We start from the raw sequence: 136,043 nt of genomic DNA, 5'->3' as shown, positions 1-136,043 counted from the left end.
TGAATTTTGTCAAGCAATTTATGACCAAAATCAAATTGATGTTCATAGTTAGCTCTGCTAAGGTGGAATAATTCGCATGTTAAGAACAAATTGGAATTTATGGCAAAAACACTAGAACTCACATGTGTGAGAATATTTAAGCACAATAGAAGTTATTGATTTTGTGCACGCGCAAGCGCGCGCGCACACACACACACACACACACACACTTATTATGGGGACCTATAGCCTCCAACTATATGCAATTAAAACTTTTCATAACATTGACAAAAATCAAACTTATTGTTGACATCAAGACAAAAAGATAATAAATGTATGAGCCTCTCAATCAAGAGAAATAAGACTACAGAAGATCGACCTCAAAGAGAAATAAGACTACAGAAGATCGACCTCAAAGATTATAGTGCACACACTGATGATTGAGTATACATTAAAGGATCGTTGCATCATATGTATTACACATTAACATTATATATAAATTTTTGAACCATAAAATGTGGAAAATCTTCTCTTTATCCATGTCAAACTTTGCCAATGGTTAACAATTATAAAATCTATCTATCACGTGAATGGATGAGACCTCTTTAGTGATGTAAATGTAGCAATGTAGCACTACTTACAAATACACCTACAAATTGAAAAGTCTGGTCCAAAAGTACATGTTTTTGAAAAGTTTGTCCAAAAGTATATGTTTTTGAATTGAATCACAATCTACCCTAACAAAATCTAAAGCTCTTATAATATTTCCATATGAATAGAGTAGGTACAAGAATATCTTTGTCAATGCATAAACTTCTTAAGATAAGAAAACAAAGAAGATCCATGTGGAAATTCGATAGTCTCTTAGTTTCCATTCTAACAATAAATGCCTTGTATGTTTGGTGATGTGTTATCAGGGGGTAGGACAAATAAGGATACATATGTGATGGATTGGTGAAGATTTTGTTAGGGTAGATTACTATAAAATACAAAGAAGATCCATGTGGCAATTCCACAGTCTCTCTCAATATTCATTCTAACAATAAATGCCTTGTTAGGTTATATGTTAGGGGTAGGGTGAATAAGGATACATATGTGATGGATTGGTGAAGAGCCATTATCAATGTATGTAGGTGAGATGGGCTTAAGAAAAAGTAACCTTCCAATATAATAAGGTTGGCCTTTTAATTAGAAACATTAGAGTTCTAAAGGTTAAAGGTCCATAACTATTTCTAAAGATATAACAAATAGTACATGTAACTTTGAGTTGATATGGTTTTATTTAGATTAAGGATAAATGTGTATTTTAGTATATGGGTAGGTAGCATAAGATCTTTTTGTGTTAGTAGGGTTGAATTTTATCATTATAGTACCATGATACTAGAGGAGTGGTTGCAATGGAATCAAGGTTACGCTTTATCATTATAGTACCATGATACTAGAGCAAACTTAACCTTGTAGTGCAAACAATTTCTCTATACACTTGGAATTTATTTCATGAGTTAGAAATCCTACCAACATATTAAGATCATGAATCCATTATCCTACTTTAGTTTGAATTTCCGTGCATGTCCCTCCATAAACATTTTAATTTTTTAAATAAGTGAGGTTGGCCACTCCTCCATTGAAGTCATACATGAGCATGCAAGCATATAAGAAACTTGTTACTCAAATTTCTTTTAAGGAATTCATATATACCTCTTCACTCGTGCAACCAAAAATGAATCGATGTTAATATTTTCATGTTCATCATAAAATAGAAAGTTTACAAGAGTAATAAGAGTAGCCTAGTATGGAATAACAACCTTGATGACTATGACTTTGATGCCCATTGATTAGAAAGTTTACAAGATTAATAAGAGTAGGTAGTATGGAACATCAACCTTGATGACTGTCACTTTGATGCCCATTGATTAGGTTGGTATACATCAAAGAATCTCTATATCATCTCTTTTACACATTAACATTATGTATGAATCTTTGAATTGTAGGGTGTGAAAATCCATCCTTTTATTTATAGCAAATGTTACCAATGATAGATAAGTGTTGGGTGCAATATAGTACTATTTAGAGTACACTATGAAGTTAACCATAACCTACCCTAAGAAAACTATATTGAGCTCTCTTAACATTGCCAAATTAAGAGAGAAGATACTCTTAAGAACATAATGCATCTTTACTATTTGAAACATTTAATAATATGTATTTCCTACATATGTATACACATATGTAGGAAATACTAACACAATTGTGCAAAAAAATCGTATTATGTAAAAATTATGGTTGAACCGCATTATTCACATGTTCAATCGTGAATCCTTTTACCATGCCCATCAATCGAATATTTTAGCCCTAATATTTTTGCAAAGTGTGGACTCACAACTTTGTAAGAGCCTTCTTATGTAATTTCTACACTTAATGCTTGATGTGGACTCACGACTCTGTAATAGCCTTCTTACATAATTTCTACACTTAATGCTTGATGTTGAGAGGATGGGCATCCAATATCTAAGTGTTGAATCCATGAGTGAGAAACACTTTGTAGTTCATTTAGAAGTCTCATTATTAATTATGGGCACCCAAGGCATTTAATCTTAAGAGTCCATATCCTAGTCATGTATATGATACATTTTTGAGCAATGAGAAGGGACACAATCCCTTAACATTGCAAGCTTGAGTTTAAACGTCTATATTTTGTTCTCTTGGTTTTACTTCTCTCATATCTTTCTATGAGTGGAGAGAGGGATTTTTTGTTTGCATGCTTGTGTGTGATAGAGTGGATCTTCTTCTCCCCTATATTATATGAGTGAGGTATGAAGGTGAAGAAGAATAACATTGAGAGAGGAAATGTTCACATAGCCTACTATCCATACATTACCCCTTACCTAATAGATTGAGGATCGTAACAAAGTGACAATGGAATAAGGTATAAGCAGGAGTAGCTTTTGCCACCATTAGCAAGAGGTTGAGCCATCACTTGAATAGTTAAGTACCTAGGTAACAAGGCTAACTAAGGAATTGCATGTTTCTTTCCTTGACTTCAATAATCCTATAGGGACTTTAGATGTATGAACCTCTATATTATCACAAGAGTCTCTTGTTCATATTTGATATGAGACCTTCAAGTCCTCTTAGACTTTAAAATAACCCCCCTCTTCTAAATTATTTATTAAGATTCACGATGCCCGAATCGAGAACGTGCAATGAGAGGAATGAAGAATCAAGCCATGAATATGGTGGATGAAGGATAGTCATGATAAGTGTGTGTGTGTGTGTGTGGAGAGAGAGAGAGAGAGAGAGAGAGAGAGAGAGAGAGAGAGAGAGAGAGAGAGAGAGAGAGAGAGAGAGAGAAATTGCACAACTTAAATGATACTCGATGATTTGATAGAAAAATCCAAGTACATGCTTTTGTGGGAATCAACCCTTATCATTTGACTTAGACTTTAATAAGGGTTGCTCACACCCATAGAGGGTGCTCACACCAACTAACTCTAAAATTCCCAATACCCCCCTTTAAGGTTATGGAGATGATTCCTAGAAAACCTTCAATAGTCTCTATACTCCAACACTAGCAGAGAACTAGCAAAGAAACAAGATATGTCTGGCTACTGACTCTAAGGCTCATGTAGCATGGCTCAGTGAAAAAATAAATAGAGGTCTGGAGACAAAGAGAGCCTACATCAGCATACCAAAACAACTGCCCTTTCTCTAAGCAATGTAAAGAGGGAATAAAAGGAAACACAATATTCTGATTTTTGGAGACTTCATGTGCAGAGAACCCAAGAATCAAGCTACTATAAAATTTTATAATTTTAAAAAATTCCCCTCAAGCATACATCTGTAAAGAGTAGTCTCTTTTAACAACGTTTCCATGCCAGTGCATGCTAATGCAGACTTTGTTATTTATGGAAGGCAACGGTCCCATAATGTAGATGCTTATACCTTCCAAGGCACTATAAAAGCTCCAATTTGATGTAGGAGGCTTGAATTTGATAATTTTCTTCATATTTCAAAAAATCCATTTGTCCCCTTTCACATGATGCCTATTGTTCTAAATGAATATACAGAGTGACTTCAGGCACTATAAACTTGATTGTATACTACCACCATCAAATGTAAAATCCAAGTGGGTGTGGAGATCCAAAGCCATGCCTTTGTTGTGCCAACTCTAAAGCTTAAGAAGGAATGGAGAAGTAGTGCGTAGAGAGAAAACTAGATCTACCTATAGAGAGAGAAAATTAGATTTACATTTAGAGAGAGAAAACTAGGTCTATGTGGAGAGAGAGAAAACTAGATTTTCATCTCGAGAGAGAAGATTAGGTCTATATATAGAGAAAGAAGGCATGAACGTAGGTCTGCATGTAGCGAGAGAAAGCATGAACATAGATCTATGGGAGGAGAGAGAAACATAGATCTGTGAATGAGAGGAGAGAGAAATAAGGTAACTAGCTCCTGCCCTTGGCCATCTACGCAGCACAACAATGAGAAAAGGGAGTGGAGGAGAAGAAATGGGCTCCTATACAGTAGCGAGTAGAGTGAAGAGAAGGTCTCGTGGGTCCCTATGCCTTGGCCTCACCACCACTGTCCTAGCACAGAGGTGGGAGAAAGAACAAAAACTAAAAGGTTCTGCTCATTGGCTACCATTAAGTAGGGAGAAACTAGAAGGCATGGTAGGAGAAAGGAAAGAGCTGGGCTTGTGCCGTTGGTGTCTGTGAAGCAAGGAGAAAGAAACAAAATGACTTTTATGCAATAGTAGAGTAGGGGCACAAGTCCAACATGGGGAAAATTGGTTCATCTATGCTGCAAGAGCATATTTGTTTAGCTATATTGCAGGGGTGTGCCTTATTTTTGCTATGCCCCCATGGGGTGCATACAAGGCTGCTTTAACCATGGGTGGCATACCTCATTTTCATACATGAGGTGGCCACTTGATGTACATGACTTGCAACAATAGGAAACTCCCTTGGACATTGACAAAGATGACATAGAATACGTTGTCACATGCATAGTTAATAATCTTAGTTTAAGAATACATGGTCAACTTTTTAGAATGGAGCTTTAATCAGATAAGGACACAACTAGCACACTTGTAGACATGTATTGAAAAGGTGGGAGTATTGATAAAGCACAACAAATCTTCAAGGAAATGCCAACATATGTTGTGGTCCCATAGAGTGCAATGATTGGAGGTTATGTTGATCATGGGTGCAACTCTTTTAGAAGAGGGCATCAAACTAGAAATAATGATGTATATCTGTGATCTGAATGCATGTGATTTATCTTATTTTATTTACACATGTGTGTGTGTGTGTGTGTGTTAGAGAGAGAGAGAGAGAGAGAGAGAGAGAGAGAGAGAGAGAGATGAAATGAAATGATATATTAACGTCTCTAATAAGAGGCCATAATGGCCTATGAGACCAAAACTAAGAGTACATCTAAAGTTGGTGTCTCATCAAAAAGAACAACTAAATGAGACTAAAAAGTACAATAAACTTATTGTCCTACAGTTATAAGAACAGAACTATAAGATTCCGAGATGATACTGAGTAGAAAATACTAAAAAATGTATATCAGGTAGATCCATGTATGTTGATCAGTTGAAGTGTTGTCCTCTCCTTAGATCAAGTATCTCTACCATGGGGCTGTCTAGAATGGAGAGGTCATAGAAGCGAGGTAGGCGTCTCTGATGCCAAGCAATAATGGCTCTGATCTGGCGGTGGTGAGGATGCCGTGTGGTCAGGATCCTGGTGGGCATGGCCGACAAGCACGACATAAGATAACTTCTCTATCAGTTGGTGACTCCCTGGGAGCATGGTCGGCTCCCTGATGGCCCAATGGAGGAGGTATCAAGAGGTGTGTGGGCTGGGTTGCTGGTGCTAGTGCCGAAGAAATCTGTCAGGGTCCTTTGTCTAGGTACATCATGGCTCGGCCTCCTGTCTGCCAACAACAAGAGGGTCTCTCCGTGTCTCCTGAGCTCAAGTAGAAACAATCCTAGGCATCTTTGATCCTCAAACTCCATGACCCTGCGTAACGGCCCAAAACCCTCTCGGAAGAGGCAGTGATATCTCCCTCGGATCTCATAATAGACTGTACATCGGCAAATGTAGTGTTCCTCTATCTCTACCTCCTGGTAGCATAGCTGACAAATGTAGTGTTCCTCTATCTCTACCTCCTGGTAGCATAGCTGACAAATGCAGTCATCCAAGATCTCATGCACATATCTCCATCGGATCTCATAATAGACTATACATCGGCAAATGTAGTGTTCCTCTATCTCTACCTCCTAGTAGCATAGCTGACAAACGCAGTCATCCAAGATCTCATGCACATATCGCCCTGTCTCAATCTGCAGCACAGCAGGCTGGCGTGATGAGGTCCGGATTTGTCCAATGGCACAACGTATCCCATGTGATAGGTGTACATCCATGTACGTCGAGCGGGTGATAAAATCATCCCGTGAGAGGTGTAGAAAATGGCTCTTATAATGAGCCATTTTTGTGCCTAAGGGCTCAAGGGGACTAGTCCATGTCCTCTCTGTGTCCACTCTGATGATATCCATCCTGATCACGCGATTTTGCTCTGAGCGGGTGAGATCCAAAAATGGACAATCTAGACTGTATTGAAAGGGTGGTAGTGCCTCTATCCGCAAACCATGTAGGTCAAACCATGATCTCATCTGAGCATACCAGCAATGAGTATCTCCATCCTCTGCCAACTGTATGGATGAGGTTAATGCCAATCGAGAGTACCTCTGCTGAGGGAGCTCCCATAGCTGCTGTAAAAAGATAACTGCTTGGAATAGGGCCTCGGTTACTACGGGTGGGGCACCCAGCTCAGTCCGAACAATCTCATGTGATACTGATGATTTGCTTTGAATCATGCGGGCAATCATCATAATCAGTGGTCTCTCCATTTGCCTCCATCCCTCATCTGTCCCTCTCTCTGAGATGTGTGATGTATACTGGGCCCCCAAATTGGATCTCCGTACAAGAGGGTTGGTGTGACAAGCGTATCAAATAGCCACAATTTGGTGCGTGGCTCTTGAAACTGTATGTGTGCACACTGCCTCTCAAGTGCCCCCAAGGATACATGCCCTCGAGCTAATCTAGCTACTACTGCCTCCTTCAGGGAGAAACGCGGTCATGTGAAAGTAACTCCCAAGTAGACATATGACCTAACGTACTCTACCAGCTCCCCTAGGAAAGTGAACTAAGGCTCTGATCTCGTCGCCCATGCCTGTGTGGTGTTAAACACCATAACCTTGGTTTTCCCAAGGTTCACTGTCAGATCTCTATCTGCACAGAAAGCCTGTAATGCATCCAGGTGTCTCTGTAATCCCTCCAAAGAGTTTGAGATTAGAACAATATCATTAGCATATAACAAGATGGGTATCAACACCCCTGCCAGGCATGCCCCATGGGCCTCCCAATCTATCTACATAATCAGAGACTGCATCAATGTACAGTCCAAAGAGGGTGGGCGATAGCGGGCATCCTTGCTTCACCCCTATCATGCTGGTCACCCTATTAGGTAGTCTGCTTGGAGCTCAAACTCTGCCTGCTCTGCTGTCACAGACTCATACAAAGCATATATCCCCCATTGCATATCCTCGGGTACCTTAGATTTGTAAAATACAAGCGAAGGGCATTAAATCAAACAAAGGTGTGCTCCAAAGAGTGTCTTGAGATCTTGTACCAATATAGGAGAAATAGAAAAGGGCAGCTAGATATATGGTCAAGTTTTCATGCACTCATGCCTTTAGTCGATTGCACCCATTGTCCCACTGCACCTTATAAAGACACTCCAACATGGGATCCCACTCTTACACGTAGTATCCATGCCCCATGCCAAAACTTTCCATGGATGCCTTTAATCCTATTATCTTGACTTCTTCATTGAGATTTGTTCTTTCTTAGTCTAGCCTTCTTTTCATCCATGCATCACAATTCTGATGTCTGCATACTCACAAAAGCTACTAGCTCTCCATCCATGCTTGGCATGCTGGGACTTCCTACAAATGCCACCGTGTATAATATTCTATCTTTCCCAATCACATGGGTATGCCAAATCACACAGTCCATGGATCCATCAGATCCACACACCCAAATGGTGATGTTCACACAATACAGTAGTGATTCAATCAACCACACTCAAAATATCCATCCATTAGCCTACACTTATGCTAATCAAGTGAGGTAGATATGCTCAAAAGGTCAAAGCAAAAATGCCACATGCTAACTTTTGTAGTGTCTGAAATTTTAACATTTCACCCCCAAGCCATGACAACTCTGTAATGCTTCCATTCTTCTCGTTGACATCGCCATGCTTCTAGCCAAGTGGTCCAAATAGCCACCACCACTTTAAAACGAGGGTCAAAAAGTGCACAGATCCATTTGGCCATATCTGATAAGCCACCCATCATTCATGGCTTCCCAATGTCCCTATCAAATTGGGTTTCATCAATTCTTCCATCCTCACGGCGGCGGACACCCCAACCTTAGTCACACACCCACCTTATTGGCTAGTCTCATTTCATATCCACAATTCCCTATCTTAAACATGTGTAAGAGTTAAAGAATAAGTGTCGAAGAAAGAAATGTGTTGGAGTTTTCATCAGAAGAAGCTTCTACATGGGTCCACCTTTTACCCAATGCCCATGCAAGCCACCTACAATATCCATGGGCTCTACATGTAATAGACACATAGACACTATTCATATATGAACCTGAAATGAGCCTCATCATCCACCCATAACCCTCTAAGTACATCTCTAGATGGGGGGACCATGGTGGGGCCACAAGTCCATGTTATAACCCATTGCATGGAACTTCCTTTAATCATCAGTAGGACCTTTCATGCCTTGTCTTTGACCACCCCACCTATTCAATCTACCCTGCCTCTAGGCTAAGTGCTTGACAACACCAAGTTCATTGATCCACAAAGGCTACCCAGCTCCATAGTTGTGGCCACAACCATGTGCAAATCTGTTATAATGCCTCGAACACTCTAATGATCTTGGCTCTACAAGAAAAGGTATGTTAAGTAGATGTTAAAGAAAGTAGTAGAAGGGAGTCCAATAAAGTAGCAAAGAGTTGTAGAAAGTAGTTGTGTTAGAGAAGTTTTTATTTGGAGAAGCGTATCCACATGGTCACACCTTCCACCCATTACCCATACACGTCACTTGCATATTTCATGACATGCATCACAAGTTTTTTTCACAACACATGTACCTACAACTAATCTCATTGATGCCAACCCTCTAGGTACATCTCTAGATGGGGCGACTATGGTAGGTGCACGCTTGGTGGGTGCATGCCTAGCCCATGGTATGAACCATTACCTTGGAAAACCCTCAACCTTATAGGTACCTCCCTAAATATTACATCCATATATCCTCGACGCCTCCAATTCACCACCAATAAAACCTCACCTCGTCCCTGATGTTTTTATTCAAGAAAATCCCCATTTGGGCATAATACCCTACCATGCCAAGCTGCCTCAAATCTCCAGCTAGCCATGCTAATCATTCCATGGTGGTCTTCACACTAATCTTACCACCCATAGCTCAATGGGAACAATGATACCGGCCTTTTCCATCGTGTCCAGCTCTTTCTTCACTACTTCTGAATATTTTGGGTTCATGCAGTAAATGCCCTTCCTGTGACTAGCCGATTGCCTTCTTTTAGTGGAATTCTATGTGTGCAAATGGTTGGGTCTATCCTTGGGAGGTCCTTTGTAAGTCTAAACAAACACATCTTGGTGCTCTTTGAAAAAGTTGGTGATTCTCTGAAGAGTGGAAGGGTCCTCCCAGACCCAAGCTGCCACCAAGATGGGACGTGGCTCCTCAGGTATGCCCAAGTTCAACTTTCTCACCTCCTCGTCGGGTAAGTGGTGGGTGGAAGAGGAGCGGTGCCGAGTGCTGCTTGATGGAGAGATAAGGGGTCATGGGCTAGAGTGATGTCCAGAGGAAAATCACCAATGCCTTCCTCCGTCCAGCCCAATGATTATCTCTTTTACTGGCAAGGCTTTCTCCCTAGTCTTGAGGTGATCTACCCGCCACTCCTTATGCGAGTGTGTCTAGGAGGGGTTTTAGGTTCCTCTCATGACTCCTCTTGAGAGACCTTCTTGCAAGGTTGTCGAGAAAACTTAGGTTCCCCTAGACCTATGACCTCTATCTTCCTCTTGGGGCACTGGTGCAGAAGAGGAGGCCAAAGTGAGCAATAATTCTATCTAATCCCATACTACTGCTTCTTCTGAGAGCTCTTCTTCTTGGGAAACCTCTTGAATGGGGTGTGGTTCCAACTCCACTATGTCCACCATATTGCATTGGAACCCCTCATAGGAATTTAACCAATTCCATAGAGGTTATGCTGCCTCTCTTTCTGAGCCGAATCCCAGGCCTCATCCACTGGGAATCCTGCCATTCCTCCTGCTCTTCATTGTCACTGGTTCCTTCCTCCCAAATGGGAATCATGTCGTGTAGGGCAGTGCCCCATGCACTCTCATTGGGGCCTTTTTCCAAGGGCAAGGTCACCGTCACCCCCGAGTTAGGGATATGCAAGTTATCTCGGTCCCAAGCCTGGATCACCTGAGCTGCCCTCAACCAAGGCCTTTCGATGAGCAAGCTGTAGGCCCCTCTAGTTGGTGGGAGGTCTAACACCACAAAATTCATTTCAAATACTAATCCTTGAAAAGTGATCGGAACTTGCTTGACTAGTCCCAAGGGCATCACTTCTCTCTAGTCTTCCACTTGGATCGAAAAGGGAGATGGCTCGGTAATTCAGAGACCCAAGACTTGCCTACTAGTAGCCTCAGCATGTTAACACCAAAACCACCATCCACAATGGCCCCTACAATTTGAGTTCATCCCACAAAGACTATCACCCTCGGGCTTCAGTGATGATCAGCCACTCTTGGGGCAGTGAGGCGTACCCTTGCTTGCTACCTGGGGGCCGTCGTCCTCTACTACTATATGTGGCTTCACCCGCTAGTTGCCTTCAAATCCATCCAATGCAGGACCAAGCCTAGCAGTTGCTCTCCTATTTTGTGGCTCAAACCACATAATTGAGGAAGGGTGATTTCCACCTTTGCTCTTGTCAACACTTCCTCCCAATTTAAATTACTAACCTTGGGTTGGGTAGACCTATCGCCGGCCTTTGAAGGTATGGTGGTTGGGGGAATGACCAAGGAAGGCGCCTTCCTTCTCCATGGGTGGTGTTTGAATGAGTTCCTCCACTGCCTCCTTATAAGCTTGTTCCACAATGGATGGGTGAATTGCACCATCAAGAGGAGGAGTTGGTGTCTTTGGGGCTCCTTGGGACTGGGTGACTCGAGTGCCAATAGTGGGAGGTGGCACCACTGCCACTATTGGAGTGTCAACCTTGGGAGATGGCACCATTGCTTCCACCATGTTAACCAGTGGGGTTCTAGGACAATCCCGGGTGTAGTAGTCTTGGCTCTCTAGGAAATGGAGGCATGGGGGCGAGCCCTCTGGTACAGTGCATTGAGCTTGCATTGTGGCTGCTTCCCCCACAATGGTAGCATATATGAGGTCGGGTGGGGTTGTTGGGAGGATAGAGATTGACAAACCTTTAGTTGGGATGAGCCCCATACGTGTTGTTAGTAGCCAGAGGTACTAGAGGAGCTGCTGCATAGACCACAGGAGGTGGGTTTTGATAGACTTGGGGTGTTTGTGAGACCGGGCGCACGGGTGGGAGGTACAACTGATAGGTTGGGAGAGTGCTTGCTTGATATGGGATTTGCATAGGCAGGGTGTTGTATGTTAGGGTTGCTCCGAGATTAGGGGTATTGGTGTATGCTACTATGGCTACTTGAGCTACCTGAGATGATCTGGCCTAGGTCAGTGGAGGGGTTTGTACAAAAGTATCCATGGGGGAGGGAAGGGTATGTGGGGAAGCTAAGTAGGAGGGGCCAGGGGTGATAGGGTTAATATAAGCTTGGGATTGGGGGGTAGCTACTCCAGTTGATTGAGGGTTCAAGAAGGGTGTTAGGTTTAGTTGGTGGCTAGGGGCCTGGGCAAAAGTTGTACTACTAGTTGGGGTCACCATGTAGTCTTCAACAAAGGGACTAAGTGGGGTGGTGGCACCTTGCTTAAGTTGTTGTTGCATAAGGCGAAGTACCTTGAGGTAGTAACACTCCTTTGTCCTCATGGCCCGCCTTTGAGCAAAATGAGCAATATTTCTTGGTGGGACAATCATTTGGAAGATGGCCTTGCAAGCTACATACCGCCCGGGCACCATGGACTCATCTTGGGATCTTTGACCTTGAGCTGCTCGATCTCCTTCCTGAGTGCTGTCACATCCTCTTATTTTGTGACCTTGGCTAGCTCGTCCATGGAAGCAGATGTAGAAGCTACCGTCAGGGCTAGAGGAACAATTGGAGGAGTCGAAGACATGTCGGGGATAAGTGGGGACCAAGAGGTACTACGCTTCGCCATGAGGCGAGAATTCTCCAATTGTGTAGATCTATCTTGGAAGTCTTGAAGGGTGCCTTGGGGTGGAAATGTCTCTCTCATCTTCATAACCAATTGAGTAGGTAGTTCTCGAAGCACCCACTGTTGCAGCATGTAGTTTCCAAGATCTTGGGGTAGAGCCGAGCGACCAAAACTTTATCTCTTGTGACAAGTTGGGCCACTGACTCCCCCGCCTTCATGGAGAGTTGGTTGAGATCTTGAGTAATGAGCTCGAAGTAGTTCCCATGATGAAAGGTAGCCAAGAGCTGTAGCCTGAGGGTGGCCCAATCGGGGAAGTGGTTGACGGGAAATTGATTGTAGCACCGATCGCGGCACTTTCTTCCAGCGTTGTCGGGAACAAGACCAAGCGTGCATCATCTCAATTGAGACCTCTTGAGTCACACATCGTGACCGCCGCACATGGTCTTCTGCACCTTCAGTGATGGTACCTTTGAAGGTTGGTAGTTTAACTTGCAGTTAAGGACAGTTAGCCGATGGCTCCGGCCCTGGAGCTACCATAAGGTTAGAAGAGGAAGATGCTGAGGGAAGAGTAAGGGGAATGAGGAAGATGCTGAGGGAAGAGTAAGGGGAATGAGGAAGAACCCTATGACGACTAGTTCGAAGAGGAGAATGAAGGGTTGAATCACCTTCAAAATCTCTAGTCTTAGGGGGCATACACAACACTCCTCTCACCACAAACAAAAATCACCAAAAAGACAAAGAAAAAAAAAACACTATCCTTGACCTCTAGGAGAGCCACTATGATCACCAAATTTTGTCTTAACTGTAGATGACTTCACCAGTCCTTGCTAGGGAACTCGAGGACTGCCAACAAAAACACTAGGGTTGGGGAAAAGGGAGTGTGGATTCTCTCTCAAGGAAGTATACCCGCCAAGGATGAGTCGACCTCACTAGCTAGACATGCAAGACCTATGCTCTTTGACCACCACCTAGCACCGTAGTATCCCTACAGGCCTCTCACTCACACCACACCCACCACTAACCACTCACTCACCTTGCTCACACAAAGAGATAGACAAAACACCACAAGAGCGCAACATTGTATTGTAGACAAGAATGATACAAGAGAGACTCTGCTCCAACATAGACAATGTCATACACCAAAGAATATGCTCTCCGCCGAATGTGCTAGAGTGAATGTGCTACAAGAGAGTGTATGCCCTGCTGCCGAGAGAGTGCTCCCCTTATCTCCTCCTTGGGTGTCCTCCTCCTCAAAGTCCCAACCCTCATCATGTAGTGTAGAGAGACGATCTTCCGTCGAGAAAAGGAAGATGGTGCTCAAGAGGATCTCGCCATCCCTCGGGAAAGGAAGAGGGGTGTTTCTTGCATGAGTGCCATTGGAGTTGGCCATGTACATTGGAGATGTCGGAGGGCACCAACAATGATGGTAGTCGCAGCGGTCAAAGGGCTGCGATGGTTGGAGGGCACTGGCAATCAGAGCGGTCGGAGATGTCGGAGATGATGGTGGGAAGCTCTTGGTGGAGTGTGGAGGACCTGACTTCCTATCCACAACATACATTTCTGAATTTAGGTGTATGCGCATGTACTCTAGTCACGTGCTATGACATACAGATTGTATAGAAGTACCACTATAGGAGCTATATCAAAAAATTACTATGTTGTAAGTTGCATACAGAAATTGTCTATTTGCAGTTTTTGGCTGTAAGCAAAGATGTCTGACAACATCAACCAGATTGTCAGTGAGAAACTTGACAAGAACAACCTCCATGCATGGAAGTTTACAATGACCAATTTTCTGATAGAAAAAGGATTTTGGGACTATGTTGAAGGAGACAATGAGGAGCCTCTAGAATTGCCTGAAGAGAACACAACAACTCGAGTTAAGGCAAAAGTGTTCAAAGACTCAAACCAAGGTGCAAAGAAAGTCATGTATTGGCTTTTAGTTAGTGTGGCAGAAACTGTGATAGAGAATACACTAGATGCTGGTGAAGATGTTCTAGATAAACATAAAGGCATGGAAGTTGCAACTAAAATAGGAGTTGCATAAGAAGAACATGTCTATCAATGAGTATACATTGAAGATCAAGGGTAGTGTTAACTCCCTTGGATCTTTTAATGTCTCGTGGAAGATGATGACTTGGTGATGAGCACCTATTTGAATGGGATTGGCAAAGAATACAAGCCATTCAGGACCTCTATTGTTGTAAGAGAGAATGTTCCCAACTTTCGGGATTTAGTGTCTATGTTAATCATAGAAGAGAAGTCTTTGGGTGAAGACTCTTCCTCCTAAAGCAAGAACACTTCAAAACAGGCCTTCTACTTAAACTCAGGTAGAGGTAGAGTTTAAGTTCGTGGTTGAGGCCAAGGTGGTGGCCGTTTTGGAAATCAAAATTATGGACAATAGTAGCCCAATGATTTGCAGCAACAAACAAACACACACAGGTGGAAGATGACAATCTCATGGTAGAAGAGACTAAGGAAATTGGCAAAGACAACCAATTGGGATCAAGTTTAAAGGATTGCTTTTATTGTGGGGCAAACCAGGTCACTTTGCAATATAATCTCGCAAGAAGCAAAGTGACATAAAAAGCAGCAGATTGTAACAAAATAATTATGGGGCAAACCAGGTCACTTTGCAATATAATCTCGCAAGAAGCAAAGTGACATAAAAAGCAGCAGATTGTAACAAAATAATTATGCATCTTCAAGCAAGCAAGCTGAAGATAGATTTGAGAAATTATTTGTTATACACCACATGTTGAATTCAATGACTATAAATGTATCCACAAATAGTCATGATGTATGGTATGTGGATTTGAGAGCCTCTAACCACATGACTTATCATGGTGAGTGGTTTAGACATATCCAAAATTTGAAAAAACCAAGTTATGTAGAGATGGGGGGTGACATGGCTCATACTATTGCTCACATTGGGAATGTGCCATTGGCTATGTAGGATGGCAAGATGATGTACTTCATGTGCCTAACATAACAAAGAATTTGGTTTCTATTGGTTGACCAAGATTTACAAGTACGCTTTAACCCCGAGGGCCTCTATGTTGAGGAATTCGAAAACAAATGTCATTTGGTTGCAAAGGGAAAAAGAGTGGGAAGAATGTTTGCTTTGGATGTAACCATGCCTGAGATGAAAGCTATTTTGTTTGCATAAGGTATAGGTGTTGTGACTGATATAGATATCTGGCACAAACATATTGGTCATGTAAATGAGCAGCGAACAAAGTCTATGCAAACTTCAGAAATTGTTCCAAGTTTGCCAAAGTTTAAGGTGGACAGAATGCATAAAGTGTGTGTAGAATGTCAATTTAGAAAGCAAACAAAGAATGTATTTCTACATGACAAGGACATAAGTAAGAGAGCACTTGATGTGTTGCACTCAAATGTATGGGGTTGATAAAGATGACATTAATGGGATGGTGTCATTACTATATATCTTTCATTGGTGATGACCACAATAGGTCTATTTCATGAAAGATAAAAGTGAAGTGTTTACTCACTTTCAAAATTTCAGAATGTTTGGCTGAAAAGAAAATGAGTTTGTAGGCTAATTGCTTAAGGTCAGATGGAGGGGAGAGTGCTTCTCCAATGAGTTCAATGAGTAAGTTTGAGAAAGCATGGAATACACTCCACATCAAAATGGTGTTGCTGAGAGGAAGAATAGGCATGTTGCAGAGGTGGCTCGTGCATTGATGGCTAAGAAGAGCATGCCTCACCATTATTGGGCTGAAGCAATTGTCTCGCACGACTGCAGTTTACATTATAAACAGGATTCCCACACAAGCAACAGTGCATGGTGTGACTCTAGAGGAGACGCATACTGGCAAAAAACCAGATTTGTCCCACTTGCATTGCATATGTACACATTCTTGATGAGCTATGTAGTAAGCTAGATCCAAAGGCTGAAAATGTGTTACTCCCTAGAGCAAAAGGGGTACATATGTTATAACCCTGTCACACGTGAGGGTTAATGAGATGAGTAATTGGTATGATGATATAAAAGACTCGATTGGGACTAATGCAGAGAAGCAGTAAGTTGGTTGCATAAAATATAGTTCAGCAATCATAGTTATTAAGTGGACCGAGGGAGTCCTCTAGCAGTGGTTCTGTTGATATACCATAGAGCAAGTGCATCACATAAAGGCAAAACAAGGTGCATGAATCTCTTGGTATAAGTGACATTTCAGTAGGGCATGTATATTGAGATTCATGGATCAATCTCCCTAATGACAATCAACTATCTAATTAGATTCTAATCCTAATCTAATTAACATGTGATTAGTGCTAATCTAAGCTAAGGTGGGTGATACTAAATCTCCACTCTTCTCTCTAGCTTACATGTCACCTCAAATCTCAACACCCCCCTTGATGGTGACTTGACCTATCTTTGAGGCCTAGAGGTCATATCTAAGAGTGAGGTCCCTCCCTTGATAGAGACTTGACCTATCTTTGAGGCCTAGAGGTCATATCTAAGAGTGAGGTCCCTCCCTTGATAGAGACTTGACCTATCTTTGAGGTCTAGAGGTCTCTCCTAAGAGTAGGGTTACAAATTTTGGCTATTTCTTCTACCTTGGCTACATCATCGGTACCAGAGGGTAGGACATACAAAGTTTTTAGAAATGATTGGAGCTAGAGGCATCATTTTCTACCACAAAGTGACCTTCTTCCACATAGTTATTTTCTTGATTCTGTTTGGAGTAGCAATGTTCTTCCAAGTTCCCAATCCTTCCACATGCATTACAAATTCTTTTTGGTTTATTTTTGAAATGATAATTTGCAAAGATGTGACCAAGCTTGCCATAGTGATTACATCTTTGAGATGTTGATTGATTTGTTCTTTAAAATCTCCCATCCTTTGTAAACAATGCTTGCCCACTTGAATGTGATTTGAATGGTTCTTTAAAATCTCCCATCCTTTGTAAACAATGCTTGCCCACTTGAATGTGATTTGAATGGTTCTTTATGCTTGAATTTTGATTCTTGTTCAAGTAGAGATGATTCTACATCTTGAAGTTTAGTGTTGGGCACATTTTTAAGTGTAGCAACAAGTGATTCATAAGGTTCTTTGTCAACACTTTTTAACAATACGACAATAGATTCATCTTCCTCGATGACTTTCTTTAATGCACTAAATTTATGTTTGATACCTTTGAATTTATTGATGTGTTCTGCCATGGTCTCGGTCTCCTTCTTGTCGAGCTTGTAAAACTACATGAGAAGGTTGATCTTTGAGCTCTTTGAGTTGGTGCCGAAAATCTTGTTGAGTTCCTACCATGCCAACTTGGCATCCTTGATGCCAGCAATGTGAGACTAATCACATTGTCATCAAGATTTTGAGCGATAAGGCCCAATGATTTGTTGTTTTGAAGTGGCTCAACCTCCACTTGTTCATCCTCAATAAGGTGTCAGAGCCCCTTAGACATAAGCAAATACATGGTCTTACTTTGCCATGGGAAAAAACCATCACCATTAAATCTTGAAATGACTTCTACATGCTCCATGATGAGAAGGGGGTCTTACCTTGAGCCTTGATTTTTAGTGCTCAAGGAGTATCTAACCCTTTTACAAGTGATTAAGGTGCAGATTATATGCTAGAGATAAACCCAAGCAGTAAAAGATCACTTAAGTTTGAGCAATGCAAGTGGTTGAGATGAATTTTGATGCAACAAGGAGCTTCCCACAATGTAATAGCACTCTAATGTTTTAATTTTTACATGATTGCTAATGATAGTGATTAAGTGTTAATAATTATGATTAACAGAGCTGGAAGATGGAGAATGATATGAGCTAATGAGTGCAAGGTTTAAGGGGGATTTTGGCATTTCCTTGTTGCCCTTATCTCAAGCTTCAGCTAGATATGAGAAATTAGCTCAAAATCCCAATGTTGAGGCAAAAATGCACCCAAACTGTCGCCTGGTTTTTTCTTGCCCCTGTCGCATACACAACAATGATGGCTATGAGATTTATACTATAGAGAGCTTGGGGCATAGCTAAGCCTTGGCTAAAGGGGTTTTTCCCAATTTTTTGTATGGACGGAGGACAAGCAAAAAGACCAGAGTTCATAAGTGCACTTATTTTGGGCAGTAGACGACCAAATTGATTAATTCCTTTCGAGTGTTAGTTCGCCTAGGTTTAAGCAACAACCTACTAAAAACTCTTGGCTAATGGATGAGAGAATGAGGAATGACAAGCATTTGAAATTTGGGCCACAAAAGAGAAAGGAAGATAAGCTTGAGAGATTAAGTGGGTGCAAATGATTATTAGCCTTTAGTGCAATGTGAGGTGAGGGAGATGAATGCTAAGTTATAGGGAGCAAGAACAAGACTCTGATACCATATTGAGATTCATGGATCAAGCTCCCTAATAACAATAAACTAGAATTAGATCCTAATCCTAATATAATTAACATGTGATTAGTGTTAATCTAAGCTAAGGTGGATGCTACTTAATATTAACATAATGAATGAACTAAGCTAATTTAGCTTAAGAATCAAGCACAATTAGGTTACAAGATTGAGACTTGTACTCATAGAGAGGCTTGAGAGCTTGCTACATTTTTCATTTGAAATAGTCCCTTTTTATATGAGGAGATACACTCTTGGGCTTATATATCAATGTGGGATAAATATCCACTCTTCTCTCTAGCTTACGTCACCTCAAATCTCAACAATTTATATGTTGGTGGAGAGTCTAGTCAAAGCAGAGCCTTGATGAGTAGTTTGAGATTCCAACAATTAGGACACCTCGTGCAAGGAAGACTAAGGTAGGTGCAAGGACACCAAAGTCTATCAGAGCAGAGCCTTGATGAGTAGTTTGAGATTCCAACAATTAGGACACCTCGTGCAAGGACACCAAAGACAGATCCAAGATAAAACAGGTCGAATAGGGTCAAAAATCCTATTCAGGGATTGATATATGATGGTTATGTATCTCACCTTATGCATACATGGAAAAGATTGTGTGTAGGAGGAACCCACATGTTTTGAGGATGTTTTTGGGCATGTACATTGGGAGAAAACCTTGGATGAATAAATGAATGCATTGGATGCAAATAAGACATGGAAATTGGTGCCTTTTCTTGAGGGTAAAAAGACTATTAGGTGTAAGTGGGTCTACAAAGTGAAGCACAACTTAGATGGAAGCATTATAGGTATAAGGCGAGATTGGTTTCCAAAGGTTTTGCTTAGACCTATGGCATTGATTATGAGGAGACATTCTACCTCATTGGCCAAGATGGCAATGGGGCAACCGTGAGAGCTGTTATCGTAGTTGACTGCATCAAAAGGATGGTTTTTACATCAGATGGATGTAAAGAAATTGTTCTTGCATGGTGAGTTGTAAAAGAAGTATATTTAGAATACCCACTTGGTTATGAGTATTTGAGTCACCTAGATTATGTGTGCAGGCTATGTAAAGCCTTATATGGCTTGAAGCAACCATCGAGACCATGGCATGATAAGATTGCACAGTATCCTATCACCATTAGCTTTCATATGGCAGACGTTGATCATTCACTCTATGTGCAAAAGAGTGATTGTGGTCATCACCATCTATTGGATGACTTATTGTTGTTGGGGGAAGGATTTGGGTAAGCTAAGATACTTTCTTGGCATTGAGGTCATCAAGAGGCCTGAGGGCATAATATGGCTATTATATAGAGATAGTAAGATAGTATACATTGGACATGTTGTCCAAATATAGGATGGTTGGCTGTAAGCCCATTTCTCTATTCCATTGGATCAGAATGGCAAGCTGAGTATAGGTGAGATTTTGAAGAATGCCACTACATATAGGAAGATAGTGGGCAGCTACTCTTTTCTTTGGGGGCTGCTCTAGAGAGATTACACCAATCTGCGCCACAAACTTTCTTGTAGCTTCAAGGACTCCTTTGTTTCTTCTTCTAGCTCTCTTTGTAACACTTCCTACTGGTTCTTCAAGCAAAGCAATTATAATGGGACTCTATCAACATGGCTTAGAATCTATGTGAGGAGGTATGTGTTCACTACCTTATTTCCATGCTTAGTGAGGTAGTCGGTGAAGTCCAAGTGGAACATGTTGGCCCAATCGTCCTATTCACCCCGGTGTAAGTGCGATAAACTATGTGCATGTCCATATGGTTTACATGTTAGGTAAGCTTCACTTGCATGATCATGGAGGAAACCCTATAGGACTTCTCCAGCTTGGGATCTCTGAGGGCTGTGAACTCTTCTCCATTCTTGTTTACCTTGGTTGGTGGGAAAATATATGAGAAATCCAACTTTTTGGAAACGGGGGTGGACCTTGGTCCACAGCAAATGTGCAAATTTTAACCCTTAAAATTAAAAGCACCATTGAATTCCAATTGGAATTTCTAAAAATTACACTATGAACCGGATTATGTGAGCACTGGTGGGATTTAATCGTGGACATTGACTCGCACCCTTGGTCAGTGGTGGGATTTAATCGTGGAACTTTCGGCATTGCCAAGTGGGAATGCTAAGGATCGGCAAAAGCACTATGCATATACCAAGATATCTGAAAGAACCTTCGGAGAAGGAGACAAGGTCTTTCTACGAGTACGAGCCAAGTGCCACATGGCTTGCATGCTGATGTGGGTGCGACCTCAAGGTGATGGATGCAAGCACAACCCACATGTCCATACACACTTCGGGCTCATGGCCTTGGGAAGGGCCCTTTTTACTCGCCACACGGGCCCAGGGCTATGATATAAAGGCAAACATTCCGTGCTCATAAAGAAGGTGCTACACTGCTATGCCTTACTTAGAAACGTGAGAGGGAACTTTTTAAAGGTTTGAACAGCACGTATCGTTGATCCCTTGCTTGTAGAGATGGACCAGGAGGGTAAAGCTCCCGGCAAAGCAAGTGCAAGGAGCAAACTCCACTCAAGCACAGAGGCTAGCTGCTCCAATGGCTCTGCTGAGCTCATGCCTTGCTGGCGAGGTTAGTTCTTGCATAACTACCATGGATTTTCATAAAATCAAACAAGTTTTCATGGCTCGGGTAATGAAATTGTTGGAGCAGAAAGGCTTTCCTCTGTAAATTATCTGAGGCTTTCCTCTGTAAATTATCTGAGGCTGCAGCTGGTGCGATGTTGCTTATCATCAAATAAATACATTTCCTAAAGAATTAAGGCCATTAAATGGGGCTAAGCCTTAAGATGTATCTTCCAAAATATGCTCAAATTCCGAAGAATAATGTTGAGTTGCCTCCATGCAATCATGTTGGGTTATGAATCAACTCTGAGTCATGATTCATTGACTCCATTTAGCCTTGTGGTTATGGATTATATTGTGTTGGACCAAGTGTAAAGAAAACCCTGGTAGACAGAGCTAAGATGGGCAGTTATCTCCCACCCATAAGCAAGTATGGAGCCCCTCAGCCAACAGGTAAGTAGCCTAGTGGTGTGGGCTTGTGACTTGGGGAGGTAGCGCCAGCAGGACCTTATTGGTATTGTGGCACCACCTCTGGGCGAGTACCAATTTGCGATTACAGAAGTTTCTACTCAAGGGGAGAAAAAAGTATGGAGCCCTCCTCCTCATCATCCCTTCGAATCGTCTATGCTTAACAAAGAAAATGTAGGCCTATGGATGCCTGAGAGATCTAGTGATGGCTGCTGGTAGATCCTGACTAGCAGTTGACCTGAGCTCTGGCATATTGGCTCCTGAACCATACGTATGAGTAGTGACCTCATATTTTTTCCTCATGGTGGCATCCTCTGATATTCACCATAGGGACGGCCCTCAAAGACTCCTTCTGGTTTGGGAACGTCTTTATCAGGCAGGAGATACACAGGTTCAAGGTTGGGCATCTAGCATATTTGTGATTGTGAATTTGAGCCTCGGGATATAGACTCACATTTGAATTCTGCTAGATACACCTACTCGACGTGCTATATTTATCTTTAATTAATATACACTCTCTCAAAATGAAGGTATACCCCTTAGACATGCTTTTCTATGGGTGGAGCTGCATGGTATTTAACACATGATTTGCAAAGGCTAGATTGAGCCCGGTGGGTAATCAGAATGATGATCTCTTAACAAGATATTTTGCTCTTGAAATGATTGTTTTTACTTGTGCTGTTTCTACTTGTAATTGTAACCATATTTGGGGCTTTTTTTTGAGTTGCAAACTCTTTTCTCCATTTCCTTGTGCAGGTGGCTTTTCGTTTGCTTTTCTCTCCATTAGGCTCCAAAGCTCTTGCTCGATCAGCATGGTAGTTTTGAAAGTTATAAGCAACACTATACAGTTTCTATCAAACTGTTTTGCTCATTATAATTGGAGAAACAGTAGCTTACAAAGATTTCATTGGACAGCATTATTGGTGGATTAGCTATCCCTGCATATTCATCATTTAAAGCTATCGAATTGAAGGATCCGGCTGAGCAAGAACAGTGGCTGCTTTATTGGACAGGTTTGGATCTGGTAATATTGCTCCAAGTTATGTTCTTCTTGTTCTGTTACCAAGTTCATGGGTATGCTTGCCAGATGTGACTCTGGCACAATTATTGTCACTCTCAAGGTTATTCTATTTGAAGCTGTCTGGAAGAGTATTCTTGTAACCATCCCCAGCCCAATCTCTGTCATGATTGGCTACCTCCTAGACTACTTTGTTTGGTGACGATTTTTTGTACAGCTTGTGGCCCAATGTGACCTCTTCAGTGCTTGAAAAGTCACGAAGGGAATGAGCAGCTTGGGTCTCTTCTTTTGGGAGAAGGTGATCTGCTTTGGGAGCTGCTTCAACAACATGCAATATATCAACATGATTTGCGAGCATTCAGATGAATTCACCTTCTTTTCTTGGGAGAGGAGGATTTCTACTAGACAGAGTTATGCTCAACCAGCTAGGTCTAGACAGGCAGCAGCGACTCTGTGATTTGGAGTTCTTGGTGGCATGTGAGCATTCTTGGTGGCATGCGAGCATTCAGATGAATTCTTCACCTTCTTTTCTTAGGAGAGGAGGATTTCTACTACAGTTATGCTCAACCACCTAGAGACAGGCAGCAGTGCACAGGGTCATAATTTCTACACATGGTGTGAACATACGATCACAATTGCACATAGTCAATGTCCATCAACCTGCACAGTGGCGTGGGCGTGTGCGTGTGCGTGTGCGTGTGCGTGGGCGTGGGCGTGGGTGTGGGAGAGAGAGAGAGAGAGAGAGAGAGGTTTCAATGATTTTGTTTTCTTTGTTGCAGCATATGGTTGTTTGAGTGCAGGGGAGATCTTCTCAGACAAGCTTCTCTCGTGGTACTGGACTGCTTTTATAGCTTCTTGTTTCACAGGACTTTGTTTATTGCATGAAATCTTGGTCATTGCGCTTAAGAGCTTATGATGGAAGCATGTATAAATTTCACGTGTGTATGTGCTTACAAACTTGTATATATGTTCTTTGTAGAAAGAGCATGTCTTAAACAAAGGCTAAGTGTGCTCATCTGTATAACATAAAAAATAAGAGAACTTTTGCGGATGACTGTAATTTATGGTTATTTGTTCTTGATTCATGCAGTGGGGTGGCAATGCTTTTTATAAGTCTTCTTATCTGTTTGGGTATTTCTGGTGTACTTTCGATAATTCTTTATTACTTTAACATTCTCAGGCCCTTTCTTTAATTTATTAGGTTACCAGGATATTATCATGCAAAACTAGCCTTCCTTATGTGGCTCCAGCTTCCTTTCAGGAATGTAAGTTTGTTCAATAATAGTGGTTGAGTTTTTAGATAGATAGATATAAATCAAACAAGTTTTGTGTGTGTGATTTTGTGTGTGTGTGTGTGTGTGTGTGTGTGTGAGAGAGAGAGAGAGAGAGAGAGAGAGAGAGAGAGAGAGAGAGAGAGAGAGATTTTATTAACGTCTACAAAAGACCTAGACCTAATGGGTCTATGAGACCAACATGTGTTACAAAAGTTCCATGTGTGGACTGAACATGGAAACAAAAAGTACTGAACATGAAATGAAAAGAAGACCAGTGCCTCCCATGTACACGTGGTGCTGAAATTCCTGGAGCAAGATGGCCAGATGTACTCGGGGAATGTGTCTGTGATCTCATCCAATGATAGTACCATCCTCCATAACTGAGGATAGAGCTGCGATGGCATCCCCTGCCCGTGGAGTGGCCTCTCCATGGTGGCGGAGTATGTCCTGGATCTGCATCTGATAGGCCGTAATCTACAGCCAGTGGATATACATGCTGTATGTAAGTGATCAAGGGCATCTAGCTGGAGCTAGGGGTTTGGAGGTTAGTATGGAAACTTCCATGTTACTGGAATCTCTTTATGCTCTGATCTGGTTTATGTGGAAAGGGCAGGCTGCTAGAATGATCTGCTGCAAAATGGAGGGTTTGTTGCGTATGAGTTGTGAGAGCATCATGACTTGTAGTCCCTCTATCGGATTCTAATTACGAGAGAGGAGGTGCCTTGTTTCTCTCTGATCCTGCTATGCACCGGCTCTGATAATCCTTGCTTTTTGCATACTTGCCATTGACCTACTCATAAGTGTGTTTGTGGCCCCGATGACTCTCTTCTAAACATATTTTTCTCAGCCGGTTGATCAGTCTGGCACTGAACTCTATGGAATTCCTGAAGGAAGCAGTAATGTTTGCTTGGCTTGTATTTCTCCACCTCAATGACGTCTGGAAGAGTGAAAAGAGACCAAAATAATGTATTGGGTGGAGCACGTCCCCTAGAGGATACTTTTAGATTGAAATGAAAGGATACATTAGAGAAATAAGTTCTTTGGGGCCCTTGTTTGATGTTCGTGTGCATTAGCTGCACACCGGTTATGTGTCAGAGAAACGTGATTATATGTGTGCCTGAGCTAGCTTACAGCTTCGGTCTTTTGCCCTTAGTTGTCTTTTGAATCTCTGTCAGGGATCACGTCAAATTTTGTCAACTTACTTGCGTCCAACATTGTTAAGATACCAATCTATGCTGGATGGAATTGTCAACGGTGCCCGAAATGATATAGTAAGTTCCATATGTTCGGATGCTTAGTGTAAAAAGAAACTTTTAATGCACAATGACCAGAGTTTTTACTCCTTTTAACTCTCTATTTGCTTTCCATGTGCAGAACAATTTTCTGGTTGCCTACCTACAAGAGTTGAAGTTTATCAAAGCTGTTGTTCGTAAACTGGCTCAATATGGTAAACATTTCTTCTTCACGCAATTTTCTTTAAAAAATCAGATGGCTTTTGGTGTTATGTGCATCAAATGCTTATGGTTTGGAAGGGTGATTGTTTTGTACAGTCTTTGCCACCGCCAAGGATGTTGGTCGATCTTCGAAGTATCTTGGCCAGGCAAATCCCAATCCAAAGCATAGTTAAACTATACTCGACATGTCCCATAGTAGATAGAGTAAAGCATGGGGTGTACAAAATTAACCAAGGTTTGTCTTTTCAAAGTTTCAAGGTCAATGTAAAACTATCCTAAGTTTGATGGTAGTTTTATGTTTTGTAATTTTGCAAAGCAATGAATGAAGTGGAACGGAAGAGGAGGAATTGGCAATTGAATTCTTTACAGGTGCAAGGGAATGGCATCTATGGAGAGGTTTTATTTACGTGTTTATTGATTATGCATCAGAGAAGGATATTATTTACTTTCTCGTCTACTTTTCAAAGATTATATTGATTGGTATGCCCAGAATCGCATCGGTGAATGATTAGTGAAGTAGTGGTATCCATTACATAATTTATATGCTAATCCTTGTCTTCACAGTCTTCTGCATTGTGGCACCAAGTGATTGTTTTTAGAGTTATTATATCGATCTTGTAACTGGCTCCGTTTTGCATTAGTTACTGTGATTCATCTTATGTCTTGTTTATGATAAAGTTTACATTACAGTAAGGCATGTTACACATACCCCATGGCCCATGTATGGGCGGGGGAGATTGCCTGCCTATGAATTATGGGCGGTGGATACCCCCACCACATCAGCATGGGCAGGCAGGGGTATGGCGATGCATAATGGGCCTAAACTTTAAAGAACCAGTACCATAACAATCATGAATGATGCGCACAGAGTTTAGCTCTATTTTGAGGAAAATAAGTGATGTATTGCTCTTTGTCAAAGTGACATTTATGCTGGGAATGTAGGAAGTAAAATAACCCTTTTGGAGTGTGTCACAAAAAGTTCATGCTTTGTTGCATTGTGTTTTATTATGTCAGTGTGCTTCACATTCTCTATGAGATCCATGTATGCTACTCTCCCTCTGGTGTTTATTTGAATTTTAGGCATTTAAATATCGTCATGAGCATTTACCAATAATCATCAAGCTTAAATAAATAAGATGTGAAAGACTTGGCTTGAAGATTTTAATGATTCCAATATGTCCATCACGACAGCCTTTGTGCTACATGTAATGGTGCCAATGGGATGCTACTTTTGCTCTCTTGTCATGCCAAGGTCTTGAACAACTTTCTTGCCACCCCCCCTTCTTAAAAGGTGAGGGCTTTTCCAAGCAACCTCTTCCCTCTTCACTTAAGGAAGCCTTGAAGAGTTCTTAGGAATGGTTTCATCTCCTAGAGCCAAGTGGCATAATGTAGGCCATTGATCTAGAACCGAGGTATTCTCAAAATATTAAGCATCCCCAAAAGAAAACAACAATAGTTGTTTATGAACTCGTGGCAAAAGCTGCTAACCTTACACGGGTAAGTACTATGGGCTAGAAAAGCTACACATTCACACACACACACACACACACACACACACACACACACACACACACAATCTCTCTCTCTCTCTCTCTCTCTCTCTCTCTCTCTCTCATTGAGAAGTGAATATCAAAGAGAATGAGTTGCCATGCTAATGAGTCAAAGCTTGTTTTGATAGGGCTTGAATACGATTTTTAATAGTTTAATGCCAAAACTATCAACAATGCCAAGGTCTAAGGTGATTCCATGTCACACAACATGACTCATAATACAAAAGAAGAGATTATCTAATATGCATGAGTCATAGCACGACAAAACAATAGATACGTGATTGTTTACTCTTTTAAAAGCCACACTTTTGTGTGGTTTTTTTTTAAAAAGCACAAGAACATATCAAACAACACATATATATGAGAAGAATGCCCTACTTCCTTTGCAAGCATACTTTTGAGGTTTATAGTTTGTTTATTGTTCCCAAGTAAATTAACGCTGAAAGTCGTTCTTTGGCCTTGCCTCATCCTAAGTAGGGCCATGAAAGAGTATTCTTCTTGAGGCACTACTTCTTTCCTTGTTGTTTGAACACTTGAAGCTTGCCTAGAATGAAACTTGGGACTCATCATTGAAGGTTGAAGTCATTCACATGTAAGCAAATGTGAAAGCCCTCCACTCATAGTATATCCAAAGCACTTTTGGTGGGTTGGCTCAAACAAGGACTTGTAGCCTAACCTTTGCTTTTTCATTGGATGAGAAGACATCATCTAGGAAGCCACACTACTTCCCTGTCAAAATGAAACCCAAAAAATCTTGCAAAAAGCAGGGTAGGTTTGTAAGAACCCTCCCAATAAATAAGTTGTAGAATGAGTTTGAAGTGTATTTCCTTAAGCCCACTTTTTAAAAAATTTAAACTTTCAAATACTTATCATCAAGGTTTCAAAGATGAAATCTATGAGAGATCGAGTTCTTGAATACAAAGCTATTGCAAAAATAAATAAATAAAGAGCTCAGAGCTTTGATTCCTTTAAAAGATTCCAAACAAATTGCATTTGATATCCTTGACTACCAAGATCATGACATTTCACTTTGACCAAAATGTCTTTTAGGTTCTTAGCAAAACAAAATGGTTCATTGGAAAAGTGGAAAAAGAGAAAACAACCAACAAAGTATTGTCCTTGAAAGGTCGCATAGGGGATTCTAGAATGTCTCAACAATATTGTGCTTGATTGAAAAAAAGATCACAAAAAGAATAAAAAACATAACAAGCAAGACTCTAACTAGCCATCTCTCTCTCTCTCTCTCTCTCTCTCTCTCTCTTTGGGGATTGGAGTTTTCCCCTAGAGTGCACATCATAGGAGTGGTGCATTGTGACACAAAGATGGGCCCTTAGTCAGTTCTTCTTGAATTTAAAATCACACCGTCATGAAACTACACCACATTTTGACCTCTCCCCCCCCCTAAGATAAAGATGTCAAATGTGAGATTATAACTCATGGAAAGGAAGATAAAAGAATCGGGAGAAGCAAGGATTTTGGCTTATTTATCCACTCTAAACAAGAGGGCAATCCTTTGTTGAAAGAAAATCTTATGGACTCCTCAAGATTATGCAAGCACAATATTAGAAGATGCAACCAAATCATCCATAGATCAAAGAGAGTGAGCTAGGGTTCTAAGGTACTAAGGTTCAAAGCTTGAACCTTGGCCATCCACCTTTACCTACTACATAGGAGATGTTTAAGGAATGAATTAAGGAGACATTGAGGGATGCCACAGTTTTGACCCCTTTCCTCTTTTTGCATGTATTTGGAGCCTATAAATTGGGTAAACATTAGTGGAAAGATATTTTTTGGTTTATCCCTAATCCATGTTGCTTATTGTCATTTGTGTGTATCTCTCTTTTGCTTAATATTTTGCCATGTCCATTCATAATGGTTAATGCTTACTTTCCACCCTAAACAGCTTTCCTACCCTAAAACCAACATGGTATCAAAGCGATGGTATCTAGCCTAGCTGAGGAAGCTCTTAGCTAATCTCTGGTTTTCCCCCCTTCTACCTAGCTCCAAAAAACTTCTCAAGGTGAGCATTTGAAGCCATTGTACTAAAAGTGGACCACATGGGGAGTCTTCCTACACACTAGACGTCATCCACATCAAAACAATGCTCATTAACAACAACAAATTTAACCTCAAATCTCCATAACTCCTGGCAGCGGGTGAAATTTGCAATAGAGCTCAAAATCAATGAGGAGGTAATTGAGGTATGGGATATTCAATTGAGGATATAAAGAAGGTTCCTATCAAGTTTGAAGGCATTTGATCCATCATTAAAGGTGTAAACATCAAACCATTCTCTACACAGTTAACAGAAAGTTAACTCTAATAGGGTGATTAAGGCTAGACCATTGGTGATTCAAATCACACATTAGGGAATTGCTATAGCCTTGTATTACATCATAACTCAAAACCCCCTTGATTTGTGTTGCCATATATATAGGCAGTGATGTGTGTGAACACACTTAGGACCGTCGGGACACTTTTTCCCTCTTTAGGAGGTTTTTTTCCCCGGCTTGTATATACGCCCATCATTCTAGGGCTAACTGATCTTTTGTACATTGACACAATCTAATACTTTTGTGTTGTGTGCATTCTTGCTTCTTCTTCTCCAAGCTTTGTGTGCTTTCCTGCAACCCTAATTCCAACAATTGGTATCAGAGCAGGCATCGGCTCCAAGGGCTACGCCGCCAGTACCCTCTGACTCACGTTCTCCGATTGAGGTGAGTTTTCATGAGCACTTGCAGGTCCCTATACTCTACAAATAAGCCCGAATGGTTTTGCATTCTCAGAATTTGCATCTGAGGTCGTTTCGGGTTCCGTTTTTGCATTTCAAGTTCTGCACAGGTGTTTTCGTCATTTTTTGCAGAAATTTCGACAGTGCAGTTTTCTGCAAAACAGGCATACGTACTCTATTGTGGATCGTACTACATAGCACGAGTTGTTTTCTATTCAGTCTTTGCTTCATTACAGGTAGCTTTTGCATCAGTTTCAATCAGTGGCCCATGGCTGATAACAGCAATGATGTATTTCGCATGTTGTCTGCTGAAGACAAACTGGATGGAGACAGCAACTACCCACTTTAGACATACATGATGTAGCATGTTTTGGTTGCAAAAGGAGTGTGGAACATTGTGCAGGGTATGGATGTACGTCCAGGTTCTGTGGATGTAGGATCTGTTGAGGATGTTGCAGGTTCTAGCAGCTCTACTGTTGCTGCTGTTTTACCCACTGCTGAACAAGCTCGTTGGGATGGTAAAGATGCGCAGGCTCATGCCTTGATTGCACTTTCTGTCAAATGTAACATCACCCCACATATTCGTTCAGCTAAAATAGCAAAACAGGCTTGGGATATTTTATCTGGGTTATATGCAGGTCGTAACGAGGCAAAAATCGCTTACCTGCGTAAAGAGCTAGAATTGAAGATTATGCAAGGAGATGATGACATGAATGTTTTTCTTGCTGAGATTAAAGATCTCAAAGAACAATTGATTTCTACAGGTGAGATTATTCCTGATCATTCTCTTGTGTAGACTGTTCTTGATGTTTTACCTGAGACATATCAGACTTTTGCTTCCACGTGGAGACTTCTTAATGAGGACAGACCTGATGGTGTCAAGTATGAAACTTTAATCAACAAGCTCTTGCAAGAAGCGCAGTCCAGACAAAACAGGGCCAGGCAGCGTGCAGTTGATCAAGCATTTATTGCTGCCCAGCAGCAGAGAAGAAGTGGTAAGGCAGCCCCTTCCACTGTTTCTTCTCCTATTAGTAGGTCTGCAGCTTCTTCTCCTTCCACAGGTAAGCAACAATAAGTCTGAGAAGGCTCTTGATAAAGGCAAGAAAAAGACCAGGTGCAACTATTGTAAGGCAAATGATCATGTCATTAAGAATTTTCCTAAGCTAAAGGCTAAAGAGGCAAAGAAGAAAGAGTCAAATGCAGCCACAATAGCGGATGCTTCTACAAATTCAGATTCTGCAAATGTTGTGCAGGATACAGAATGGGCATTTAGCGTGTATTGCCAGTATGACCCATCTGTACATGATGCATGTTTGGCAGTTTCTGTTGACTCTAATGTATGGTATTTTGATAGTGATACTACAAAGCACATTACCTCGCATCGTGATATGTTCACTTCTCTTGAGGCTGTCCCTAATGGGAATACTGTCACATGTGCCAATAATGCTTCTTACCTAGTGAAGGGCATTGGTAAAATTATGCTTACGGCTACAAATGGCAGCGCTTTCACACTTTTAGATGCTTTGTATGTGCCAGGGATAAAGAAGAATCTATTGTCTGTCTCTGTGCTTGCTAGACTTGGATTTGTAGTTAAATTTGTGGATGACAGATGTACTGTTCATGATTTGACTTCTGGTGATATGATTATTGTATCTAGCACCTTGTTTCGTGGGCTGTATAGGCTCAATTCTTATGACAAGTGTGTGGAAGATTCAGCAAATGCAGTTTCTGATGAAAAGGTAGTTTCAGATGCAAAACTATGGCATGCTCGTTTTGGTCACCTGAACTTTGCTAGTTTGCTACGTTTGCAAAAATTTGATATGGTTGCTTCATTGCCCCCTCTTGAGGCACCATTGAAACATGTTTGTGAAGGCTGTATTTTGTGGGCAAAATGCAGCGTTCTGCATTTCCAAAGGATGGTTTTGTGCGGGCCACTCGCAAATTGGAACTTGTACATAGTGATGTATGTGGACCTATGCAAACTCCGTCATTTGGTAAACACTTGTACTTCGTGACTTTCATTGATGATTACTCAAGGCATGCATGGGTATATCCACTGAAGGCAGTCCGAAGTGTTTTTGTGCTTCAAACAGTTTTTTCTTATGGTTGAAAATGTATCCAATTGTACTGTAGGCACCCTCCGTTCTGATCGAGGGGGGGAGTACATGTCTAAAAGGTTTGATGCATTTCTGGCTAGTCGTGGAATAAAACACCAATGTACAGTGCCGTATACCCCTCAGCAAAATGGTGTTGCTGAGAGGAAAAACAGGTCACTTATGGAGATGGCACGATGTATGGTCAAGAGCCAAGCTTTGCCACATGCGTTTTGGCTTGAGGCTGTCATGTGTGCTGTATATGTACTCAACAGGTGTCCCACTAAGGCCTTGTAGTCTATTACTCCATATGAAGCTTGGCATGGCAGGAAACCTTCTATTGGTCACTTGCGTGTCTTTGGTTGCTTGGCCTATGCTTTAGTGCCTGTGCAACAACGCAGAAAATTGGATGATAAGGCTGTCAAATGCATTTTTGTTGGTTACAGTGCTGAGAGCAAGGGTTACAGATTGTATCATCCACAGTCAAAGCGTATCTTGATTAGTCGAGATGTTGTTTTTGTGGAAGATGCTATGCAGCCTTTGTTATCATGTACCAAAGAGACAGGTGTGAGCTCACGGGATGTATTTGATACATTGTTGCCTCTATTTATAGGTGGGAATTCAAATGTAAGTCCTAATGAGGTAAATATTCAGCCTATGCAGACTTCAAAACGACATCATAGATCAGCCTATTTCTGATGCAGATTTACAGGATGTAATTCATGAGGATAGGGCTGAAAATGAGCAAGCTAGAGGTATGCCTAAATGGCTGGTGCAAACCTTGCGTTATATAAGATTGATGCATCTATGACTAGTCGTACTCGTTCAGGTTTTCAACATGCCTCTTATACATCAGATTGTTATGCTTTGGCTGTGTCTATGACTAGTCGTACTCGTTCAGGTTTTCAACATGCCTCTTATACATCAGATTGTTATGCTTTGGCTGTGTCTAGTATGTGTGAAGAGAAAGAACCTCTTTCATTTGATGAGACACAAAATTCAAAAAATTGGTTGGCTGCAATGCAAAGTGAATATGATGCTATAATGAAGAATGGTACATGGTCTTTGTGTGATTTCCCTATTGGTAAAAAGGCCATTGGATGTAAGTGGGTTTTTAAGTTGAAACGAAGGCCAGATGGCAGTGTTGATCGCTATAAGGCTAGACTTGTTGCAAAGGGTTATGCGGCATTGATTTTGATGAGACCTTTACTCCCACTTGTCGTATGACTACCATTCGTAGCATTTGTGCATTGGCAGCTCATAATGGTTGGAATGTACATCAGCTGGACATAAAGACTACGTTCTTGAATGGAGATTTGCATGAGGAGGTGTATGTATCGCAGCCTCGTGGTTTTGTTCAAAGAGGGCAGGAAAACAAAGTGTGCAGGTTGAAAAAGGCTTTATATGGTTTAAAGCAAGCTCCACGAGCTTGGTATGAAAAGATACATGCATATTTGATTGCACATGGGTTTCAGAATAGTCCAACAGAAAGCACTTTGTACATTAAACGTGTGGATGGTGTACATCTAATCATTGCTCTCTATGTCGATGACATGCTGCTCACAGGACCAAATGAGAGTCATATTGCTGATTTTACGGCTGATTTGAATGTCTCTTTTGAGATGTCAGATTTGGGGCATTTGCATCATTATTTGGGGATACAATTTAAGCAGTGTGATGGAGGTATTGCTTTGTGTCAGACAAAGTATATTGAGACATTGTTGCGGAGATTTGGCCTTGAAGACTGCAAGCCTATTGCTACTCCAATGGAGACAGGTTTGAAGTTGAGTCTTCATGATGCTGGAGATCACTTTGATGTCACACTCTATCAGACAGCTTTTGGTTTCCTCATTTATGTATGCATTACGAGGCCGGACATTCAGTTTGCAGTCTCACAGGTGAGCAGGTTTATGCATAGCCCAGGGTCTCAGCATTGGAAAGCAGTTAAACGCATCTTTCGCTCCTTGAGTGGCACCATACATCTTGGGTTGTTTTATCCCAAGGGGGGATCGTTGCCGCCAGATTTACATGCTTTTTCGGACTCAGATTGGGCTGGTTGCTATGACACAAGTGTCCACAAGTGGTTTTTGTTTCATGCTCGGTAGCTCATGCATATCTTGGTTGAGCAAGAAGCAACCTACTGTGGCCACTTCTAGTTGTGAAGCTGAGTACAGGGTAGCTTTCACAGCTACGGTTGAGTGTGTGTGGCTCAGACGGCTTATGGCTGACTTGGGTGTTGGACAGGAGTCTGCCACCTCTATCTTCACTGATAGTCAGAGCGCATTGGCAGTTGCGAGAAACCCGGTTTTTCATGCTCGCACAAAGCACATTGAGGTGCATTATCACTATGTTAGGGAGAGACTCTCAGCAGGAGAGATCAGCTTGGCCTATGTGCCAACACAGGACAACCTCGCCGATCTTTTCACAAAGGCGCTTCCTCGTGAGAAGTTCGAAGCTTTTCGCAAAGCTTTGGGCTTGCTCCCCTTTGTGGATTGATCTACTTCAGGCATGGCACTCCCCTATACATGAGTGCCAGCTCTCGTTCACACCATCACTCCCACGGGGGATTTATTGCCATATATATAGGCAGTGATGTGTGTGAACACACTTAGGACCGCCGGGGCACTTTTTTCCTCTTTAGGAGGTTTTTTCCCCCGGCTTGTATATACGCCCATCATTCTAGGACTAACTGATCTTTTGTACATCGACACAATCTAATACTTTTGTGTTGTGTGCATTCTTACTTCTTCTTCTCCAAGCTTTGTGTGCTTTCCTGCAACCCTAATTCCAACAATTTGAGTGCTCAATTTGAGCATCCAAATTAGTGTATTTTTTGCATAAAACTCAAGTTAGATTAGTAAAGGATTAATTATGATTAGAGAAATTTTTGGTGTACACAATGCCTTTTTCTTTTAAATCAGATTCTCATAAGAAGGTTAAGACTAAAACCAAGAAGCTTATCATTAAAACTAAAACAAAACCTTATTATTATGCATATGCCAAAGCAATGGGTTTATCTAAGCACACACATGCATCTCTACGGCGAAGAACATTAAGCAAGTTGTTGTACAAGGTAAACACTAACCTTAGGCATACATCCAAGTGTTAAGACCCCCTTATTGCACAATGGCATCTCATTATATGCATTTAATTAAATTTTATGGGAATGGGTTCCACAATTGGCAAATGAATGTCAAGTATCATATCATGAGGGAGAGCTTTTGGAGCATAGTTAAAGGGAAGGAGAAGAAGTCTAGCACTAGGGATGTGGAGCTAGAATGGATCACTAGGGATGATATAGCATTAGCTACGATCATTACATTGGCACTTATAGTTACAATTGTATTCATCACATCTCTGGCCTAGAGACTTCTCTAGAAGCATGGGAAGCACTTGACAAATTGTTTGGGGCAAAGGGAAAAAACTCAAAGATTGGTTTGAAGATTGAATTCTTTGAATGAGTCTTTTGCTACTTACATCCAATCACATGAAGAGTCTTATGACTCAACTCTTGCCATCGAAGCACTAGTGGAAGATGATGTGGTTGTAGTGCTCTTGAAGAGCATGCCTGAGGAGTATGGCAAGCTTGTCTCACTACTCTCAAGAATTAATCGTCTCCAACTTTTGAAGGGATCACCAGCTCCCTCTAAGAAGAATAAAATAAACTCAAACAAAGAGGTGAAGGGGAAGCATTCTACTCCAACAAAAGCTTCAACAAAGGGCCTTCTAAAGACAAAGGTAAAAAGTGCAAGTATTGTGGAAAAAGTAATCATGATAAAAAGGATTGTTACGTTAAAAAGAAATGTAACTATTGTGGCAAGCCTAATCACGTGAAGAGAAGGATTGATTCATTAAGAAGAGGTCATCATTTAGAAAACCTTGCAAAGAAATGAAGAATGAAGAAGTTTCCAAAGATAAGGCTAGCCTATGAATGGGCCTTCTAACAGGATTCCTTGAACCTAAGCCACTTACGTTATATCTCTACTCTTTGTAATACTTCACTACATGAAGTTGGTGAAACCAAAACCAAAAAGAGCTTGGTAAATCCAAACATGTCTAGACTAAGGTGGTGAAACTAGAGCCAAGGAAGAGCTTTATAAATCCACACATATCTATAATTTACTTGAGAGGGAGTATTAGAAGATGCAATTGAATCATCCTCCATGGATCAAAGAGAGTGAGATAAGGTTCAAAGGTACTAAGGTTCAAATCTTGAATCAGGGGCATTGACCTTTATCTACTTCATAGGAGAGGTTTAGGAATGAATCAATGAGAGATTGAGGGATTCCATAGTCATGAACTCTTTACTCTTTTAGCATTTATTTGGAGCCTATAAATTGTGCAAAAATTAATGGAGAAATAATTTTTTGGTTTACCCCTAATATCCATGTTGCTAATCTAGCTTATAGTCATTTTTGTGCATCTCACTTTTGCTTAGTATTCTGCCATGCCCATTCACAATGGTTAATGCTCATTACTTTCCATCCTAAGCTAGCTTTCCTACCCTAAAACTAACACAACAACATAAGGTGAGTGTTGATAGGATTCATTTGTGCGGATTGGGAAGTTTGTTGGTGGACAAAATATTTTGGAGCAATGGGATAACTCAAGATTTAAGGAGATGCATGGGGGTTACAATCAGGCAAAGAATCTAAATAAATATATATATTATTTTCAAGATGGTTTACTTTTTTCAATCCTAAAATTTACATATATATTATTTTCAAGATGGTTTACTTTTTTCAATCCTAAAATTTTACGAGCTTTTGACACAAAATTTAGATAATAAAAAAATCTCTAAAATGGTCCAAACATAGTATTTCAAAGCTCTAGAAGTCTGTCTAAATGCCCTTCATTATGCCTCAAGAAAAAGTGGTCAGCTAAAGCAAAGACACTATGGCTCTGCGAATAATCCCCAAAGATTATGGAAAAATGGATTGCATAGCCAGGATCCTCTCGTGAGAACAAAAAATTCTACCTTTTTGGAGTGGTGTAATCCAACATCATTAAGGTGCTCACGATTACCTAGAAAAACAGATCAAATGCATCAGACCAAGATAGAACTATGGACCTTGTATGGACATACCATGACCGATGCATGTGTAAGGCCGTTAAAGTTTTGTACAAGTAAAGATCAAATTAGGTCCTAATTCAAGGAAATCTGTTTGTTTTGGGTGGATTGGAAAAGTGGTCAAGTGAAGTAAAGATGCTCCAGCTATCAATAATCCTCAAAGATTATGAAAAAATGGATTGCACACTCGTGATCCTCATGAAAAACCAAACATTTTACCTTTTTGGAGTGATGCAATCAGACATCGTTAAGTTGCTCAACCATTACTTAGAAGATAGTCCAATTCCTAGAAAAAGTGGCTTGGAGCCATTTTTCAGCCATCTTGAAAACCATGAAGGCAAGCTCAGATGCATGTGGATGACCCAAATCTACTCCGAATTGGATGAAATTTTGTAAAGGTTATCAACACTTAGGAACACATGTCCATTATTAGGTTCATGTATGCTAAAGGTTTTAGGGTTTTGGGCTGAAACGTGCCCAGTTTTTTGTAGTTTTCACAAAACTCATCCATCTTCAATGCTACCAATGTCGTGGTTAATAACCAAGTAGTTTGATAAGATATCTTTAAAATTATAACCACTTGATTCCAACAACAAAAAATCATCTTTAAAGAGAATATTTATATGCACATGATTCTAAAAAATACATAACCACCAAAACGTTTGAAAAGGAAGTGACATGCATGAATATCCATAGCAACAAATATCCACCAAAATAGCACACCCCATTGCTAAAATATCCAAAATATCCAAAATACCCATGATCAAAGTGAATTTTGCTCCTCCATTGGATCACATGGAAGATCCAAGAGAAGAGTTTGGACAAGGTATTCCTCCTCTTTAATATGCAAAGGCAATGCCTGAGCATTTTATTGCTTAGCCTTCCTACCCCTCAACATGCAGCAAAAAGATCAATAACAACATCCCCAAGCTCCATGAACGAACTAAGCATCCATCTGCACCCAAGACAATAAATAGTTCAGTTATAAGTCCATGATTAGAAACCTAAAAAAGGTCCTACCATAGTATAGGGTACCTATGAAAGTTCTCAATTCTCTCAGCACCTCCTTGTACGTGAGATCTAGGTACTATTGTGTGCTTTGTGGATTTGTGAGAGCAGAGCAGTTCACTCCATCAAGATACTCTTTTCGTGTGGAAAGAGAGACTTATCCATTACCTCTCATGCCTCCTAATCCATCATTGGGAGCTCACATATCCCTCGCCAAAAGACACCCACGATTAAGTCATTCACCTATGTGATAATGTTAACATGTGTGGAAGGTTCTGAATGCAATGTACTCACAAGAAATGTTGACATTTTACCTGCACTCCATTGTCACTCACATAACCTACATCAATTAGTAGTGTTATGTGCAGTAAAGCTTAAATGCATGCTTTTTTTTAGCATGGGCATGGACCAAGGAAAAATGATCCCCCAAGTTTCAACCCTCATTGGGGCTGTGAAGGAAGTAGCCAAAAGTACCACTGGTAAAGATAGATTATGGGAGAAGTGATTCCAATGTGGATATTCAGGTGAATCTAACATCTCCGCACCCAAATTTGTGGGGAAGCTAAACGGCCACCGTAATGCATGGACTCCGACTGTGTGATAAATCTTTTGAACTTACCTTGCGAAGAAATTCGATAATCCTAGAGCAAGTATTTTATGTAAGATTTAAAAAAATTAATTGTGAAAATAAAGAAAATTGGGATAAATGATTACAACTTACAAGTCAGATTTGTCAAACAAGGACGCTTCTTCATCAACCAACACTGTGTTTTATGAAGAATACATATAATGTCTCTAGGTAAAAACAAGGTTATGAATGCAAGGTAATATATGTGTTTGTCTCACAACTTACTTGCATACATGTTATCTTTGATAGGATGTCTCTTTCTAAGTCACATTCAACTTCCACACACTTCCCTTTCCAATTGGGTAGTCACACCACCATGGGCACACATTCAACTCCCACATATTTATTTCCCTTTCTTGAAAGCACAAGGGGTACATGCTTCCCTAGCTACCTATTTCCTTAGAAGAACGAGTCTAAATTGGCATCCTTAGCAAAACCATTGACACACCTCGCCATCAAGAAAACTCTTCATTTTATCCCAAAGTTCTGGAAAGGCATCATCGAGGTGTAACTTCCTTTATTCTTTGAACCAACTCTCAAATCCAATGGGCAGAATCAGCCGTTTCTTACATAGATTCTCTATGACTCTCTTTCCCACAATAGCTCTCCTTCTTCATATACAACTATAACCTCTTTGTATCTTTAAACTTAGCCACTGCATTAGGGACCTTGGGGTTTCTTGTTATCATTGCATGTAAGATTTCTTTCTTCCTGATGTTATGGAGAATTAAGATTTCTTTCTTCCTGATGTTATGGAGAATTAAGTAAAAATATGACCATTTACCTCTCCGCAATCAAGTGAAGTCTAGTCAATATTATATAATAATTAAAAGAATCCATCTCAATTCATTGGGTTTTCAATGCGAACCATATTATATGCCTGATCACGAAATTGTGACTCGACGATTTTCATGGACTTTGTGTACTACCTCTGGTATACTCCTCAAGAGAGGAGGCCTCCAGAGTACCAATTCCCTTTTATATTGCAGTGGTGAAGTCATCCTACAAGAAATCACCCAATGACATTCATATTCTCACATATTTAAAAAATCCAAACCAATACCTTTTCTTTCAACTTACTTTCCATACAAGTTGAGCCAACACACTCGCGTGAGTGGTGTACCAAGTGTTTCTAATTGTCCTCTTTAGAGCCATCTCCACCTCCACTCATTTCTTCTCATCATCACTCAAGTTTTCAAGTAAGGATGTCTTGTCTACTACCCCAAAATTTTGAAATAGAAAAATCTTATGAGTGAGAATTGGGGGCCAAGTTAGTACGAGTGACCCTATGATCCACAAAATTAACACAAGATGAGACAATTATGAAGAACCTACTCCAAAGAGCTATGTATCTTACTCATTTGTTGCTTACAAAATAAGAAGAAAATCCACTTCTATACGCATGTCCACCTTAATGAATGCACATTTGACCCTTATTTGTTGAGATATGTAAAGCTCATAGGCTGTACAAAAGCATATCCACATGTTACAAACCAATGCTAACCATACAACCTCTAGAGGTTACTTTATAAAACATACCTTCTGAAAACCATGTCGTAAGCCTATTGTTGCTATCCCAAACCATGGATTTTTTTTCCCTTGAAATCAGAGCACTCTTCATTCAATTCATCCTCAAACTATGCATTCACCAAATTCCACGTGGTCCCCACTCTTACAAATCCACATCAGCGACATTCAAGCATTCCTTATCTGGCTTGTGCATGGAGACAAAGAAAGGATTTTCAAGCTAAGAGTGGTACAGTTTTGTTGGGAGGTTATTCCTCTTGCTCACCTAAAAACACTTCAGTCCTCGTCAGAATTAGTGGAGGTTTGATATGTGTCAAGTATAGATGTTTATGAGCACATGTAAGCTAGTACACTTATGAGAGTTCCCTAGGGGCATCTTTTCATCAGGTGTGAAAAGCAAAAAGCTTCCCGAGCCATATTTTTATCACTATGTCTAGTCAAACTGAACACTTCAATGGTTCAAGATGACCCACTAGTATCTTGTAGCCGTGCTATTCAATTGTGCCCAATGTAATGAGGGGGGATTTTTTTTTTTGCGAGCTTTGGACTATGAGCTTTTTTGACAATTTTGTGAGCATTTATTGCACTCAAGAAAGAATCTATTATTATTATGAGATAAATGGAAGCTAATATATCATGTTTGCAACAAATACAACAACAATGAAAGACTCTCAAAGGTATAATTTATCAAAAAGAGAAACCTTTTAGATTTTCTAACATGAATATGGCCATCAAGTTGAGACATAGATTAAGTCCCTTTTTCATTTAACATATCAAAAGGAGTATCTAACATATGCACTTTTATCTCCTCTTTGGTGATGCTTGTGCCCTCCTCTACAATCCAAATGCTTGGAATCTCAATAACATGCATGATGTTGTGATCAGGATTCCAAGTGTGTGTGACATCATCATTGCAAAAGTACATTATCTGAGCTTTTTGCCCTCTTGGACCTGGATGTCTTTTCTAAGAGTAGAAACAAGGAGCCACTACACCTTTTGTTGAACTTTGGATGTAACGATTACACTTTACCTTACCTTCTACCCAACCCAGACATTTTAATTTAGAGTTCATTGGAGTCCTACATATAGCCCAAAAAGTTTTGTGCACAGGTTTTTCAACTATGCCCAATGAGGCATCTTTATTTGATTGTTGCTGTGGAACTGTTCCATGGGTCTGTTCTCCTCCTGTAGTAGCTCCAAAGTTAAAGCTCATCTTCCTTGGCCAAACCCTTTGCTTTCTATCCCTATTCTCCATCACATAATTAGGTCGTTGCGAGCTATTCTTCTCTATCCCAACATTGTCAGTAGATGATCGTCTCTTTCTTTGAACTGTCTCTCTATCTCCATGAATCTTTGGTGTGTCTTCATACATTGGACTCCCTGCAACAACAGCATTGTTTGACCAATACAGCTCACCGTGGGGTTGGTGTACTCCTAGCAGTTGCTCTAGTTATCAAGGCCTCTAAACTAGGACCATCTCCTACATGCTTTTCATTCATATAAGCATATTGTTTTGCACTTTGCAATAAAGCATTTGCCATATGAGATACAGATGCATCATATAAGGGGATCTTTTGCTTGTTTCCCTCTCCAGTTAACCAGCTTCCATGCATACTCTCAGCTAGATTTGTTCTTGGAGTGTGTGCCTCTTCTAGTGGGCTTTTTTGCACCTGAACAAAATAGTATTTAAGAAAATACATGTAAATACATAAAAATGAATTTACATCCAATGAAAATCAAGAAGATTCTACCCAATGAAAATCATGAAGGATTTATCATAGACATGAGATTCCCCAGTGGGGTATCCTCACACCCCACCAACATAGCCAACTATCCAATACCAACATTATTAATATAATTTATGTTATAGATTATATAAAAGAACATAGTGTATAATAGTACTGTAATTGTGTATAATAATAACATTATGAATATTTTTAATTATATAATCAAGATTATATTATTAATATTTATGTTTTATATTATATTATCAAGATTTATGTTATATATTAAAATAATATAATATATAACAATATATAATATTAAAATAATATAATATATAACAATATATAATATTAAAATAATTTATTATTATTGGGGGTAGCTACTAATTATATCATTATTAATATAATTTATGTTATAGATTATATAAAAGAACATAGTGTATAATTATAATATTATAGTGTATAATAATAATATTATAGTGTTTAATAATAATATTATGAATATTATTAATTATATAATCAAGATTATATTATTAGCATTTATGTTTTATATTAGAGTATCAAATTTATGAGGCTTGGAACTTTACTCAAGGCTATCCAGATTGCCTCGTACGGATTTAGCTCAAAAAACTAGCCACCATAGCCCTTCTAGATGTAATAAATGCTTGTATATGTCCATTGAAAAAAGATTCTCAAAAGGCCTTCTCTCATGTCTAGCTTAGAACTTTGTGGATTTTCAAGCTAAGAGTGGTACAATTTTGTTGGGAGGTTATTCCTCTTGCTCACCTAAAAACACTGTAGTCGTCAGAATTAGTGGAGGTTTGATATGTGTCAAGTATAGATGTTTATGAGCACATGTAAGCAAGTACACTTATGAGAGCTCCCTAGGGGCATCTTTTCATCAGGTGTGTGGAAAGCAAAAACCTTCCTGAGCCATATTTTTATCACTATGTCTAGTCAAACTCGACACTTCAATGGTTCAAGATGACCCACTGGTATCTTGTAGCCGTGCTATTCAATTGTGCCCACCACCAATGGTATGAGGGGGGATTTTTTTTTTTTGCGAGCTTTGGACCGTGAGCTTTTCTGACAATTTTGTGAGCGTTTATTGCACTCAAGAAAGAATTTATTATTATGAGATAAATGGAAGCTTATATATCATGTTTGCAACAAATACAACAACAATGAAGGACTCTCAAAGGTATACTTTATCAAAAAGAGAAACCTTTTAGTTTTTTTAACATGAATATGGCCATCAAGTTGAGACATAGATTAAGTCCCTTTTTCATTTAACTTATCAAAATGAGTATCGAACATCACCATGTCTTTGCTTAAGTGTGTAAAAATGATAAACTATAAGGTAACCTAACTCTCTTGGAGTTGCTTTATAGGAAATAGTAGCCAGCACTTCTTTCACATATGTACATGACAATCATCAAAATGTAGACAATTGTTTCCAAAAAGTAGTCTTTTAAAGCATCCCCATCTTTGTATTCCACCCTCAAGGATGGTTCCTTCTTGAGCTTAGAACTCTTGCAAGATCTCTGCTAGAAATGTTTTGCTTGATGCACAAATATATGTTGATTCTCATCAAGGCCCAAGACAACCAAGAATATTAAATAGATGTGCTTGCAAGCTAGATATGACTTATTCCCTATTTCTCTCTTTTGAAATCAGGGCATGTGCAAGAAGGTTGGTCTTTGACATACAAATCATATTGCAGACCATCCATGTCAGAGCTTGTTGATATTACATGAAAGATACTCTTCTTCAATGGGACTATAATTGTCTCTCCCTTTAAGATAAATGGTTCTAATTGAGTTTTGCCAATCATTCTTACTTGCATCCCTAGATATTGTAGATCTTCATCTAGACCTTCATTTCCCTATGGTGGCATCTCTTGGTTCCTCTTGCATAGTTGTACCTGCATCCTTAAATTTTGCATGCATAGTTGGACATTCCTCTCTTGGTTGTGTTGTGGAGGTGCCCTCAACTTCTGCTTGCATACTTGATTTTCCAGATTGTTTATTTTGTTCTTGTGTTTGTAGCCTAAACCCTGCTTGCATATGCACTTTTATCTCCTCTTTGGTGATGCTTGTGCCCTCCTCTACAATCTGAATGCTTGGAATCTCAATAACATGCATGATGTTGTGATGATCAGGATTCCAAGTGTGGTGACATCATCATTGCAATAGTATATCATTTGAGCTTTCTGCCCTCTTGGACCTGGATGTCTTCTCTTAGAGTAGAAACAAGGAGTAACTACACCTTTTGTTGAACTTTGGATGTAATGATTACACTTTACCTTACCTTACACCTAACCGAGACATTTTAATTTAGAGTTCATTGGAGTCCTATGTATAGCCCAAAAAGTTTTATGCACAGGTTTTTCAACTATACCCAATGAGGCATCTCTATTTGATTGTTTTGCTGTGGAACTGTTCCATGGGTCTGTTGTTCTTTTGTAGCTCCAAAGTTAAAGCTCATCTTCCTTGGCCAAACCCTTTGCTTTCTATCCCTATTCTCCATCACATAATTAGGTTGCTGCGAGCTATTCTTCTCTATCCCAACATTGTCAGTAGATGATCGTCTCTTTATTTGAGCTGTCTCTCTATCTCCATGAATCTTTGGTGTGTCTTCATACATTGGACTCCCTGCAAACAACAGCATTGTGACCAATACGGCTCACCTGTGTGGTGGGGTTGGTGTACTCCTAGCAGTTGCTCTAGTTATCAAGGCCTCTAAACTAGGACCATCTCCTACATGCTTTCCATTCATATAAGCATATTGTTTTGCACTTTGCAATAAAGCATTTGCCATATCAGATACAGATGCATCATATAAGGGGATCCTTTACTTGTTTCCCTCTCCAAAACTAGCTTCCATGCATACTCTCATGTGCCTCTTCTAGTGGGCTTTTTTGCCACCTGAACAAAATAGTATTTAAGAAAATACATGTAAATACAAAAAAATGAATTTACATCCAATGAAAATCAAGAAGATTCTACCCAATGAAAATCATCAAAGATTTATCATAGACATGAGATTCCCCAGTGGGGTATCCTCACACCCCACCAACATAGCTAACTATCCAGTAGTACCAACATTATTAATATAATTTATGTTATAGATTATATAAAAGAACATAGTGTATAATAGTAATGTAATTGTGTATAATAATAACATTATGAATATTATTAATTATATAATCAAGATTATATTATTAAGATTTATGTTTTATATTATATTATCAAGATTTATATTACATATTAAAATAAAATAATATATAACAATATATAATATTAAAATAATTTATTATTATTGGGAGTAGCTACTAATTATATCATTATTAATATAATTTAAGTTATAGATTATATAAAAGAACAGTGTAAAATAATAATATTATAGTGTATAATAATAACATTATGAATATTATTAATTATGTAATCAAAATTATATTATTAGCATTTATGTTTTATATTATAGTATCAAGATTATAGCAATATATAATAGCAATATATAATATTAAAATAATTTATTATTATCAGGTACCGCTCCTACCTTATCGCTTTTCTCATCGGATTTGGAGGACAGGCGCGAACGCAAGAGGCGACCCAAAATAGAGGCGGTGGCGAGGAGGCAGAGGTGGAGGAGGCACAACAGGCTTGCTCGGAGGACACAACAGGCAGGCTCTCTCTCTCTCTCTCTCTCTCTCTCTCTCACACACACACACACACACAGGGCCCCTTCGATCCCCTACACCATCTGTGCGAGTGGAGGCGCTCAGAAGCAGGGCTCATGGGATTCTTGGGGTTGACATGCACGAAATAGGGGTCCTTTGAGCCCCTCCACCATCTGCGCTAGCACACATGATGTACGGGGTTCGAAGGGCCCCTTTTTTTTGCCAAATTTCCTTTATTAATGCCTGTGGTCTTTCTCGTCTTTGGCTGCTGCCTATACATCTGCATCAACTGGTTCCATCTCCATTTTGATGAAGCGTTCTCCTCCTTGCGAATTGGAAAGTATTAAGTCTTTCACTCGGTTTCACGGCCTGTTGCCACCATGCGCCTTCCATTACTGCCATGGTTACAAACAAGGTGGCCACCATGCCTGAAGAAGAAGCGAACTGCTTCCCTTCCTCACTTATGCCGCCCAACCATGTGGAGAACATGGTGCCCTTCCAAGCTTAGTATGTTATGCGGCAGTTATGGCATGGCGACCTCCCCTTCAAACCTATACATGTAGGCATAAGGAGGCATGGTGACTTAATGCAGTTCTCATAAGTGGTAGCCTTCTTGCATGGCACCTTTTTCCTTGTGTACATGGTGGCCTCTCTTGTCAAGCAAGCAGCCTAAACAGACAGAGCATCACGATGGCTACATGGAGATAATGGCAATTGGTGTGTACATAGCATGGCATCTCTTGATGAGTCTTACTGAAGAACTAGCATGGTGGAGATAAGCATAGGATGTGGATATATATAGCATATATATGACAAGAAATATCCTGTATGTAGTTTGAGGCAGCAAGTATCGCAACTAGAACAAATGTTGACCTCCTTCTAGTAGAACATGGCAACCCTTATACCTTTACATGGAGCCATTTTGCTCTATATATTTCATGATTTGAAGACTATAAATGGGGAGAATCAAGCTATGTATAATCAGTTCTCAAATGTGTTAGAGTGCACTAGAGGTAGACTTCCAAGTGGCATACTGCCACCTGAGAGGACCCTTCTCTAGGCAATGGACTTGAGCCACTCAATCCGGTGTCATGTGCATAGTGTGTATCTACCGTCGTGTGCTACACGCACACAAGACTAGCTTTGAGGTTTGGGGAAGCTTGGAGCCAGGCAGGTTGATTGACGAGCTGAGTTAGGGAAAGACTAACGGGCGGGCATCCAAGTATGGACGGGCAGGCGTCCAAGTGTGGATGTCCGATCTGGCTAAGAGCTTATAAAAGGGTGGCCAAGGTTAGTTATTGGGGTGTAGAGAGTCTTGCGAGTTTGTGAGAGCTCTTGGAGCCTGGATCTAGTACACACGTGCACCTGCTTTATGCAGTCGAGACCGGCAGCAATCTCGAGGCCCGCGAGGGTAGCTTCGTGGTGGCGGTATGGGACGTCGCGAGGTGGAGATCGGTCGGTACGTCAACCTAGTTAGCTCAGCGCGTGGCTCGGTGGGGACAGCCAAGACTGTGGGCTTGTCCCACGGCTGTCATGGTTGGGAGGTGAGTCAGGCATGCATCCACTTGTTTGTTTGTTTGTTTGCAGGATTCGAGTCTCGTATATCAGGAACGATCACGAGGAGATTCAGTGGGGATTTGATAGTGGTATCAGAGCCTGCCTCGTGAACGAGGAAGTCGGTAGGTAGAGAAGATGAGGTCGAAGAAAGGTATGTGTTTAAAAAAGCTTGTTGTTTTTCTGTGCATACTGTTGTTTTCAGATTCAGTATGTGTTTTTTTTAATCAAAGAAACCCATGTTGATGGAGATGGTAGTCCAAGTAGGGTCGGTTTGCTTTGCAAAGAAGAATGATGATGTTTGTATAGTCGCACGAACTGCAGAGAGAAAACAGAAAAAAAAAGCATGTTCGTTGCTTTTGGTTGAACGCGAACGAGAGAGAGAGAGAGAGAGAGAACGAGAGGCGGCTGTGGCATGCTGGTCGAATCGGGCAAGGCTGGCAGTCGGCCAGGTGTACGAAGGCGGCCCTGCTGGCGGGTGCTTACTAGGGCTATGTAGGCAGGCGTCTAGGCTTGCGTAGCTAGGCGGCCATACGCCTGGGCTTATGCAGCTAGGAGGTCAGGTCTATGTGCAGTCGCGGGAAAGCATGGACGCAAGCCAACGCAGGTCGCTCTGGCCGCCTGAGCATAGGCGGCACCGGCAGGACCGCGAGGTTGCAGCGTGGTGGCGCGACAGGTGAGGTGGCCGATGGCAGGAAAAGCACGCGCTTCTAGTTCGGTGGGTGACGCCACAACGGCTCTAAATCCAGGAGGGATGAGAAAAAAAAAAGAAAGCCTTCATCGATTTGAGGTAAAGTTTAAAAACCCTCCCTCCAAGATTAAAGGTGTTGTATTTTTTTAAGAAAATAGAATATATATATATATATATATATATATATATATATATATATATATATATATATATAAACACAAAATCAAAAGCTAAAGATAGCTTTTGGAGAAACCTTTATAAATCCCTCAAGTGGGCTTCTTGCCACACATCTCTTAAGTTTTCAAGCTCTCAAGCTCTCAAGTTCTCTTGCACTTCTATTGTGCAAAGATCGAATTTTCTTTCCACTTGCCCTCTTCTCGATGTCGACCCAAGAATCGGAGTTGGAGCCCCTTATCGAACGCGACGGCTTGTCGGCTACTACGGAAGATACGGATGTCGATCTTTTTGATGATTATGTATCAAAATCAGATTTCCAAGAGTTCAAAGTAGCTCTCGAAGCTTCTTCGTCTCGAAACGTCAGGCATAATTCGCAGCTCAGATGCAAGCTTTGCAAAACTCCATCGCTCTCTTGACCACCACCCTCTCTCTACTCTATCGGGTATGGATACCTTGGCCTCTGCTTTAGGTCCCAACATTACTTCGAAATCGTTCGAGGGTAAGCAAAAGCAGCGCACCAAGGAGATCGTGGACACTTGGCTACATAAGTGACAAGTTCACTTTCAGTTTCATCCATATGATGATGGAAAAAAGATCCAGTTAGCAGCAGGTTTTTCCTCTCAAGCAAAGCTTTGCTTTGGTGGAAGGAACTCAACCCTAAGCCAACAACTTAGGCACAATTCGAAGACGTCTTCAAGAAGGATTTCCTCAAGAAAGAGGATGATTATGATGTTATTGTCGGGTTTTCAGCTTTGACCATGACCTCGCAGCACCTCACTTATGAGGTCTACCTCCAGAAGTTTAGGGACTTGCAGCAGATGAAGGCTACAAACATGGATCCCACTACTCTTTTGGGATTCTTCGTAACTGGTTTATCAGACTCATATCGTTTACAAGTTAAAAATAACAACTGCAAAACATTGGACGAAGTCATTCATTCAGCTCGTATCTATGATAATACATTGGACGAAGCCATTCTTCCAAGTCTAAACCCATTACTGAGCAGGGGAATAAGCATAAAAGAAAGTTCTCCGCACCTATGGCTAACACGACTGAAGAAAAGTCTTCGGACCAACCTTTGGACCAACCTTCAAAGAATTCTAGTTCGATACCAGGCAAAGAAGAAACGGCTCCTTAGGGCTTTAAAGCTCAAGAAAGAAGGACGCTGTTTTATCTACGAAGAAAAAGGACACATGTGGAACAAGTGTCCGAAGCAAAAGGGTGTAAAGACCAACGTAGGACCTAAGTCAAAGGCAGCTAACTAGTTGTCTTTGATAGGTACGTCAATTACTATACTTTCTCACCCTAGTACATGTTCTGATTGTCTGTTCAACTCTAAAGTATTTGGCTTGCATGATCTTCTCTGAGTTTATGGAGAAGTGAATGGTCATAAAATTCACGTTCTTCGAGACCGTAGCAGCTCACACAATTTTGTTAACTACAAACTTGTGCATAAATTAAGTCTTGATACGACACCCAACGATCATACATATGAGGTACACCTATCTGTTGGAAGACAAGTATGAGATCGAAAGGTGGAGATGCTTCTAATCCAGATTCAAGACTACAGCAAAGATACTCTGGAATGCTATGTTATGCACCTAGAAAATGTAGACTTGTTATTAGGGATTGAGTGGTTTAAGACTCTTCAAGTCCAGATAGATTGGTCTCGTCATATTTTTTCTTTTCAGCATAGGGACATCTAGTATAGTATTTTAGGTGATTATATTCATCTCTTTCAGGGACCTCTTGTAAATACAGTTGATTTTGGAAACATAATGGATTCTTCTTTGTATACCGCTTTCCATTGTGTATTGATTTGACTTTCTTCCTTTCTCATCCCTTCCTTGGATGTAAATGAATTAAGTGTATTTGAAAGCAAAGAATTACAGAAGATACTTGATTCGTTTCAAGACGTATTTTCTAAGGAACTGCCATCCGGGTTCACCACCCGAACGGGCAGTAGATCATCGTATTGACTTGATTCCTGGTGCTCATCCTGTCAGTATTCCACCTTACAAGATGAGCCAAGCTGAGAAAGATGAGTTGGCTAAACAACTCCAAGATTATTTGAGGATGGACCAGATCCGTCCAAGTAAATCACCTTGGGGTGCACCTGTGTTTCTTAGGAGAAAGAAGGACAATACCTGGAGAATGTGTATAGATTACAAGAGATTGAACAAGCTGACCATTAAGAAACGTTATCCTCTCCCTAGATCAGATGACCTGATTGACCGGTTAGCAAGAGTAAAATATTTCACGAAGATCGATTTACGTACTGGCTATCACCAGATACGTATTCATGAAAGGCATGTCGAAAGAATCGCCTTTTGGACTAGGTATGGCCATTACAAGTTTCTCGTATTACCTTTTGGGTTAACCAATGCTTCAGCCACTTTCCAGCAGATGATGAACGATCTTTTTCGTGAACATTTAGGAAAATTTATGGTGGTATTCTTGGATGATATTTTGATATATAGTCGTACTCTTGAGGATATGCTAGACATCTCACGATTGTCTTATCTATTTTAAGATAGAATCGATTATATGCTAAGTTAAGTAAATGTGAGTTTTTTATGACAGACATCATTTACTTGGAACACAAGATCACTAGAGATGGATTGAGCATTGACTATGACCGAGTTCAGAAGGTTCTTGACTGGCCTATACCGTGAACAGTGAAACAACTTTGTTCTTTTCTCGATTTTATTGTTTTTCTTCGAAAATCTGTACGAGAGTACTCTCAGCTCACACTACCGATGACCGACTTATTGAAAGGTCGTGGACGTAAGTCAAATCAACCTATCACTTGGAATAATGATTTGGATATGGCTTTTAGACTTTTGAAAGATCAAGTCAAGGAAGCACCTATCTTAGCATTACCCTAGTCGGCCTTATGTTCTTGAAACTGATGCAAGTGACTTATTGAAAGGTCGTGGATGTAAGTCAAATCAGCCTATCACTTGGAATAACGATTTGGATATGGCCTTCAGACTTTTGAAAGATAAAGGCAAGGAAGCACATATCTTAGCATTACACGGCCTTATGTTCTTGAAACTAATGCCAGTGACTATGCTATCGGGGCTGCTTTATTTTAAGATGGTAGACCGGTTGCTTTTGAAAGTAAAAAGCTAGACGACACTCAATCTCATTGGCCAACCCTTGAGAAAGAGCTTTATGCTGTCATTCATGCTCTCAAGGTTTGGAGACATTATTTATATGGCTCCAAGTTTGTGGTATTGATTGATCATCAGTTAATCTAGTATGTGTGTGATGTGGATGATTTGAGAGGAAGGAAAGCTCGTTGGGCTGTTAATGTAAGATTTTGATTTTGAGATCCGTTATCAGAAAGGGTCCATGAATAGTGTTGCAGATGCGCTTAGTCGAATTAGAGAGGTGAATTCTTTGTCGTTCACCGAGATTTCTACTGACTTATTTCACCAGGGCTGATGTCACCAATTGGTCGACCATTTGGTCCATCTCCAGATTTGTGTCTCGTTCACTTGAGGCCAGGCCAGTGTCTCATGTGAAGAGGCCAGTATTCTTGCTTGACATGGATAGGAGCCAGACTGGTGCCACCTGTGTGTTAGCAGGATGGTGTCGTATGACCAGGATTTATGTTTTACGTCGTGTCATTTTTGTGCCGACAGATATTTTGTACTTGTTCCATGAATGGGAGATATGTCCATGATACTATTTGCACATGTACTCATGTTTTGCATGTTTGAAACTGTTTTCGCATGACTTGTATTTTTGTATTTGTCCGTTTGTCGTGTCACTTACTGAGCGGGGATGCCTGCCAGTGAGTCGTGAAGTTTGCTCTGTCTTTTGATGAGTTTTGTTGCATGTGAATAGGTGGTAAGTGTATTGCACATATTGGTTTAATAGTTTATTCTTTAACCTTTCATTTTATAAGGTTATATATTCACATTCACTTAAAAGTGGGCACCCACTTAGGGGCCAAGGTGGGGAGCCACACTTCACTTGTGTGTGTGTGAGGGTGGGTGCATGGTCACCTACCCATACCACGCTTCAGCTCCTATCAGGCTCTGCAGCCAGGCGCCTCTATTTCAGACGGCTGGTGGCTACGCTGGTTATTCAGTGGGCTGTCCGCTACCACAGGCGGCTGTGCGTGCCCCTCCAGTAGACAAGCAGTCAAACAGGCTGTGCTGCCTATCACAGCACAGGCGACTGTGCGTGTGCCTCCAGACAGGCAGCCAAACAAGCTGTGCTGCCTACCATAGCAGCCGACTGTGTATCCACCAGGAGCAAGCTGCGCTCTAGCTCCAGCAGCAGGCGGCTATCGACTGTGCGCTTCATCTCCTTGCAGGCGGCGTCTTTTCAGAGTGGCGGCTATTACTCCTCTTCCTTTCTGACAAGAAGATGGCTGTGTCTTGCACAGCGGGTGGATGTTTCCCTTTGTAGGTGGTTGTGCCTCCTTTCCATAGGCGGCATCTCCCTTCTTCAAGTGGCTACATCTTCAACACAGGCAACTCTTCCTCCTCCTTTTCGACAAGCTGCTGTGTCTTGGTGTCCTCCACTCATAGCTGCACACAAACAGACACACCCGGGTATTGGTTTTTCCATCTACAAGTAAGTGTATTTTCAGATTTAAGTAAAGTACTTTGTGATAAATCTGATAAGGAATTCTGACTAACACCCGTTCGGTGCCGGATAGTCCAAGCTCTTGGAGAACCACGGTCCACCAAAGGTGCTGAGATCGGAAGAACCAGGCGTTAGTACGGGAGCTCCTGTTTGTGCATGGTCCTGGAACACCAGTTGAGCACTCTCCGCGGAGTCCAGTGAAGGCACAGGACCGTAGAGACTGGACCTCTCAAGTGGTCGCTCTACTTCAAACATCGACCTCGAACTTCTTGTTTGGTACTGTATTCATTTGTACATGGATATCATCTGGTTCTTGGAACCCATGGAGCATTGTATTTGTTAAATACTCCCAATAATATATTATATATTGAGGGGGGGTCGGTCCGTTCCGGCCCTAGTGCTGGTGTCCATCTATCTCATTCCATTTTATTTTAATTTCAAGTTGTTATTAAGTTGTCCATTTCAAATTGTGATATTAAGTTGTGCTATTACGCGTGTGGATGTTGTTGAAATATACAAGTGAATAGGGTGTGTGCGAGAACAAGCCCTTGGTTAGAGGTTGTAAAAGAGAATCTGTAAATGTGAGAGAACCTATGAAAAGGTGAGAAGAATCTACCGGGAGAGAATAAAGGGTAGCATGAGAAGATTTAGGAAGTGTGGAGATATTCTAGGAGAGGTGTGGAGATATTCTGGGAGAGGTGGAGAGAATCAAGCAAAAGAGGTGGAGTGAATCAAGGAGAAATCAGTGGGATTAGATGCTTGGATGTAAACTCTATAAATTGAGACATTGGCCTAATGAGAATTTGCTGGTTTTTGATTATCCATGTCTACATTAAGTTATTTGTTAATTACTCACTAATCACATCTTAATTATTGCTAATCACTTTGTTAATGATGTTGATTCTAGTATTTGATCCACCACATAGTTCATCACATTGTTGTAATTTTAACATGGTATCAGAGCCAAGCTTAGAATCCATCAATTTGTGAGTCCATTATCTTGTTAATCATTTTGCTAATTAGGATTAATAGAAAATTAATATTTTCACCTCTTTTTCAACTAGTCTCTGCACCCCCAGCCAGTGTGAAGGAGCTCCCTCTCCTTGCACACTCAAACATTGCCCAAGCTCTTTTAGGTACTCATAGTAGACTCAAGGGGCTACACACACTCAAACATTGCCCAAGCTCTTTTAGGTACTTATAGTAGACTCAAGGGGCTACACACAGCTCAAGGGAATTGAACCAATTCAGTGCAGAACGTCGGCGGCGGGCAGCCCGATTTACAAGTGCCGTTTTTCAAAAGAAAATTTGAGATTTCTTCTTGCTCAGTTGCAATGGCTCTAATTCCTCTTAGTCCCAAGTGTTTTCAAGCATTCTCTACAAGCTGGTGAAGTTAGAATTCAATTTGCTCAAGTCTACAGTGAGATCCAAGCTCTTCATCAAATCTGCAGGTGACTTTGGTAAAATAGAGATTAAGCATTTAATGTTTGGTCAAATCTTGTGTTTCTTGGCTTAATCTTCTACTAGACTAATTGCTATTGATGGCCTTGAAAGGATTTGAGCTCATTTGAAGTCTAAGGTCCCAGATCTGGACTCCCCGTATACTTTGTTTTTTGCACACAAAACAAAAGATTAATTTGCTAATCAATGATTAATCAATACTAATCACTATATTTTGGTGCAATTGAGGGTTCAAGTTAACCATTAGGTATCTGATACAGATCCCTATAACTTCAGATTGCAATTCGGAGATGGTTTGATACTCCAATCATTCCGTACAAATTGGTTACTCTTGATTTAATGTAATTTTTGGTAAAATTATGCTGATAAATTTGTGATAATCATCATTTTACATTTAACCCTTGGTTAATGCCTGCAAATCACACTCAAATTTAAGATTATTCACAGCTAGAGTTGCATTTGAAATGTCCATAAGAATGAATGCTATATGCATTATGTATTGGGCACATTACATCAGTGTAAAAATGGGATCAGACACTACCCTTGTCCAGAATAAGGCAAGAGGTAAGACCTCCCACATAGATTTGGGTTTGCATTGCATAATGATACAAGATAAACATTAAAAGCCCAAAAGAACTATCAACAAAACATTTAAACATGTTGCTCACATGGAGCAAGAAGAACTGACGGACAAGCTCATGGCCCCAGCCATGAAAGAAGAAGAACATCTCTTTCCAAGAGGAAGATCCACACCAAGAAGAAGATCTAGAGGAAGCACTGAAGAAAAAGGAAGACATGGACGCGTGGAGAGAAGCTGCCACAACAAGAAGACTGAAAGAATAGAAAGACATGAACACGTGAAGAGAAGCTGCCACGACAAGAAGACTGAAGACAAGAGAAGATGCGAGGCTCCAAAGAGTGAGGAGCCATGTGAAAATCTCAGAGAGAGAAAAGAAAGAAAGAAAGAAAGATATATTAACGTCTACGGGAGGCCAAAGTCGGCCTATGAGACAAAAAATAATACAACTGTGTTCTTCCGGTCATCGGAAGAAAAGAAACAAAAGAAAAAGTGTGCATGTGTCTGGATACAACTGTGAATCATCATGGATCGGTGGAGCCCATATACAAACAATATAAGGGGGGTGGGGATGTGGATGGAGTGCTAAGGCAAGATGCATCTCTATATGCTGAAGGGGTAGTACAAGCATGCTATATGCAGATCTATGTCTAACTCCATCCAGTGCCATAAGAGGGATATAAGATATCATACATCGCGGATGTTGAGGCTGTGAATGGCATGAACATGTGCCCTGAGTCTGAATGAAAGCGAGCTAGCCTCTCCTGCGTCTCCATCTGGTGTCTCATTCGGATAGCTGCTATCTCTCGGTGATGGAGTCGGGGTGCTCTATGTCCAGTCTGTCTAGGTCTCCTCCTGGCTCTCAATTCCTCTGCTCTCTGTGCGGTCATCCCACGTGGTACATCAGAGAGAGAGAGAGAGAGAGAGATAGAGAGAGAGAGACTCCATAACCCAATGTAACCTGCCCTAACAAAGTAAAACCACCTCTGAGCCACCGATGATGTACGCCACGTGGTAGATAGATGTATATGAGCACTTTAGTCAAGGTCGCGGACACTTATAGTAGCCTTGGACACATAGAGAGAGAGAGTGTCAAGGACTATGAGTTTAGGGACTTGAGGCACTGGTCGCAGGCTATCAAGTAAGAGAGAAACTTGGTATAGGGTTCAGGTGTGCTAAGTTAACTTGAGGGGAGGTGTGCTAGACATTGGTCGCGGACTATCAAGTAAGAGGGAAATTTGGTATAGGGTTTAGGTGTACTAGACACTGGTCGCGGACTATCAAGTAAGAGGGAAACTTGGTATAGGGTCTAGGTGTTCTAGGAGTATTCACTTGAGGGGAGGTGTTGAAATATACAAGTGAATAGGGTGTGTGTGCGGGAACAAGCCCTTGGTTAGAGGTTGTAAAAGAGAATCTGTAAATGTGAGAGAACCTGTGAAAGGGTGAGAAGAATCTACTGGGAGAGAATAAAGGGTAGCATGAGAAGATTTAGGAAGTGTGGAGATATTCTGGGAGGTGTGGAGATATTCTGGGAGAGGTGGAGAGAATCAAGCAAAAGAGGTGGAGTGAATCACGCAAAAGAGGTGCAGTGAATCACGCAAAAGAGGTGGAGTGTTGCTGGTTTTTGATTATCCATGCCTACATTAAGCTATTTGTTAATTACTCACTAATCACATCTTAATTATTTGCTAATCACTTTGTTAATGATGTTGATTCTAGCATTTGATCCACCATAGCTCATCACATTGCTGTAATTTTAACAGGTGTCCAACGGAGTCTATTCCCACTTGACGGGATCGGTTTCAGCTGTCATGGTTGGGAGGTGAGTCAGGCCTGCACCCCCTTGTTTGTTTGTTTGTTTGTAGGATTCGAGTCTCATACCAGGAACGATCATGAGGAGGTCCGGTGGGGATTTGACACCTGGCTACATGGAAAGTCTATTTAAAGTTATTTTTGAAGCTGGAATATGCCTACAAAAACATAAACAAGTGTCCATTGCAATAGTGCTTCGTTTGGGTTTCAAGTTGAAAGGTGGACATATCTTGAGGCTCGAACATGATGGTGGGGTGTGGAGACATATATAGGTCATGGATATCTCTCCATTGATGGGTTTTTTCTAGCTTTTTGCTTGTGGTATGGTAGGTATCATGTATTGGTGTGCTTCATGTGAAGACCTAAAAAATAAAACATGCTTTTGTGTTGGTTATGACACTCTAGTTTTTATGTCCTCTATTTTCAAACACATTTTGAAAGGCAACGTGATCAAAAGGAGTATGGGGCCGAAAAAGAAGACAAAATTAAAAGGTAAATTATCTCATTTGAATCTTATTCAATCATGAAGACATTAATTTACTTTTGTTTCGTGTATCAGCTACAAGGTATTATAGACTTCGTTCTAGACATACTGTGAATGAGGAGTGTACATCTAGAGTTGGATCAACATAGGAGGTGCCTTTAGTTTCAACTAATCCCAACCCTACTTTGACACTAGTTGATGAAATTGAGATAGCCCATACAATCAACTATGATACTTCTCAACAAAGAGGAACACAAGGTGTTACATATCCATAACGCCGCTATACGGGCGTTACCACAAGAGGGGACGGCCTCTGGGGGCTCACCACCCAGCCATAGAGGAAGAATGAGGATTGCCCCTCATCCCCCAGGCTATATAGTGTGTGGCCTGCCGTCCACACTAGCCTGGCCGTCCATGACTCCGCATGGGCGTCCTCTCCCATTGAACCCCGGACATGGCCATCCGGTCTGCCGTCGGTCTCACAGGCATTACAGCCTACGTGACATTACCCCCCCTTAAGGAGAGTTTTCGTCCTCGAAAACAAACTGGGGAAACCTTTTGGAAATTGCACTACGGCGTTCCCAGGTTGCTATTCCTCATCCCTATCTGTCCATTTAACAAGTACCTCCTGGTACACTTTATGTCGGGTTTGTCTGTGTGACGATACTATAGAATCTTTTCATATTCATGTGGTATCTTTGGTGGCTCTATCAAGTCCACTAAATCTCTGGAGAAACTGCGTTCTCTAACCCGTGAACTGATTTCTTCAGTTTACTGACATGGAAGATAGGATGGACTTGAGAACTCTCCGGTAACTCAAGTTTGTAGGCTACGTCCCCAATCTTCTTAAGGACCTTGAAAGGACCGCAATATCTAGGAGAAAGTTTATCACACTTTCCCGTTTGGATGGTTGCTGACTGCGCAGGAACCTTTAAAAAATACAAAGTCACCTTCTGCAAAGGTCACTTGTCTGCGTCATTTATCGGCAAATGTATTAGCGCGATCCTGTGCGCTAGGATGCTCTCGCGTGCAGCTTTGAGCATATCATTCATTTATCAAGAAACTCCTTGACAGATTGAATCTTCTCCTTTTCCAGGCCTACAGCCATCGGAGATCTCGGCTGGAATCCATACATTAACATGAATGGTGTAAATCCAGTCGTCACGGAGTGTTTGGAGCTGTTATAGGCAAACTCCAATAAGGGCAAGTACTCTTCCCAATTAGATTGCTTCTTACTAATATAAGAACACAACATATCCTCGAGTATTTGGTTAACTTTTCAGTTTGACCATCAAACTCCGGATGATCTACCATACTCATACTCAGAGTAGTATCCAACTTTTTGAAGACTTCCCTCCAAAAATGACTGTTGAACTTTCTATCTCTATCTGACACTATATCTGCGGACAGGCCATATAGCTTGTAGAGATGTTCAATAAAGAGTTTTGCCAACTCTGGCGTTTTTACAGTTTTTCTTCGTGGCAATAAACTTTGCCATTTTAGTTAACCTGTCCACTACCACCCACACCGAGTCATTCCTTCGACTCATCTTGGATAAACCGGTAATGAAATCCATGGAAATGCTTTCCCATTTCCCTTGAGGAATCTCCAGCGGATGGAGTAGTCCTTCAACCTTAAGACGTTCATGTTTATTGACCTGGCACTTACTGCATTTCAGCACATAAGTCTGGACGTTCTTAAACAAACTAGGCCAATAAAACTGTCTTTTTACTAGTGCATAGGTCTTCTGAATCCCAGGATGACCCGCACTTGGACTATCAAAACTATACCCCGAAGACTCAGCTAGCCTCTTCGGACTAACTCTCGCTTCGCTACCCGCCGCACCTACGGCCAGTCTCTCCGGACTAGCATTACGTGTCGGCGAGGAAGGTGGGCGAGGTTGTGACAAAGTGCGTACGCGTACAGCGTGCCAGACCTCTGTAAAGATAGGATCATGCTCACACAAGCCATGATTTGGTATTTCAACCAAAATCTTAAGGTAAATTTCATGTCTGATTTGCATCATGTCATTAGCACAGAAGCTAATGTACTGGAGAGCACTCTAGTAGCGCAAGTTCTTAGACTATGCTACTAGATATTTGTAGACTACGCTACCATGTTGCATCATCAACTTGTTAAAACTTCTCCTTGGAAAGCTCTACGACCATAGGAGAAATAAACTAGAGTCAATCTAATCATGCATCACAAGGATTAGTTCCAAAGTTGAGAGATACTTTCTCTCTTAGAGTAACATCTTTGCACAAGCATATGCTCTAGAATCTTGTTGAGTTTCTAACTACCATCAATCTACGGATGGTTAAACTCCACTCTAACTCAGAGTAAATGTAAGTTTTGAAAAATTTTTAATATAACAATCAAACTTCCTCTCTCTTATGCCATACTATATCTGCGGGTAGATCATATAGTATGTGGAGATGTTTGATAAAGATTCTTGCACCACTACGGGTGTCTGGAGTTACATCCAATCACTTACAACTCTTTGTTGCTATTACCAGCAGACACATCCCTTCAAGTATTGTCTGGACTCACACAACTATTCCAGTTTATGTGATATTTGAGGATATCCCTCCTTTCCCTCAAGAAAGGTTTTTGTCCCCAAACCAAAATTTACTCTCAAGCGGACTACGCGCTAGTGTCATAGGTCCAAGAACAAATCTAGACCGTGTTTAATATCATATGTTATATTCTTGAGTCCTTCCAAGAAACTTTTAAACATCTTGCAACGAAGATGTAGTATAGTGTCTACGCACATATGGTGGTACTATTGATAAACTGCTTTGCAACAGACCAGTGGTTTCACACTTGTAACAAAGTGCTTCATTGTTGCATATTATTACCCTTCATAAGCAGTTACACACTTATGAATCATTTGGGTGGGTTGTACCATCTATCAAGAAAATTCCAAACTACTAATAACCACATTAATAATCCACAGATAATGACTGAGCTTGCTGCGAAGCCATAGGTTGCTAGATAATTGATGGTAATTACACAAGCCCAATGTCTCATTACATCATACATTCAATATAAATGCAAACATCACAGTACTTCGTGATGATAAACTTAGGAATTTCATCCTATCCCTGTTTGGTGTTGGTATGAAGTATAACTATGAGAACATTATTTGCTGCCTCCTCATTATAGCGGCAAAGCTACCTACCCATCACAGGTGGCAATCTCTACCAAGCTATAACCAATGACATGCAAATAAACTAGTACTCTTGTAAGTTCTTCATAACCATATCTCGCACCAAACTCATAATCACTACGGATTAAATGCCAGGGCTTGCAAAATTGAAAGGTAGAGGGGATCATCAAACTACGGATGACCTTGACAACTCACTAGGACTAGTGATGTGTAACTTATAAGTTACTCCACTCTCTTGCTTATTCCATACCATCGAACAAATCGGTCCCTCGATTTGAGCAACGTTAACATATTTATGAGTACCTCGATACTCATGGATTGTGGTTCGGTAATTTAAAATGTTGATCTAGAGTATCTTTCACTCGAGGATCTTAATTTTATTAGCAGCTATGTATTAGTAGTGAGTAACTACGTACCCATTATCATCACACTAGTGAGTAACTACGTACCCACTATCATCACACTAGTAGCTCCATACTAGTCTGTGAGTAACTCCGTACCCAATGGCGTACCTCCCCCGACGAGTGGGAGTACCATATACAACCATCTATAACAAGATGATTAAGTCACTTGCTGCTAATTGACCCCTCCATTGCACATTGCAGTACAATTTCTGGTATTACAACACGAATTTTTGGACGTCCTTATCATAGAGGTCAACTTAAAAACTAGTGCATAGGTCTTGTGGAGTCTCGGCTGACCTAACCACACCACTGGTGACTTCCTACAAAAAATGTGGCGCCGAAGTCACCACCTATGTACTTTAACTCCGTTAAGTACATGGTCTTCATCTATCATCTATGGAAAGTTATAAAACATTCTTGCGATGGATTTTTATCACCCTAAAATTATTGTGCACTATTTTAGTGTGAAGAGCTTTTTTCCTGGGTACCATGGTTCACCCCAAGCTCATCTTTTGCTAAATTCTCCGATTTAACAAAAGATATGTCTGCCTCCGAACACTCCAGTTCAGCCCCAGACTTTGAGTTTACTTCTTAACACTTCGGTTAAGTCAAAACTCACCAGATACAGTAGGATTTACCGCTAAGCTCTCCGGCTTAGCCTTCTATCCTAACTCAGCCCGAGTTTATGTACTACATATGTCGGATCCGATACTAACAACAACCAGGCTCGTCTGGAGTGAGATACTACTCACTATTGCCATGTAAAACCTTATTAAATCCTAGAAATGCTCCACTCATTTCCCAGGGGTCATACGACTCATAGGGTTTACACGCACATGAACTTTGTAAGCAAAATAGCCGGTCATGCAATATTACAATTGCTTATGTAGGAAAGTAATATATTTCCCAAATTCATATGGTAGCAACTAAAATGTGCTCACAATCGCACACTTATGTTGAACATAGGCAAGACTACGCTTGCAAAATGTTATAGGGCGTCCCCCATGCATGAAACTGTCCAACCAAACTAGTCTTACTGCTAACCTCCAGATTTAGATCACTCCGGAACTAAATCACTCTGTTAGCACTAGCACACCATCATGGTCTTGCTACCTAGAGCTTCTCCGAACTCTGTAAACTGGGTTTTATCCCAACTCATGGCTATATTTGTAATTGTCAAAGTTCAAATTTTATCTTGCACACTTTATCACTACAGACAAGTGTACATACAACCTGCTAAAGAGTCAAGTTACATGCACAAGCCTTGGCGTCCCATTCCACCAAGACTACAATCGATTCCGTGAGAATTGGATGTCCCATACCATCAAATTACCACCAAACCAATTGATGTGACATATAAAAAGGCTCTTTCCCCCCTCGAAAGATCACCACAAACTCTCGAGCAGTGGGATGTCGACGCATGGCAATAAAAAGAAGAGAAAACCATGCTAATAAGTTTAATAACAGTTCTCTTCGATCACTTCTATAAGGGCATTGAGCATTACATCTCAAGACTATACCCCTTCAGATTTACCTTTGATTTGTACAAATCAATCCTAAATCTGCTATTATTATCTAGGTGTATGCTAATCCCTCTGATTAGTACTCCTAGATAAACCATTTAATTGAGTACTGCTAGCCCCTTTATCCCAAGTAATACACACCTTAGGGATTACTTTTACAAGGCAATCTACGTGACTAAATCAAACTTAGTCATTACTCTCTAGGCCCAAGTAGTGACACTATTTTGTTACTACCAACAAGGGCCAGCTTGCCTCTACGGGCCAAGGTCTTTTATTGCTACAAACAGTAAGCAACTTGTTTAGACACGAGGCATAACCACATCAAGACTACGCTTGTACATGGTTCTCATTTGCCAAAGTTTATCACAATCTTCGAGCATCTGTTAAAAGATTGTGAAGGGTTATGAGCACTATGGCTCAATTAGGCTTACCTTGATTTCTCGTGATAAGCACTCCGTCTAATTTGGGCACAATTGACGCCATTGCCGGTCTTCTTAGCCCAAGTAAACACACCGCGGTTTCACATTTACACTATAGCCAAACTACGTGACTTTTATGGTCAATACTAAGTGTATGCTCAGCTTAAATTTAGTCTCTCCGAACCAAATGTGTGATCACCACATGTGTTATTCTCGAGGCGTTACGGCCATAGACGTGTTCACTAGGCACAACGGCCATAGAACGGCTCTCTTTCGAAGGATTCGGCACTACGTCCGTGGGATTTGTCTCTCTCTTAGCACGCGACGCCTACGGCCGTGTGCGGTGGGTCTCTTTCGTGGAAAACAGGCACTACGATCATACGACACGACGGCCGTGTGGATTTGTTTCGTGGGGTGTGTCGTTGTTTTGTGTGTTTTTTTTTAAATTAATAATAATAATAATAACCGCCTGGGCCTTGCTGGTCGCGCGGAGGTCATCATTCAAGCAGACGCTTCAACGCAACTTGACGTTTTGTTCACGCCTCCCCCAGTGGTCATTGTGGGGCTGGTCTGGCTGCAGCGCCGGGTAAGGCTTGGCCATTTGGGCTGGTTGACGACTGGTGGCGAAGGCAAAGCGGAGGCCAGGCGCGCAGGCTTGCGCATCTACCTGCAGAGCTTTCCAGACCTCCAGTTCAAGGTTCCCTTCTCTGCTCGACGAGCCACAGTCTTGACGGTGCAGAAGGAGTCTGCTGCGCGCCTGGTTGGCCTGGCCGCCTACTGGGCTGGCCGGCCCAGGCTTCTCTTCGCCCCCCCTTCAAACGAGGCAGCAAGTCGCCATAGGCTCGCCGTGGGTCTGGTTTTCGGCCCCCCCCCCACACCAAACATTGCCTTTGCCTATTGTGCTCTTCACCCCCCCCCACCAGGCTGGTGGGGCTACTGTTCGCTGGGGCTGCTCTTCGCCCCTCCCACATTAAACGTGGTCTTCGTCCCCCTCCAGGCTCTACACACAGTCTACGTGTGGCCAGCCACCACAGCAGCTTCTCAACGCAAGTCGTGGGCTCTTCGCGTTTCCAAGGCAAGCCTTTTGCAAGCGTCAACAACTTCTTGCACAAACAGTGGGGCTGCTCTTCGCCCCTTCCACCTCCCCCGCACACAGTCTATGAAACGAATTTCAAAGCAGATATTCAATTCAGAAAAATTCAATCGCTTACAAAAATTGCTTACCTGCGATACTCCGTGTGTGTGACGGGGAGAGAGAGTGTTCTCCCTTGCATTCTTCCATGGCTGCCTCCCTCCACACCCTCCATTCGAGATAAGGATAAGGAGACGAATGGTCGAAAACCATGCCCACTCGAAAACCATCGAGTGGGCTCCGGTCCCCCGGTCACGCGCGGGCTCTCACAATCCCATCGAACCACGCTCTGATACCAGTGTTACATATCCGTAACGCCGCTACGGGCGTTACCACAAGAGGGGACGGCCTCTGGCTCACCACCCAGCCATAGAGGAAGAATGAGGATTGCCCCTCATCCCCCAGGCTATATAGTGTGTGGCCTGCCGTCCACACTAGCCTGGCCGCCCATGACTCCGCATGGGCGTCCTCTCCCACTGAACCCCGGACATGGCCATCCGGTCTGCCGTCGGTCCTCACAGGCATTACAGCCTACGTGACACAAGGTGAGGGTCAAGAAGTTGTAAAGGAGAGCCATCATCGGATTCTTGGCAAGGAGATCCAATTGGGATTGTTGCAGGACACATTCACAAAGTTTCATAGGCAATGTACCACAGAGCCTCCTCTTATACCACCATGTAGATGTGTGCCCAATGATGCTATTTGTACGACGTTAGGCAAAGTAGACCTCCTAAAATCAAGCTTTGACTCAAAGGGCTATGTGGTCTCTTCTGCCCCTTTCCTGGTTTCTTTGCAAAGGCCAAGTGATCTTGACTTTCTTTATGTCACCTTGGAAGATCATCAGGAATGGGGTCTTACTTGGACTCACCTCTCTTACATGTTTGATTTGGAGCTCAATGATGAGTGGAGAGATTTTAGAGGAAAAAAGTTCTTAGTATGGGATGGCAATCATAGATTGAAGGCTTGGTATGCACGCATCCAAGAAGGTATGTAGCATATTGAATGTTGTGTTCTTTCATGTTACAATGTCTAAATGTCAATGATATAGTTGTTATTTCTTTCCTAAATGCAGGATATACCCACTATCCATCTCGTCATGTCAAGGTGAGGTGCTTGTTCATCCAATGTAGATCATTAGAGGGAAGGAGAGCTGCTCCTTGCTCTCAAAGCTACGAATGAGAAAGTTATTCAATTGTATATATATATTTTTTGAACTTGGGTGTGTGATTTTTTAAGTATTAAGATTTTCTATTTGTGCATTTGCTCATTAGGCACACACAAGCTCACATTGAGCATACATTCTCTCATGAGGTGTTCTTATTCCAAAAGTTTGGAATTGCCAGTAAGACATCTCTACTCAATCTCTTGATGACGGACGAGGAAAAGAAATAGGTGGAGGTTGAAATGGCCTTAGAGAAGAAGTTAAGTAGCAACCCATAGTATAATGCTCCAAGGTTGATTCTTGCACAACTTGTTTGGAAGGTATATGGTGTTTATTGCTATTGATCAATGGGACATTGTTATGTATACTTAAGTACTCTCTTGGTTCATTATGATTGTTCATATAGGAAGAATTTACAACTGCTGTGCAAAAAACCACCACTCATTTGGATAAAGAGTGAATGACACTATAAGAGTACACAAAATCCTACAACAAAGCTTGGGATGAAGTAGAGACTCAATTTAGGGATCGTGCTTACAAGATGGTCCCAATCTTCGATCCAACAAATGGCACTGGTTTCTTCAAGTTGCTCTTTTCTTACAATTGGAAAAAGAGTGATGCTCTTATTTCCAAACAAGGACAAGCTACATATATTGTGTACTTCACTTATCTCCCCAAAGAGGTAAGAATGTGTGTTGTTTTGGTTTAGTATGCCTAATTATATGTGATTTTGTATTAAAAATATCCATCTCTTGATCACCACTAAGAAAGATGACAAGAAGAAAAAAGGCAAGGGAGCAGGCAAGGAAGTGGCCAAGGAGATGTATGGAACATATGATATTGCTCTTCAACTTAGTGATGCTAACAGGTTCCGCTTGTACAACACAAAGAAAGAGACATTTTGGGTATTTATGCTTGATGCAAGAAAGACACTTGTGGAAGAACTACGTGTGCAACATGATCTTCCATTGCCTTATACATTTGAGACCTTCTCCAGGGAGCAAAAGTGATTACATATGCATGATGCCTTCCTTGATCCATGGAAGGACATGAGAGGAGTGTTTGTGGAGCAGACAAGCAACCTGGACTAGATAAATTGACACTCCGACTGGTTTATAGGTATTTCTCATATAGAAAGAGATTTGTTTTTGATTAAAATGAATACATTGTGTTACTCATAATCACATTCCTACCCATGGTAGGTGGATGAGGGTATTGTGCATGGATAAAATCTTCCATGTGATGCCCCATATTGTGAGACCTTGGGCTAACCTTCATAGTAATGAGAGCATGTACTCGCCTAGATTTAAGTACTTTGGTATTTCTTGATAGGAACTCACTGTTTCTCCTTGGTGGGTGGATGACCCAATAGGACAACGGCATCCAATGGAAGATGATGCATGCAGTGAGTTTCGTATCCATAGACCTCCATTTCTTTTTCCACCTATTATTTGCATTGCCTAATGTTCTTCATATTTGAACTTTTGTATCAAGGTTTCATTGAAAATATGACAGCCCACCAAGAAAACGAACAAGAAGATGTAGATCAAGAGTAGATTAATGAGGAGACTATAATAGGGGAGAACGAGTCCCAAATTCATGAGGAGGGATATGCAATGAAGAAAAGAGCAAGTAGAAAACTTTATGATTTAAGTTTCCATGCTATTATTTTGTGGTCTCCTACAATTAGTTATTGCGTATTTTTACTTGTATGTAGCTTCATCTTCTTGTAGAGAGCGTTGTACAAAAAAATCCCTTGACTTTGCAAGTAAAAGTGGAAAGATTACAAGGTCAATACGTATGGATTCTTGATTTATGAGGTATTAGTAAGGCTTGTTACTTTATCAAAATTTTCATGATTTGATTATTTGTCTTAAAGCAGGTGTGCAATTTTGTACATACATATATGTGCTTACAGGAGATTTGTCTCTACTAGTAGACAGCATGACATGTAAGGATTGATGTTTTCACACCAATTATTGTCTTGATCATAATACAAGTAGTTTTTTATCAAATGATTGTTTCTTTCTGGATATCTTACTTCTTGGACAAGGTGGATGCAAAGGACCTATCATACAATGGCTCACCTAGTTGAGAGGCAGTGAACCTAGTATGGAGTGACTTCCCCACAGGTTTGCGGGTTGAGCTATTGGATTCAAATGTGGTTCTGTGATGGAATGTCTTTAATTGCGATCTCTTCTTTTAGGTAATAATAATGTTTATGTAGAATTTATTCAATCACTACTCTATTTATGTAGAGTCATCATTAAGAAGGTTGTTTTCCTATAGGTTTCGAAGTTCGTGGGGCTAAATACACTACTGATGAAGGATGGTACATTACATGTAGCTTGGCCGACCAATTCCCTCATATATTACCATTCCAAGAAGCTAGGATTTGATTTGCATCGGGCATATATGTTGATGGTGGACCGAGGATATGTGCGTGAGGATGGGGAACAGGTAACATGGAAACTCTCATTATTACTTTCTTGCATATTAACTACTATGCTGTGGAATTTTGTTAATGGATATGTGTTCTAGGTGAGAAGTTTTCTCTTGGCTCTCTTTTGGCGAGAGGGATACCCAATCCTAGATATGAATCGAGAAGTGGGAGAAGAGATAGACAAACAATTATTTCCAGCTCACAAGTAGTGTTTTGAGAGAGTCATCGCGAAACAACACAACGCATGATTCAAGGTAGATCTTATGTTCGGGGAGGTTTTGAGAGATTCGAGAACATTCAGAGGTGCATGGATCCCACTATAATGTTTTATAACCCTAACATGATTATCATGATCTTGATATGTAGCATGTGAGAGATTTGAATATTGTATTTTGCTATGCCAGGTGGTTACTACGCACCTTCACCGAGCTAGGGGATTTAGTGATTGATGTCTTTGTAGGTTGTGGAGAAATGGGATGGTCATCAAGAGATTTATTGTGCCATTGTCTCTACATTGAGAAGGATGCTAACATAGTCCTGACTCACCTCTTAGACCTTCCTTGTGATCCAAATTAGCAGCATTATGATAGCCACACTATAATTTCTTGTCGTCAATATATGTGTGTTGATCTTTGTGTTGGATTTGACTACGGTTTTCCATTGGATAAACATGTTGATTTGCTATTTTTTTTGAAATATGTATTTCAACGATCTACAGTTTCTTTCTCCATTAATTATATGCACATGCACTCACGTGTTAGCCTCTAGTGCTTCTGTGTCAAGGAAATGCTAAGGTGTTGTCTTCGCATTGAAGAACATGAGTGCATGCCTCACACTGTCCTTCAAGATGTTCCACAAGTGATATCAAGTAGGTTTCACTTGGACAAGGCCTACTCTTTGATATGTATGGACTAGATACTTTTTTTCATCACTTTTTTTTATAGTAATGCTTTATGGGGATGTTTATACTACACTTCATATATATTGATATTATTTTGCGGTATATTACATAGTGGTGTATGTTTTTTAATGACTTAATGCTTGGTGTTGTATATGTGGAAGGGTGATATTCTACATATCTAAGTTTTATATATGGTATTGTATACGTAAAAGCGTGTCATGTATACAAGTTATATACGTGGAAGAGTGTCATATATACGAGTTGCATATGTGAAAGGATGGTATTCTGCATGTTATGTACAAGTTTTCAGAACTTTGAAGGGTGGTATTCTACATGTTATGTGTAGGCTTTCACAACTTTGAAGACTATTACATGAGTTAATACAAGGCTAGGTAATGACTTGAATGCTTGTATGCTACAATGGGTTTGTTTGTCGATCATATCTATGTATAAAACTTTCTTGGTCAATGGATCTTTTGTGGTGGTGATATATATATATATATATATATATATATGTATGTATGTATGTATGTATGTATGTATGTATGTATATGTATGTATGTATGTATGTATGTATGTATGTATGTATGTAAGCGATGGTTTTTGGACGCTTTAATGTTGGCCAATATGTGAGGACTTGGAAATGTTGCTTGATATAAGGACATATCCCTTTGAATGGGTCTTACAAAGAAGTGTACATGTTTCTTTTCTAAAGGACATATCCCATGGAGGCTGGTATTGGCAATTATGGCATGAAGGTAGTGCATGGTGGGAACTTATAGGAAGTAGTGCATGATGTAACTAAAACCCTTTAATATATTATGCATTTTGGCCATGATAGTGCTATGTTATGAAGAGTGTGTGTATAGATTTGATGGAGTGTGTAAGCTTCAAATCTTTAGTTTAGAGGCTATTGGTTGGACTTTCTGTAATAGATCTTGGAATTGACATGTGGGCTACAAAGATGTTGGCAAAAGCTTGTAGATTACGCAGATTGCCAAAACATCTCGCGATAGAAATCTCACAAAAAAATCACACCCGTAATGAGGTAGTGTCGTGCTATCCAACTATGCCCAATGCAATGATGTGGTGACTAGCACCACACTAGTCTGTGTAGCAGCTATCTTAGTCAGATTGTTGAATACTAGACTAGAGTCTAGACAACATCTAGATCACTTATGAGATAAGAGACAACAGCAAGAAATGTGAGCATGTCATAGCTCATAAATGTAGAAAAAGAGAGTTCATGAGATAATCTTGAAAATGGCCAGGAGGCTTAGTACATTGAACAACACAATAAATTGTTCACTTTCAAGAACATAAGCAAGCCAAACAACCCCCATGAACTCCTTTAGATTACATTCATGCAAAAAAAATCTCGTCTATTTGATCAATACATTGCCATAACCAAACTCAAATACATTGCCATAACCAAACTCAAATACTTACACATGCTCTCTTACTCCCCCATCTCCAATACATCTTTTGTGTCCTACAATGGACTCCATGAGGTACTACCCATTGGCCCCAAGTCAGTTACAAAGAAAAGGTATTATCTAAATAGAACTCCTGATTAGGATGGAACATTATGGTATCTCCGCTTCTTTTTTGACCAGCTCTACTTAGACTTGTGTGAGTTTGGCAGTTTTCTCTTTAGTGGCTTCTTTTTCCTTAGTGCTAGTCCGAGATGGCATAGGTGGGCTGTCCTTTGCCTTCTTCTTCTATTATTTAACGGCATCTATGTATGTTTTCTTTGCTTCGCTTTAAACTCCTTGATTAATCTATCTAGGTTCTCTATGTAAGCTTAGAATGCTTGTTCTTTGTTTATCTTCTCTTCCAACTAGTAGTGGCCATCATGTTCTCCCTTAGCTTCTTCTTGGGTAGGTTATCTATCAGAGTATCCACCTTGAGCACTAGCTCCCTCCTAGAAGTCTTTTCCTATTATACGACTGTTTTTTACCTTTTGCTTTCAAATTCTGAAACTTATATTTCCAGTCTTGCACTTCCCTCTACAATTGTTTTTTTTCTCTTTGAGATTATCAAGGTTTCTAGACTTAGGCCTCCTTGGAGATTAGATGCTTGATTCTCCTTAGATCCTTCTCCTATCTTCGTACGCATTAGCTACTATGGTATGTCCTCCTATCCTAGGCCCTCATCTGGATGCTTATCATCATTTTGATAAATACTTAACTCTCTATAAGTGGGGGTGGGTGCTTTAAGTACTAAAAGCTTGTTGAGGTACTCCTCCCACGCTACTCTAAGCTCATCCATGGCATGTTCTTCCCATTCATCCATTTTTTTAGCATCAAGCTTGTACATAATGGGGGTGGTCTTTACATCATAAAATGTCTACCTGGCCTTCACTTGGGCCAGCTTGACTTGGTCCTTGTTGGTTCTTTCTCGCATGCTTTGGACATCCTCTACATGTTCTTTCATTATGCTATTTGGGGCCTCCTCTGCTTTGGTGGCTACCCTCCTTTCCTAGTTTCTTGCTCTTGCTTAGCCATAATTGCCTTGAGGCTGGCTAGCTCTTTGCTTATATTTTTGTTAGTAGTCTTTCTACTTGTTCCTTGATCTTTTGTCCTTGTAGTCTTGCTACTTGTTCCTTGAGCCTTTGTCCTCACTGGTAGTTAAGCCTTTGCCAGCAGTAATTCATGTTTACCATTTTGGAGCTCTTTAACCTTCTGTAGAGAAAGCTCTTTTGAGGTTACGAAGCTCGCTTGGGCCTTCTCCAATATACTTCAACAAGTAGCCTAGTGCTTCCTATGCATATTTTACCTCCAATTTTGTGCTTGGAAATACATAAGCCTTGGTGATTGTCACCACCACCACTGATTTAGATGTTGTACATGTTGGAAGGGGAATAGGTACTTCTTACCTGGGCCTCCGTCCTCCCTATAGGGTGAGGGGAGTACCTCCCTTTCCTACTTCTATTGTAGTAGTTGCTTCTTGCTACCTGGGCCTCCGTCCTCCCTATAGGGTGAGGGGAGTACCTCCCTATAGGGTGAGGGGAGTACCTCCCTTTCCTACTTCTATTGTAGTAGTTGCTTCTTGCTAGGCTACCTAGTTTTCTAATCCCCAAAGTGAAACTTCCTTTTCCATATCCGTCGCCGGTAGGCATTGCCATTTCTGGGATTTTTCTTGGCAATAGAGGAGGGATTCCCACCATAATGGTGGAGTTCAAAGCTATCACACCATTGTGGGATTAGATTGGTTTTGCTATCTTGCTCCTCTAGATTTCCTACTTCCCTTCTCCCTAGGTTTGGCTTCCTTCTCCTATGACCTCTTGGTTTTCCTGGTTTGAAACAAGGATATTATATTTTTTCAATTTCCCTTAGCTGGTCCCTAGAAGAGTTCTTTTAAGTGAGCCCCTTTACTTTATTTTACTATTGCTTTTCTTTAGGTTGGATATTTCCTCTTTCAAGCTATTGTAGAGAACCTTTGCCCATGCAACCTTGGCTCTTGACTCAACTACCTAGATGATACCATAGTTTCTCTGAGACATGTAATAAGGTTTATGCACTAGGTTGATCATTTTTATTACAAACCTCACGTGCTTCTATTTATCCTCGTCTAGGTTTCCTATGATTTTATACTTTTTCACTATCTTCAATGCCCCAAACTACCTCACCAAATCCCTTTCCTTTGCTGGTGGTATGTATGTCATGCCCTCTGTAGGGAGTTTAAATACTTTCACCACATAGCTAGCTATGAATGAAAATATTTTACTGGATGACAGCTTGATGTTCTTCCTCTTGTATAGCCTCTCTAGCTATTCATTTGGATGGAGATTGATATGGAGTTCTTGCCACGACAGTTTTGCTAGCTCCTTCATGCCTTGTGCCAACCACTCCTTGTGCCTTTCCCACCATGATAGTTGGCATGAAGGAGTTATGTGAACTCCTTCATGCCAACTTGTTCCAGTCACTCCTTGCGTCTTTCCCACTATAATAGTTGGCATGAGGGAGTTATGTGAACTCCTTCATGCCAACTTGTTCAAGCCACTCCTTGTACCTTTTTGTTTCCTGTGGTGGTAAGGTTGAGCTCAGGTGCTTGAACTCCACTATCTTTGAACTTGGGGCATTGAACAAAGAAAGCAAGCAGGGTATGCAGGAGGCAAGGTTATAGAGAGTGGACCTAGAAAGCATAAAATCACACAATGAAGGGGATGGGTTTGTCCACCCAGACTAGAAGGGGGTGCTGCTGATCATTGGTCATTGGCACTCAACACGAAGATTTGCATGATTGTCCATAAACTTTACTTCCTTTAAGATTGTTGCATGAATGGCACACAAAATTATATAAATAATTATATTGCATTATTGAAATAATCATACAAAATGAGTGGATAGGGAAGGCATTTAATACTGTCATTTCCTTTCTTGCGCTCTAAGAAATTCTATGTGCAACCCTCTCTTCCCCTATATTGGTGTTGTTAGTCTGATATCTGGCTATTTCTTTTCCCATCATACATCAATCATCAATGCACTCGTCTCTTTTTGGGTTCTTTCTTCTTCTAGAAGTTTGCCAATTTGGACAACATCTGGATTGGGGTTTCGAGTCCTCTTGTAGTGCAAGACCATGATATTGCTTGAGCTTATATCAATTAATTGGCTTGTTGAGGGTTATCCCATCCAATGTCTATAGCTCAAAAGTTCTAATCCCTAACTTCCTCTAGATCTTTATGGTCTTGTCCACCTTGTCTTCAGTTTTCCATGATGTGGCCCCATTATTAAGTTGAATAAAAGAAATACGTGACCTTCTTCAAAGGTTTTGAACTTGCTATTCATGTATACTAGCAACTTTCACCTTTTGTTTACACTATCTCATCAGTGCAAGTGATAAAATAGCCTTTCTTCTTTGTTAACCACTCTGGTTTAACATTATTTTTCAAGCGTGGCTATGCTCCTTGTAACTTATCTTTTTGTAACCACACAAAGTGCTAACTGATAAAAGAGACTTAGGATGACTGAGCTTACGGCTTGTGTAATTCTGGTCATAGGAAAGAGATGTACATAGTGCTAGGAAGCTAGTTTTGGTCTCCCACATTGTAAATGGGTGGCCAACCATTATAAAATGAGAGCTCTCAGACATTTTATGAAATATGAAAGGGGACAATCCCATTAGTCTCATTTGAGCTTTGCCTCTCTCTCTCTCTCTCTCTCTCTCTCTCTCTCTCTCGTGGATACATGCTTGTATTATTGATGCTTGCATGTTTGATTGTGGTTGTGTATGCTTGTAGGGATGGTGATGATCTAGCTTCTTCTCTCCTCTCCCCTCTCTTGTCTCTCTACCAAGGTCCCTCTTGCATGCATTTGGTGGCATATGGAGTGAAGGTTGAGATTTCCATAGCGCCCTCCTTCTTTCTCTTCACTAGCTCTTGGATCTCCACTTGGCACAAGTGGTGATGGAGTGAGCCCCTAGTGGCCTCACAAAAGCGGCCTCACAAAGGGGAGTTAACCCTCATTAGGGTTGGCTAAGTGCACATCTCCGACTCGATCCTTGCATGGTTTCTTCTCTTCTTCTTTCCCTCTCTTGTGTGCAAGGTTGTATGTTTGGATTAACATATTTGGTGCCACTGCTAGGGATAGCACTTAGCTTAGGGTCCTCCACTTATTTCATTTGCTAGAGTCCTAATTTGGCCCGTTTTGGAGTGCAAATCCACCAGTTGTTTGCTTGTGTTTGAGTTGTTTTTTGTTTGCTTGTGTTTGAGTTGTTTTTTGTTTGTTTGATGGTGTTCCATGGAGCTATGAAGGTCAACTGGAGCATTGGATCATTAAGGTCTTCACCAAGTACGGGAGACACAAGTAAGTGTTCAATCTTTTCCCTTGACATTTATACAATTTTTGATTTTTTGTTCATGTTTCATTAAGTTTGCACCATATGTTAATTATCAAATTAATCTTAATTTGTTAGGTTTCTTTAAGCATTACATGCATCAATAGGTAGCTAAAGATTAGCTCTAGCTCCCTATCAAATCAAAAATCCCAAAAAAATTAGGAAGATACTTGAATTTACAAAAATCGAAGGAAGAAACAAGGCAAAAATCCCATTCTGGATGCTCTTCTGAGAAGCGAACGGGTGTTACATTCACAAGATACAACCATTGGTGGCAAAAGTGCCACACTCGTACCATTCCTCTTGGGCAAATCTAGGAAAATTTTCAGCCTTTAATTGGATAGTTAGCATTAAAAAGGGAATATTTACATAAAGTAGGAATAAATTGCATTTAACCAAGGGGTACAGCTGTAATGTCAGAGAATATTGTACGTGGCAGCAGTCAGACCTACAGCCTTAAATTCTCAAAAAAATCTCTGAAATTTGGAAGTTCCACGATCATTCCATTTGTGCCACGACCGTTCCAACGTGCTCCTTTCACTTGCCATGCCCATGTCAGTTTTGCCACGCTTGTGTCATTCTCTTTTGTCCCAGCTCCAACAAAAGCGTACGGCCGTTCCATTTCTGCCACGCCCGTACCATCTCTTTCTTGAAGCGTACGCCTGTGGGCAATAAACTTGCCATGCCCGTACCATCAGCTTGCCACACCCGTGTCTTTTAGAAAGTGTACGCTTGTGCCATCTTCTTCTTGAAAAGCATACGCCCATTTCCTTCAAAAGCGTACACTTGTACCATCTCAAAGCGTACGACCGTACCATTTCCCAAAAAAAGAGAGTGTTCACAGGGGGGTTATGCACAATTTTTCCATACATTCATACACCTACGTTTGGGTAAATTGGTGTGAAAAAAACCCTGTCCTTTGACGATATAAACTCTCCCGAAGCTCCCTCTCTCATAAGGTCAGACCCATCGATTAATACTGCTTGGAGCCAAACAGTTCTTGTCTTTGACACCACCAGCGAGAGCAAAGACCATCCCAGCATGGGACAAGAAACTCCTGACCTAAAATAGGAGAACCTAAAGCTCAGTGTGTGGATAGATCACCTGTCCATGAGCAAGACCCTACCTCACCCACACATTCACAGAGAAGCCTTTCTTTGAGGCTCCGTAACTTTATCCTAGGAAACACACAGTCAGAAGAGCCACAACCTAAGGCGAGAGGTATGGAACACCAACAGGAAAGTGAACCCATGGAACCTGGAGCTCAGTGTGTGGATAGATCACCTATCCATGAGAAAGACCCTACCTCACCCACACATTCATAGAGAAGCCTTTCTTTGAGGCTCCGTAAACACACAGTCAGAAGAGCCACAACCTAAGGCGAGAGGTATGGAACACCAACAGGAAAGTGAGCCCATGCCATCTTTAGATCCTAGAGTGGAAATAGGGTAGAGCGAGAGCCATTAGATACCCAGTCTCAACTACCAGTCTCTGGAAAGCCATGCCTGTCTCAGGAGTGGCCAATTTGTATAGGGCCCAAAAACCCATACTAAACCCACGGTCATATCCATATTCCCAAGGGCCTGAAACATCGTACACCAAAGAGAAAGGGCCTACCTAGCCCCTTCACATCAGCCCAATCCACCTATGTATCAACAATACCCACCACCACAACATGGGGCCACACGAGGCACAACCCAACCCACCCAGAGACAAGGGCCTCTAATGGTCTATTATCCACCTAGCCCTGCTCCTTCTCCAACCAGCAGCCACTCCTAGCCATGGCACGGCTAACACAAGAAATGTTAAGATTAGCCATGGAAATAGGGAGGGGGGTGGTTGCGGGCATCACGCCCCTAGTCCCAACTCAAACTAGCCACCAGGACCTAGAATAGAGCAGAATAAACCCCCACACATCTCGAAGCTAATCACTAAATTTGATGGGACTAGAGACCCCATCCTACACTTGGAGATGTTCAACCAAATGTGTGAACCCTTTGGCCATGTGGAAGATCAAGTTAATGTGAGTGCCTTTGGCCTCACCCTAGACGGTAAAGCTGGCCAATGGTTTAGGCCCTTGAAAGGTAAGGACAAGGCCACCTTCAAAGCCTTGAAAGAGGCCTTCAAGGTAGGGTATTCTCATGAGGGGACCAGATAGAGTCATGTTGAGTAGCTGCACAACATTAGACAAAATGATGGTGAAACCATCCTGGGTTATATCAACAGAGTTAGATATCTCCACTCCCGCAGTGCCCAAGACAAGTTCTCTGAGATGAAAGGCTAATAGGGAGATTTTTGGAAGGTCTGTAGGACCTCGTCGCACCCTCTATTGCACATATTTCCAAAGGTGGGGCAAAGTCATGAACTGCTATTAACAAAGGGCTGCTCAAGCCCTGCTTATAAACCCAAAGCAACCGCTAGCTTTGCCAGCACCTGCTCTTCACAATATACCTCAACCAGGCCAAGAAGTGGCCCAAAGAGGATTTCTTAGGGTACCTGAAATTCCCTTACCACCCCTATTTCTCCCACCTCAACTCCCATTTCCCACAAATCACACCAATTTGTTAGCTAACCCTAACAGAAATCTTTGAAGAAGGGGACGAGGGGAAATTCCCAAAGGTTCTGCCTACGAACCTTTAGAGCCAACCAGTCCACCCTCTCAAATTCTAAGACACGGAGGGTGACCAAATGTACCCAGTGTACTTAGTAGGCCCCGATGCCATATAAGGCCGCGACATGAATACAATGGGGCGAAACGACCATCCATGCAATGCTATCATTGCGCAGGACCTCACCAAGTGGTTGAGTGCCCAATCAAGAAAGGGATGGCAAGTACCTCTGTAGGCGCTTCCGCATTAACCCCTTTACGCATTGGGTATGGAATAAACCATATGTATAAGGATTATCCACACTGACCTAGAACAATAGGGAAGGCTCGTTAAGCTAATCCCAGCACCAGCATTAACTTACTGAGTGTAAGAGATGGCTTCATCCACATGGTCCCTCTCAATGCCATAACTAGATTTCAAAATAGATAGAGGGCGGCAACTCATGTTGTAACAGAGGCATCAACCTCGTGAGAGACGGCTTCATCCACATGGTCCCTCTCAATGCCGTAACTAGATTTCAAAATAGATAGAGGGCCGCAACTCATGTTGCAAACAGAGGCATCAACCTCGTGATACCAGGGACAAGCAAAGGTCTTATCTTCAAAGAATGTCCCCAAACAAGCACGAGCAACTAGATGCTTAAGAAAGAAAACCACAAAAATTAGCAAAGGCAAAAGTCGGGTAGTTATCAAGAGTGGTTCGGAAGACGGCACGACCACACATGCATCAACCTCTTTGTCAGAAGAGGAAGATCTGCTACGCTCCGCCATTTGAGCCAGGGAACCAATTTACACTAACCAACACCCTAAAAAGTTGCCAAATAACCTAACCCATAGAGGAGAAGGAAACTCTTGGTTGCCTAAGAATCGGTCAGGTATTGCCAAGCCCAAATAGAAGATGAGTCTCCAACTGCTTACCTGGAGCCATTCCCTTCAGTCTCCAACATGAGACCCACTGACGAAGCTTAGGCATGTACTAGAGAGCTCCCAAGCCAGTCACCCCCACATAGGCCAACACAAGCAGCAGCACCCACTACAATAGCTACCCACCCCACCAGGCAAAACTGGGTAGCTAACTATCTCAAAATCTAGGGGATGACCATCTTAAAATAATGGACACAAAAATGAAAGCACTAACATGGTTTTTTGTGCCATTCTCACCAAAATTATTGAGGCTAGCTGCAACTATTGGGAACAAAAGTTGCTGGCAACACTTTGGGCCTATAGAACTTCCTACAAGGCATCTACCAATGCTACACCCTTTAATTTGACCTATGGTACTGAAGGGGTTATGCCAATGGAGTTCTTGGTCCCCAGCTTACGCATTGCTATAGAAGAGAAACTCAAGGAATGTCTTAGGCTGTCGCCTGCTGTTTGAGCTTGAAAATCTTGACGAAACATGCCTTCTATAGCGGTATATAGCATGATTGTCAAGAAGCTAAGGCGTAAAAAATGGTTCAACGACCAGCTAAAAGATAAGCAAATGAATGAGGGCGACATGGTCCTCCTATTCTCAGCACAAAGATACAAAAAAAGAAACTCAATCTGAGAGGCTTAGGACCCTTCCAGTCATTGAGATAACCCCACAAGGCGTTGTGTGCATAGAGACACTTGATGATGTTGAAATGGTGGGATATTTCAACAGCGGTAGCAAGTTAAAACGCTACTATGGCCCACTAACCAAAACTACCCTAAGGGCCATTCATGACAAGAATTAACAAAAAAAGTACCACAAAGACATGAAACAAGTAACCCAACAAGAGGCTAAAGTGAGGTAAGCCAAGCTTAGGCAAAGAAATGTGGTGGGCAATATGGCCCAAGTCGTAGATCTCAAAGCAAAAGAATGGGAGGTGAAGCTTGCTCGATTATGGTTAGGAATGACCACCCTGACAAGCTTCTCTTGTTGACATAGGGTCTAATTACAATTTAATGTCTTAGGAGACATGGCTTTTCCTCGGGGAACCTCCACACTAAAAGATACTCCACGGTTACAACCATGGCATCTCAAGAAGTTCACTACTTAGGCACAGTCACACTTTTGTTCCACATTGTAAATAATCCCTCGGAAGGGAAGTTTTATGTGATGCCTGTAGGAACAATTCATGAAGATATACTCCTCGGACGGGGTTGGATGGGACATAACTGGTGCAACATTAAACTGGGATGATGGCGAGTGCCCCTGCAGGTGCTCCCGTGCCATCTCCATTGTGTGTAGAGTGCTGTATCGATCACCTTTGGAAAGGCTCATGAAGCTAATCCCAACACCAGTCTTAACCTGCTGAGTGTGAGAGATGGTTTCATTCGAGCAGTCCCTCTCAGCGCTGTGACCAGGCTACAAAACAGGCAAAGGGCTGCCGCACATGCTGCCAGCAAAGGCATCAACCACACAAAGTCAGGGTCAAGCAAGAGCCCTTGAACAAGCATGAGCAACTGGGGTGCTCACGAAAGAAAGCCACCAAGGTTGGAAAGGAAGAAAGCCGAGTGATTATCAAAAGCGGCTTAGACTCTGGCATAACAACTCATCTATCAACTTCTTCCTACAAAGAAGAAGAATTGTTATAGGCTGTTGCCTGAGCCAGAGAACCCATGGACACCCACCAATTACCACAAAACCTCACTGAGTACCCTAGTCCTATTGAAGAAAAAGAAAGAATACTGAAATTTGGTGAGGAGAGTGATGATTTTGGTCTCTTCCTTGGTCAAGAGGTCTTTCCCAATGTATATTGGCTTGCCAAGCTAATTTCCTTCACCTTGACTTGACCGTCATATGAGGTTCCTAGCTCTCCATTGTGGGACCTTTGGGCCGAGTCATATTTTACAAATCTATCGGCCATCTAGAAGGTTTTGAAGTGTTTGGGGCCTTCTTTAGTCTCTTTTTCCCTAGCCCTTTCCTCTTCTATCAAATTTTTGGCTTCTTTTCTCATTGTGTGCTTTATGCACAGAGTGGCAAATATTTTGGGGTTCGGGTTGGGGGTCAATGGGTTTCATTGGCTTGGGGGTGGTCGTGTGGACTATGAGGGAGATATTTGTGAACTCCTTTTGCGAGATTAGGTTAAAGTGTTCGTGCTTTAGCCGCCTCTTTGTATTTAAGTCCGTGGGTGTCTAAATTGGTAGGGAAAACATAGCATTCTTGTCCAAGGACTCCATTGGGTTTGCGAGTTCTGACGTGAGTGTGTTCCCCGTGGATGGTTCCACATTATCGATTTTTTCATGTTCATGAGTGGCTACATCAGGCAAGTATGTAGTACTAAGCATGTAGAGAGATGTAATGTCTTGCCCATCGGCTATCACACAAACCTGGTTCCCATGCACCTTGGAAGTATATCCAAGGTGGCAAGGATATGCATCCAATTCTCAGAGTCTTCTGGCTCCGGAAGAGGTGAACATTCCTCGCTATCCTTTTTCTCATCTATTGTTTTATAACACGTTTGACACAGGTGGACTATAGTGGATCAGGTAGTTGTTATTGAGTCCTCTACAAAGGGTCAGCCACTCATGGGATGAGCCTTCCACATGTGTAGGTTGATCTTAACTATTTGATCTTCCCTCCAAATGTAGATGTGGTCGGTATCCCAATCATGGATCATTTTTGTTTCCCTCATGAAGTGTCATCTGTTAAAATTACAGCAATGTGATGAGCTATGGTGGATCAAATGTTAGAATCAACATCATTAGAAAAGAGATTAGATAATAATTAAGACATAATTAGTGAGCAATTAATTGATAGCTTAATGTAGGCATGGATAATCAAAAACCAGCAAATTCTCGTTAGGCCAATGCCTCAATTTATAGAGTTTACATCCAAGCATCTAATCCCACTGATTTCTCCTTGATTCACTCCACCTCTTTTGCTTGATTCTCTCCACCTCTTTTGCTTGATTCTCTCCACCTCTCCCAAAATATCTCTACACCTCCTAAATCTCCTCATGCTACCCTTTATTCTCTCCTAGTATATTCTTCTAACCTTTTCACACGTTCTCTCACATTTACAGATTCTCTTTTACAGCCTCTAGCTAAGGGCTTGTTCCCGCACACACCCTATTCACTTGTATATTTCAACACCTCCCCTCAAGTGAATAATCCTAGCACACCTAGACCCTATACCAAGTTTCCCTCTTACTTGATAGTCCCCGCGATCAGTGCCTCAAGTCCCTAAACTCATAGTGACACACTCTCTCTCTATGTGTCCAAGGCTACTACAAGTGCCCGCCGTGACCTTGACTAAATAACTCACACATACATCTACCACATGGCCTACATCATCGGCGGTGGCTCAGAGGTGGTTTTACTCTATTGGGACAGGTTACATTGGGTTGTGGGGTTTCTCTCTCTCTCTCTCTCTCTCTCTCTCAGAAAAGATGATCCGACTCCACTTCCTTAGGAGCCTCCATGAAGTTTACCGATGTCGTTCCTTCTCCACTGGGTTTGCTGTAGTAGTCTCTTGCCATGTGTCCTGGCTTTCCACAGTTGTGGCAAGTGAAGGTCCTTCCTCCTACTTTGCCTCTTTCTCATCCTCGTCCTCAAGAGAATCCTCCTCGGGTGAAGAATGCTTTTTCTTCTCCTGCTGTTGAGTCGAGCCATTTTTTCTCTTTGCCTTTACTCTCTTGCTCTAGTAGAGCTCCTTCTATCTCCTGTAGCTTCAATTCAGGCACATTCTTTAGTGCTGCTACAATATTTTCATATTCATCTTTGGAAGCATTGCTAGTGCCTCATCATCTTCTACCTTTTTGCCAATAGCTGCCAGTTGTTGCTTAATGCTTTATATCTGTTCAAGTGTGTGATTAAAGGTTCACTTTCCTTCATATCTAATTTGTACAATTGTATTAACAGATTTATCTTTGAATTTTTAGCTTGTGTGCCAAATAATTTATTGAGTTCATCCCATGCATCTTTTGCACATTTATCCCTGTGATGTGATGAATGATTTCATCATTTAAACTAAGTGCAATAAGTCCCAATGCTTTTTCATTCCTGCTCTTCCACCCGTGCATAGCCTGGTCAAAACCCTCTAGGATCCTCTTTAGGTGTCCTAGCACTTCACTCAGGGATCCCTTTATCGGCCCTCGCCCATCGTACCAGAAGCGCACCATTTTCAACCATACCAAGGTTGCTCAAGACCTTGGCAAGCTTTGCCCGCGAGGGACGTCCTTCGATGACTCCCCACCAAATGTTGCAACGTTAACTCTCCTTAGTTTAACAATAAGCCAAATGTTTCCTCCAGCATTCTGGCGTAAGACAGTCCTTTACAAAATAGAGTTTCTATGCAAGTAAGAATTTCCCATTGAGTTGATTTCACAACACCCTTTCTCCAAACCCAAACTTTCTTAATGAAAATCACGAATCTTGTATCTCGGTGTTCCATCCATCAATTTACAAACGAATTCCTAACTATTTCTAGATGGTTTCGGTCTTAGGGAAGACTTCTTTAAATCAGTCGGTTATCCATTCTTCGTACTAATGACGAATGGAAATGGTCACAAGACTTGGCTTAGTTTCTGATTAAAGAGATGGGCAGGCATCTTACTGACCCACCTTTCTCATGCGGTTGTGGTTTAACCCTGAATTACTCAGATTTAATCCTAGATTTGTTTCCTAAAGATTTTTCTCCTATTTATCTGATAAAATAACTATAATTTTTAATTATAAGGATAAAAATCCAAAATTATGAAAATTCATTCTCTCTTGGACATAATAGAATAATGAATGATTCTATTTGTGAATAATGGAATTTAATAAGGATAATTCTTTGTCCAATTGATAAGATATGCTTACATCATTTTATTCTCATAGAAATATTCTAAAATATTCCTTTCTCCGTTTGTATGTAAAATATGATGAAACCTTCTCTTTTGACATCAAAATTAATTTATGCATTTTCCTAATTAAAGGTACAAGGAAATTTTCTCTTTTTGATAAATAAATAAAAATACCCATGTATATACATACCATGAATATACCTATTTTAAAATATGACAATTATTCCTCTTTTGATATTTAAAATGTTTGTACTTAGAATATCGTGAGAATTCCTCTTTTTTCATCTAGATTTTTATGCATGTACATACTAAAAATTAATATAACAAAAAATCCTCTTTTCTCCATTTAAACATTTATGCATAAATACTATAAATTTATTTTCCATAAATGTAACAAAATTTCTTCTTTTAGCATAAAAATTTTTATGCCTAGAATATATTGAGAATTCCTCTTTTTGCATTATCAATTTTATGGATAGAATTAAATTTATTTTTTAAAGGTAAAATTTTACCATAGCTTCGTTGTAATTTTTGAGAATGCTCAAAATTCTACTTTTAAATATTTATGCCTAATTATGAAATATGGTGGGACTTTCTCTTTTAAACTAAAAATTCATTATGTATACATAAGCATAATTACATTTAAACCTCTTGTTTATTTTTAAAAATATCCATTTATCATTCCTATATGAAAATAATTCAAAAAATATTAGCATAAACTCTCTTTCAATTGAAAACGAATAATTATGAATTTTCTAATCATAAACAAGCTTAAATTAATTAATCTTTATTTTAATTAGAATAAAAATCATAAAAATGCTTAATCTCTTTCTCTAGCTTGTTAAGCCTAGAGTTTTGGTTAAGAGTGAAAGATCCCTGTCCCCTCTGCACAACGGATTTGGGTGTGCTAGTAGCGGAAGTAGCACTTCTAGCACGGGGCAGGATCCCTCACTCGAGGCCTAACGCCATCCACGGATATCCGAACACAAGAGACTAATCCCTCGGTTCTTCCAAAACCGAACCCGAAAAAACTTCCCTCGCTCAGAAAGCATGGGCGATTCCTCTAGGATAATTTTACTCTAACGTAGTCAAGGTCATCACTAACCAAACTAATCCGACCGAACCTGTAAAGACACTTGATCAGATCAAGGAAGAAACTTGCACTTGGATCATAGAGACCAACACTTTTTTCCTCATTGAGAGGCACAGCCATTGATTCTTTTCCATAGAACAATTTTTATCCACGATTTACTTTATCTAACGTACCATAACAGAATAGAGTCTCATTTTAGGGATCCATCAGTCGAGCCTAACCCCATCCAGTCCCATGGGTTAGCCAACCACCTCCCGCTGCGCCCAACCACTGTAGTGATGGGTTCCAATTAGAAATTTGGTAAGGTTTTATCTCGGGTACTAGGGAAAAGATTTCCCAGGTCCCCTAGCCAGATATTCATGCAAACTTAAAACTAGTCACACCACTTACACACCCAATATGAAATTGCCTTTTTCACAGATTCAACTCTCTTTAAAATAATCATTTAATGAAACCATAGTGTCACTGATCATAATCCTCCAAAATATCAGGTTGAATCCTAATTTCCAATCATTCCTTCATTGGTGTACCTATGGCATCATTGACAACCAGAATGCTCACCACCTGTCCACTCAGGGGCCTTTTCGATAGTTTCTAGCTCATAGTACTTGGCAATATATTCACTTATAAAAATCAAAATGGAATCTCTGTTGAAGATCAGCAAGATCAATCAACAGATCCATATAAAAAGCCATGGACTCATCTGTTTTGAGGACCAGCAAGGTCAATCAATCAGATCCATGCCCGAATTTAGAAAACAACTCTTATTCCTTGTTCCAATATTTTCCCTGACACATGTGTGGGTATCTTCGACGACCCCCCAAAGCCCGAGCACCGTATGGTCAGCACCCTCTAGGATCCTTCGTCTCGCAGGTCACCTAGCGCTTCATTCATAGGTCGCTTCCTTGGTCCCTCATTCACCATACCGAAAGCTCACCATTTAAATCAAACTAAGGCTAGTCAAGACCTTGGCCGACCTTGCTACACGAGACGTCCTCCGTTGAATCTCTGTCATATAGTTGTTGCAACTTTATGAGTTAGGTCTCCACGACCTCATTCACAAGACGGTCAAAATGCTTCCCCAGCATTCTTGACATAAAACAGTCATTTAAAAACAGATCATAAATACAGTTTCTATAATAAACTCTCGTCTTTCCACATTGTTCCACATCAATCCACATCCAATTCATATGTATATCCATTCTCATCCAATCACATCATTTTCCATCTTAACACATCTTTCCTCATTTATCCTCATCACATCTCATCCACTCGCATCTACCCATATCCACATCTCATCACATCATATTCATTCACATCTTATCCATTCATATCTACCCTAATCCACATCACATCACATCCATTTCACCTCACATCTCATTCATTCACATCTATCCCGATTCACATCCCATCACATCTCATCCATTCACATCACATCTCATTCATTCACATCTATCCTATTTCACATCACATTCATTCACATCACATATCATCCATTCACATCTATCCCAATTTACATCACATCTCATCACATCCATTTCACATCACATCTCATTCATTCACATCCCGATTCACAACACATCACATCACATCTCATCCATTCACATCCCATATCATTCATTCACATCCCGATTCACATCACATCCACATCATGTCTCATTCATACACATCTCATCTCATTCATCCACATCCATCCAACCGTTCACATATATACGACTATCCACATCTATCCATTCATTCATATCTATCACTTCACATCCACATATATTCATGTCACATCACATCTCTTTATATCATATCACATTCTTTCACATACACATCCACATCCATTCTTCACATACACATTCACATCCATTTTCATCACATACATATCCACATCCATTCTTTCACATATATCCACATCCATTCTTTCACATACACATCCACATCCATTCTTTCACATCCACATCCACATCCATCCTTCACATACACATTCATATCTATTCTTTCCCTCGAAACTGATAAAAGATTTTGTTCTTGGTCATAGTCTGATTCACGGTTCGAGTCTGATAAGATTTTTCCTGAACTATCTTTCTCGAAAAGGTTTCGGATAATTTCGTTACTATTTTACCATATTTCTTTCTTTGAATATACACTTAATTGATTTCTAAATTAGTTATGAATTCCAACGAGGAATAAATTAATCATTTATCTAAATAATTCAATCTTGATAGATTTCCTGAATTTTTTTTTACAAACCGTGAATATAAAACGAAAGAAATTTCTCTTAGAGTATTTAACTATTTATTTATCAATTACTCATAGAATTTAAACATAAAATTTAAGAGAAATTCTAATTTTGATAAAATTCTTTATGCATCTATTTATGCATAAATCTTGATTCTTTAAAAAGAAATGAAGCCCCCAAGAGAAAGCTTGGCCACCAAGTTGAAGAGGTTCAAGAGAGGATGAAGATTAGTAAAGCTCCAAAGCTTCCCAAAGAAGAGGCCAAAAAGAGGGATAATAAAATTACACTAATTTGAAGATTATATGATGAAAATACAAAGAAGTAACGTGAAGACTGGCGCGTGGGTTGAAAGAAGCGTATGGCTACTTGACGCGTGGGCAGAAAGAAGTATCACATGCATCTTCAAAGTTGAATTATGCCACAGTTTTTGGGGCCCAAAAATCTCTCTGTGTAGGAGCGTTCTAGCTCCCTTCTCTCAACTTTTTCTCTTCGTGTTTGTGTTTTTGAAGGTTAAGTCTTTTATTTAAGTGAAGGCGAGTAGTTCTCTCTCTATTTGGGCATCGACCACCAACGCTCCCTCTCTCTCTCTCTCTCTCTCTCTCTCTCTCTCTCTCTCTCTTCGGTCTTCTATGTTAGGTGGGGAAACGGCCATGGTGCATGGGGTGGGCACTTGTAGGGGTGTGTGAAGAGATAGAAGGGGTCCCAAAAAGGGTGGGCTAGAGGAGTGTGTAGAATGGATAGAAAGAGGAGAGAGAAGATATAGACTTTAACCTTTTTTATTTATAGGTGAGGGAGGCCACCCACCAACCAAGTCCAACTGGGATCTAGAGGCTTCCAGCTTCAGTTTGATCCATTTTGGACAAGTTTTGGACCAGTTTGGCGGCTTACTTTTTGAACCAGTTTGAAAGAGGAGAGAGGAGAGATGAAAATATCTCATTTTTTTAATTAAAAATGAGAAGTGATGATGTGAATTAGGTGCCTCCTTCATGATCCCCCTCCCTCCTTACTGAGGTATCAAAATTTCATTTTTTTATTAATAAACCTCATTTTTTTACTAATAAACCTAGTACTAGTCAACTCTTTATCTTATGTGAGAATTTACTCCTTTTTGGGAGATTTTCTTTTATTCTTGTATTTTTTTCATCCCAACACTTGGATTAACCCCATTGGCTATTTAGAACACGCTTTGGACATTAATCCATAATGGTCCATGGGGATGTTACCCTGCCACTCGCAAAAGTTTCACCACCATTGGACGCCAAAGGGGCGGGACGGTGTGTTGTGACCCGCTGTATTACCTCTCTCTAGAACATTCTCTCTCTAGATCAAAAACAAGAAAAATACTATTTTCTTGCATTCTGAAATAGGGGATGATTACAAGAGACTGAAAGGGAGAGCTTATACATCTTTTAGGGGCTGAGGAGGAACCTTACATCCTCTCCCACTTGAAAAACGTGAGATCTCCTCATCTCGCAAAGTGGGGGTAGTCTAGTAGTCTCATCTCGCAAAAAAGTGGGGGTAGTCTAGTAGTCCTTATCAGTTCTTCTTTCTCCCAAGTGGCGTCCTCTAAAGGATAGAACTTCCACTTGACCAGAAACTCTCTAAGGACTCTGTTTTTGAGAGCCTTCTCCTCGAACATCAAGGATTTCTTTGGGTTGGAGTTCCATCTGGCGCCTTGGGTCAAAGAAGTCAATTGTTCATCATCTAGCACATGACTCAGGCCAATCTTGATAGTCTTATGAATGCAACAATGGCCCTAGGGCCATTCTAGCATAGCCTTGGTGCCACAACCTTCTTGCATGCTCTTGGGCAAACATGAATGGCCATAGGGCCATTCTTTTCATGCACAACTGGTGTATGAATGGCCCAAGGGCCATTATTTCATGGAAAATAAGGTCATTGTTTTACCTTAAAGGCCTCAAAGAGCATGCAAGATTGGCCCCCCTAGGGCATCAAAGCATGGCCCCAAGGCCATTCTTGCATGACCCCAAGACACATAGATCATGTTGGAAATGGCCATGGGGCATCCAAGAATGGCCCTAGGGCCATTCTCGATGCTCTTCTACATGCAAGAATGGATATGGGCCATTCTAGTATGGCCTTGGTGGCACCCAACTTTCTTGCATGCTCTTGGGCATCCAAGAATGACCATAGGGCCATTCTTTTCTTATACAACAGGTGCAAGAATGGCCATGGGGCATCCTAGAATGGCCCTAGGGCTAGACTTGATGCTCTTGTGCATGCAAAAACAGCCCTAGGGCCAGACTTGATGCTCTTGTGCATGCAAAAACAGCCCTAGGGCTATTCTAGCATAGTCTTGGTGCCACCCAACCTTCTTGCATAATCTTGGGCAAACAAGAATGGCCATAGGGCCATTCCTTTCATGCACAACAGGTGCAAGAATGGCCCCAGGGCCATTCTTTTCATGCACAACCGGTGCAAGAATGGCCCAATTGCCATTCTTTCATGGAAAATAAGGTCATTGTTTTGCCTTAAAGGCCTCAAAGAGCATGCAAGATTGGCCCTAGAGCATCAAAGCATGGTCCCAGGGCCATTCTTGCATGACCCCAAGGCACATAGATCATGTTGGAAATGGCCATGGGGCATCCAAGAATGGCCCTAGGGGCACTCTTGTTGATGCTCTTCTACATGCAATAATGGATATGGGGCCATTCTAGCATAGCCTTGGTGTGGCAGCCAACTTTCTTGCATGCTCTTGGGCATCATCCAACAATGGCCCTAGGGCTATTCTTTTCTTGCATGTTCTTGGGCATCCTAGAATGGCCCTAGGGTCACTCTTGATGCTCTTCTACATGCAAAAATGGATATGGGGCCATTCGAGCATGGCCTTGGTGGCATGCAACTTTCTTGCATGCTTCTTGGGCATCCAAGAATGGCCATAGGGCCATTAATTTCTTGCATGCTCTTGGGCATCCTAGAATGGCCCTAAGGCCAATCTTGATGCTCTTGTGCATGCAACAATGGCCCTAGTGCCATTCTAGCATGGCCTTGGTGCCAACCTTCTTGCAGGCTCTTGGGCAAACAAGAATAGCCATAGGGCCATCCTTTACTTGATCAACAGGTGCAAGAATGGCCCCAATGCCATTCTTTTCATGCACAATCAGTGCAAGAATGCCCCTAGGGCCATTCTTTCATGGTAAATAAGGCCACTGTTTTGCTTTAAAGGCCTCAAAGAGCATGCAAGATTGGCCCTAGGGCATCAAAGAATGGCCCCAAGGCCATTTCTTGCATGACCCCAAGGCACGTAGGTCATGTTGGAAATGGCCATGGGGCATGTAGAGAGCCCAAATGCACAATATGGGTTTTATCAATCTTGGAAATACCCGAACGATGTTCAATGGTGACTAAACTTTGCATGTGTGTGTGTGGGGTACCCTGTGTGGGGTACCCTCTTCACACACTTGAAAAGTTTGGCCTCACCATCGCATGTAGTTTGGGTGAGATATGGTGTTTTAACTCAATCTTATCACACACAAACAATGTCTATGAAACTTTGCAAGTGTGTGTGGTGTACCCCTCTCCACACAATTTACAACGTTTGGTCACCATCCAACATCGTTTGTGCGAGATGTGGTGCTCCATCTCATGTTGCCTTCGTTATGTTAGTGATATATATTTTTAGAGTATCACACTTCAAGATCATTAAAAGGAGGTTTTACACATCTATTTGGTTCATGGCTTATTCAGATCAAAGACATTCACCACCTCATATGTCAATTTAGGTCGAGGGAGAGATCTGGTTTTTTTCTGAAGATTCTTAGACATTTCTCCTAGCTTGTATAACAAGTTCCAGTTCACGAAGGATCTCTTGTTCGAGCTCAAATCACCTTTCTTTCACACTCACTTTCCCTTTGAGGGAGGGCTTGCAGGAGATATATAACAAAGAAAAAGTGTGTTTGGGTGTATGTGTGTGTGTGAACACCCTCTTAACAAGAGATGGTCATCTTTAGTAAAGTGTGAATAACCTTTTGTGTTTAAAGCAAAGAGCCACCTATTTGGACACATGGAAATATAACATTTTCTTGATTTTTTACTTGTAATAAGGCTATTTAAAGCCTAACCTTAAATAGATGTCTCCCATTTCTGTGTTTTTGGGAGTGATGCCTATGTTCACATTCTAAAGAAGTAGAGGGGGAAGCTTGACTCAAAGTCCTAGAAGCTTGTTTTTGTGGGATTATAGATAAATATTATTTGTGTGTGTGTGTGTGTGTGTCTGTGTGTTACATAATATTAGGCATTTACAATTATATAATGGTTAACGATTATATATATGCACACCAAACAAAAAGTAGAAAGAAACATAGTTATACCATTATACATAATCTTTGCTAGTAGCTTGGCCTACGGGCCAAGCTGCATCAACAAAGCAACCACATCTTTGCTAGTAGATTGGACCTAGGGCCAAGCTTCCAAGAATAAATCAACATCCTCTTTGCTGGTAGCTTGGTTGGCCCCCCTAAGGCCAAGATACCATCACCAGAGGAACACCATTTCTTGTGGTAGATCGGCCCTAGGGCCAACAAACTGCCAGCAAAGATGATATAGATTGGCCCTAGTCCAATATACCATGAACAAATCTACCAGCAAAGATGATGTAGATTTGTTCATGGTAGCTTGTCCCTAGGGCCAAGCTAGATTCTCTTGTGTTACCATCTTTACTAGTAGATTTGCTCATGGTAGCTTCTAAGCTAGATTCTCTTATGTCCCCTAGAGTTTTTCTCTCACGATATAATGGCTCTTAGGCTCATCTATGAATGTGCATGGCAAGAATTACCTTTACATCTATGCCACACGAAAGGAGCCCCCTTGTGTGAGATGAGCAGGCCACCTGCCTCGATGTAGCCAATAAGGTTTTAAAAAAAGTCTAAGGGTGGCCACTTAGAGGTTGATTGCGACATGAATACCATGACAAGCAGCTCAATGGTCATCATCACATTCTTCTTCTTATTCATTAGAGCATATCCATGATTTTTTATTTAGAGCCATTTCATTAGACCATATCCATGACAAGAAGCTCAATGGTCATCATCACCTTATTCTATTTAAGAAGAGGATAAGGTTTTTAAGCAGCCTCTAGATTGGACAAGGGTTAGACATTGAAAGCATCCTCGTATTCTATAGTCAGTCAATTTCTCTTGAAATCTAGAGTCTACAATTGTATGGTAGGCACCAAGAATTTGAAACAGTCACTAACAAGCTAAATAAAAAAATAATTATTGTGCTCTCCTTCAACCATTGTTAACTATAGTAAGGCAAGCACAACACCGCAACAAAAGGGAATAGAAGGTAAGAATCCAAATGCCTAAATTTGATTGAGCCCTAATAACATAGCATAACATTGGCATGCTCATGGTATTTCCACACATTTCCTCGATGACTTTTGGAAGTGGCTATGGGGTTTAGGGTTCAAATTTAAGATTACCTTCTTCTTGTTTTTTAATAACTAAAATAAGGATCCCTTTTTATCCTTTTAAATTGATTATTTTTTAATAACTAATAGAAGGTTTTTTTAAGTAACTAAAATAAGGATCCCTTTTGATCTTTTTCTAAGCTTATCCAAGCTAGGGCTAAGCTTGGCCAAGCAAACGATTACACAAGAAAGCAACTAAGCTTAGCCAAAAGCACGTAACAAAGTCTCGCAATCAGCCTGGCACGCAAGCAAGGGAGGTGACGAGCAAGGGTTGTGGAAAGGGAGGCGGTGCAAGGGAGGGCTGGCACGACATAGCTGGCTCTTATGCCCAAGATCTTCTCCATGTACCAGCGGCGTGCGTGTGCTACTAGCCATATTTGGAACGATAGCCCTCTCAAATAGCTCCCATGTAGTCACCTATATCTATAGCACATAAGCAAGCAAGAAGGCAGAGTCTGAAGTAGCGGCCAATTAAAAATTTCATTTCTTGGTTATCCTCAGCAACTTGCTGGCTCTTAACAAAAGGTTCACCTCTCTCTCTCTCTCTCTCTCTCTCTCTCTGTGCTCAAGCTCTCTCTCTCAAACACCCACAGACACCCCTAATTAGTTTAATTTAAAATCTAATTAATCTGTCACACACAATTCACTCTCTAATTAAAATCTAATTAATCTCACATACAATTCTCTCCCTATCTCTGTAATTAGTTTAAAATCTAATTAATGTTTAGATTCTAATTTATGTCTAACTAGTGTTTACAACCTAGTTAGTGTTTTATTAGTTTAGTTTAATCAATGCTTAATTAGTTTATTTTAGAGATATTTAGTTTAAAAATAGCATATGCATACTAATCAATCCTACTTTAATGGAACTTCACTTACATAAGAAAATAAAACTATAAGGAAGTGCACCTTTCGTATTTTTGGTTGGATGTTGACAATGCCGATGCATGATGGGAGGCTTGGGAGGGAAAACTATGGCAAATTTTGAAAATACTGTGAATTTGAAATTGGGTGGGAAACTTTGGGAGAGATGGGCTAAAGAGTTTAAATAGAGAGTGGGAATTTAAAATTAGGTCTAAACTTTGGGGGAGTTGGGCTAAATAGACTAAGATAGTAGATTGGCCCTAGTTACATCCTTCAATTTGAAATTCGAATTTTCCCCCAAAATCTCAAATTCGAATTTCCTCCCAAATGTTGAAATATGGTGTTGCTTTGGTGATGGTAGCTTGGCCCTAGGACCAAGGTGCTAGCTTTAGAGCCAATCTACCAGCAAAGATGGTGTTACTCTAGTGATGGTATCTTGGCCCTAGGGCCAAGCTATCAAAGAGAATGTTGATTTGTTCTTGGTAGCTTGGCCCTAGGGCCAAGCTAGATTCTTGGCAGTGCTCCAGATGTCGATTAAGCAAACACGTGTAGAAGCATTGGACGTAGATGGGTGGGAAAATTACGGATGAGGGTGGTTTCAAATCCAAATTTCAAAATTGATATGGGGAGAGGGGGAAAATATTATGCACAAAAGAGGAAGGCGAGAAGATTATAATTTAAATTCAAATTGACTCCAAGGCTCCATGGGTGCATCAAAGAATGGCCATAGGGCCAATCTTTTTATGCGAAAAAGAATGGTCCTAGAGCCATTCTTGCATGACCCCAAGGCCTCAAGGTAATTTTTGGAATGGCCATGTGGCACCCAAGAATGGACCTAGGGCCATTCTTTTCATGCACAATAGGTGGAAGAATGGCCCTAGGGCCATTCTTGCATGACCCCAAGGCCTCAAGGTCATTTTGGAATGGCCATGGAGCTCCCAATAATGGCCTCCTTCCATGCACAACAGGTGGAAGAATGGCCCTAGGGCCATTCTTGCATGACCCCAAGGCCTTAAGGTCATTTTGGGATTACCTTGGGGGCATCTAAGAATGGCCATAGGCCATTCTTTTCATGCACAAAAGGTGGAAGAATGGACCTAGGGCCATTCTGGCATGACCCCAAGGCCTTAAGGTAATTTTGGGATGGACACAGGGCATCCAAGAATGGCCTTAAGGTAATTTTGGGATGGACACAGGGCATCCAAGAATGGCCCGACCATTCTTTTCATGCATAACAGGTGGAAGAATAAACCAAAGGCCTCAAAGTCATTCATCATGGGATGGCCATGGGGCATCCAAGAATGGCCCTAGGACCATTCTTTTCATGCAAAATAGGTGGAAGAATGACCCCAAGGCCTCAAGGTCATTTTGGAATGGCCATGGAAAATCCAAGGATGGCCTCTTTTCATGCACAACAGGTGGAAGAATGGCCCTAGGGCCATTCTTGCATGACCCCAAGGCCTCAAGGTCATTTTGGGATGGATATGGGGGCATCCAAGAATATGGCCATAGGGCCATTCTTTTCATGCAAGGCCATTATTCCATGAACCAAAGGCCTCAAGGTAAAAGCATTGATTAATTACTGATTAGCAAATTAATCTACTATTTTGTGTGCAAAAAAACAGAGTATGCGGGGAGTCCAGATCTGGTGCCTTAGACTTCAAATGAGCTCAAATGCTTTCAAGGCCATCAATAGCAATGAGTCTAGTAGAGGATTAAGCCAAGAAACACAAGATTTGACCAAACATTGAATGCTTAATCTCTGTTTTACCAAAGTCACCTGTAGATTTGATGAAGAGCTTGGATCTCACTGTAGACTTGATCAAATTCAATTATGACTTCACCAGCTTGTAGAGCATGCTTGAAAACCCTCGGGACTAAGAGGAATTAGAGTGATTTGATTTGATGAAGACAAGATCTGCAAATTGCTCAGAAAAAATGGTACCCACTAATCAAAAAAAATTTCGAAGTTCTACGCGGCGGTTTGCGCTTTTGATTGAAGTGGCTAGAGCACAAGAGTGTTGAATATGTATGGCTAGAAGCAATGGGCCTAATGTTGAGTATGCAAGGAGCTAGAGCTCCTCCACCAACTGGGGGTACAGAGGTGAGCTGAAAAATAACTAAAATTTTGATTAATTTCTAATTATCTACTAATCTTAATTAATTTGATAATGGGCTCATAAACTTGATGGATTCTAGGCATGGCTCTGATACCATGTTGAAATTAGAGCAATGTGATGAGCTATGGTGGATTAAATACTAGAATCAACATCATTAACAAAGTGATTAGAAAATAATTAAGATGTAATTATTGAGTAATTAGTAAATAATTAAGATGTAATTATTGAGTAATTAGCAAATAATTAAGATATAATTATTGAGTAATTAGCAAATAATTAAGATGTAATTAGTGAGTAATTAGTAAATAATTAAGACATAATTAGTGATTGAGTAATTAGCAAATAGCTTAATGTAGGCATGGATAATCAAAAACCAGCAAATTCTCATTAGGCCAATGCTTCAATTTATAGAGTTTACATCCAAGCATCAAATCCCACTAATTTCTCCTTGATTCACTCCACCTCTCCCAGAATATCTCCACCTCTTTTGCTTGATTCTCTCCACCTCTTCACTTTTTCGAGAATATCTCCACACTTCCTAAATCTTCTCATGCTACCCTTTATTCTCTCCCAGTAGATTCTTCTCACCTTTTCATAGGTTCTTTCACATTTACACATCCTCTTTTACAGCCTCTAATCAAGGGCTTGTTCTCGCACACACTCTATTCACTTGTATATTTCAACAGTACCATGCACACACCCTATTCACTTGTATATTTCAACAGTATCATGCACAAGCTAGTATAGAATAGTTATAGCATGGGTTTCTAATTTCACTTATACTGCTTGTGCTTGCTACAGACCCAGAAAATCAAGCATAACCTCCCTATACCATGTGTTGCGCGATATGTGAGAGAGGGTGATCCTCTTGGAACATCCATTTTTTCTATTCCAATTGATGAAATGTTTGAAATTAATAATGTAACCTTTATGGTCCATTATTCACGAGAAGCAGGTCTTGGACTTTTGTTATCCTCTTCTCTTCCAAGAGGTATGACTATTCTTCATTATGGTGGAGACAAGTACTATCTCCATGATTGGAAGGAGTTGTTCAAGTTAAGTCCAAGAGATTTGAAGTACTCATTTGAAGAGGATCCCAAGGTAGATAGTCCAGAGGATAGGGTGTACATCGTTGGTGATGTAGAGTATGGAAATGTAGCAGGATACATAAATAGCTGTCAAGGCACAAACATGAGACCAATTGTATGTTTTACTCTTCACCCAGAATTGCCCCCCTCTGCAGATAAGAATGTCAATTCAACAGAGTATGGCTACATGTATGTGGAAACCTTATGCAATATTCATGATGGTGAAGAGTTGTTAGCTAGTTATAGCTTTCTTTGATTCTATGTACATTCTTGATGATTGATGATAGAAATATTAATCGTTTACATTGTCACGTTTAATTATTTTTCCAAGTTAATCTCTTTCATAGTTTTAGTATAAACATTGTGATTGTTGTATGTAGTCTATTCGTGTAATTGTCACGTTTAATTATTTTTCCAAGTTAATCTCTTTCATAGTTTTAGTATAAACATTGTGATTGTTGTACGTAGTCTATTCGTGTAATTGTCGTGCATGGAAAGAATGGCCCTAGGCCATTCTTGAATGCCCCAAGCTACTCCAACATGGCCTTGAGGCTAACTAATAATGGTTAAGGACCATTCTTTGATGCCTCGTGTGATAACTCTTGCGTGGCCTTGGAGTGAAGCAAGAATGGCCTAGGGCCATTCTTTCTCCTCTTGTTCATGTGAGAATAACTCCAAGACTATTATTAAATGCGCCAGGGTCATTTCAACATGACCTTCAGGTCATTAGGGAATGTAAGAATGGCATTGGGACCTTCAGAAAGAATGGCCTAGGGCCATTCTTTCTCCTCTTGCTCATGTGAGAATAACTCCAAGACTATTATTAAATGCGCCAGGGTCATTTCAACATGACCTTCAGGTCATTAGGAAATGTAAGAATGGCATTGGGACCATCATTACAATTGTTTTGCATGAGAAGAAAGAACCTAGGGCCATTCTTAGATGCCCAAGGTCACTCCAATATGGGCTTCCATTAGAGCATGCAAGAATCTCCTAGGGCCATTCTTAGATGCCCAAGGTCACTCCAACATGGGCTTGCATTAGAGCATGAAAGAATCTCCCTAGTGCCATTCCTATTCCTATTTGTGCATTAGAAGAATGGCCCTAGAGGTCGTGTTGGAATGGCCTTGGGGCATCATATAATAGCCATTGTGCATGAGAATAATGGTATATGTTGAAAAATAGGTAGAGGGAGAGGAGACACACACACAGGAGCAAACCCTAATGTATATTACAAACCCTAACCATAGAGGGAAGCCATCTCCCTTCTCACACAATGCATAAAGCCATAATCCATAATACACACAACACACTATGAGTTGTGTCCACACACATCTAACCCTAGCTAATGTCCATCCACTATGACCAGCTGGACGCGGTCATTTATGTCTCACACATGTTCCTACCTAACATGCCAGCACATAGCATAACTGGCACACACTGACATCGAGCTTGAATCTCAATAGCCCCTCTCAAGCTCATGATGTACTGCCATAGATGAAGATGTAGATGAGCTTGGGCTATCAAGGCTCTCAACACTCCCCCTCAAGCTCATCCCATATACTCCCAACATAGTACAGAAGTACTCAAACTTCTCCCTGCTAAGTGGCTTTGTAAAGATGTCTGCCACCTGCTCATCATTAGTCTTCACATACTATAGATCAACTGTACCATCCAGCACCTTCTCTCTAACAAAGTGATAATGGACCTCTATGTGTTTGGTCCACGCATGAAATACTGGATTCTTGGCCAACTGTATACTGCTCATGTTGTCACAATGAATGAAAACTTTGCCATCAATAGGCTCACCCGAATCTGCCAAGAGACTCTTTAACCATATAGCTTCACAAGTAGCAATGGCTGCACCTCTATATTCAGCCTCTGTGTACTAGATAAAGCAACTGTAGGTTGCTTCTTGCTACTCCAACTCACCACGGCACTTCCAAGTGTAAAGGCATAACCACTAGTACACCTCCTGTCATATGAGCTACCTGCCCAATCAGCATCTGTGTAGCCATGTATATCCAAGCCTTTACCACTCTCATATAGAAGACCATAATGTGCAGTGGTCTTTACATATCGCATGATGCGTCTCACTGCATCCAAATGAGGTTTTCTGGGACTTTGCATAAACTGGCTTACTAGCCCCACAGCATAACTCAAATCCGGGCATGTGATAGTGAATGAGACTACCAACCATATTTCTGTACATAGATGAATCATCCAACTCCTCACCAACATCAGCCCGCAACTTCACATTTTGCTCCAAAGGTGTATATTTTGCCAACATATCCAATGCATATTGGCGTTGCACTAACCATGTACCTGCATGGTCTTTGATCACTTCAATTCCAAGAAAGTATCTCAACTCACCCAAATCTTTCATGTCAAATTGCCCACTCAATGCTTTCTTGACATGCATCACATCTGTACCCATGATCACCTGTGATAATCAAGTCATCCATATAGATGACAAGTAAAACAATCCCATGATCTGTCTTCTTCACATAGAGTGAAGAATCTGCTGTAGAAATCTGAAATCCAAGGGAGATAAGATATTTGCTCATCTTATCACTCCAAGCACGAGGTGCTTGCTTCAAACCATATAATGCCTTTTTCAATCTGCATACATGAGTGGGATACTTTCGGTGTACATAACCTTCTGGCTGTGCCATATAAACCTCTTCTTGTAGATCACCATTTAGAAATGCATTTTTGACATCCATTTGATGCATTTCCCAACCATTAGCTACAGCCATAGCAATGACTGCTCTCACTGTTCCCATCTTTGCCACTGGACTAAATGTTTCATCATAGTCCAAACCTTGGGTTTGTGCATAACCCTTAGCTGCCAATCTTGCTTTATGTCGCTCAATGGAACCATCACTTTGTAAACCCATTTACAACCAATGACATTTTTTGTCCTTTGGTAATGCAACCAAATCCATTTACAACCAATGACACTTTTGTCCTTTGGTAATGCAACCAAATCCCATGTGTCATTATGAACCAATGCGTCTATCTCAACATCTATTGCTTTCTCCCATACATGCTTTCCAATAGCTTCTGTATAACATGTAAGTTCCACATGCTTCACCAAAGACGTCATATATGCATAATGCATAGCAAAATCAAGGTATGTCAACCTGTCCAACTGGATATCTGACCCTTTGGGATCTCTGCAATGCATGCGGATCACTCTGAACACCTGTCACTCTAGCATGTGGTGGCACATATCTATCCTGCTAGCACTAGGTGTGCGTAAAACAGGTATGCCAAGCTCCTCATCCAAACTCTCTGAACTAGATGACTCATAACCTATAATTCCAATTCCTTCAACCTTCTTCTTTCCTTTATCCACAGCATTACTCCTAGTGCTCACACTCTCATGCCTCAAGCGTCCTGACCATGGACGTACAGTACTACTCTCAGCTTCTGCTGGCCCAGACATAGTAGTAGAAATAGAACTTGCTTGTGGCAAGTTCACATGCACATCAGCGTCAAGTGACTCAATGACACCCTCATCCTTTGCTTTGTAGTACCACATCTCGTGAGATAACAACTTGCCTAGTTTGTGGATTGTAACATTTGTATGCCTTGCGATCCTATGCATATCCAACAAACACACATTTTTCTGCCTTGGGATCCAACTTCCTCCTTCTCTCATCAGGCACACATGTACATATGCTATGCATCCAAAAACTTTAAGGTGTCCAATGTCTAGCCGAAAACCTGTAAGTCGTATCTCTGGCATACTTCCATGTATGGCTGTTGTAGGTGTTTTATTCAGTATATACACTGCTGTAGCACAAGCTGCTACCCAATAATAAGCTGGCATGCTCTTTTCATTAAGCATTGCCCTTGCCACTTCACAAATGACTCTATTCTTTCTCTCAGCCACACCATTTTGCCGAGGTGTATACCTGCAAGTCAATTGTCTTCTTATACCATGCTTCCTCAAGAAATGCTCAAAAGCATTTGAGGTGTACTCACCACCTCCATCTGTCCTCAAACATTTAATCCAACAACCATATTGCTTTTCTGCAAAAGCTTTGAAATCCATAAACTTTTCCAATACTTCACTTTTCTCTCTGAGAAAGTATATCCATGTCATCCTGCTGAAATCATCAATGAATGTCACATAGTATAAACTGCCTTTAATAGATGGGTTTTGTGCAGGACCCCATACATCGTTGTGTACTATCTCAAGTGGCCTGCTACTCATGTTGCCTTCTCTAGGAAACCGCAACCTTGCCTGCTTTCCAAACTGACAGGCTTCACAAACATGCATATTCCCATCATACTTGAATCTAGGCAGCCCACTAACAATGCCTCTTGCCTGCATGTTCTTTAACCTTTGTATATTGACATGTCCAATCCTGTTATGCCACATATCAATGTCCTGTACCACATTTCTGCTTTTAGAACATGGCTGATTTTAACTCAGTAATCCCAGCATCCAGCTTAAACAACCTGCCTTCTTTCTTGCCTTTAGCAATGACTCTACATCCACGTTTGAAATCCTCAACGAAGCAACCGTGCTCATTGAAACAAACCTGTAATCCTTGTTCCACCATTTGACCAACTGAGGCCAAGCTTTTTGTGATAGAAGGTACATACAATACATCCGACATAGACTTTGTTTGACCATTGTGCATAACCAATGGTACACTTCCAACATGTGTAATGGCATGCTGAGTATCATCTCCACATAGCCTTTCACATCCATAGGCTTCATATGCTCAAACCATTCACCATGACAAGTCATATGGTTTGATACTCCAGAGTCCATATACCAAGTGTTATCATTCTTAGCATTTGTCATCATAGATCCCATAACATGTTTCATGGCAAACAAGTGATTTGCAGTGCCATCATTACTGCTTGTTTCCACCATGTGCATAATTTCCACCATAATGACCACCATGTTGTGGTCTACCCCCTCTCAAATCATTCTGTTTGTAGAAACAATCTCTTGCCATATGACCAAATTTCTCACAGTAATGGCATTCCACATCTTGCATAGATGTTTGTTGGCCTTGCCAACGTCCTCTACCACGAGGATTACCTCTGCCTCTCTGAGGTGTATATCCACGACCACCTCTAGCACCATATGAAGGCTGAAAATTCTGTTGTGATGACCTGTCCTGCCATCCACGACCATTACCATGGCCATGTGATGCGAATCTCCCCCTGCCTCTAGATCCTCTTTACGAATAGAAAGCGTGATTTTTGCCATTATCATCATGGCTAGTAGATGAATCCAGAAAAGAATCACTGAGTTTGATTTCCTCAACAAGCAAGAGTGAAACCAACTCATCAAAGTCTGGTAAACTTGTACTCCAAACCGAGATGGATGTATCAAATGATTTATACTCCTTGCCAAGACCACGCAAGGTAATGTCCACCAAATCATCATCAGGCATGGGGGCATTTATTGTTGCCAATGCATCTGCAAACTTCTTTATTTCTTGCACATAATCATGGATGCTCCTTCTATTCCGCTTCACATTATGTATCTGTTGTCGCAACTGAGACTTTTGCGAGCACTCATGTCTGTATCAAACAACTTCACCAATGTATCCCATGCACCCTTGGGATTCTCAGCATCATGTATGTGTATGAGCATAGCATCCGAAATACATATAGACAGATAATGCAACACTTTGAATGCTCTTTCTGACCATTGCTTTTATGAGCGATAACCTGCTACTGTGTAGGTTGTCGGCGGGGTAGTTCCGGCTCTGCACCTGTAATGAGATTCCAAAAACCTTTTCCCTTCAGAAAACTTTTGATCCTGTACTTCCATGCTTGGAAGTTCTTCCTATCCAGCTTTCACCAACAATCTGTACTGGATTATCCAACATGTTTGCTCAATGCAAATACACCTTCGCACAATTCCAAATCTGTAAACGGGCCTTCCTCAGCTCACCACAATCCAATGAGTGTTCCAGATGCTCCAAAGTAGTCAACAAACTTCAAATTTGATGTAGAAAATCAACCTGTATGCATCCAAAATGAACTGGCTCACGTAGTCCAAGATACCCTATTTTGATGCGCTTTCCAAGGCTCCAAATTACAATGTAGTGGTTCAATCAAGTGTGGGTAACTTTCATTGACACCTAAACAACCTCAATGTTGAATATCAACACCATCTGACATGTGTACAGATCAATTTTGTAAAACCCCTTTCTCTGTTTTGGGAAAAACCAGAAAAACCAAAAAAACCAATAGTAATTTTGTTCTAATTTCTTCAATCTTTGTCCAAATTGAGCAACCAGGCATTCATTAGCTTAGAAATGATGTCCACTAACTCCATGTAAAAGGAATTAGTCCAATTGTTTAAGACCAATGAGTAATTGTTCGATTAAAATCACTCTATTTCTCTGCAACCAGTGGATAGCCTGTTTAATCAGCTCATTCCCAGCTCAATTGATGATAATTGATCAATCCAATCATATAGCCTTCTTCTCAAGTGTGTGTAGCAACCAATTTCTAACCCAATTTTGGATGATGTCAAGCACAAGAGTTGAATTTGATCCTCCACTCAATAAAATAGGTGAGAATTGCTATGTTTCTGCTATCCAGTCTGCGCCGCCTGCTCTCCTGAGGGCTTTGGGAGTGATTACAATGTTAATTGATGATAGAATCAAGTGCCCAACACAACTAGGCAAGTGTGTAACCAATCAATGCTTTGATTTTTGCCAAAAACATGCTCCAAATGCATCAAATTTTGACTTCCTTTTCTCTGTTTTGTGAGTGCTCAAAAACTAGAAATTTTCACTCATTCAAATGCATTCAAATTGCTCCATAATCAGTGTAGGGCTTGTACATGAGTTGCCAATACATTCCTCTTTGTCAGATACATGTGTCTTTGCCAGATTTACATGTATTTCCACCACACATCACTGCTTCCAAGCTTTAATGGAAAGCTTTCAAAAAAACCAGAAATTTTCTTTGCTTTGAGTTGCTCTAATTTGCTTTGTTTTTGCCTGAATCACCTGCAATCCGCTCAAGGATGTTTAATAGACCTTACCCGGTAGGCCAAGCTCTCAGATCTGATAGTAATCGGTGTGCTCCAAGCTTCACAGCATCAATGGCAAGCTTCACAGCTTTTCTTCACAGCTTCTTCTCCCTCTTCTCTCACTCACTCATAAACCCTAATAGACAGCACAAGGCTCTGATACCATGCTGAAAAATAGGTAGAGGGAGAGGAGACACACACATAGGAGCAAACCCTAACCATAGAGGGAAGCCATCTCCCTTCTCACACAATCATGCATAAAGCCATAATCCATAATACACACAACACACTATGAGTTGTGTCCACACACATCTAACCCTAGCTAATGTCCATCCACTATGACCAGCTGGATGCGGTCATTTATGTCACACATGTTCCTACCTAACATGCCAGCACATAGCATAGCTGGCACACACTGACATTGAGCTTGAATCTCAACAATATATTCTTGGAATGTTTGTGCATGAAAAGAATGGCCCTAGGGCCATTCTTTCTCTTCTTGTTTATGTGAGCATGTTCTTAGATGACCTAGGGCCATTCCAACATGACCTTGACGCCATTCCAACATGACCTTAAGGCCATTAGAGCATGTAAGAATGGCCCTAGGACCATTCTTGCAATTGTTGTGCATGAGAAGAATGGCCCTAGGGCCATTTTTGGATGCCCAAGGCCACTCTAACATGGAAATCAGGCCATTAGAGCATGCAAGGATGGCCTTGGGGTCATGAAAGAATGGCCCTAGGGCTATTCCTAATGCTATTAAGCATGGAAAGAATTCCCCTAGAGAAAGGTTATCATAGTTTAAACTTTGTGCAAGTTCGAGAATTAAATTGGCTACCACGTCTTTTTGTTTGAGAAGTGTTTACTTGTAGTTAAGTTTTGTGCATCCCTTTAGTTTGTTGAGATTTGCATGATGAACTGGATGCTACCAAGTCATTGAAAAGTTTAAACTTTGTGCAAGTTAGAGAATTAAATTGGCTACCATGTCTTTTGGTTTGAGAACTTTTTACTTGTAGTTAAGTTTTGTGCATCCTTTTAGTTTGTTGAGATTTGCATGATGAACTGGATGCTACCAAGTCATTGAAAAGTTCTAATACAGTAGAATTGAAGCCATTCTACTACGACAGCAAATATATCAAAATTTCTATCTAGGAGCTTTATTACTTTTAAGTAGATATATATTTCCTTCAGAAAATATTTGCTTAAAAAAGAACATATTGGTTTAATATGCATATGGGTACACCATTGTCTAGGCCATATCATGCTTAAAAATGTTATCATTAGAGTTATTTTGTGTAGGAGCCTCTTATGATCCGTATATGAAATAACTATAACATCAAGCATCGCGGATACTAGCACAAATAAAATTGCCATTGAAGTTGTGGAGGAGTCAATTCCACTTGAGAAGGAGATTTGTTCAATACAAAACACATCTAAGAGAGCAATGCTTCTGTGGTGTTGGATTTAAATGGATTACTCTTGAAGCGTTGCTTCCAGCTATGTTCTCTACACCAATCCATTATGTATGTTCATCCAGGGTGTATATCATTTTTGTAGAATGTTTTAGAAACCTTTTTCCATAGAACAAGGATTATCCGTGATTTACTTCAACTATCGTAACTTAACAAAATTGAGTCTTAGTTTTAGGGATCCATCAGTCCAGCCTAACCCCATCCAATTCCATGGGTTAGCCAACCACCCAACCACTATATTGATAGGATCCATTTAGAAATTTGGTTATGTTTTGCCCCGGTTACCAGGGAAAAGAGTTCCTAGGTCCCCTAGTCGGCGCTTCAAGCAAAATTCAAGATAGTCACACCACTTACATACCCAATATGAAATTGACTTTTTCATAGATTCCGCTGTCTTTAAAACAATCTTTTAATGAAACCATAGTATCACTATACATAATCCTCCAAAATATATAGCTTGAATTCCAATTTCCAATCATTCCTTCATCAGTGTACCTATGGCATCATTGGCGACCAGAACGCTCACCACCTGCTCACTCAAGGACCTTTTCAATAGTTCCTAGCTCATAGTACCCGAAATTATAATCACATAAGAAAATCCAGATGAACTCTCTGTTGAAGATCAACAAGATCAACCAACAGATCCATATAAAAGATCCATGGACTCATCCGTTGAAGACTAGCAAGGCCAATCAACAAGATCCATGCCCGTGTTCAGAAAACAATTCCAACTCATTGTTCCATTTTCTTCCTCGATGCACGCATGGGTATCTTCGACGACCCAGAGTTCGAGCACCGTATGGTCAGCACCCTCTAGGCTCCTTTGCAGGTCACCTAGCACTTCACTCATAGGCCGCTTCCTTGGTCCCTCATCCACCATACTGGAAGCTCACCATTTAAATCAAACCGAGGCTAGTCAAGACCTCGATCGACCTTGCCACGCGAGATGTCCTCCATTGACTCTCCATCAACAACTGTTGTAACTTTTTCACTTAGGTCTCCACGACCTCATTCACAAGATGGTCAAAATGCTTCCGCAGCATTCTTGACATAAAACAGGTTGTTTCATAAATATAGTTTCTAACAAACTCTCATATTTCACATTGTCCACATCATTTCTCGTTATTCCACATCATTTCTCGTTATTCCACATTCTTCTACATCAATTCACATTGCTTATTCCACATCCAGTCATATCTATTCCCATCGTCCTTCATCCATTCTCATCTAATCACATCATATTACATCTCATCACATCTATCCACATCTCATCACATTCATCCACATCACATCTCATCACTTCCATTTACATCTATTCAGATCCTCATCACATCTCATCCATTCACATCTACCCATATCCACATCACATCCATTCACATCTACCCCGATCCACATCACATCCATTCACATCTACCCCGATCCACATCACATCCATTCACATAACATCTCATCCATTCACATCTACCTAGATCCACATCACATCTATCCACATCCTATCTCATCCATTCACATCTACCTAGATCCACATCACATCACATCGCATCACATCTATCCACATCATATCTCATCCATTCACATCCATCCACATCTCATCACATCCATTCATATCTACCCAGATCCACATCACATCACATTTATCCACATCATATCTGATCCATTCACATCTACCTAGATCCACATCACATCTCATCCATTCATAGCTACCTAGATCCACATCACATCACATTCATTCACATCACATCTCATCCATTCACATCCATCCACATCTCATCACATCCATCCACATCTCATCACATCCATTGACATCTCATCCATTCTCATCACATCCAACTCATCACATCCATTTACATCACAACTGTCCATCTACATTTATTGAGATCCACATCATATCTTATCACATCCATCCACATTGCATCTCATCCACATATCATCATATCACATTCACATTCATTTACATCATACCACATCCATTCACATCTTGTCACATCTATTCACATATCCTCATATCTTATTCTCATCCATTTACATCACATCACATCCATTCACATATCATCACATCTCATTCTCATCCATTTACATCACATCACATCCATTCACATCTCATCACATCCATTCACATATAATCACATCCACTCACATCTAATCACATCCATTCACATATCATCACATTCACTCACATCTCATCACATCCATTCACATATCATCACATCTCATTCTCATCCATTTACATCACATCACATCCACATCTATTCAGCGGTTACTATACTTTCGATACTGATAGAACTTTTCTAAGTTTCTGCCAAATTGCTTGGCTTAGTTAAAGGTAACTTTTTCTCGATCCCATGAAATCAAAGTATCAAAGTGTTGTTGAAGGTTTAAAAAGGAGAAATGAACCTTATCATAATTTTATAGTAAAAACTTAGAAAGAGCATTTACGTATTGCGTTTTCATTCCTTAAGCTTCATTAATGAAGACGAGGACTAATTCTAAACTTTCGTTTACTCATTGGATCCTTGATCCTCCCCAGGGATTCCAGATTCCCTTTTCTGATTAAGAATTATCCAAGTTTTCTCAATGGATATTTTCACATTCTTTCTCAAATTTCTCAAAATAAGATATCTATATTCAATATTCTTCTTTTTGAATAAAAGATTCATGGGATTTACAAAAATCAATTCTACCCATATTTCTCAATAAAAATGATAATACTCAAAGTTTCACTTTTGATAAATACTCATATTTTGAATTATGCCAAAAATTCCTCTTTTAACATTTAATTGTTTGGATCTTGAATATCATGGGAATTCCTCTTTTTGCATAAAAATAAATTTATCAAAAATTACTCTTTTCTCATAATCAAATAATTATGCATAAATACTAAAAAAATATTTTCCATGAATATGATGAAAATCATTCTTTTTGCATAAGATGTCTAATCCTAGAATATGGTAGGAATTCCTCTTTTTGTATTATGCATAAAAATAAGATATGTATTATTTTTTGAAAATTTTACAGGGGAAGATACTGGACATCTTAGGGGGCTGGGGAGGAATCTTACATTCTCTTCCACTTGAAAAACGCTAGATGTCCTCATCTCGCAAACTGGGGGTAATCCCAGATCAGTTCAGCTTCTTTCTCCTAGGTGGCATCTTCAAAAAAATAGAACTTTCATTTGACTAATAATTCTCTTAGAATTCTGTTCGTGAGAACCTTCTCTCAAACATCAAGGATTTCTTCGAGTTGGAGTTCCATCAACCCTTGGGTTGAAGAAGTTAAGAGTTCATCATTAAGCACATGATTCGAGCTTAGTACATACTTTTTAAGTAGGCTGACATGAAATACATTATGTACTTTGAGATGAGGAGGCAGAAGAAGTTCATAGGCTGTCACCTACTTTCTTTATAATCAGATATGGCCCACAAAATTTGGGGGATAACTTCTTGTACTTCCCAAGAGATAGAGAACTTCTTTTGGGGCGTACTCGAATGAAGACCATATCTGCTTCTTTGAATAATCTATCTGACCTCTTCTTATCTGCATACTGCTTCTGTCTATCCTGGGCAGCTCTTAAATCTTTGCGGATTGGCTACATCTACTGCTCCATGTCATCAAGCATCTGTCTGGACATCTCGACCCTAATCAATGGGAGTCGGACCAAGTTAATGGTGTTAGGCAGTCTTGTCCATACAGAGCTTTGGAAGGGCTCATCCCGATGCTTTGGTGATAAGAGGCATTGTAGGCTAACTCGACTCGGTGATAAGAGGCATTGTAAGCTAGCTCGACTAGGTGCAGATAGCTTAGCCACTCTTGGGTTCCCTGCCACACAGCATGATTGAAGTATATCTTCGATTACTTGGTTCACCCTTTCTGTTTGACCATCGATCTCAGGGTGGTAAGCTGTGCTGAGATCCAAGAAAGTTCCTACTGCTTCGAAAAATGCAATCCAAAATCTTGACGTGAACTTGGGATCTCGATCACTTACGTAGGCCATGCAATCTGAAGATTTTCTTGAGGAACACTCTGGCCACATCCACTGCAGTGTAGGTTTCTTTTACTGGAATAAGATGGGCAACTTTGGTTAGTCTATCAACTACCACAAAGATGGAGTTATAACCTAATTGCATTGAAGGTAGTCTAGTAATAAAATCCATACTGATACATTCCCACTTCATCTGGGGGATGTCTAATGGATGTAATTCCCCAGGCATTTTTACTCTCTCCGCTTTGACTTTATGATAAATTAGGCATTGACGTACATGGTTAAGTACATCCTTTTTTAGTCCAGGCCAGAAGAAGCTTTTCTTTACAGACATGTAGGTCTTGATGAAACCTGGATGTCCTGCAATAAGGCTGTCCTCATGGACTTCATTCAGAATTTGACCTTTAGTTTCCTCATCAATGGGAATGCATAGCCTGCTATTATAATACATAATTCCATCATCCAGGCTATACCATTGAGCTCCGTTCAACTCCTGAGGAGTTTTACTTTCTTACATAAGTAGGGTAGCAATAGGGCCAAAGAATCTATCCTGCATGATCTTCTCTCTTGCCTCATTAATCAATGGATTTGACACCACTGTGATTGCAAGCAAGGAGGCTTTTCTGCGGGCATCTGCTATCACATTTTCTTTGCCTGGGCGGTACTTGATTTCAAAATCAAATTCATGCAGAGTCTAAATCCACCTTCTTTGGTGCATGTTGAGATCCTTCTTCTGAGTGAAGATCCACTTTAAGCTCTGATGATCTGTCATCAAAGTGAATCTTTGACCCAGTAGGTAATGTCTCCACAACTTCAAGGCATATAGTACTGAAAGTAACTCCAAGTCGTGGACAGCATAATTTCTCTCGTGCGTTCTGAGTTTTCGGGATTCATAGGCCATTGCATGACCTTCCTACATGAGTGTACCTCCCAGGGCAAAACCACTAGCATCAGTTACTACCTTAAAGGGTAGAGAGAAATCTGGCAATTTTAGAACGGGATTGGTTACCAAGGCGGTCTTTAGTTTATCAAAAGCGCTCTGACACCTGGCAGACCAATGGAACGGGATATTCTTCTTGAGAAGATTAGTCAAGGGGGAAGCTATGGAGCATACTTAGGTATAAAAATTCTATACCAACCAGTTAATCCCAAGAATCCTCTGACTTCTTTCACTGTCCTTGGTTCAGGCCAATCTATGACTGCATGGACTTTTACAAAATCTGGAGAATCCCGTCTTTGGATAATACCAGAAAGCCCAAGTATTCAACATGGTCGACAGAGAAAGTGCATTTGCTCTTTTTAGCAAAGAGTTGGTGCTTCCTTAGAATCTCAAGAACTTTTCAAACGTGAGCTTCATGGTCAGCCGCATTCTTTGATTAAATTAGAATATCATCAAAGAAAACAAGAACAAAATCATCCAAGTATTCTATGAGAATGTCCTACATTAGGCAATTGAATGTAGCTGAGGCATTTATCAATCCAAATGGCATGACTGTAAATTCATAGTGCCCATATCGAGTATTGATGGCTGTCTTCAGGATATCTTGCTCATTAATCTTGATCTGACATTACCCTGATTTGACATCTATCTTTGTGAAGATCTAGGCTTCACTTAGCCTGTGAAGATCTGGTCTCCACTTAGCCTATTCAAAAGCTCATCAATTCTGGGGATAGGATACTTATTCTTAACTGTCACAGCTGATTGAGACCTCTGTAGTCCAAACAGAGTCTTAGCATTCCATCTTTCTTTTTCTGAAAGAGAACTAGCGCTCCCCAAGGTGAAACGCTGGGTCTTACAAACCCTTGTTCTAACAGCTACCTAACCTGTTCCTTGAGTTCAATGGCTTCAGGGATTGGCATCCTATACATGCACTGGGCTACTGGCTGAGCTCCGAGGGTCAATTCTATCACATGATCTACTTCCCAAATTAGAGGCATCTCTGTTAGCTTTGCTAGGAATAAATCATCATACTCACTTAACCATTTTGGTTCTTTAGCCTTAAACTTTGTGTCTACTGGATTCATTTTGACAACGTAAATGAGCTGCTTCTTTCTAAGTCCTTTCAGTAACTTAGAAGCTTTTACTAATTGTAGACCTGGGGATCCTGAAATTTCGGTTCCTTGAACTTTGTTTCCGTGAAGGTCACAGAAGGAAATGGTTCCATTATGACAGTGAATGTCAGCTTAATTTATGTGGAGCCAATCCATTCCAAGGATCCCATCGAAGACTCCCAAAGATAGGACTCTGAACTGACAGTCAGTTACATTCCCATCTAGATTAAACTGAATACAATCTGTCTCATTTGGTGAGTGAAAAGGATCTTCCCACTGGCCAATTCAACTTGCATAGGTTTCCCTAATTTGTGATCTAAGACTACCTTACGCAAGCATCCGGGGGAAATAAATGAATGAGTACTACCTGAATCAATCAAAAGTTTGAATGACTTACCCTTATACCTTTGCTAGAGTATGGATGATAGAGAATTGACAATTTGGCCCTTGGTTTTTAATTGCGGCATAAATTTGGCCTCTTTCCTCTTCCACTACTTCTGCTATTGTAATTGCCCTGGGGCTGCTCTGCAGATTGGGGTGGAACTGTTTCTCTTTGGTTACCTCAGTTCTAGGAGGGAGTTCTGAGATTACTCTGTACATAGGTAGATGGCTGAGCTAGATTCCTCCTGGGATTGCCTTGATTTGACTGATAGGAAGGGGCTAGTCTCTGCATTCTAGGTCCTTGACTTCCCTGTCCTCTTGACATGGCAAGAGTCGGGCAGTCTTTAAGCTCGTGTCCGAAACCCTGACATCCAAAACATCTGTTCTCACTTCTAAGCTCATCTCTCTGAGTCCTTGAGAAAGGTGGGGCTCCTGAGAAAGTGTTCTGAGAGGGAAGGGTCTTCCTTCACTTCGGAATCTACCAGCGTCTTGATTTTGATTTGGGCCTTGCTGCCTCTTTGGGGGTGGAAAGTTTGAAGCACTTCTCGGGGGAACCTTTTAAAGTTTGAGGGTGCAGGCTTTGGCGGAACCTTGACAACAAATGCCTTGGCAAAGTCCTTTGCCATTCTGACAGCTTCCACCATTGAGATTGGTTTGGCATTTTTCACTAAAGTGTCTAATGGCTCGTTCATTCCTCGAATGAATCTGGCCATCAGCTGCTCTTCATCCAAAAGCAGAGAATATTTGAGGAGAAGGGCAAATGCCTCATGGTATTCTTCAATTGTCTGGCTATCCTGCTTCAATTCCAAGAACTCATTCATTTTGGTTTCCAAGAAGCCCAAAGGACAGAACCTTTTCCTGAGGTATGCTTTAAGATCTGACCAGGTCTGGGTATTTCGGTCGAGATGGTTTGTCTCACAATGGTTCCTCCATGCGACCCTAGCTGTTTCCACAATTTTTAATATGGTGAGAGCCATCTTGCTCCTCTCATTGTAACCGGTTACATCAAAGTACTCTTCCATTACCTCAATCCATTTTTCGACTGTTTCTCCTAACTGTTCCCCTTCACCCTTAAATGGACTAGGTTGGGATCGGTACAGGGCTTTATGAACGTCGAGATCTAACTCTTCATCATCGGTAAGAGGATCCGGTTGCCTAGCATGGGCCATGCGCCTCATGATTCTGACAAAACGAGATTTTTGTCAACTTAACTTTGGCATCAAATTTATGATTATTTAAATTTTTGAGATTTATTTCTTAAACAATAATTATTCCATCATAATTCTTAAAAACAAGATTCACTCTGATAATTTTATTAACCAATATTCACAACCACGAAAACAATTTGGAATCTTTTGCAAAACATCATTTATTATCAATAGTTTTTGATATATACATAGAGCATCTCTCGGCTCCAAAAGTCACTGCCTCAATCGTGTATGCATAAAAAGGCGATACTGCGATGGAGACATGCTATGATATACACGATCCATCACTGATTAGGGTGCTGTAATTCTACTTCTAGGGATAAAGCGACTCAGAAGTCTAAAAATTCGGTAAGAATTTTTAAAATTTTGGGGTGAATGATTAAAGAGTTGGACATAATGAACAACTCCTAGCCTTATCAAGATCATGGCTAGTGAGATATTCTGGGGGCTGAGTCTTTGAAGCTGATTGGTATTGACGTTAATACATCGCCCTCTAGAGAACCATATGTGCTGATGTCGCTCTACTGGACCAGGGAAGTATAGATCCTCAAAGTGACGAGCGAGCCTCCCTCTGCTTTCTCGGGTTGTAGCAGAGTTGATGAGATGTTCGAAGGCAAAGGCGATCATATCCTGACTCTGGGAAAGTCCAAGAATGCTAGACAGATTTGGGGTATCCATCTAAAAATCCAATTCAATTTATGAGTTTTCAATTTATGAATTCATTTCAAACATAATCTTAGATAGCAGGTCTGAATTCCAAAACAGAATTCTTTGAATTCTGTAACCTTGATCCTCAGATCGATTCAAAGGGTCTCAACTTAGTTTCATATTTGGTGGGTGATTTGAGTGTATTTTCTTGAACCATTCACATCGTCTTTCCTTGAAAGTGACAAAAGAGTTTGGTCTTGGTCATAGTTTGATTCTGGGTTTGAGTCTGATAAGGTTCTTCCTGAACTATCTTTCTCAAAAGGGGGGTGATATTTTAATTACTATTTTATTAAATTTTATTCATTGAATATTCACTTAACTGATTTCTAAACTAATCACAAATTTTGATGAAGAATAAATTAATCATTTATCTAAAATTTCAACTTCGCAATTTCACCAGAAATAGCACTCTGGTTTGTCCTGCACAAACTGCCGTATTTTCTGCAGCGGTACTGTAGTACTCTCAAATGTCACAACCAGTGACTTCAATGTGCATACATACACCCAATGACAACTGTAGACCTCTTTGCAGCACCCACAGTGTCTGCACAATCAATCTGTCTTCCTGCAGTTCTTAAAACAGAGTTCTGTAGAGAATCGATGACTTACCCGCAGTGCTCGAAATCGCCTGCTCTCTGAAAAACGGAGGTCTAGACGCGCCCGAAACGTGTTTTCGGCCTAGAAAATTGGGTCCGATAGGACAATATAGTTTCCTAATAGCTTTACTCCTGCGAACAAAGCTCCTCAATCAGAGATCGTTTGCCGGTGCCTCCCGTAGAGCTCCCGACAAGGGTGTAGTCACCAACACAAATAGGGAAGAGTAGTTGAAGCTCTTCCCCTTGTACCACTTCCTGTGGTTCTCTTGCTTGCAGCTCAGCCCTTAGCACGAACCAAGCTCCGATACCATGAAAAGATGCAAGGGGGAAGAGAGCTTGAGCTCTTGCAAGCACACACACACACACTCACAAAACCCTAATAGAGAACACACAAGGTGAGAGGCTGAAAATCTTCTTCTTCTTCACTCAACACTCAACACACCATATACAAGATAAGAGTACACATAATATGAAAGGTACTCAACCAATACATACACGGGTTCTCTATAGTATGAACCCAACTAAATGAGCTAGCGCTATAACTATGCTAGTCTCTAGAATGGCTGTCACACAGCCTGTCATCCCATTGGCCGCATACCACCCATGATCTCACCAACCATGCCAGTGGTGTAAGTGTGGGGCCTACCCCCCACGCGGGTCATCTCAGTGTCCATCACCTCACTAGACGAGCTCGATATCTCAACATAAAAGGGGAAATCTAAGCAAGTCCATCAAAAGGAGAGCTACCTCTCAGACCCCTCATGGATTAGCGGCACAATCATAAACCACACAGAGACGAATGAAAACAAGAAGGTATATTTCCAGTACCATTCACCCACTAGTTGCAATGTAGTAAATGACACATAAGTGAAGGAAAAGCTGGAGCAGACAGGGCTTGAAAACTTGGTCAAGGTTATCCACAAATGCCGATAAACACGAAGTTATGTGATGAATTTCTTGCTTCCTACTAGCAGGGCACAAAACATGGTTTGGTTACTAGAGTAGATGGGTCCAAAAAGCTAGTACTTATTGAAGAGAAGCTAATTTAAGATGCCCTTCTCTTGTCTGTTGTGGACCAAGGTCCACTCCCGTTTCCAAAAAGTTGGATTTCTCATATATTTTCCCACCAACCAAGGTAAACAAGAATGGAGAAGAGTTCACAGCCCCTCAGAGATCCCAAGCTGGAGAAGTCCTATAGGGTTTCCTCCATGATCATGCAAGTGAAGCTTGCCTAACATGTAAAACCATATGGACATGCACATAGTTTATCGCACTTACAGTGGGGTGAATAAGATGATTGGGCCAACACGTTCCACTTGGACTTCACCGACTACCTCACTAAGCATGGAAATAAGGTAGTGAACACATACCTCCTCACATAGATTCTAAGCCATGTTGATAGAGTCCCATTATTAATTGCTTTGCTTGAAGAACCAACATGAAGTGTTACAAAGGGAGCTAGAAGAAGAAACAAAGGAGTCCTTGAAGCTACAAGAAAGTTTGTGGCGCAGATTGGTGTAATCTCTCTAGAGCAGCCCCCAAAGAAAAGAGTAGCTGCCCACTATCTTCCTATATGTAGTGGCATTCTTCAAAATCTCACCTATACTCAGCTTGCCATTCTAATTCAATGGAATAGAGAAATGGGCTTACAACCAACCATACTATATTTGGACAACATGTCCAATGTATACTATCTTACTATCTCTATATAATAGCCATATTATGCCCTCAGGGCTCTTGATGACCTCAATGCCAAGAAAGTATCTTAGCTTACCCAAATCCTTCCCCCAACAACAATTAAGTCATCCAATAGATGGTGATGACCACAATCTCCTTATCACTCTTTTGCACATAGAGTGAATGATCAACATCTGCCATATGAAAGCTAATGGTGATAGGATACTCTGCAATCTTATCATGCCATGGTCTCGGTGGTTGCTTCAAGCCATATAAGGCTTTACATAGCCTGCACACATAATCTAGGTGAAACCAAGTGGCTATTCTAAATATACTTCTTCTTACAACTCACCATGCAAGAACAAATTCTTTACATCTATTTGATGTAAAAACCATCCTTTTGATGCAGTAAAAACCATCCTTTTGATGCAGTCAACTACAATAATAGTTCTCTCGGTTGCCCCATTGCCATCTTGGCCAATGAGGCAGAATGTATCCTCATAATCAATGCCGTAGGTCTAAGCAAAACCTTTGGAAACCAATCTCACCTTATACCTGTAATGCTTCCATCTAAGTTGTGCTTCACTTTGTAGACCCACTTACATCTAATAGTCTTTTTACCCTCAAGAAAAGGCACCAATTTCCATGTCTTATTTGCATCCAATGCAACCATTTATTCATCCAAGGTTTTCTCCCAATGTGGGTTCAACCTCCTACACACAATCTTTTCCATGTATGCATAAGGTGAGATACATAACCATCATATATCAATCCCTGAATAGGATTTTTGACCCTAGTCGACCTGTTTTATCTTGGATCTGTCTTTGGTGTCCTTGCACCTACCTTAGTCTTCCTTGCACGAGGTGTCCTAATTGTTGGAATCTTAAACTACTCATCAAGGCTCTGCTGCTCTGACTAGACTCTCCACCAACATATAAATTGTTGAGATTTGAGGTGACATGTAAGCTAGAGAGAAGAGTGGATATTTATCCCACATTGATATATAAGCCCAAGAGTGTATCTCCTCATATAAAAAGGGACTATTTCAAATGAAAAATGTAGCAAGCTCTCAAGCCTCTCTATGAGTACAAGTCTCAATCTTGTAACCTAATTGTGCTTGATTCTTAAGCTAAATTAGCTTAGTTCATTCATTATGTTAATATTAGGTAGCATCCACCTTAGCTTAGATTGACACTAACCACATGTTAATTATATTAGGATTAGGATCTAATTCTAGTTGATTATTATTAGGGAGCTTGATCCATGAATCTCAATATGGTATCAGAGCCTTGTTCTTGCTCCCTATAACTTAGCATTCATCTCCCACCTCACATTGCACTAATCGCAGGCTAATAATCATTTGCACCCACTTAATCTCAACCTTATCTTCCTTTCTCTTTTGTGGCCCAAATTTCAAATGCTTGTCATTCCTCATTCTCTCATCTATTAGCCAAGAGTTTTTAGTAGGTTGTTGCTTAAACCTAGGCGAACTAACACTCGAAAGGAATTAATCAATTTGGCCGTCTACTGCCCAAAATCAGTGCACTTACGAACTCTGGTCTTTTTGCTTGTTCTCCATCCATACAAAAAATTGGGAAAAACCCCTTTAGATAAGGCTTAGCTATGCCCCAAGCTCTCTATAGTATAAATCTCATAGCCATCGGTGTTGTGTATGCGACAGGGGCAAGAAAAAACCAGGCAGCAGTTTGGGTGCATTTTCACCTCATCGTTGGGATTTTGAGCTAATTTCTCATATCTAGCTGAAGCTTGAGATAAGGGCAACAAGGAAATGCCAAAATCCCCCTTAAACCTTGCACTCATTAGCTCATATCATTCTCCATCTTCCAACTTTATTAATCATAATTACTAACACTTAATCACTATCATTAGTAATCATGTAGTAGAATTGAGCTCAATCAAGGTAAAAATTAAAACATTAGAGTGCTATTACATTGTGGGAAGCTCCTTGTTGCATCAAAATTCATCTCAACCACTTGCATTGCTCAAACTTAAGTGATCTTTTACTGCTTGGGTTTATCTCTAGCATATAATTTGCACCTTAATCACTTGTAAAAGGGTTAGATAATCCTTGAGCACTAAAAATCAAGGCTCAAGGTAAGACCCCCTTCTCATCATGGAGCATGTAGAAGTCATCTCAAGATTTAATGGTGATGGTTTTTTCACATGGCAAAGTAAGACCATGTATTTGCTTATGTGTCTAAGGGGCTCTGGCACCTTATTGAGGATGAACAAGTGGAGGTTGAGCCACTTCAAAACAACAAATCATTGGGCCTTATCGCTCAAAATCTTGATGACAATGTGATTAGTCTCACATTGCTGGCATCAAGGATGCCAAGTTGGCATGGTAGGAACTCAACAAGATTTTCGGCACCAACTCAAAGAGCTCAAAGATCAACCTTCTCATGTAGTTTTACAAGCTCGACAAGAAGGAGACCGAGACCATGGCAAAACACATCAGTAAATTCAAAGGTATCAAACATAAATTTAGTGCATTAAAGAAAGTCATCGAGGAAGATGAATCTATTATCGTATTGTTAAAAAGTGTTGATAAAGAACCTTATGAATCACTTGTTGCTACACTTAAAAATGTACCCAACACTAAACTTCAAGATGTAGAATCATCTCTACTTGAACAAGAATCAAAATTCAAGCATAAAGAACCATTCAAATCACATTCAAGTGGGCAAGCATTGTTTACAAAGGATGGGAGATTTCAAAGAACAAATCAATCAACATCTCAAAGATGTAATCACTGTGGAAAGCTTGGTCACATCTTTGCAAATTATCATTTCAAAAATAAACCAAAAAGAATTTGTAATGCATGTGGAAGGATTGGGAACTTGGAAGAACATTGCTACTCCAAACAGAATCAAGAAAATAACTATGTGGAAGAAGGTCACTTTGTGGCAGAAAATGATGCCTCTAGCTCCAATCATCTTTTCTAAAAACTTTGTATGTCCTATCCTTTGGTACCGATGATGTAGCCAAGGTAGAAGAAATAGCCAAAATTTGTAACCCTACTCTTAGAAGAGACCTCTAGACCTCAAAGATAGGTCAAGTCTCTATCAAGGGAGGGACCTCACTCTTAGATATGACCTCTAGGCCTCAAAGATAAGTCAAGTCACCATCAAGGGGGTTGTTGAGATTTGAGGTGACATGTAAGCTAGAGAGAAGAGTGGAGATTTATCCCACATTGATGTACAAGACCAAGAGTGTACCTCCTCATATAAAAGGGGACCATTTTAAGCAATTAAAAATGTAGCAAGCTCTCAAGCCTCTCTATGAGTATGTCTCAATCTTGAAACCTAATTGTGCTTGAGTCTTAAGCTAAATTAGCTTAGTTCATTCATTATGTTTGTTATTAGGTATCACCCACCTTAGCTTAGATTAGCACTAATCATATGTTAATTAGATTAGGATTAGAATCTAATTAGATAGTTGATTGTCATTAGGGAGATTGATCCATGAATCTCAATATACATGCCCTACTAAAATGTCACTTATACTAAGAGATTCATGCACCTTGTTTTGCCTTTATGCGATGCACTTGCTCTATGGTATATCAACAGAACCACTGCTAGAGGACTCCCTCGATCCACTCAATAACTGTGATTGCTGAACTATATTTTATGCAACCAACTTACTGCATCTGTGCATCAGTCCCAGTTGAGTCTTTTATATCATCATACCAATTACTTATCTCATTAAAGACAACATCCTTGTTAACCCTTATGTGTGACAGGGTTATGACATATGTACCCCTTTTGCTCTAGGGAGTAACCAATGAAAACACATTTTCAGCCTTTGGATCTAGCTTGCTACATAGCTCATCAAGAATGTGTACATATGCAATGCAAGTGGGACAAATCTGGTTTTTTGCCAGTATACTTCTCCTCTGGTGGAGTCACACCATGCACTGTTGCTTGTGTGGGAGTCCTGTTTATAATGTAAACTATAGTTATGCGAGACAATTGCTTTAGCCCAATAATGGTGAGGCATGCTCTTCTTAGCCATCAATGCACGAGCCACCTCTGCAACATGCCTATTCTTCCTCTCAGCGACACCATTTTGATGCGGAGTGTACTTACATGAGAATTGCCTCTGAATTCCATGCTTTCTCAAACTTACTCATTGAACTCATTGGAGAAGTACTCTCCCCTCCATCTGACCTTAAGCAATTAACCTACAAACTCATTTTCTTTTCAGCCAAACATTCTGAAATTTTGAAAGTGAGTAAACACTTCACTTTTATCTTTCATGAAATAGACCTACAACTTCCTTATGTGGTCATCACTAATGAAAGATATATAGTAATGACATCATCCCATTAATGTCGTCTTTGTCAACCCCATACATTTGAGTGCAACACATCAAGTGCTCTCTTACTTATGTTCTTGTCATGTAGAAATACATTCTTTGTTTGCTTTCTAAATTGACATTCTACACACACTTTATGCATTCCGTCCACCTTAAACTTTGGCAAACTTGGAACAAATTCTGAAGTTTGCATAGACTTTGTTCGCTGCTCATTTACATCACCAATATGTTTGTGCCAGATATCTATATTAGTCACAACACCTATACCTTATGTAAACAAAATAGCTTTCACCTCAGGCATGGTTACATCCAAAGCAAACATTCTTCCCACTCTTTTTCCCTTTGCAACCACATGACATTTGTTTTCGAATTCCTCAACATAGAGGCCCTCGGGGTTAAAGCGTACTTGTAAATCTTGGTCAACCAATAGAAACCAAATTCTTTGTTATGTTAGGCACATGAAGTACATCATCTTGCCATCCTACATAGTCAATGGCACATTCCCAATGTGAGCAATAGTATGAGCCATGTCACCCCCCATCTCTACATAACTTGGTTTTTTCAAATTTTGGATATGTCTAAACCACTCACCATGATAAGTCATGTGGTTAGAGGCTCTCAAATCCACATACCATACATCATCACTATTTGTGGATACATTTATAGTCATTGAATTCAACATGTGGTGTATAACAAATAATTTCTCAAATCTATCTTCAGCTTGCTTGCTTGAAGATGCATAATTATTTTGTTACAATCTGCTGCTTTTTATGTCACTTTGCTTCTTGCGAGATTATATTGCAAAGTGACCCGGTTTGCCCCACAATAAAAGAAATCCTTTAAACTTGATCCTCATTGGTTGTCTTTGCCAATTTCCTTAGTCTCTCCTACCACGAGATTGTCATCTTCCACCTGTGTGTGTTTGTTTGTTGCTGCAAATCATTGGGCTACTATTGTCCATAATTTTGATTTCCAAAACGGCCACCACCTTGGCCTCAACCACGAACTTAAACTCTACCTGAGTTTCAGTTGAAGGACTATTTTGAAGTGTTCTTGCTTTAGGAGGAAGAGTCTTCACCCAAAGACTTCTCTTCTATGATTAACATAGACACTAAATCCCGAAAGTTGGGAACATTCTCTCTTATAACAATAGAGGTCTTGAATGGCTTGTATTCTTTGCCAATCCCATTCAAATAGGTGCTCATCACCAAGTCATCATCTTCCACAACTGAGACATTAAAAGATCCAAGGGAGTTAACACTACCCTTGATCTTCAATGTATACTCATTGATAGACATATTCTTCTTCTCCATTATATGCAACTCCTATTTTAGTTGCAACTTCCATGCCTTTATGTTTATCTAGAACATCTTCACCAGCATCTAGTGTATTCCCTATCACAGTTTCTGCCACACTAACTAAAAGCCAATACATGACTTTCTTTGCACCCTGGTTTGAGTCTTTGAACACTTTTGTCTTAACTCGAGTTGTTGTGTTCTCTTCAGGCAATTCTAGAGGCTCCTCATTGTCTCCTTCAACATAGTCCCAAAATCCTTTTTCCATCAAAAAATTGGTCATTCTAAACTTCCATGCATGGAGGTTGTTCTTGTCAAGTTTCTCGCTGACAATCTGGTTGATGTTGCTTACAGCCAAAAACTGCAAATAGACAATTTCTGTATGCAACTTACAACATAGTAATTTTTTGATATAGCTCCTATAGTGGTACTTCTATACAATCTGTATGTCATAGCACGTGACTAGAGTACATGCGCATACACCTAAATTCGGAAATGTATGTTGTGGAGGATAGGAAGTCAGGTCCTCCACACTCCACCAAGAGCTTCCCACCATCATCTCTGACATCTCCGACCGCTCTGATCGCCAGTGCCCTCCAACCACCGCAGCCCTTTGACCGCTGCTGTGACCGCCATCATCGTTGGTGCCCTTCGACATCTCCGATGTACATGGCCAGCTCCGATGGCACTCATGCAAGAAACACCCCTCTTCCTTTCCCGAGGGATGGCGAGATCCTCTTGAGCACCATCTTCCTTTTCTCGACGGAAGATCGTCTTACACTACATGATGAGGGTTGGGACTTTGAGGAGGAGGACACCCAAGGAGGAGATAAGGGGAGCACTCTCTCGGCAAATAGGGCATACACTCTCTTGTAGCACATTCACTCTAGCACATTCGGCGGAGAGCATATTCTTTGGTGTATGACATTGTCTATGTTGGAGCAGAGTCTCTCTTGTATCATTCTTGTCTACAATTTGGTATACAATGTTGCGCTCTTGTGGTGTTTTGTCTCTCTCTTTGTGTGAGCAAGGTGAGTGAGTGGTTAGTGGTGGGTGTGGTGTGACTGAGAGGCCTATAGGAATACTGCAGTGCTAGGTGGTGGTCAGAGAGCATAGGTCTTGCATGTCTAGCTAGTGAGGTCGACTCATCCTTGGCGGGTATACTTCCATAATTCCGAGCCACAAAAAAGCATGCAAATATGCTTGTTTCAAAGGCAAGAAAGTAGACTTTTGAAAGTTGATAAAAAGCCCTGCTGCTTCTTCAAACAAGGGTAATGCTTGCATGAGACACTGCAAATCCTCTCCCATGTTTTTTGGAAAAAAGAAAGAGTCATCAACATAGTCTTGAGCAATGAGACTGCCTCCAATAGGCAATTTCAGACCATGAAGATGATCTTGTTCAGAGAGCACATGCCCGAAGTAGATCAATCCACAAAGGAGAGCAAGCCCAAAGGTTTGTGAAAAGATCGGCAAGGTTGTCTTGTGTTGGCACATAGGCCAAGCTGATCTCTCCTGCTGAGAGTCTCTCCCTGACATAGTGATAATGCACCTCAATGTGCTTTGTGCGAGCATGAAAAACTGGGTTTCTCGCAACTGCCAATGTGCTCTGACTGTCAGTTTAGATAGAGGTGGCAGACTCCTGTCCAACACCCAAATCAGCCATAAGCCGTCTGAGCCACACACACTTTTGGGGAGGTACAAGGCCCGACTTGTAGCCAAGGGCTATGTTCAACGGGTAGGGGTTGATTATGAGGAGACTTTTGCTCCCACTGCACGGATGGTGACTATTCGTACTTTGTTACCTCTTGCAGCCCATCATGGTTGGCCAATATACCAGATGGATGTGCAGAGCGCTTTCTTGAATGGTGATATTCAAGAAGAGATTTATGTTGATCAGCCAGGTGGTTTTTCTATTGTAGGTTAGGAAGATCATGTGTATCGCTTGCGTAAGGCTTGCATAAGGCCTTGTATGGTCTAAAGCAAGCTCCTTGTGCATGATATCATAGGATTGATTCCTTCTTTCTTTTAGAGGGATTTACTCGGAGTAGTTTGGATGCGAATCTTTCTTGTTTTTTAGCTGATTCGCAACATTATTTCATTATTCTGTATGTTGACGATTTGATTATTACTGGTTCTCATAAAGCCAAGGTTTCTAGTATCATGCATCAGTTGAAGGTTACGTTTGAGATGATTGATTTGGGAATCTTGCATTATTTTCTTGGTATGAAGATTATTCAGTATGGTCATGGCATTTTTCTTTCACAACAGAAGTATTGTTTGGAGTTATTTGCAGTAGCAACCTACTATTCGTGACATTGACAGTCATAGTGCTGTGGGGGTTGGCACACAACTAGGTCTTTCATTCTACCAAACATATTGGGGTCCACTATCATTTGGTTCGTGAGAAGATTGAGCAGCAGATGATTCCCTTGGAGTCTGTTCCTACCAAGGACAATGTGGCTGATGTCTTCACTCACGAAGGCTTTACCCAAGAGCATCCTTGATTAGCTACTTGTACTCTTTGGCATTGGGACCCCACCACCTTAGCAGTTTGAGAGGGGGTGCTTCTTTCCCCACCAAATGTTTTCTCTTCTCGGCTTCATTTGGGGGTTCATCTCCATTTTGTTCCCAAAATGTTGTTGAGAGGGGGTGTTGAGATACTATGTTCTTTGGGTGCCCTCATTATTAGTGTCTACTCATATTAGTATCTACATTCGACGTATCTTGTGCACACTTCATTTCTCTCGTGTCTCTCCTCATTGTGAGCCTATTTATATGACATTGATTCATCCCCGCATCCACATTATCAGTTCATTGTTCCTTGCTTCATCATTCTTGTTTGTGTGTGTGAGAGAGCAAGAGTTATTTTGCATTTAGGTAGAATGTTTGCCATAGAGTTTGTGAGAGTGGGAGAAGCGGAACACTGCTCTTGGGGGACAAGAGAGAGCGCCCACAATGCTCAAAGTCAAGCATTTCACTAGTAAGATTCCAACAAAGATCAAGCTTAATGTGATAGGAAGAGACCCCGCTACTTTTGAGGAGGTAGTAAGGATTGGCACATTAAAAGAAAAGAAGTTAGAGGTGCAAAGGACATACATGGAAGAAGTTGTAGAGGAGAGGGGAGAGCCGAGGAAAGGGCAGCAAAGGATGAGGTAGAGAGAGAATGCGATGATGCAGACTATGGCCATGCCAGAACCCCATCATCAACATGAGATGTAGGTTAGCCCTAAGGTGCCTTTGACAATTCCTTTACTAGTACCAACTTCGGTACCCTTGGTGCCACATAAACATACTAGTGAGGATCAGAGGATCAAAGCAAGGTACTGCATCAATTGGAGAAACTAAACATAAGCTTGATGTCTGGAGGAAACATGGGTTACAAAAGAAGAGGAGGTGGAGAGAGAAATTAGGGTTCTCTAAAAACACAAAGTGGCCAGGATGCAGAATCAACACCAAGGACGTGATGGATATATACACCTACATGCTGGAATTGCGGGGAGGTTGGGCATCTTAGCCCAGATTGTACTGGAACAAGAAGAGCAGGAGGGGATACCCATTGCCCAGGAATCTGCCTCACAGATCAAGTGACTAAATGTGGAAGTGCGAGAATTGTCTAGAGGTCCGATGGGTGAGAACAAGGGAAAAGTGCTGATGAGATGTATCCTATTTGAGTTTGATTAGATGTTAGATGTAATGCTAGCTACCAAGAAAGGAACAAAGGACATTGTGATGGAAGAGCCTAAAAGCAGTAGAATGAAGGGAAAGGAAAAGGAGAAGAAAGAGAATATAAGAGATCCAAGAGGGAAAATAAGAGAGCACCACAGTAGCATTATGATGCCAATGATTTGCCTTTAGGTGTGGGAGAGGAGAATTATGATCTGCAAGCACATGTACTAGGAAGAAAGACAGATATCCCTTTTTTCCAACTCGTGGAATTGTCGCCAAAATTGGGAAGAAAATGGAGAGCTCTAGTAAACCCAAAAGCCAAGGAGAGGAAATAGATAACTAGAAGGGAAGTAAAAGTCTTGGCATTGGAGGAACTGTCGGATATCCTTCCTGTTGTGGATGCATGGTGTGGTCGACTGAAAAGGATAAAAGAGCCATCAGAACAAGGTTGATAGAGAGAGTGGTCAAGGGCATCAGTTTACGTGAGTACTTATCCCCAGAGTACTAGACACGCAAATTCTCTCAAGGACGGATAGATTAGGATGTTACATATATGAGAATGTTAGCAGCCCCAAAACCAATACAGACCAGGCATGCTTTTGGTTCAAGCGGGACTACAAGATTTTGTAGCCGAGATAGTTGAAGGTGTAAACTGCCTGAGTTTACGAACAGATGGTCAACCTTGAGAGGTTTTCTTAGGGATTTTGTCTTCCATCACCTGCTGGCCAACTCTCTGATTCCTATGGAACAACACCATGAGTATCGTATCTCACCCTGATGGAAAGAGTGAGGGAGCTAGGGATGAGCGGACATGAATTCAATAGGTGATAGAGTGCGCTTTGGGAAAGGACAAAGAGGTTAGTGAGAGGGGAACATCAAGGAGGTGCAGATCATGGAAGAGAATGAAATCCACCTGATAGGGGAAGAGAGTTTGAGAGTAAAGAGGATGAGAATGAAAAGGATGAGGATGGAGAAGAGACTAGTGAAAGTGAGAGTGGCCCAAGTTTGGAGTATTCAGAAGAGCCCGATTTGCAAATGATTCTCAGAGCAAGTGATGATGAAAGTGAAAGAGGAACATGGAAGCACCCTGGTCTGAGCAAAGAGGAACCTCATGTGGGGGGATAATGAGAGGATAGAGAGGTAAAGTAGGAAGAGAAAGGAAGAGAGGAAGATGTAACAAAAGGGGGTGTAAAATTGCACAATACACAACGGACATAATCTAAGCGGCAAAAAATAGAGAGTACATAACAAATTAGAGAGAAACTGCCATTTCTTTATTCCAAACAAAGATACAAAGAGGGCTCTATCCACCCGTGTGCTTCCACAATGAAGCTTGGATGGCAATCTAGAATACTAGATACCATAGCTTTGGAGGCATTGCCCCTGAAACCGTGTCCCGCGGTGGAGGAGGAAGGGGGGGGGGGGAGCAACTCCAAACGTTATCCCCGCCCCCCCCCCCGGCAACAATTATCCCAGGGGGTCCAAAGAAGGATCTGATATCCCTCAATCCTGCAACTCAATGCAATGTGTCTCGAGTTGCTACCAGCTACACTACTCCATCTAACTGGTAGACTAGACCCACATAGGTCACCTTTTAACCATCCATTCACATAAACCTCATCTGACATGAATGTTAGGACCCAACCAATGTCCGGGATCACACATGGCTTCTTCTCATAATGGAGGCCTTACAACTTTGAGCACCATGGATCATTGGTGGCACCTTACAAGGGTGGGGCATTGAGCATATCTAACAATGGGAGGGCTTGATGAAGCATAAGGTTTTGAGGATATAGAGGAGGGCAGTCATACTTAATGTTAAGTCAAGCATCAGCCTGCAATAATATGCTGTTATCCCCTTTTCATTCACTAATATCCCTCTTGACAGAGCAATATAACCAGAAAAATTATATCAAATGAGAAAACCTTTTATATCATGTATCTATTCATTCTGTAGCAATTTTGCCAATAGTTAATAAAAAAAACAACATAGAACATGTGCAAGTGACTGCAGCCTAGCTGTTCACAGTCAAAGTGTACAATGCCAGAGTAAAACAACAGTTGCTTGAGAGAGTTTTTTTACAAACTTAGAACCATATTGAGCAAGGTAGGCACGGCAGGATTCCAAACCCACCAGACATATGTGCATACTTGTAAAACAGCAGCATCCATGTACAGTTGAAAATTGTACATAACAGTGCCCACTATGAACTGAAGGTACAAAGCTATGCACTTATTCAAAGTGCATGTTGAAACAATCCTCCTCTTCAATTGCTTTTTGTTTCAACTCTTCAGACGTCCTCTTTTCCTGCACAATAACTGTCGAGAGAAGAGGGATGGACGCCTTGATCAAGCATCGAAGGTCCTTGTATTTATCAGAAGGCTCTATGTACTTAAGTATTGACAAAGCTGCAGCTGCAGTGGATATATCACCTCTGATGAGCTTGAATGGATGTGACTTCTGGTGCCGTTCTGTTTGCATTTGAAACAAGTTCTTCCATGCAATTATCACCTCTTTACTCCACTTGCAAATAGGTGTGAGCTCAGGATGTTCCAATACAACACTGTCACAAACATCTTGGAAGACTTGTTTTGCAGTGATGCGAGCTTGATGAAGTGTGTCATTACAAAAAGCTCGAAAAATTCCATAACAAAATCTTGCAAACCCATGTTCACATTCTTTGTTGATGTGCTTAAGCAAAAGCTCCAGATCTGATGAGTATTCTCTGATCCTAGACAAGCTGACATACTCCACATTGAATCTCTCTTCCAGCACAAGTAGGGCTTCCACGATGATAACTGTTTCAGAGCATCCAGCAAAGTAAAGAGCCTGCAGCTTGTCCTCTTCAGTCTTTATTTTTGTATGAGTAATTAGTACCTCCCCGAGGTCCAACTCAGGCTCAAACTCCGATGACTCCATCTGTAGAAGCTTTGCCCTATATAAGGGTACCGAGTCTGTGGCAGAGATCTCAAGAAGCCTTTTGGCACCTTTTACTTTCAAGGGTGTCCCATTGTAGATCCTGTGGTACTGGACTGGTGATAATGTTCCTGCCATCCTGCATGGATGACTTGGTTGAGAAGGATACAACTCGTTGAGAAATGCAAAAATAAGAGGAAAACAGAGCAATACTGGTTACACAAACCTGAAGCAGGAAACTTGATCTCGATGATGAAGAAACCCCTCAAAGACTCTTGATGAATAAACCACCTGGCTGTCCAAATTTGCGTCCAAACTACAATCAAATACAGATTAGATTAGCTGACTTGGTCGAGAAGATACAACTTGTAGAAAGCAAAAATAAGAGGACGGTAATAGAATACCCCGCATTGCTGCTGTGGGACAGTCCATCTTATAAAAGACTGATGGCATCCACAATTTCCACGAGTTCTCGTCTCAATTTATTAGAACTTTGTTCAATTTGATTAGGTTAACTGATGCTTGCAACAAACAAACATTCACACCAAAATAGGTGTACCGTCTAAGCATGGACTTGCCATGGTTGTCACTTCCACATCAATCTTAGGATATAGGGAAACACAGTAATTCTCATGGGCTTGCCACTAATCTTGCCCCAAAGGAGCACATCTACATCTGATTCAAGCACACTTCTGCCAATGTACAAGCCTACCAACAAAGAAACGTCAAATCCTGCATATAAGAGTCTTTGCAGATCATTCAATGTAAGGCTTATATATTTTCTTATAGAAATTTTAAGTTCCAGAATCAACATCGTTAACCACGAATAATACAAGAGACTATCAACTAGGTTCAAACAGATTAGCTACACAGCCGGAAGAATTTCGCCCAATCCCTCCAGCCTTCCCGAACGAATCGACAAATCAATGGGCCAGAGCCGCCATGCATAAACGGAATTTGCATATCTAATTCCCGGCTTCAGGTTGCAGAGCCGCCATATGGAAACGGAATTCACTCGCCAATATAAACGAAATCCTCATATCTAATTCGAATCTTGAGTGTATCGTTGCAGATAAAGGCGTTCCTCATAAGATCAAAAGCAAACGAAAGGAAAAGGGACTTCTGATACCTGTGGAAATCTTCCAACGATAAGCAAGCCTGGAGAATTTCTGTTACAGAAATCGACCTCTAGCAGAACAGAGAACGCCGGTAGAGAAAACTCTGTTTCTTTGTCGCGAACAACTGGAAGAAAGAATTTCCAAGAGTTTGTAAAAGGGAAGGAAAGTAGAAATATAGAGAAACAAGTGTGATTTTATTGGGCATGTCGTTACTTGGAAGGGCTTTTTAATTCATTTTGATTGTGACGTACTTGGCTTGACGTGCAGCTTACTCTTACTTTGCAACCCAGTTGTTTGTTTTGGATCAATTGGGTTTGATATTGTTTTGTTGCAAGTTTTTTGCGCCTTGTCTTTTGTTTCGAGAATGTGGGGTTGCGTCTCGAGTCTTCAAAACACATCCGTGTTGAGAATAAATGTGGGACTCCGTGGTGGGTCGGTGGCTTTTTGAGGTGTGCTTGGTTACACACAGTTTGTTTGGAGTCTTATGATTTCTTGTAGAACCAATGGGCCAACTTTTATGTGTTTTTGTTCTAGTCTTGATATGCGGTGGAGGTTGGATGGGTCTGTAATGGTAGTGATGTACTCTACTAAGAACTTACCTGATGCTGGAGGTGGTGTCTATGGATGGTTGTCGAAACCCATTGTAGAACTCCAAGTGGTTGGAATTTCTTCCACCTCAGAATTGGAGTCATGAAGCATTGCTCTGTCTAAATGCAAAAGTAACACAGAATATATGGTATGTGTGAAGACAAGGTGTCACAACAACATCCATTGTAGGTACATGAAATCCCAATCCACAATATGAACATCTGCAAAAGCAAGAACCGGAATTGATGACAAAAGCTCGCAAACCATTTGAAGAAGAGAAAAGTAAAAAAATAGAATGAGGGATTCTTACCTTTTGACTTTCACTGTGATGTCTGTTGTTGCAACTAGGTGATCAATAGATACATGTCTAAGAGCACGGATGCCAGTACAGGCTATCTCTGTTGCAAAGTTTGACAGTTTGCTCTAACATGTTGTTTGCGCCTCCTTTTCGAACTCTAATGAAATGCACAAATGTCTACATGTATCCCGTCTTTGTTGTGCTACTGCAATGTCATATAGTATTTTTTTTTCCGAGAAAAGATCCTTTCATTAGTTATAAAAAAGCCCACTCGGCTACAAAACCCCTCTCCTGCTCATAAGAAGGCAGTGCAGAGATCCAATCAAGGCAGCTAGGGAGACTCTCCTTAGGTGCAGAAAAGTACAAATAACTGAGAGGCTATATCATACAATAGGAGGGGGAAAAATCCAAACAAGTGGCCTATAGTGCCAGCGGGGGGTACCCGCATGTAGAGTATAGAAAGGGCCGCTGCGCCAAGTGGTGTGGAAGGCCTGGCGCCGCAAGATCGCTCAATCCGAGTCGCCCCGGATGCGGTCATACTGTCCTCGCAGGGTGTGGATCAACTCCTGCCAGATAGCCCGAATAGTCTCTGCTGGTGGCTCCAGTCTCCCCTCAAAGGCCCTGAAACAACGGGCTCTCCAGGTGAACCATATGGTGAGGCTGCTGAGGAGCTCCCATCGTAAATTCCTCTCCTGTGTCCAGCCGGCTGACGCTGTCGAGAAATCCGATGAAGGAAGGCTGGCCCCCAATGAATCTGATGGCCTGGCTGCCCTGCTCCGTCTCGTATCCCAGAGCTGGCCCTGACGAAGTCGACCAAGCAGCGGCCCCCCACGTATACATGCCCTCTGGAGAGAGGGGGGCCAAAATGCGCAGCATTCTCAGCCAAATCTGATGCGCCTGTGGACAGTCCCATAGGCAATGTCTCTGTGTCTCCAATGGGTGGCCGCATCGCCGGCGAAAGGCCACTGAAGACAAGCCAGGTGCCAACTGCAAAGCCCCTGTGGGCAACCAGCCTCTGGAAAGCCGAGATCCTGCCTGCCTGTCTGCTAGCCCAGAGCCTGGTACAAAAATCCTCTAGGAACTCCTGTGAGAGTCCCTAAAGCCGCCAGTGCTCCGATGCAGCTGGAAAAACCGTCCTCCTTGCAATCAAAATATGCCTCCCCAAACGAACAGTGTACTGGAAAAAGGTGATCTCTGTGGCCTCGGGGGACGCATAAGGATCTTGCCACTCGTACTTGCCAGGGTCCCACTGGAGCCGGGCCAAGGGGCGCGCAGCATATGCCCATATGCGCCAATCAGAGTCCACATCTGCAGGGTCTGGATCAATATGCCACTTTCGAGAAGCGCGGCCACTACCTGTATCCTCTGGAAGATGCACTCTACAACCAAAGGTGACTCCGCCTCAACTCTCTGAAGTCTTCCCTCATCCTGTATCTCATAATAGAGGCATCTACCATCCTCAGTGCAAGCTCTGACAACAATCAGGATCTCCAATTGTGTAAAGGCTCCCATCCTCTGTGGGGCCGCTAGCTCGAAAGGTGTGAACCACTCCTCAGTGAGTGAGTGCCTCCTGAATGTCATCCCTCATAATCAGCCCCCCTCTGAAGTGACTCAGCCTCTCCGCCTGGATCTCCTCCGGGAGACTGCAAAAGGCCTGCCAATCTCGAAAACTGCGTGCTGGCCAATGGTCCCCAGGCTAGAACGAGGCTGCGAACCCAGCATATGACCCTGCTCTGTGCGTACCGCGAGGCTCCAGATGAGCGGCTGTCTCGCCCGCTCCTCATCACAAGTGGGAGGTCTTTGAGAAAGCCCCGATCTCAGCAACTCCCAAGCTCACAGGATACTTAAGGCAAATTTTTCCTCCCATCCTCTACTGAGGCTTGTCCTCCTCATCTCTGTGAAGATCCATCGAATCTCTGGTGCCCAAGTGCCCCCTGCTGGGGGAGCTCTAGCCTGCAGCCGCTGAAAAAGAAGCTCCTTCAAGGCTCAGCGCCTGGAAGCAGCCCCGAACAATAAGCTTCCCCAACAAGGCTCTACTCTGATCAGCTGGATCTATAATGCCCAAGCCCCCTGGGCCAGCGGAAGAGTAATAACTGCCCAAGCAACCTTAGCCCGGGCCAGCTGACCATCCCGCCCAAACCAAAGAAAGTTCCTGATCAGCCTCTGTACCTGGCTGATGCAAGAGCTCGAGAAAATCCAGCAAGACGATGTGATATACCACATAGTCGCTAAAAGCACCTGACTTGTCACCACCACCCTCCCAGCCAAGGATAGCCGAGCTATACTTCAATATAAAAGCTTCTTCCGAATGCTCACCTAGCGTGCTTGGCTCAGCTGGGATGCCACCCACTCACATGTAGGTAGCTGCTCTTGAAGACGCTGGAGCGAAGCAAGGCTACATCTCAAGGTGACGCTCCCGCTCTCGTGCAGCAGCTGTGTCAAGGCTGTAGCGTGCAAAAAAGAGCTGAGCTCGATGAGTCCCTGGGCACACTGGCCTGCTGCATCTAGGTCAGAGCTCTGGCTGTCATGCCATATCCTCTCAATGTCCTTAAAAAGACTGGGGTCTGTAAGTATCCTCTCTGGGATCCTCAACTGCAAGCTGGTCTCCCGTGTCCTCTCCTCAAGTGTCAAAATAATTGGCACATGGTCTGAGAAAGAGGTGCTAGCAAGGATGCCAACAGAGCCACCACGCTCCCCGAACCTGTCGCCCACATAAAAGCGATCAATCCATGATAGATTAGTCCCTCCCTGCCGGCGATCCGGATCGAGAGAAACTAAGACTATCCAGAACGGGAGAAATCCTCATGCTGCCATGCATCAGTGATCCGCAGTGTCATACAAAATCGCTCCCAAGGTGCAAGCTCCGTGCCGTGCACTGTAACATGACTGCCTCCCACCCTATCGGCCGGGTCCTCAAGCATGTTGAAGTCTCCCCCGACACACCAATGTGCGGCCTCGGGTAATGCATCTGTAAAATAACAAGGGTCTAGAACTCTGCTCTAGCACTAGCATGATTGGGCGCATAGACATTGAGCACACCAACCAGGCACAATGACCCCGTGATCCATAATGGCCTGCCGCCGCCATACATCCGCAATGACCATACATACTCCTCCCTGCCCACCCAAGGGGCCAAAACCTGCACCCACTCAAATGGTGCTCCTGCATCATCAGAATATCAATACTGCCCCCAATCAGGCATCTTTGAAGCTCCTGCCTCAAGCAACCATGATAACGTACATAGTGTGCGCCGCCAAGGCCCTGTACATTCCATGAGATGATCCTCATGGATGACCTGCTGAGGTGGAGGCTGTCTCAGCCATACGGCGGGCCTTTGCAAGCGGCTTGGATGGAGAGTAATCCCCATCCGAGCGGCTACGAATCTGCCCACCCGGTGTGCTGTAAGAGTCTCGGAACAGGCACCAGTGGTGGCTGTGTCCCATAGCGACTGCCTCTCGCTCGGAGAGAGAAACCTCATGTATGCATACATAGCCAGGGTCTCGCGCTAGGTCTGCCACTATGCGATGCGAACCACCAAATGTTGATTCCCGAAGGCATCCGCACTCCCGGTATCAAAGAAATGTGCCCAGAGTTGACCTATCACGTCTGTCATCTCCAAATCACTCACATGGTGAGAAAACTCAACTGCCTGTGTCCGCAAAATACTAAGAGCGAGATCCAGAGTCCACTCTCGACGGTCGCTAGTGCCGCAAAGAGGGAAGGAGAAGGCCACCGCTAAATCGTGCCTCCTCCCCTCGGGCCGGAGGTATCACCACATGAACTCTGATGGGGGTGATGGCTCATGGGGGCCCTCTGCTCCAAAAAGGCATGTAAAGGAAGGCCTCCGAGCGCTGTCTAGTGTCGAGACTACTCAGCCGACTGCGGATAGAGGATATCCGTGAAGCACAAATCGGCATCCTCTCCGGTGCACAAGCAAGGTCAGTGCTCAGTGCCCGTCGCGGACTGCAGGTGAGTGCCAGGGTACTGCCGGTGCCTCTCGGGGTACTGAGGCGCGCGGAGGGGGAGGAGGGGGGGAGAAGGGGGTGGGGAAGGAGACGCTGAAAATGCGGGAGCGGGAACGGGGGGAGGCGAGGGTGGAAGCGAGGCGGGAGGGGGGGACGGGGGAGGGGGGGTGCTGGCATCTCCTGATCCTCAGTCTCTGCACTGGGGTTTCCTCCTAGAGGGGAGCAAAGCTGTTCCTCACTGGAACCCAATGATGCTGAGGCTATGTCTGCTGCTGCGTCGGCGGTCTCTGGGCATGCTGCTGTGGTGGCTGTCTCCCTCTATGGCGCCCCTATCCAGGCTGCCAATCAGAGGTCTCTGTGGGCTGAGCAGGTGTCCGAGAGGCTGCTTGTGCCGAGCCGCATCTGTGGGCGGGCCATCGGAGGTCTGCTGCTGCTGTGAGGGTCACGGTCTCCTGCGAGGGAAGCAGTAGGCCTTGGCCAAGTGGCCGACCTGCCTGCCTGCATGGGTGAAAGCATGTATAGATGGTACCAAAAAGGAGTGTCTTGGACACTCCTTTTAGCCACCCCTTTGGGAGGAGAAAGAGGCTTAAATTTGAAATAGAGGCGGGCTTGAAAATGCAACTGAGCATTCATTAAGGGAATGGCGTGCCCATTAAACGCTTCTGAATATTCTCTCCTCGTCTTGCAATCACTCTCTCTCTCTCACTCTCTCTCACTCTCCGCCTCTCTCTCTCTCTCTGCCATAGCATAGCCTCTGCTTCCTGCCTACACAAAAGGGCCTCTCTTCCTGCCTGAGCGCAAGCTGTATTCAACTGTACTATCTCCCTCTCTCCCTCTCTCTCTCTCTCCATGATGACTACAGTTGTGCTTTAATGGTCTTCTTTGCAATAACCTCAGCCTCCTAGCTCCCTCATAACTGGCTCCACATGGAGTCTCATAGTGTACAGAATGGCAATACAGGCTCTGTGTATCTTCCCCCATTGTCTATCACACAACACATCCCGAGAGAACTTCTGCCAGGTCTTCGAAACTACTGGGTTGCAAAGAAGAGGGAACAAAGAAGCATTGAGAAGAGGATGGCATGTACGCACGAGGATGGTGACATTGATGGAGCGAGAGGCAAAGAAAATTTGCAGAGTAGTTTCTCAGTGCTGGCGCAAACAAACAAACGGGCTGGAAACTCGCATCTCCCCAAACAAGAAAGATGTTGTTCGAAAGAGGATAGGCAACAGTGCTAATGTACTGCATCCAGTGCATCTACTCGATTTGCCTCAGGTATATCACTGTGTTGAGAGTGTGTTGTAAGAGCTACACAGTTGCTCGCATATGATTGATAGTGTATCCAGATATGCTCTTCTATACGATACTGATTTCTAAATATCAGTGGTTTAGAGTGCTTGACAGTACTAAAATTTTGTATGATAGGGCATTAGAGTGCTTTACCATGCTTCCAAATGTTTGCAAGTGCCTCACAGTGCATTACAATGCTTAACCATGCACTGTAGTGCTTTACGAAGCTTTACAATTGATTTCAGATGCTTCTGAGTGCTTCATGGTGATTCCAAGAAATTCCACGTCATGACTGCATCTTAGTACTTCTGAGCATTTTCAGACCACTTCTGAGTGCCCGATAGTGCACTATATTGCTTAACCATGCTTTATAGTGCTTGACATACTTCTTCAAGTGATCACAAGTGCTTCTAAGTGGTTCATAGTGGTTCCAAGTAATTTTATGTCATTCCAAGTGCATCTAAATGTTTCTGTGTGCTTCTAAGTGCCTTTTGTTGCTTCTGAGTGCTTAATAGTGCTTCAAAAAGCTACCAGGTGCCTGAGAGTTCTTCCAAATGCTTCCAAGTGCTTGTAAGTGCTTGTAAGTGCTTCCAAGTGCATCTAAATGTTTCTGTGTGCTTCTAAGTGCCTTTTGTTGCTTCTGAGTGCTTAATAGTGCTTCAAAAAGCTGCCAGGTGCCTGAGAGTTCTTCCAAATGCTTCCAAGTGCTTAAGCTCGTAATGGCTTAACAGAGCTTAAGAAGTGATAACAGGAGCTTCTAACTGCTTCCAAGTGCTTGTAAGTGATAACAGGAGCTTCTAACTGCTTCCAAGTGCTTGTAAGTGATAACAGGAGCTTCTAACTGCTTCCAAGTGCTTGTAAGTGCTTCCAAGTGCATCTAAATGTTTCTGTGTGCTTCTAAGTGTCTTTTGTTTTGCTTTTGAGTGCTTAATAGTGCTTCAAAAAGCTGCCAAGTGCCAGAGAGTTCTTCCAAATGCTTCCAAGTGCTTATGCTCGAGTGGCTTAACATAGCTTCAGAAGTGATAAAAGGAGCTTCTAACTGCTTCCAAGTGCTTGTAAGTGCTTGTAAGTGCTTCCAAGTGCTTGCTAGGGCTTCTAAATGCTTGCTAAGTGCTTGCTAGTGCTTCTAAGTGCTTCCAAGTGCTTCTAGTGCTTGCTAGTGCTTCCATGTGCTTCTAAGTGCTTCCATGTGTTTCTAAGTGCTTCCAAGTGCTTCTCAGTGCTTGCTAGAGGTTCTAAATGCTTCCAAGTGCTTCTAAGTGCTTGCTAGTGATTCCATGTGCCTCTAAGTGCTTCCATGTGCTTCTAAGTGCTTCCAAGTGCTTCCAAGTGCTTCCACATGCTTTACTTGCTTCGAAGTGTTTGCTAGTGTTTCCAATTGCTTCTACGTGTTTCCTAGTGCTTCAAGGAAATTCCATGTTATTCCAAGTTCATCTAAATGGATCCTCAGGTTTCTAAGTGCTTTTAGGTGCCTGAGAGTGCTTTATAGTGCTTTACAACCATTTACTAGTGCTGCCAGCCAGGTGTGCAGAAAGTGCTACTAAGTGCGTCTAAGAGCTTTACCCAATGAGTGTCATAGCTTTACACTGATTGAAAGTGCGTCATAATGCTTACCAATGCTATAGGTTGCTTCAGAATGATTTATAATGCTTGATAGTGTGTCTAAATTTGTCTTCTTTGTCCAGAGGGACTTCTATATGCGGTTCCAAGTGGCTCATCCTAACATAAGGATCTCCCTCAGATGTTTTGAGGGTCTAAAGCCATACTTCGTACGCAAGTTGAAGGACCGCAACACTTGTTGCTGTGAATACCATGTGCAGCTTGTCTATATCAGGTTGACCAACAAAGGAAAGAGGAAAAATGCAATTGTCCATGGGGTTTATGCATCCTTTGAATGGACTATCATCAATGAGAAGAATATTTTTTGTTTTACATATATTTTGAAATTGATTTCAAGATTTTAGAAGAGGTTTAAATAAGGCCTCAACTTTTGGTTTATTTGGCCTGCACACTTTCCGAATGATAATTCTTTCGAGCATGAGTCTCCAAAATTCTAATATAAGAATTGACATTCTTTTGTAAGCTCGTAGACCATATTCCAACGTTAAAATATTTGAAGAGCTCATCTAGAAATGTGACATAGCCATCTCGAAGGACATTTGATGCTTTTCCTTTCCTAACTTGTGTGTAACTTGTGTTTGAAGACTTGTCATCCTTGTACAATAAGATTCCATTTAAATCAAGTACAAGTGTGTATTTTTGTATGTTGAGTGCATTTTGTAAACTATCTGCATAGCAAGAAAAAACCAACAATGTAATAATC

General features: G+C 41.4%; 3 protein-coding genes across 4 annotated transcripts; 2 read left to right on the top strand and 1 right to left on the bottom strand.

The window, feature by feature from the left end:
- Nucleotides 1–21,180: 21,180 nt before the first annotated feature.
- On the top strand, nt 21,181–26,079 carry LOC147614993 (HVA22-like protein k). The gene is made up of 8 exons (XM_086780273.1): nt 21,181–21,388; nt 22,606–22,664; nt 22,765–22,862; nt 23,647–23,698; nt 24,069–24,132; nt 25,317–25,412; nt 25,516–25,588; nt 25,692–26,079. The coding sequence occupies exons 1-8, from the start codon at nt 21,356–21,358 to the stop codon at nt 25,766–25,768; spliced, it is 552 nt and encodes a 183-aa protein (XP_086636399.1). The 5' UTR covers nt 21,181–21,355; the 3' UTR covers nt 25,769–26,079.
- Nucleotides 26,080–37,799: 11,720 nt separating this feature from the next.
- LOC147614992 (uncharacterized) lies at nt 37,800–67,841 on the top strand. Its single transcript, XM_086780016.1, has 8 exons — nt 37,800–37,866; nt 45,476–45,612; nt 56,438–56,496; nt 66,662–66,730; nt 66,833–66,985; nt 67,069–67,239; nt 67,321–67,525; nt 67,627–67,841. The coding sequence occupies exons 1-5, from the start codon at nt 37,800–37,802 to the stop codon at nt 66,882–66,884; spliced, it is 384 nt and encodes a 127-aa protein (XP_086636142.1). The 3' UTR covers nt 66,885–66,985; nt 67,069–67,239; nt 67,321–67,525; nt 67,627–67,841.
- Nucleotides 67,842–125,586: 57,745 nt separating this feature from the next.
- On the bottom strand, nt 125,587–127,728 carry LOC147614991 (uncharacterized). Of its 2 annotated transcripts, none has more exons than XM_086779833.1 (3): nt 127,591–127,728; nt 126,688–126,777; nt 125,587–126,600 (listed from the first exon to the last, which is right to left on the bottom strand). In XM_086779833.1, the coding sequence occupies exon 3, from the start codon at nt 126,597–126,599 to the stop codon at nt 125,778–125,780; it is 822 nt and encodes a 273-aa protein (XP_086635959.1). In that variant the 5' UTR covers nt 126,600; nt 126,688–126,777; nt 127,591–127,728; the 3' UTR covers nt 125,587–125,777. The 2 variants fall into 2 exon arrangements, with proteins under 2 accessions (XP_086635959.1, XP_086635958.1); XM_086779832.1 differs by lacking the exon at nt 127,591–127,728 and adding an exon at nt 127,021–127,580.
- Nucleotides 127,729–136,043: the final 8,315 nt, after the last annotated feature.

Source organism: Cibotium barometz, chromosome 41 (genome assembly GCF_041138505.1).
Source record: "Cibotium barometz isolate CiBa-2024 chromosome 41, ASM4113850v1, whole genome shotgun sequence".
Classification (NCBI taxonomy): domain Eukaryota; kingdom Viridiplantae; phylum Streptophyta; class Polypodiopsida; order Cyatheales; family Cibotiaceae; genus Cibotium; species Cibotium barometz.
Note: the sequence above shows the minus strand (reverse complement) of the source record. Positions and strands in the feature narration are given on the sequence as shown.

Coding starts and splice junctions, on each gene's coding strand:
- LOC147614993 (XM_086780273.1), top strand. CDS start 21,356: ATGGCTCTGCTGAGCTCATGCCTTGCTGGCGAG. Junction 23,699..24,068: donor TCAGACAAGCTTCTCTCGTG/GTACTGGACTGC, acceptor TTAATTTATTAG/GTTACCAGGATATTATCATG. Junction 24,133..25,316: donor TCCAGCTTCCTTTCAGGAAT/GTAAGTTTGTTC, acceptor AATCTCTGTCAG/GGATCACGTCAAATTTTGTC.
- LOC147614991 (XM_086779832.1), bottom strand. Junction 126,601..126,687: donor GATCAAGTTTCCTGCTTCAG/GTTTGTGTAACC, acceptor TCATCCATGCAG/GATGGCAGGAACATTATCAC.
- LOC147614992 (XM_086780016.1), top strand. CDS start 37,800: ATGATCAAAGTGAATTTTGCTCCTCCATTGGATCACATGGAAGATCCA. Junction 37,867..45,475: donor AAGAGAAGAGTTTGGACAAG/GTATTCCTCCTC, acceptor TATTATTATCAG/GTACCGCTCCTACCTTATCG. Junction 56,497..66,661: donor TCAGCTGTCATGGTTGGGAG/GTGAGTCAGGCC, acceptor GTCTTAAAGCAG/GTGTGCAATTTTGTACATAC.